Raw genomic sequence first — 115000 nt, forward strand, 5'->3', positions numbered from 1 at the left:
TAATACATTTGATTGATGTTTGGTTAGTTAAACAAATGTCACAAATCTGCACTTTCACAACAGTGTAACAACAATGTAAAAAGTATAATATCACACACTATAACACTTCACTTGAGTTATCATTGAAAACCACATTTCAGTTAGAGTTATTATAATATCAAACCTAATTTTTAACAGATGAATTGATAATTTACCACACTTTTTACCCATTTTTGGATTAATTTGGCAAATATGTATACTTGTTTTGGGGTCTGGGATGCCATTCGCTGCCACATATCGAGGACAAACCGGCTTTAATCATATCTGAGGAAATCTGGCAACGCAAACCAGTTTCCGTGTTTGGATGATCAGCTTGAGTGTGTAAAAATGTAAACACGGACCTCTTTTGCATTAAGCTTAGAAGCAGTAGAAGCTTAGTTTGCATTTGTGTCCCTAAAACACAGAGAGGATAGTGTCTATTGTGAATGCTCCGCAGTACGGCGTTAAACGTGAAAAAACGTCCAATGCCATACTGTGTGACATTTCAGGAGAGATGCAAGTAAAATATATAAACTGAATATTTTAGAACATTCCTACTTATTCCTACTTGCCACAATTTTCCTTTAAATCCTTTGGAGCTAAAATAGATTTTTACTCCTCAGTTTTCCATTCTTTAAATTAAGTTGAGTAACATGTAACAGTACTCGAGTTGAGTAAAAGATAAGCGCATATTTTGTCCCTCCAATTAGGACCTCTTATATATTATTACAGTTCTCTTTGAGTCGTAGTTTCTCCAAATACTTTGACTTGAATAATATCTTGGAGTACTGTTGCTTGAGTGCTGTTTTCTGGCTTCTCTCTGAAATTAGATTAGTGCAACTTTCCGTACTCTAAGTAGTAGAAGTTAATTGTAGTAATTGTGGAAATGAAAGTCAAACCCAGTGTTTCCTGAAGGAGCTAATGCGACGCGCTAACGGACGCCTGCGTGTACCGTGCTATTACCCGCTCGTCGCCAACGTGTAATTTGGAGAACGAGGCCCGGGCGTGCTTCTGTTGTTCCTGCATGTGCACATTCTCAGGCGTGGCTTTGACTGACAGCTAGGAATACCTGAGATGGCTGTTGGCAACGGCAACAAACAGGCTGAGACAGAGCGAGGCACACGAACGAATGGATTTGCGGTTTTCAACATTTACATCCAAGTCTCTTAACATCGATTCAAACGTCATTTTGAGAGGAAAAGTGTTCCAAAACACACATTTGTCTTGACTTGGACTTGACTTGGTCTTGACTTGGACTTGATTTGGTCTTGACTTGGACTTGAATTGGACTTGAATTGGTCTTGACTTGGACTTTACTTGGACTTGACTCGGTCGTGACTTGGACTTGACTTGGACTTGATTTGGTCTTGACTTGGACTTGAATTGGACTTGAATTGGTCTTGACTTGGACTTGATTTGGTCTTGACTTGGACTTGAATTGGACTTGAATTGGTCTTGACTTGGACTTTACTTGGACTTGACTCGGTCGTGACTTGGACTTGACTTGGACTTGACTTGGTCTTGACTCGGTCTTGACTTGGACGTGACTTGGTCTTGACTCGGTCTTGACTTGGACGTGACTTGGACGTGACTTGGTCTTGACTCGGTCTTGACTTGGACTTGACTTGGACTTGACTCGGTCTTGACTTGGACATGACTTGGTCTTGACTCGGTCTTGACTTGGACGTGACTTGGTCTTGACTCGGTCTTGACTTGGACTTGATTTGGTCTTGACTTGGACTTGATTTGGTCTTGACTTGGACTTGAATTGGTCTTGACTTGGTCTTGACTTGGACATGACTTGGTCTTGACTCGGTCTTGACTTGGACGTGACTTGGACGTGACTTGGACATGACTTGGACGTGACTCGGTCTTGACTCGGTCTTGACTCGGTCTTGACTCGGTCTTGACTCGGTCGTGACTTGGACTTGACTTGGTCTTGACTCGGTCTTGACTTGGTCTTGACTTGGTCTTGACTTGGACTTGAATTGGTCTTGACTTGGTCTTGACTTGGACGTGACTTGGATGTGATTTGGTCTTGACTCAGTCTTTACTTGGACTTGACTTGGTCTTGACTTGGACTTGATTTGGTCTTGTATTGGTCTTGACTTGGTCTTGACTCGGTCTTGACTTGGACGTGACTTGGTCTTGACTCGGTCTTGACTTGGACGTGACTTGGACGTGACTTGGTCTTGACTCGGTCTTGACTTGGACTTGATTTGGTCTTGACTCGGTCTTGACTTGGACGTGACTTGGTCTTGACTCGGTCTTGACTTGGACGTGACTTGGACGTGACTCGGTCTTGACTCGGTCTTGACTTGGACGTGACTTGGACGAGACTTGGACATGACTTGGTCTTGACTCGGTCTTGACTTGGACGTGACTTGGTCTTGACTCGGTCTTGACTTGGACGTGACTTGGACGTGACTCGGTCTTGACTCGGTCTTGACTTGGACGTGACTTGGTCTTGACTCGGTCTTGACTCGGACGTGACTTGGACGTGACTTGGACGTGACTCGGTCTTGACTCGGTCTTGACTCGGTCTTGACTCGGTCTTGACTTGGGCGTGACTTGGTCTTGACTCGGTCTTGACTCGGTCGTGACTCGGTCTTGACTTGGACTTGACTTGGTCTTGACTCGGTCTTGACATGGACGTGACTTGGACGTGACTCGGTCTTGACTCGGTCTTGACTTGGACGTGACTTGGACGTGACTTGGGCGTGACTCGGTCTTGACTCGGTCTTGACTCGGTCTTGACTTGGACGTGACTTGGACGAGACTTGGACGTGACTTGGTCTTGACTCGGTCTTGACTTGGACGTGACTTGGACGTGACTCGGTCTTGACTTGGACGTGACTTGGTCTTGACTCGGTCTTGACTCGGTCTTGACTCGGACGTGACTTGGACGTGACTCGGTCTTGACTCGGTCTTGACTCGGTCTTGACTCGGTCTTGACTCGGTCTTGACTCGGTCGTGACTCGGTCTTGACTTGGACTTGACTTGGTCTTGACTCGGTCTTGACATGGACGTGACTTGGACGTGACTCGGTCTTGACTCGGTCTTGACTTGGACGTGACTTGGACGTGACTTTGGTCTTGACTCGGTCTTGACTTGGACGTGACTTGGACGTGACTTGGACGTGACTCGGTCTTGACTCGGTCTTGACTCGGTCTTGACTCGGTCTTGACTCGGTCTTGACTCGGTCGTGACTCGGTCTTGACTTGGACTTGACTTGGTCTTGACTCGGTCTTGACTCGGTCTTGACTCGGTCTTGACTCGGTCGTGACTCGGTCTTGACTTGGACTTGACTTGGTCTTAACTCGGTCTTGACTTGGACGTGACTTGGACGTGACTTGGACGTGACTCGGTCTTGACTCGGTCTTGACTCGGTCTTGACTCGGTCGTGACTCGGTCTTGACTTGGACGTGACTCGGTCTTGACTCGGTCTTGACTCGGTCTTGACTCGGTCTTGACTCGGTCGTGACTCGGTCTTGACTTGGACTTGACTTGGTCTTGACTCGGTCTTGACTCGGTCTTGACTCGGTCTTGACTCGGTCGTGACTCGGTCTTGACTTGGACTTGACTTGGTCTTGACTCGGTCTTGACTTGGTCTTGGCTTAATCTTGACTTGGACTTGACTAGAATTTGATTCGGACTTGAAACAAAAGTATCAAGTAAGACTTGAGACTTACTTGATACTTGCAAAACCAAAAAACTAAGGAATAAACAAGGAATAGAACAGTTAAAATAAGGCTTAAACAATAGCTTCTTACATCGAACTTGCTTCTAGCAATGCAGGGAAAACAATTTCAGCATAGAAATAATAGAAATCAAGACGGTGCTCCGCACGTCAGGTTCTGTGCCAGGTGCGTAGGAGAAAAGCGTACGTGACGCTAACTGCAATAGGAAAAGAGATCCCGCACACTGTCTTACTTGCAAAATAAAAGTTTAATAGTGAAGAGGCAACGTTTCAGCAACTGGGCCTTCGTCAGGCAAATCGAACATAGAAATAATCACAATGAGTCTGACAAAGAGATGTGAACTTTAAAAATACAAAGAAGCATTTCCTGTATTACCACTCGATGACATCACACAGTAGAACAAAGCGTTTTTACGTCTGGAGATGGTGTGAAAGTGGAGGATTGCTCAGGGCACATTAATTAAACAAAACACAACTCTGGGTGTGTTTTTGATGTGGAAGAAACAACATTATGACATGATTAAAGCTCAAAACTGAATCTGTTCAACACAACGTAGAAACTCAAAGCTCGTGAAGAAAGCCTTCCTTTGGTCTGTTGGCAAAGTTATGGGGGTAGGATTGTAAAATTAAAGGGAAAATGGTACAACGTATTCAGACTGTGCCCGTGCGCTTTGGTCTGTAACCGAAGAATAAACAAATACATGGGACTCCACTGTCATCACGGTTACTGGGTGGAGCTGCGGTATTAAATCTCCCGGGAGACGAGCATAAAAAGAAAGAAAGTGAAAGAGTGGAGGAGAGAGAGAAAGAGAAAGAGAGCGAGAGGAGGATATTTATAACTAGGTTCAAAGTGTGGAGGAAGAAAGGAGCAGACAAAGAGACAGCTACGGTAAGAGTTACTGTACGTGTTGTTTTCTACGTCTAAACAAGGCAAAAATGTACAGATGTAAAGCTAATTTAAATCATTTGAATTGTGAATATGTGTTTTTTTTTGTCTTTTCAGGAGCAGATGTGAGCGGAAATGAGTGAGGCTACGCTGCAGCCGCTGATCCATGCAGGCGATGGGAGGACACTCTCCAGGTGGGTCATTGAAAGTGAAAATTTCACAAATGGAGATTTATCAGCTTAAAATGAGATAAGTCAAATTTGGGGTCTAGATTCAGGACATTCCTGCTAAATAAACGCTAAATAAGTACTAGGATTAAGCATAATTTCAAGAATTCTACAGCACTGGCAGATCATTTCACAGTGTTTTATCTTAAGCAAGTGTATTTTTCTAATTTTTAAAAAGGTGTAATATTGAAGTGAAGCAATTAGGTTTAAATTACATGTAATTTTTTTGTAATAATTTACAAGCACTGCAGCTTTTGATTTTATTCCATGGGATATAGTGACGGGTTTTGTAGAAATGTTAACGAATGAGAAACATACCAGTTATTTATTCGGTCTTGTTGGTCTTTTGTGGTGTTTTTACATTTGATTGGAGAAAAAAAATATGAATAATTTACTATAGTTTTAAAAAAGCAGCGCTACAATGACAAAAAATATTAAATACAGTGAATCAACAACTGTGAGGGCAACATTGTAAATCAAACTCAAGGTACGATACAATCATATCATACAATACTGACAATAGAATTATATTTTCAACACAGAATAAATCTTTCTAAAAAAAAAACTGTTCAGGAAGGTCACATTTTGTCCTGTTAATGAATTGTTTTTGTTTTTTTTTCTAATCAACACTGGCCCAAATGAGTATCTTTTAGTCTCAATTTTTATTTGATTTTTTGCACTTCTGATGTATTGGCAGCAAAAATATTACATAAAATGAATGAACAATTGTGAGGCCGACATGTAACATTCTTAAAATATATATGGTAAAGATGGAAATGTGCTAAAACATAATTCATCACAATTAACTAAAGTCTAGATCATGATTTAAATAGTAGAAGTAGTTTTTACTGTCTTAAATAGGTTAGTACACGTATCTTCTTCTTCTTCTTGTTCTCAGAGTGGATTTAACTAATCGTTTCGCTCTGATTGGTTAAACTCACTTGTTACTCTCACACTGATGCAGGAGTGGAGAAAAAGTTTAGATTTTTGTCCGAAAAGGTTTTTTAAACGATTTCAAAAACAAGTGTCCAGCCTTTCAACCCGTGTCAACCATGGACTAGTTGTGACTTTCATTGTCACATTGCCCAGCCCTTTTTGAAAAATTATTATTACCAAATTGTTACTTTCAATTTTACTTTTAAAGATGTGCAACTGGTAAAGGAAACTGGAAAGGCAAACGGCATGTAACTTTTGGATTAAAACATTTATAGAAACATCAGAAGTACATGAACAAAGAGTCTCAGCAGCAGCAGCAGCTAGACTCAAATGTATGTAATAACTACATTAAATAAAGAATAACTGAGCTAATGAAGAGTAAAAAAAACTGCAAAACTCATTTAATCCGTCTATTCTTTCATGAGGCCCAGACAAAACAACAAACAAACAAAAAGCCACGCCTGCTCTTAATAAACGCGCCATTTTAAAACGCTGTAAAATGCGGTTATCACCTCAAACCTACTTTATTGCAAGAAACTGAATTAAGAGCAGTGGTTAAACTATTATTTCGGGTTCAGGAAAGTTCTTTTTGGCGCTGTGACTTTGAACTTACATCATTGTGTGCTGGTTTTGTTTCAGAGCAGAATTTCTCTCGCTCGTAAACACCTACAACTGGTTCCTAAAAGAACAGACGCAGTTGCATTTAACGTACTCTCAGGTAAGGCTCTTTTATTGTGTGAGTTTGTCTTAGCGAGCGGGTGTCGTTTTTTAGCTTTGTGGCATTGTGGAGGTTTTGTACGCACAGTAATTAGTAATAAGACTTACTAAGGCAAACTCAATAGGGACCAATTTTGATACCACAATGAGAATTAAAAACTGCTCTTTTTTTAAATGATAGAACAATCTGATCCGGCCCAAAAACCATCTCCTAAATATTTAAAAAACCCAATTGTTTTCTGGTTTAATTTCTAGGTTAGTACTAGTCCTTATTAATATCTTGTTTTGGACCTGATTTGCAACTGGTTTATACCTGGTTCAGACCTTGTTAGTCGCCTATTTAGTCTTTAGTCCTAGTTTAGTTCTGCTTCAGTATTGGAATATTAATATAATTTGCAAATAAAGCAGCAGTAGATATTTTACCATTATTGAAACAACTCTAGTGCTGAGGATATTTTGCACGACCCCAAATTGTGTTAACAGTTGTGAAATAAATCCGGCCTTCAGGAACATTAAGTTGAATAGCCCTGCAATAGAATGTAATTTTCAGTATAAAAAATAGATTATTCAACTTTATTTTCTCATAGGCTACATTATGTCAACGCTTTTGTCCAAACTGCTTCATGAGCCCTAAAAAACTGGCATTAAAATGGAAATTTCCAACTCAATTATGATGCTAAGGTGCAATACCACAATGATCATGGAAAACTGCTGCTTTTTAGACAATAGAATGCTCTTTTCAACAAAAAAAACTTGTTATGATTAAGATAATACTAGACATTTTCAAGAAGGTCACATTGTGTCTTGGTAAAGTGTGGTTTTTTTTCAAATCTATACCTACCCAAATAAGTATCTAGTTTCGATACCGGTCTCCACTCGTATCTGAGTTTGGATACTTTTGAAAACCCTGAAAGAAATTTGGATTTGGTCAGTTACAATTGCACAGAAATCTGATTTGTCCTAAAACTCAAGTCATATTTTCTGAGTAACTTGTACTTGGGCCTGGTTTGAGCCCCGTGTAACGTTTGTGCACCAGGACAGTGACGGGCAGGTGACCGTGGAGGGCTTCTTGAACATCTCGTGGGGAGTGACCAGACCCATCCGGCTGCAGATCCAGGACGACAAACAGACCCTGCCTCTGGCTCCACTGAACCAGCCGGACTTCAGCGGTCCCATCAGCCCCCTGGACCTGGAGAACAAGAGGTGTTACTGCACGTTACACTATTACACATGCGCAGAAGAGATAAAGAAACAATTCAAAATACAGCTTCGGGTCGGTAAATGAGAAGAGAAAACAATAATTAAAAACTGAAAAGTCCATTTTACATAATGTGTCTATTTATTTTGGTTGACAACAAATTAATCATTATTAATTGACTCGGACTTGACACCAAAGACTTGAGACTTTCTTGACACTTGCAGAAACTAAGAACTAAGGAACAACTAAGGAATGGAACAGTTCAAATGAGGCTAAAACAACAGCTGCTTACGTCAAAGTCAAGGCAATTTAAGCAAAAAAAAGATCAGAATGAGTTGCCAACAAATTAAAAATTATAAATTAATCCGTTATTTATTCAAATAACTAGGTGTTAGAGCGTAAATGCAATGCAAACTGTTTAAGGTAAAATACTGCACATTTCAACAAGATTTCAACAAATATAAATCTTGTTTATGCTGTTTATCAATGTTTTATCCCTTCAACATGCCTGGAACTATCTTGAGATATTGCGTGGATTGTATTGATTGTAATTAGGAGGCTTTTTTGGCAAAGCCCATGCAGCCCAAGAAATAGTCTTTATCTTGATTCATGTGGTTTCAGGGGGATGATGCGGTGGGGAGAATATTCTGACCTGCACCAGATCGACGAGACACAAGAAACTGTCATCAGTAACGTCCCACCACCAGGTAAGATCTGTGTAAGGTCACCAGGAAAGTGTCGCTGATCTCTCTACATTTCACTATATCTTCTTTTACCTCACCAGTCCAAGGTCGTGCATGGGGCTTTTCTTGAATATGACTCAACCTTTACTCAATCAATCAATCAATTAATCAATCAATCAATCAATCAATCAATCAATCAATCAACCTTTATTTATAGAGCCCTTTACAACACCCAATGTGTCCAAAGTGCTTCACAATAAAAATCAAGGCAATACGAAACATAAAACTAAGTAAAAACAAACATAAAGTGGCCTTCGAGCCCAGCTTGGGTTTCGGGCAGAACGGAGCTCGGCCAGATAAGGAGGTGCCAGGCCATTTAGAGCTTTAAATACAAATTGTACAATTTTAAAATCAATTCTAAAAGAAACGGGAAGCCAATAGAGAGCAAAAAGAACTGGGGTGATGTGCTGACGTGTGTGTTACTGTCCTCAAACATCAGATATGGATTTTACTAAACAAATACAAATACAAAATGTAAAACATCCCATTGGAAAACAGGCTATAATGCTCACTTTGAGTTGCCAGATTTGATAACTAAAACTAATTTGCTGTAAACTCTTTTTTACCTTCATATCAGGATATCAGTTTCTATTAATCTCTTTTTCAAAAGGTCTCAGCTCAAGTATTCTGCACACGTTAAACTCTTCTTAAATAGAGTTTAAATGATGGTCAAGTCTAAGTCTTTAGCATCAAGTTTCAAGTGCTTTCAAGTCAAAATGACAGAATACAACTCACATCATAGAAAACATAAAGTCGCCTCAAGTCGCAGGGCTCCAAGTTGAGTCCCACGTCTTCGTCCAGGTCTCGAGCCCAGGTCATGTCTGACAAATCCACGCCTCTGGTTCCCGTAGCTGCAGAAAGTGTTGTGGAACTGTGAAGAAAAACGCTCCTCTGCTCAGTTTGGGGTTCGTTTCTGGGAATGTCAAACAGAAGCCGCCGCGAGGAGTGAGACTTGTACCCGGTGGTGAGCCGGGAGCCGACACAGATATATATCGAGATAAGAGAATGTTTTTATCCCTGAGGCTCCCTGACGGCGGAGATGGTAATGAAGCGTAGAGCGCTGAGGAGGCTGTGGTCAGGTAATGTCCCCAAAACTCCAGAACAGAGAGGAAAGTGTTCTTCTCACACCAACTTTTTTGAGTGAAGGACAGTTTATCATCAACGCCCTTTTCACTTTTTCATGAGTCTCCCCTTGAGATGTTTGAAAACCGCCACGGAAAACATTTGAGAATACCATAAATGTGTCATAAAACTTCAGCTGATGGAGATGAAACTGAGCTTGTCTCTTTTGTGCATATCAATCGTACTAGTAATGACATTTTACTTTAAGCTATTACCTTTAAATTAGTCTACAGTTTCCTCTTTTTCATGCACACTTTTGAATTGGACGCTCATTTTTTGCTCCTCTCTGTTGCTCATTTAAAAGCTCCGGTTCCCTACGAAACGACCACGCTCCGTCCAATCAGGCGCAAGCACGTGGAGCTGGAGGCGGAGTCTAACCTGTTCCGCTGCAGGAGTGACGCCTCGTTGGTCAAGATGAGGAGGAAGGGAAAGTCCGCTGCCCAGAGAGAGAAAGAACGGCAGCACCGCTTTTCTATCAACGGGCACTTCTACAACTACAAGGTAGAGCTGAGGTGGCCACCAGGGGGCGCCACGCTGTGTTCACATTGTCTGTTGTCTCAGTAAAATCAGCAAGGCGATTGTTTTTGCAGTGTATGTCTGTGAGGTAGTTTGTGGTTTGAATTTTTACTTAGAAATTTCTTGGAAAAACACTGTAGATTTACTAAATTTATACATAAATCATCACAAACCAAAGAGAAAACTATATGACTAAATCTTGATGAAAAGTGAAAGGCGAGACGCTACAGGCAAAACTCGAATGTTTTTGTTTAGTTTTTGCTCTCTCAACTTATAAACCAGGGCTATTCAACATAAGGCCTGCGGGCAAAATCAGGCCCTCTAAGTGATGAATCCGGCCCATGACCCATCTTCCAAATATTTAAAAAAATCTAAAATAAATCTTGTTTACTAGTTTAATCCTGGATTTGCGCTAGTTTAGACCTGGTTTTGTCTTGATTTCATCCTTGTTTGATTCTGCTTTAAACCTGTTTTGATTCTGGGTTAGTAGTTCAGACTTGGTTGGTCCTAATCTAGTCCTAGTTTAATACATTACATATTACATAAACAACATTGTCCAATCTTCACCAAAAAACGCGTTATTGTTTCATTTAATCAACTTCAAGTGCCTTTAACTTAATAAAGTAGAACCTACATACTCAAACCTTTCAGTCTTGTACTTAGCAGATCTTAAGTCTGAGGCTGATTCATTAAAGGTTTGACTTTTTTTGGGAAAAAGAGGACATTTGTATGACAATTTTCAGTAAGATTTTGTTATTTTGTTGAAAAATGAACGATTACACTGTTGTTTAGTCACAATCTCAATAATCATGAATAATCGTTAAATCGGGATGTTTTTTCTCACTGAAATCCATCCATCCATCCATCCATTTTCTACCGCTTGTTCCCTTTCGGGGTCGCGGGTGACTGGAGCCTATCCCAGTGACTTCGGGCCTTAGGCGGGGTACATCCTGGACAGTGGCCAACTCGTCGCAGGGCCAACACAGAGACATGGACATTACAGACAGTTCACTCTCACATTCATTCACTAGGGCCAATTTAGAGTCACCAATCTTACCTAACACATGCATGGACGGTGGGAGGAAGCCGGAGAACCCGGAGAGAACCCACGGTAACACGGGGAGAACATGCAGACTCCACCCAGAGAGATCATGTGATGTTGGTCTGGTCCGGGAATCGAACCCATGATCTCCTTCTTGGGAGGCAAGAGCGCTAACCGCCTTTGCCACCGTGCACTCACTGAAATCATAATACTAAAATTTGATATTGTGACATCCCCATTGATATTACAGTACGTCAACAAAATGAAGCAAAACATTTAAACATATTTGGTGTCTCAATGTCCCAAATATGTGGGGTTTTGTATGACATTTTTACACATACAATGGCACAAGATAAATACGTGAAAACATGAAAAATGCGATACATTACTCGCCTGAAAGTGAATCGTCACAGACTCAAATATTCAAATATAACAGAGTAAGAAGCAGAACAAATAGACTACGCACACATTCCCATTTGCTCATAATGTTGTGTTGTTCTCCAGACATCTATTTTCACTCCAACCCACGGCACGTCGACCAAAGTGCGAATAACCAGCAGAATGTCGACGCATCAGGTCGTGGAACAGCTACTGCACAAGTTCAAGGTAAGCGCTGACAAATACTACTGATAATACTGTGTGTTTTGTCCACAATTCAATCTAATTCTGTCCATCCTCCTCCACAGATAGAGAACGACCCTGAAGAATTTGCCCTGTACTGTGTTCATCAGAGCGGAGGTAACGTGATGATATCCATGTTACACAGAGACACGGTTTGGCAGAGTTTAAGGACGTCTTTCATCACACTAGATCTGAGCTTTTCTGCATTTTAATTGGACGCTACAAAGTTATTAATCAATCAACATACCAGTTGCTAAAATTTGATTTGTTTTGCCATATAGTGAATTGCCGAATAAAAAGTAGTCACCTCAAATTAACATATTATTTCATACATATTATTTAAGATATAAAACTGCTTTTTTAAGTTTGGTGTCAGATATTTTGGTTTTTGGTACATTACTCTCTGCATACAAGCTTTTGCCATGTCTAATGTTGCCAGTTTTTATTTACCGGTAATTGAATTGACGTGGATTCATAGATTTTATTCTTGTTTTTATATGAGACATTATAGCTTCAAAGGCAGTTTTTCAAAATGCATTTTTCACCCATCGGCCCAAGCACAGACACCAAACTTTACACTCTTGTAAAGTTGACAAGATTTTGATGGATTGTACAGTAGGAATTGTTCATATGTAACTATTTTTTGCCTATTTGGAATCTTATAAATGTTGATTTCTGATACAACAGAATTGTTTCTACAATTCTAACCCTGAAGTTTTAAATAAAAGAATAAATTAAAAAAAATAACCTGCAAATTTTCAGTAAGCTCTACCATGGTTTAGTCAAATTCTTAATAAGATATAAAGCAAGAAAAAACAGGCTATTTTCCTTTATGTGATTTATTTTCTCTTTACCCTGATGGAAGTAAACTACACAAAATCACACTCATGAAATAAATAAACGCTGTGTTGTTTCAGAGAAGAGGAAGCTGTGTAACCGAGACCAGCCTCTGTGGGAGCGCATTCTCCAGGGCCCTTCAGACGACATCATGAAGGTGTTTCTGATGGACCGAGAGGAGGAGGAAGTCAGCAATGATGTAAGACGGCCACGGAATGAGAAAACAGAAGAATGGTTTTAGTGTTTTTTCATGTTTCCAGAGCAGTGTTGTTGTGTTCTTCTGCACGACTTTTACGCCCACCTTGTCTATGTACGAATGCCGTGCAGTGATTGGCGGTGATCGGCGAGGTAGATGGCACGGATTGGCAGCCACGGTTAGCTTACCCGGGGGCAGCTGCGGAGCTCCAATGTAGTTTCAATGGGAGAGTTAGCATTAGCCTCCAAACGTACATACTCCTGGCAGCTGGGACGAAGAATGGATGACTCAAACCTCTATGACGAATAAGGACTAGACTAATATCATAACAGGCAGATGCACAATAGAAAAAAGTACTTGAAAATAGACACATTAAAAAAAAAAGAAAATTGACAAAATGGGACAATTATTCTGAACTTAATATGATCAATTTCTTATATTTTTTCTACTTTTATTCCTTCCTTTTATTATGTTTTTCTGCTGTTGTTGTGTTGTTGCTCTGTTTTTTCTTGTTCTATGTTCTGATGAAAAATAAAATAGCCACACACACACACACACACACAGAGAGAAACACAAACACACAAAAAGAAGCATTAGCCTCCAAACATCACAATTTATGGAAAAACAGGGCTTTCTGGCCACTGAAAACCAAACATCCACATGTTGCGTAGATTATTAGCGATTGGTTCTGAACAATGATGCGCCAAATATGTATAAGAGCGGGCCAGAACAGTTTGACAATGACGTTTATTTTTGTTTTACTTCATTTAGCGCCACAAAACCTTCAAAAAATAGAGCTGGAAGTTAAATATTGACTTGTACCACTCATTTCCAAATGTGACAAATATTATAAACAACCATTTGCCTGCGATGCCTGCAAACTTCAGAATGCCGTCACTCCTGGGAGGGTTGATTCATATTTTTAATGTTTCAGGTGGCCCAGTATCTGAACCTGGAGCTGCCCATTCTGGAGCACGTTCTGCTGAAGCTGAGAGAAGAGGAGAGCAAACAGATCCAGACGGTCATCAGCAGGTCTGTGCTTTTACATGAAGTTCAAACATTACAGATCAGCATTAAAGAATAAAGAAGACGTATTATGCACGTTTCCGGTACTGAGAAAATTATCACTTCACATTTCAAAACCGCAGCACCTGATTCAGCCAAAAATGCTTTCTACATTACTTTCTAATTTCCACCAAACTGTAGAATCTTTATTTTTTATTTTATCGTTTATAAATCTATTTATTTTGTACAGAACACAACATTCAACCATTTAAATTTAAAGTCCTTTTCCAGTTCCAGTCATCGTTGGTGAGGTTTGTGTCATTCATTTCTCTGTGACGGCCTCAGAAGGTTTTACACAGAATAAGATCTTTGCCATTTGAAGACACTTCGTAGAGCCCTTTTGTGTGCGCTGAGAACTGGTTTTAGTGCTTGAGAATTGTCTGTTTTGTGTCCAAAGGTACCACCACCAGCACAGGCTCCTGTCCCATGTCCTCAACACCAAACTGTCGCCTCACACCGAGACCACCGTCTGAACAACCTGAAACGACACTTTTAGAACAGACAAAACACGGACACAACAATTGGGAGGGAAAGAGCAAGAAGATTTTTGCATTTTACCTGGAGAGAATGTTAAAAAGTTATTTGGACAATCAATGATTTTTTGTAAGTATTTGTACATTTGAATGGGGTGTAATTAAAGGCTTTCTTTAAATACTGTGTGAATCACTTTCTCTTAGTGGCGTAGGTATTAAAACTATGGAAAAACAGTGTCGGAGAGTCCGTGGCTTTAATAATGAGCTGGTGCAGACATGGCAGATGTGTTTTCTTATGGAAAAGCCATGTCAGACTCAGCCATGTTCCACTGACTGTGCACAACACTTTCCTCAAAACACAAGAGTTTTAAGACGGAATGTTTCAGTTTGACATGTCAGACTTCACATACATTTTACTGTCTTATTTTGCAGTTGCAGTTTATAAAATATATATTTTAAATGTAATACAACTGGTGGGGTGTGTATTATAAACTCACCTATGTGAGACGACACAACAACACGAAGTCCCTGTTTATTTTAAACCAGGGAACACTTTAAGACAAAAACTGGTTCATCCTAAGGACAAGTTGCCGACTCAAAAACAGAGCAATGTAGTTTATTCGATCCAATGCAGTGAAGAAAGCTGTAAAGAACGGTACATAGGTGAGACGAAACAGCTTCTACACAAGAGGCTCTATCAGCACAGAAGAAATACAAGTTCAGGACCTCAGAGCGCCGTGCATCTCCACCTTGAAGCCTCTAAGCACTCGTTTGAAGACGGTGAGGTGAAGGTTTTAAGCAGGGAGAAAAGATGGTTTGAAAGAGGAGTCAAGGAAGCTATTTTTGTTAAAAAAGAAAGACCTTCTTTAAACAGAAATGGAGGGCTAAGATTCAATCATCCTGGTATCTATAATGGAATACTGAACCCCTGGAAAGGTAGAGGACCAGGACCAGGGCATTTAGATGCTAATCAGGTACTCAGGGTGGTTGAGCCAGGGTCTCACAAAGACAAAGAGGATTCTAACAGGCCATTAAGATTCTGAATAGGCTAGCTCGGTAGATACAAGGGGGGAGTTTCTGTTGAAACAAACAACTCTTTCTACTTCAGGAAGGCTCCGCCCAATGGGCGGGACTTACCACAGAAGAGTATAAATATCGGAGTTCTCGATCTAAATTCTTTTATTGACAATGACTCTTGGATGAGAGTCGAAACGTCTATTTTTTCAAACTGAGTCCAGATGACTACAACTGAAGCTTTTTCTACTATATATATATATATATATATATATATATATATATATATACAGTCTTTTATGACCATTTGCATATTATGCATTTTTAGCCACTTGCAGATGAAACTAGAGACATGTGTAGAAAATACAGTAATATGTACCGAACAACTATATTTCAGTGCAGTTTCTTTTAATGGTATTCAGAACAGCACTATTTTTCGGATTTTTAAGATCAGAAGTACCCTGTACTGTATACATTGTGATACATTGATCACAAAATGTCAGCTTGAGTGCATGTGGAAATTTTCCTTATCTAATTTTATGATGAATGTTCTCTTATCTTAGAAATAAATGCACAACAAACAAAAACATAAAGCTCTTTTAATCCAGTGTTGTGTTTTCACACTCATATAATGCAACGAAATGTGAAAGCATTTTATGTTGGAATACAGAAGTCTTGAAGTCCTAATAATTTTAAAAAGTAATAGTAAGTCCCTCCTCCTTGAACCAACACCTTAACGTGGTGGAGGGGTTTGAGGGCCCGAATGATTCCAGGAGCTGTGTTGTCGAGGTCTTTAAGCTCCTGGTAGGGTCTCCCAAGGCAAACAGGTCCTAGGTGACGGGTCAGACATAGAGCGGTTCAGAAGCCTCTTATGAATAGAGAGACACCAAGGCCAGTTACCTCGCCCGGATTGGCGTTACCGGGGTCCCATCTTGGAGCCAGGCCTGGGGTGGGTGCTCAATGGCGAGCGCCTTTCTCCACGGGGCCCGGACGGGCACATGTCCATAACAAACACCATGTTCAAGCACAAGGGTGTTCATCAGTGCACGTGGCACATGCTGGGATGAGAATCAGAACCTCCAAATCCGAGGCCATGGTTCTCAACCGGAAAAAGGTGCCCTCTCCAAGTGGGTGGGGAGTCCTCGCCCGAGTGAACAAGGGTCTTGTTCACGAGTGAAGGAAGGATGGAATGTAAGATTGACAGTCGGATCGGTTCAGCGGCTGCAGTGATGCAGTCGCTGTCGAACTGTTGTGGTGAAGAAGGAGCTGAGTCGAAAGGCAAAGCTCTCAATTTACCGGTCAGTCTATGTTCCTACCCTCACCTATGGTCATGAGCTTTGGGTAGTGACCGAAAGAACAAGATTGCGGATACAAGCGGTCAAAATGAGTTTCCTTCGCCGGGTGGCTGGGCGCTCCCTTAGTGATAAGGTGAGGAGCTCAGTCTCGCGGGAGGAGCTCGGAGTAGAGCCGCTGCTCCTCCACGTGGAGAGGAGCCAGCTGAGGTGGCTCGGGCATCTGTTCCGGATGCCTCCTGGGCGCCTCCGTGGGGAGGTGTTTCGGGCATGTCCCACCGGGAATCAAATCAAATCAAATCAAATCTATTTATTTTTGTAAGGCCCAAAATCACAACAACAGTTGCCTCTGAGGGCCACAGGGAGAAATGAATCAACAATGTCTGTGGTGGCGATGGAGTCAGACAATGTCTGTGGTGGCGAGGGACGATGTCCCAGGGTCCTCTGTCCTTAGACTCTCCTTCTCGGCCAGGAAAAACTACAAAAAAAACCTCTTTGGGAAAAAAGCGTAGAAACCTGGAGGAGTTCCAGTGAAGGAGAGATCCGACTCTCACAGACGGACAGACGGACACAAGGAGACTGGAGCTGGACCCACTCTTCAGGCAGATGAGGGACCGTCGGAGGCGAGCTGGACCCACTCTTCCGGCAGATGAGGGACCGTCTGAGGCGAACTGGACCCACTCTTCAGGCAGATGAGGGACCGTCGGAGTCGAGCTGGACCCACTCTTCAGGCAGATGAGGGACCGTCGGGGGCGAGCTGGACCCACTCCTCAGGCAGATGAGGGACCGTCCACACAGGGCAGGGACCACTTCACCAGGGGAGGGGCATCTGGGTCCACAGGTCCTCAGGAGTGAGAGAAAGAAAAGAAGGCGGTGAACAGTTTGCAAGTGGAATCAAAAAATAAATATTGTTTGATAGCATAAGTAGTCAGAAGAAGAAGAGGATAGTGCTCAAGCTGCCATACGTCCCCCAGCATAGTTACTCCTAGGGCAGCGTAGCTAAAGCTGTGGGTTTATGTTTCTGTTCCTAACTACTCTGACCATAGTAGAAAAAGCTTCAGTTGTAGTCATCTGGACTCAGTTTGAAAAAATAGACGTTTCGACTCTCATCCAAGAGTCATTGTCAATAAAAGAATTTAGATCGAGAACTCCGATATTAATACTGTTCTGTGGTAAGACCCGCCCATAGGGAGGAGCCTTCCTGAAGTAGAAAGAGTTGTTTGTTTCAACAGAAACTCCCCCCTTGTATCTACCGAGCTAGCCTATTCAGAATCTTAATGGGCTATTAGAAACCTCTTTGTCTTTGTGAGACCCTGGCTCAACCACCCTGAGTACCTGATTAGCATCTGAATGTCCTTTACCTTTCCAGGGGTTCAGTAACCCATTATAAATAACAGGAAGATTAAACATTAGCCCTCCATTTCTGTTTAAAGAAGGTCTTTCTTTTTAACAAAAATAGCTTCCTTGACTCCTCTTTCAAACCATCTTTTCTCCCTGCTTAAAACCTTCACCTCACCGTCTTCAAACGAGTGATTAGAGGCTTCAAGATGGAGATGCACGGCGCTCTGTGGTCCTGAACTTGTATTTCTTCTGTGCTGATAAAGCCTCTTGTGTAGAGGCTGTTTAGTCTCACCTATGTAACGTTCTTTACAACTTTCTTCACTGCATTGGATCGAATAAACTACATTGCTCTGTTTTTGAGTCGGCAACTTGTCCTTTGGGTGAACCAGTTTTTGTCTTAAAGTGTTTCCTGGTTTAAAATAAACAGGGACTTCGTGTTGTCTAAAAATTCTCTGCAGTTTTTCCGAGAGGCCAGACACATAAGGGATAGAGACACCCTTCCTTCTCTGTTCAGTTTCCCTTTTGTCCGGCTTCTTGGTTCTCTTCACTCTGTTGAGAGCCCAAGCGGGGTAACCACACCTGTTTATTTTAAACCAGGAAACACTTTAAGACAAAAACTGGTTCACCCAAAGGACAAGTTGCCGACTCAAAAACAGAGCAATGTAGTTTATTCGATCCAATGCAGTGAAGAAAGCTGTAAAGAACGTTACATAGGTGAGACTAAACAGCCTCTACACAAGAGGCTCTATCAGCACAGAAGAAATTCTAGTTCAGGACCACAGAGCGCCGTGCATCTGCATCTTGAAGCCTCTAATCACTCGTTTGAAGACGGTGAGGTGAACGTTTTAAGCAGGGAGAAAAGATGGTTTGAAAGAGGAGTCAAGGAAGCGATTTTTGTTAAAAAAGAAAGACCTTCTTTAAACAGAAATGGAGGGCTAAGGTTTAATCTTCCTGTTATTTATAATGGGTTACTGAACCCCTGGAAAGGTAGAGGACATTCAGATGCTAATCAGGTACTCAGGGTGGTTGAGCCAGGGTCTCACAAAGACAAAGAGGTTTCTAATAGCCCATTAAGATTCTGAATAGGCTAGCTCGGTAGATACAAGGGGGAGTTTCTGTTTAAACAAACAACTCTTTCTACTTCAGGAAGGCTCCTCCCAATGGGCGGGTCTTACCACAGAACAGTATTAATATCGGAGTTCTCGATCTAAATTCTGTTATTGACAATGACTCTTGGATGAGAGTCGAAACGTCTATTTTTTTCAAACTGAGTCCAGATGACTACAACTGAAGCTTTTTCTACTATGGAACACGCCTGGACGAATGAGGGATTACACCGACATACTCTGACCATAAGCGATTTCGAAGAGGAACGTTTTAAGCCTGGACTTAAATGAAGAGACTGTGTCAGCATATTTAACATGGGTCGGGAGCTGATTCCATAACACAGGAGCTTGGTAGCTAAACGCTCGACCTCCTACAGTACTTTTAGAGACTCTTGGGACCACCAGAAGGCCGGCATTCTGAGAGCGAAGAGCTCTGTTTGGATGATATGGTTCTATAGCATCTTTGAGGTAGGATGGGGCCATGTCATTTATGGCTTTGTAGGTCAGGAGGAGGAGTTTAAATTTGATTCTAGACTCGACGGGGAGCCAGTGAAGAGACTTCAGCACCGGCGTAATGTGCTCTCTTCTTTTTGTTCCTGTTAGTAATCTTGCTGCTGCATTTTGAACCAGTTGAAAGCTTTTTATGGAGCTTTTAGGACACGCTGCAAGCAGGGAGTTACAGTAGTCTAATCTAGTCGTTACAAATGCATGGATAAGTTTTTCGGCATCGATTTTAGGCAGGATTCTTCTGATTTTGGCGATGTTGCGCAAATGGAAATAGGCTGTTTTACAAGCTTGATTTATATGAGCTTTAAATGAGAGCTCCTGGTCAAATAAGACTCCAAGGTTTCTTACAGTAGAACTGGAGGCTACACTGACATTGTCCAGTGTGACTACCTGCTCAGATAGAGAGGCTCGTAGATGCTTAGGGCCAAGCACAATGACCTCGGTTTTTTCAGGGTTAAGAAGCAGGTAGTTTAGTGTCATCCAGGTTTTTATCTCCTTCAAACAAGTACTAAGTCAGGTTTCATTGGTAAATACAGCTGAGTGTCGTCTGCATAGCAGTGGAAGTTAATGTCATGCTTTCTGATAATGTTGCCTAATGGCAGCATATAAAGAGTAAACAGAATTGGACCGAGTACCGAACCCTGTGGCACACCGTAAATTACTTTAGAGCTTGGTGAGGAGCTCTGGTTTACATTAACAAATTGGAACCTATCAGATAGATAGGATTTAAACCAGCTGAGGGCTGTTCCTCCAACACCTACATCACATTCTAACCTCTGCAGTAGAATGTTGTGGTCGATGGTGTCAAACGCTGCGCTCAGGTCCAACAGAACCAGGATTGAGACCAGTCCATCGTCAGCGGCTAATAACAAATCATTTGTGACTTTAACTAGTGCAGTTTCAGTGCTGTGGTGGGCTCTGAACCCTGACTGGAAAACTTCAAATAAGTTATTGTCCTGCAGGTGGCGACAAAGCTGTTTTACTACAACTTTTTCAAGGGTTTTAGAGACGAAGGGAAGATTTGAAATAGGTCTGTAGTTTACCAATAGGTCGGGATCTAGATTAGGCTTTTTCAGAAGAGGTTTAATGACTGCATGTTTGAAGGACTGTGGAACATAGCCACTTTGGAGTGAAGTATTTATTATATTAAGAATAGGGTCTATAATTAGGGGGAGAATGTCTTTGAGGAGTCTGCTTGGAATGGGGTCTAGGACACAAGTTGAGCTTTTAGAGGACATAATGGCTGAAGTTATCTCTGCTTGATCAACAGCTGTGAACCTTTCTAAGTTTACTGGTGGATTTATATGAGACGTTAGATTTACAGCTTGGGCTAGTTCAGGGCTAATAGCGGGGGTAATTTCATCTAATTTATCTCTGATTGTTTTTATTTTATTGTTAAAAAATAGGAGGAAATCATCAGAGCTAAGTGTAGCTGGGATTGAGGGCTCTACTGCACTGTGACAGTTTGTTAGCCTAGCTACAGTGCTGAAAAGGGAAGAGGCCCCGGGGAAGACCCAGGACACACTGGAGGGACTATGTCTCTCGGCTGGCCTGGGAACGCCTCGGGATCCCCCCGGAAGCGCTAAGTGTCTGGGGAGAAGGAAGTCTGGGAGTCCCTGCTCAGACTGCTGCCCCCACGACCCGGCCCAGGATAAGCAGAAGAAGATGGATGGATAGTAAGTCCATTTGAATGAAAAGGCACCCTTTTCTTTCTGTCACCAACATTCCTCACAAAAATTTAGAAATGTGCAGACATCAAAACAATCTAAATAGATTAACTTGGTTATTGTGAAAGAGTTTGATAAAATCATTGGGACCTTAAACAAGGTCGGTTACCAAAGCCAGGAATATTCTGGCTGATCCTGTTCAGTATCTGCACAGATCAAGGCCCCGCCCAGATGTTGACTAAAAAAAACAATTTTATCTCCAAAGTAATAACACAACTAATTAGTAATTGCACAACTGTACCCTGTTCTTTAGTCCTTACAATTAATTTAAAACTCAGACACAACAATTATTTGGAAAAAAAAGTTATTTATTGCGGAAAAAGAACACGGCATCAAACACTGTATCAAAAGTGGTAAGGCTCAAACACAACACGGATAAAAGAAGTGTAACTCAGGCTTTGGGCTTGACCAGCTTCTTACAGGTCCGGCTCTTCAGCTCGTGTTTGTTGTTGCGAGGGTCAAAGGTCACAACAAACTGACAGCCCATACGCTGAAGAGAAGACAGGGACAAAACGTATCAGAAACAGGGCCTCATCTTTGTGGGGGCCTACATGGTGCTTCTTGGTGGGGGCCCTAATTTGCCAAAAGTGTAAGATTCCTTTTCCACTGCAGTTATGGTACAAAATAGCTTACAATAAATCACATTATTACAATTTATTATTTGAAAAAGCGCATTAAACCAATCACGTCTTTGTTATAGTTGCATTGTGTACTTTACCCAGTTGCTCGTCTCCATGGATATGTTATTGCTTTGCTGGAATCTTCCGTAGTATTTAACTAATCCATTGCATTTATTAAAATCTGGAGTTTTATTGCTAAACGAATGGTGTAAGCGGAGTCGCCTCGTCGCAGATCTGACCTGTCATCTGGCCTGGAAGTGTCACCTGCTTTTCTCTGCGCAACTAGATACTGTGCAATGCCGTACTACGGAACATTCCAAGGTCAAAGCAGTGACCTCTTCGTGGAGACAAGCAGATGCGCCAGATAGGTTTGTAAATAAACGCTTAATTCCGCTTAATATGCTTAATTCCGCATATTGAAATTGATCTTTTGTCCGTCGTCAGTAACAAACCAGCTCAACTCATGGAATATTACCTTTTTCTCCAGCTCACAGTTCTCCAGGTCGTGGTTCTCTGCTTTGAGACACTTGGTTTTTCCCAAAATGGCGTCAATCCTGAAGTTGATCATGCTCGTCACCTGCCACAGAGTAAAGCAGATGACTGGGTGAGCATGACTCTCCTATAGTTCCCAGGAAATGCACAATATATTTCTATTTATTGCTGTTTGTTACTATTTTGGATACATTCAGTCAGATGTAACTTTGGCCTTTTTCTGCATTTGTATTGTCGCATGCAGATGTTCTAATCTAATGCATAATTCTTAGCTTTCTGACTCAAATCTGACGCTTTGATAATATGAAAAATACATTATTAGCGCATTTGGCCACCCATAGTTAGTGCCCCGGTTATTAGCAACATGACTTTACAAAGATGAAGAGATAGAGACATAAATAACATGTCCTGTTTCTTCTGACATGGATTCTATGTTTTGTTCAGTACCTGGCTATGAGCAGAGGTGATGGAGTCCAGTCTGAACAGCCTCTTGCCTTTTGAATTGGAGTTGAACATCTTTACGGCGTATTGCGTGGCCTGGTGCACCTCTGTCGAGTTGGGACTTCTCTCAAACCATCCTCCAACCAACTGGGCCTTCTCTGTCGAGACACAGGCAAGATGTTAGGTTTTAGGACAAGATTTTGCACCCCATTTAGTGACGATATACAGTAAAACAATCAGTGAAAATATAGAACATAGAGGGCTTATCATTTGGTGTCAAAGTATCCAGTGTTTAATGATAATAAGACACAAATTGGTATCTCCATTATGTCCACTAGAGGTCCAGAATCAAAACAAAACACAAAATATGTATTACAACACAATAATATACATTCTTTTTCTTTGGCCATATTCACTACTTACCTAACTGTAACCTAGTTTAAATCATGGGGACCTGGGTTTTGTCCTCATAAAGGAATCAGGGTAGGACTGAACAGTTTGGGAAAATATATATGGTAATTGTTGCTTGTTCTGACAAGCGTTGCAATTACAATTAGATTTGCGATTCATGTTTGAATGGTAGAACATAGAATGATGCTTAAAATGTTTCAAGACTGAAATCTGAACTGCTAAACCAATCCAACATGTTTGTAGAGGTCTAACGTTAAACTACAGGGTTTTATAAGACAGGATATTTGGCTGTTTACAGATGAAATAACATTACATAAATACCTGCAGTCTTTACGATTTTCAAATTGTGACTATTCAAATTGCGACCCTGCAGGTCCCATGATGTCAGTGTGTATAAACAGTCTATTTTAGTCCCCACAACGTGATAAATACCCGCCAGCACACACAAACACACCCCACTTTCTGAACATTTTTCTGAACATGGAAACTCTTACTAAATCCAATGACTGAGGCCAATGCCTGAGCTGGCAGCGTCCACTCCCTCGTCTGTGCCAAACCTGTCACCGCGACCGACACCAGGTCTTTCCACAGGACGTAAACACATCTGTCACAATGGCGATTTATATTGTGGACAAGGAGTGGAATTAGTGGCAATAAATGGCAATAAAAGTCTGTATCGTTTTTTGTTCATGGAATTATCAAAGTCATTTAACTTGAATTTGAAAAAGTAATAAAATAAAATTGAACACTGAGATTGATCCATATGAGGAAAAAACAATCATGCTTAAAGTGCATGTAGCAGGTTAGACGACACATTTCACTGAAACGTAGTGAAATGGATTATATTTCGATTTTTATTAAGATTTTACCCCCAAGTTTTAAAAAAATAAGTTTGACTGTCTTGGTGACGTTTATTCCTGGTGACGTGAGCAGCAGATTTGACATAGGTAGAGATGATTCCACAACTGTTACCTAGCAACCGTACTGTCAACAAAGCCAAAATCCATATCAATAACACACAGTTATGATTTGACAAATAATAAAGACTTATAACACCTTTTGTTGTTGTTGAATGATTGTTTAAACTGTCAGTAGCTTGTAAATCGTCCCTGCATTCTCAATGTAATGTCGCTTCCTGATGACATCACAGAGGGATTCGGTTCAACTCTACATCATGTCACGTTCGACTTTTATTTTTAAAATTTTCTTCACAAACTGCCACTTAAAAACCATGATAAATATTTACCACAGAGTATATCCCGCCAAACTACGTCATAATTAGACGAACATGAAAATCTGTCATAAGAACTTTAATTATTTAGTCACGCGTCGCCGGTCCCTAGTTCATACAACACGTCTCTTTTAAGAAATGTATCTGTCTTGTTGGTATTTTCCCAGTTAATCATCGTCATTATAAGCCCCTTTCCAAAACCTCAGCCTCGTTCTGTCATCTGACCACTGACAGCTGCCACACACAACTGGCTCCGAGATACAAAATGAGTCACTTCACCCAGCCACGGACTCACCCTGGGAACACAATGTAGGCCCTATATTACGTTCTTTAGTAAGTGTGACGCACCCGGGAACGTTTTGCTTTCTATACTTTACATTGGTGAAGAAATGAGAAAAATGCGTAGGTTGTTTGGTGGAGTTATGTTAAGCTTTTGACACGAATATGATATATTCTGTGTCCCGGTGTTGCTATGCAATATCGGAGAGCATGTGGTGGGAGGATTAAAAGGATTATTTTACAGTAAAAGTGGTCAGTATTGAAGTTGTTGTTTTTGCTCTGGTCTCATTTGAGCTGATTTTAAAAACACCATTTCTCGGCACTCTTAAATGTAGATAAACTGTTTTTGTTACATCCTTTGCCAATGTGTAAATTACAAAAAAAAACTACAGAAACAGTTTGTAGGGACATGTTGTTTTTGCTGTCCTTTCACTCCACTTTTTGTAATTACTCATGCCTAAATTGCCCGGGCAATTGCAGTATGCCTAAGCCTAGATTTAATAGGCCAAACTTTGCAACAGTGAAAGATCCATCAAAGCTTTTAAATCAAAATTTCCAGGATGATTCGAATTCTATGATGGTTGGTCTAATTATTTAATAAATTAGAATACTGCTTTTGCTACTTCACAATAACACAGACTATAATCTGTATTAGAAATAGCCTACAGTTAATGCATGTTCTTTGTTGACAGGATTACAGTAAAAAATTATGTAAAAAGGATTTAAATCTACAATATGTGCAAAGACAGCTCAAAATTCTTTCAACATTTCAAACAACCAAGCCCGATCTCTTAGCAAACAAAAGACGTATGAATAAATAACATGATGTAACTCTGTAGGGCTTTACTCACTTGGTTTGATGACCTCTTCTACCGGCTCTTCTCCAAAACAAAGCCCGACCACGGACAATGTGACCAACACAGAGAGCGGGGCGTACATCGTGAATCCTCCGAGATGATTCTGCACAAAAAATATATGTACGTTTCTTATGTAGACGATGCTCTGCCAAAAGTAGGGTCGGCGTTCAGTCAAAGAAGTCCAACAAGTATTTCCATTGTACATTGAGACTTTTAAAATACATTTTTACCAACAAAAGGTTGAAATACGGTGACTAAAGGCCACAAGTTTATCCTTTTTTAACATTTTGATTCAACAATGCCACTGTCTTTGTTATGAAAGGTATTTTTGTATGTGTTTTAGAATCCAGATTATCAAAATCCAATATCATTTTATCATAATAATGTCATTTTTGGGACACTTTACATTGTATTATTCACAATTAGTCATTACATTTCCTAAGACAAATTGTACCCAGGACAAATTTCCCTCATGTGGGACAATAAAGTATACCATAACCTTAGATTATTCCAGTTTTAGCCAAAATCATGTAACAAAATCATGTAAACAACCTCCTGAATCACTGGTCAGGAGGTTCTTCGTTATGACAACCACAAAACGCACAAAGAAGCCACCTTAAAAATTGAAACCTTGAATGAAAACGCACATGAAATGAACGCACACGTCTTAAATCAAATAGGTTTTTTACCTTGTGTGATGCTGCGTGGCTGGACGAGGAGCCGAAGTGTGTCGGCTCGAGGGGGATAATCTGTCTAAGTAGGAGAAAGGCGGGCGGGAGTAGTCTGAGAAGTGGAATGTTGAACCAGTCCGCCAAGGCCACACCCACCACCACAGTGCTGAATGCTGCTGCTGCTGCTGCTGCTGCTGCCTGGTAATGACGACACACACACACACACACTCACACTGACACACACAGGGATTTAAACTGGCATCAGCAGTGTGGCTCGGGAGGGGAGGGGGGAGGTTTTAAAGGGGCTGTGTGAAATGGAGCTGATGAGATGGGGGGGAATAAAGGAGTGTTTGGTTTATTTATGAGCGTCAGTTTCTTGTTATCGATGACATTTTGAGGTGTTTTGACCATTCAGATGATAGAATATTTGTATAGTATGTATTTATTATCATTTACTTATTCAATTTGTTCTTAAACTATGGCTGGATGCTCCTCTTTCTGTCTGGATGACCTCAATAGTCTCTAAAAGTCACAGTCCTGGACCATTTGAAGCCTGTCCAGCTGCGGGGGTGAGATTTCTCCTTCAATGTGGTTCTCCAGGTTTCAGTTTTTTCCTCATTTGTTTTTTTTTTTGTAGTTTTCCCTTGTTGAGAAGGAGGCTCTAAGGAAAGGGGATGTACTGGGACAATTCATGTGAACGTTGGTTAATCCACTTCACTATTATTGACCAATGACTGTCTGATTTTCTAACTTTCTGCTTGTATTATTGTCTATTTTGTTCAACCCTCTATATTTGATGCATACAGGCAAAGCAGAAGAGCTTGTTGTGTTGCTTCAGATGTGATGTCAGCGTTAAGATAATACATACCATTTTACAGTTGATGATAAAGTACAAAGTAACTGGTTACTGTCTCATATGATAAATATGCCACTTGATAAAACATGAGATATCATGTGTAAGATGAGATAGTTATATGAGAAAATCTTTGGGCATTACAAAAATAAATCAAAATTGAAATATACATATACAAACATGTTTTTATATGTAAAAAACACCAAAAAATGAATGAAAAGGAACAAAAATACTATTTTGTTCTATACATTTTATGGAAACTCACAATTTTTCGATCCCTTTGAAACCCATGGATAACCACCATATCAAATATAAAATACAAATAAAATAAAGAATGCCTGTCTTTATTCGTTCAGGTAGGTTCCATCGTCAAAGAAAATCTGTTTTTAATTTGGTACTTTTCACCACTCATCCAAGTAACTTCTTCAGTTCCTTTGACAAGGTTCTGTTAAGTCGCTGCCTTAAATATCTGTCTGATTAAATCCAGTTCAATCAAACTTATGTTTTCATCACTTTGACAGACGTCTTTCATTCATTCATTCATTCATTTTCTACCCCTTTTTCCCTTTCGGGGTCGCGGGTGACTGGAGCCTATCCTTGGGCCTTAGGCGGGGTACACCCTGGACAGTGGCCAACTCGTCGCAGGGCCAACACAGAGACATAGACATTACAGATAACAACTCACTCTCACATTCATTCACTAGGGCCAATTTAGAGTTGCCAATTTTACCTAACACATGCATGTCTTTGGACGGTGGGAGGAAGCCGGAGAACCCGGAGAGAACCCTGGGTAACACGGGGAGGACTCCACCCAGAGAGGCAAGTTAAAAGTTTGCTGATTTTACACGTGTCTCTGGGCAAGTCACTTCTCCCACAGACCTACTCCAGTTTCAGTGACGTTGAAAGCAATGGTGGAAAATGCAAATATATGTATATACGCAGTACTTACAGAACACATGCGCTTCCTTCAAGTAAAGTCATCAGTATTCATGAGTAACTAGTGCCTTGTTATTGGTTGTAAGAGCTGTAGTCTGACATAACACCTGTAACCTGTGCACATGAGAACATATTGCACGTACAACCTTTAATAGATAGTGAAATGCAAATTCTTAATAGTAACATCGAGTATACATTAGTGCTAAACCATTGTGCCCCCTTTCTTTTGTCTCCGTTCACATGTGCATCAAAAATCTGATCATTAGCTGATTTCTGGTGTTGTTCGATAATGGAAATGTCATGTTAAACAGTAACTAACTAACAGCTAATGTAAGACAAAGAATAACACATTTCTTCATTGTTATGCCATGTTACTCCTTCATTTTTGGCACTGGGGGACCAAAACTGGGCCACGGGCTATCTGCTTTCATAGTCTGTACAAAATGAAAATACAGAGCAGCAATCATAAGTAATAGCGGTATCTTAAAATATATTGAAGGATTTGTGCACATTTTACACTGTTGTTGCTGGCTCTGAGCCTGAAAAAAAATCTTGTGATTGTACTGCTCCTACTGCTACAAAAAGGTTGGGGATCGCCGTTTTGGATTATTAGATTTGTATCCAGATATAATCATGTGGTTATCAGATTTTTCTGGCCACAAATCAAAACTACCACAAATATATATATATATATATATATATATATATATATATATATATATATATATATATATATATATTTGTCTTGTCAGAATATGTTTATTGATTACTTAAAAAAAGTAATTCACACTTTAAAGTGCCTCTGACAGGTTTAATGACTCATTGAACTAAACTGCAGTTAAGATAAAAATAATATTTTAAAATGTTTTCAAAGAATAGCAAATTTTTTAAGTTTATCATTTCACTTCCTGTTTGTAATCGATGACATCACACTAGAAAATTACCCAACAAACACATTTTTTTTCCCTGAAAAATAAAAATATATGAGAGACTTTATTTTGTTGAATTAATGTTCAGAGAGTCAGAAAAGCTGTCTCTTTGTGTAAATTCTGCATACATTTTGACTGGAGTGAATGTCCCTAGTGTGATGTCACTTCCTGTCATTTTCTACTGATGTTTTCTCCACAAATACCTACTTGATTGGTGTAAAACTATCATTCTTATGTACAGCAGGTATAAATACACGAATTAAAGTCAAAATTAGAAAGCTGTAAAAACCTGCCATTCGCTCAGAGGGTTAGTAAAACGTGAGGGCCGTAAAAACTTGTAGGGGAGAACATTGTTGAAAATGATGCCAGTCTATATAAGATTTAAACCTGGCAACACTTAAGTTAAAGTGTCTAAAGTTGTTCCACCAGCAGCAGTAGGAGGGCAAAGGTTATCCAGCACATCCTTGTCCCACTTTGTCACTAAATGGCCTTCTCTAAATGCACTCTGACCTCGTTGACCTCCCAGACTCCCAGGCTCCACTTAAAGCAAGCTCCATTACCAGTCCTGGTCTGAAAGAAAGATTGCACTTCGGATGACAAAGCTTAGCACCTTCAAAGCTGATAAATAAATTCAAAACCCACTTCATTAAAAAGTGGTTAAAAGATGTATTGTGATATTTTGAATTCTCCAGAAGGTGGCACCAACATCACACCTACAACATCACGGAGAGTACAGTATGTGTGAGTCCTATTGAAATGGCAGTACAAATAATATAAAACCGTGATCATTTTACACACAGAAAAAAAAGTTACTGTGCAGTGTTTTATCTGGCAGGTGACAAGACAAAAAACTAACTTGCGCAAATGAAGATGAAATGGAATTTTCACAATAGCTTCAGAAAGTAAGGTAATTTTTCAACCTAAAAACAAAATATAAGCAACAATTTTAAATGTCCAGAGTATTTCAGTTAGTTTTGATTTTCCAGCTTGGTTAAAGACATGTTTTCTACCCAAAACGTTTGATTTTAGCTTTACAGAAGGCATATTTTGTGGATTTTTTAAATAATTATATAAATATTAAGGCAAAATCAAGGCTTAGTGAGTATGATCATTTTTTAAACAAATATGGTAAACTACAACTGTTAATGTTTTCTAACCATGCTCAAATGTCACTCACATGTGAAGTTATTATTTGCAAAAACAATTTCATTTTGTCATGATAATTTGTTGCAAATCCAAACTTCTCTATTGAAATCATGTGTCACTTCATTTTTGCCTCCATTTCTAGAATTTTGATGTGTTTGTTTAAAATATCAGTCTTATTTTATCACTCTGTTATTAAAAAACAAATGTGTGTAATAGTACTAGTGTAGCCTACAGCCCCAGAACGCCACAAGTGAACTGCTCACCGTGATTGGCTGCTGTAAATACATCATGATTCATTATTTATGGCCTTAGATAAGCAGCACGTGACCATAAATAATGAAGGCGACACTTCCACACCGATAACAGAGACTGAAGCTGTGGCAGAGGAGGACCAGAGACGAGCTGATGGACAAGTGACATCAGCGATGATTCAGGGCTGTGCAACACCGGAAAATATCAAGAGGCAGTCAACCTGGATTATTTATATTAGTGGCAAAGTCCAGTATATAATCTATGTAATAAAAAGCAGGGTAAACATTTATTCAATAAGTTCATCTGGAATAGAAGCGACTGAAGTAAAGAAGTAAAGCAAAATACATTTTCAATAATTAACTGAGATTGAATAGCAAATCATTCTAGGTATTTTTCAATATAAATGAGCTACAATTTCAGAATTTCAAGGGTAGAATTTAGTTTAATTTAGTAAAAACAAATGAAAAATGCAATTAGCGTCCAAATGGTATTTTACAAAAAAAAAAATATTAATACTGCAAGTGTTATAAAGTAAGTAATGAATCTGTAGATAGAATAAAAATGTATTGTGGGGTTAACATTTTCTAAAAGTAATTGTCCTGTTAAACCAAAATCAACATTTTGACTTAAGCTAAAACACTGATGTCACTCACGTGTAGCGATGGTCTTCCTTTGCTAAAAAACATGATGTTTCACATTTTAAGATTATGAAGCGATACATTTTTGCCTCAATTACCTTCAAAAGATCTAGTTTGTCTGTACAGAACATGTTTTATCCATCATTCTGAATTCTACTGTCAAATTATTCCAACCTAATGTGGCTCAAAATAGACAGAAAAACAGAGAGAGCAGCTGCTGAAGTAGTTTGTTTTGGACAAATCCATTAGTGTTTCATGAAGCTAGATGGGAAGCTCATAATGGTATTGCCATTTTGCTTTTATCCATTAACTGTGAAATTTTGAGAATTGAAAATTATGACTTTAGTTGCAATAATTGAACAACAGAGTAAAGGCCTGATAATCACTGAGAGTGGCTCAGACCAAACTGACTGAGGGTGTGTATGTGAACCTTTTCAGGCTCATTTGTGAAACGTATAGAGCTGCAAGTAATAATTAGTTGAGTTAGTCTTTTTCAACTGTAAACTTTACAACAGTAATTTAAATTGCGCAGAAGAATTCAGGCTCTGGCTGGGATATTCACATTCTGCATCACATCACCTGGACATATAAGAGGGAGCATCACTTGGCCCTGTGACCTCTCCGGAACAGTCCAAAAGCCCATGGGGTCAGCAGACTCTTTCTCTGCCGGCAGCATGGGAGCAGAGCTGTTTGCATGTTCTCCCTGTGTCTGAGTGAGTTTCCTCTGGGCTCTGGTTTCCCCCAACAACCAAAAACACGCAGACTATAGGTAAAATCCTTCAGGTACAGTATCCTGACAAAGACTATAGCTCAAGGTCTGGAGATGGTCCATGAACAGGTCCATGAACACTGTGTGCCCACTGCTCCTGACAGGCTGCCCCATGGCAGAGGGGTCACATGCAGAAAATGCATTTAGCTGTGTCTGTTGAGGGACTATCAAAGGATTCCTTACCCTACCTCACCAGCCCGTCTCAATTGCTGCACAAGTGCATGCAAATGTAATGTTTGGAGATGATTGGAAGGGCCGATGATGGAAAGTGGCAGCCCCGCTTTTATCAGTTGACGCAGATTTAGACCTGAGTCAATACTACTACAGTCTTGCACTTTAAAGGAGGTATGGACGATTTTTCGGCGATTTGAGAACGCAGGTGGAAGTGCGCATGCGCCCTCCCCCGTGCGGACTGATACAACACACACGTGCGTTTGTTTATTAGCGCAACGGAGCGCATCGCATCTCTCGTCTCCCGTAGATTTCAGTCCACTTCTGCGTCAGCTCGAACTGTCTTTTTCCGTCTTCATTTTGCCCCGTACACTGAGGGAACTATATTATGATAGATCCATGCGCTTAGGCACGCGGAAACGTGGGGACAAACCGCACGCGGCTGCAGGTGAGCGGTAGGTGCGTTTTATGATTGATGCGTGGCAGGACAGATGATTTATCCACGCCACGAGGAAATATGATAAAAGATTTGCTGAAAAAAATCGTCCATACCACCTTTAAGTATTTTTTTCTTCTTCTCTTAGATAAAGCCTACAGCATTCAGCCAAATGTTTCCAACTTTTTCCCTTTGAGAGCTCTACTTTTACATAAACAAAAATCACCTGGAGCTACTTTTTAAATTAGACATATTTCCGTCTTCTTCTTTGGTGTTTTTTATTTTGCACTACAGGCCAGTTGTTCTAAAACGTTTTACAATGAGACCTTTGATGGCGTGTTCTCAACTTAATACAGTGTAACACACTGCTCAGAGTTGTCAAACCTTACTCAACTGTCCTTGTATATCAACAATTGAACTTAACATTTCATTTGGCTATCCCAGACTACATATTATAAGAGCCCGAGTGCAATCCAAAACATCAAAAACAGAGACAATCTTTTTATGTAATGTGTGTCTGGGTCACATAGACATCATCATCTCATCAACATCACTATGATACTCTTCTTTGGCGGCCCAGCACAGCCACGCCCCCTCCTTCCTGACTGCCAGCCGGCTCCTCCAATCACAGCCTGCGCGCACTGGCTCTCCCTCCTCCTCCCCCTCGTGCCCCGCTAGTCCCGTCCCGAGCCTCCCGAGCGCCTCTAGTTTCTCCAGTTCCCCCGTGAGCCGCAGAGAACCGCTCCGAAAGCCCCCCCAAAAAACCATGGACGGCGACAACATAATAATGCCAGTTTGACCGCGGGCCACTCTCCCAAGGTGAGTTTCGCCGCTTTCCGAGGCGGGTTTAGCGGACGCAAATGAGATAACGAGACGTCGAGTGGCCGCGGGGCAAAAGTTTATCCGCGCCACACTCCGCGGGGACGGGAGGGATCTGGTTACTCACCGTGGGATGTGTCATGCGGCTAAGCTACACGCCGTTTCTTCGATAGCATCTGCTCGTTTGGCTCGTGGAAAGAGCTTTGTAGTGTTTTTGTTCACGTCGACGCGCTTGTTGTCGTTTCGTACTAATTCATTCGCGTCCGTGTGACGTTTTATCCCGTCATTACGGTAATTCGCGTCGCTGGATTGTACTCATTTATTTATAACCGTCTGTCTGGGTTATCAGCTTAAACTATAGGCTCGCTTTTTTAAATGTTCTGTATTTTTGTTTGACTCTTTAAAGGTGCAGTGTGTAACTTTTCCAAAGAAGGGTCCACCGCTTGCTTGTTTCCATGGAGATGTTACTACGGTACTTTGTCTGGAATGTACCGTAGACATGGCCAGATATTGATATTTTGTGTCATGATTTTGCGTTATTATTGATAATATTATGATCATTATTAAAATTGCAGCCTGATTGACAGTTTAAATAGGGTATTTTTGAGTTTTTAATTTAGTTCCATGTTACATTATTGACATCGTACTGTGTTATGTTATTGTGTGTAGTGAAAACAACAACAATCTAGAAGAGAACATCATGGAAAAGTGCACAATCTGCTGATAAAATGGCAATTATCACGATTGTACTAAACATAGCATGATTTATTATTAATGTTTACCCTTTTTATCATGGTAAACAACATTTTGTTTATGGTCCCCATTCCAGGGAATGGCAACAAACCAATTTATCTTGCATTTCTTCATTTACAGATGTTACTCTCGGACTCTCCACAATAAATGTAACGCCTTGTACAAATTATTTATATTCTGTTCTGAAAGTTCTTGCCTGTTGTAGCTGATTTGAATTATGCATTGGGAACGTTTTGACCTTGTAGGGCTGTGTAGTCAACAATAATGGTTTATTTTTCTACATATATTGCTGGGTGATGTTATGATTTTATATTTTGTGTGTGTGCAGAATTTACCTTTTTATTTGTTAAAGGTTTGTTACCAGTTTATCTAGTACAAACACGGTTATAATATCCACACATAGTTCAGGTAGACAGACAGGCCTGTCTTTTTGCATTCATAATACATTGACTAGATATTAGTGGAGATCTAGTAAATGCTTATGTGACTTCATTTGTGATTGGGCTGTTTTGTATTTTAATATTATTTTGTGTTTGAATGACTGCACTTACTGTGCACTTACAGAGCTGAAACATTTACTTGGATTAATTGCAACTGATTTAAACTTACTCAGTAACTGAGTAAATGTTATCTGGGCTATACATAGACTCCAAAACATGGCATGTGCTGAGAGGAACCATTGAATGACTGAGAATGTCTTATTCAAGGGCCATAGATGTTTTTTCATCAGCCCTGCATTTGAAGAATGACTTTGCTGTATGATCGCTCCCAGCTTTATGCTTGTAATATTTATTGAAAGCAGAAAGTAATTAGCTCCTCTCTGATAGCACTTACAAACAGGAATGTCAAAAATTGATACTTGTGTACTAGTGTAGTAGTCAAAACTGCACTAACCGAGACCAAGACCTACCCGAGACCACAGGGTCCAGAGACCAAGACAAGACAGAGACCGTTGCGTGTCGAGACTGAGACAAGACAGATCGAGACCAAGTTAAGACCAGTTTTAAAAGTACGTCAAAATACTATGACACTACCATATACTAATGGATAAATCAAAACTACCACTGACACTACTCATTAAATGAGTGTTGAATTCAAATTTTGAATTCAACACTGAAATCATCACATAAATGGGACTATAGGGCTGCAACTAACGGTTATGTTATTAGTCGACTAGTCAAACTATTTAACCAAATAAAGGTTGAACTATGGTGACTGAATGGTTCTAGATACAGAATATTTATGAATAAAGTGTATTATTGATACAAATCTGAAATAGTTTATTCATGTTTGACATTTTGCAAAAACACTTTTGATATAAAAAGTTTTTTTCTTCTGTATAGTTCAGATAAAGATTACGATTATCACAGAATGAATATGTTTTATAGTTGATTAGTCACAATGAGCTGATTAAGCGTTGCAGCCCTATATAATAGGACTGAATGCAACCTTTTCTCAATTGTTTTAGACTATATGTTGTAAAAAATAAAAAATGCTATTTTTATCATCATTGTACTGGTAGTATCAAAATTGTTATTGAATAGGGCTGCCACGATTTATCGACTAATTTTGACTAGTCAACTGTAAATAATAATAAGAATATAATATATAAAATAATATAATCATATTGTCGATTTTTAAAAATATTTGTTATTTGGACTACAAATTACAGACGGACAGAATCAAAATGTCAAAAAAGGATGAATAAGTTTTGATTTTCATTAATAATACTCTTTATTGGTAAATATTCTAACTAGAAGCCACCAGTCACCATATTTTAACCTTTATTTGGTCGAAAATGTTTTTAAATCATCTCAATGTGCAACTTATCTTACTTAAATAATTGCTTGCTAGTCAACTACTATCCTCAAAATTGAGTTTATTTATTATTACGACAGCTCCGCAACCTATTTCCATTTATTTTGCTTTACATTTCATTTGAGTTAATACTTGTGAAAAGACTTTGAGCTGTCTTTAGTTCCTGTTTTACAATTTCCAAGACTTTATCGTGCTTACTTTCGCACAGTTCCAGTTTGCACCTGTTAAATCCCTTGCGTATCCCTAACTGAATGGCATAGAAATTCCACCACAGTTGAAATTGCCCACTGACCTGAAAAAAGTTGCCGCCTTTGAATATCCTTTGCCAGACACAGAAACCCGCTTGGCACATCCACAAGGCGCAGAGATCCTTAGTCACCAAAGACACTTGTTTGCTTCGATAAACACTGTTAACCCTCGTTTCTTGTATATTTATGTGCACAGCAGCTCCACATCCGGCTCAGTGGTGCGAGGCTAGAGACGCTGCGTTTACAGGGCGCAAAGATGGAGGACCGCGAGCGAGACGATGTTCAGGCTTACATTCCTAAAGTTTGCAGGCTGATTGGGGCCTTTAAATAGAGCGCAGGAGGAATGCAAACAGCAGAAAGTCGAAGCCTACGGGCGTCTGTCGCGAGAGAAGGTAAGGCAGGTATTAGAGAAGAGAGGAAAGCAATCGTAATGTTCTGTTCTCTGGAGTTGTAGGGCTTGTAGTCGTTTCGTAGATTCATCGGTTGATGGGCTCGACCAACATTTTTTCCCCCATTTAATTTGGATTTTAAAGGATTTCTTAAGCGGAAAGTAAAAGGCACGTTTTGGCTTAAAGGCGCAATGGACGATTTTCGGCAATTTGAGAACGCAGGCGGAAGTGCGCATGCGCACTCCCCCGTGCAGACTGATACAACACACACGTGCGTTTGTTTATTAGCGCGACGGATCGCAATCGCATCTCTCGTCTCCCGTAGATTTCCGTCTCTTATAAGCCATCTCGAACTGTCTTTCTCCGTCTTCATTTTGTCCCGTACACTGAGGGAACTATATTATGATAGATCAATGCGCTTAGACACGTGGAAACGTGGGGACGAACCGCACGCGGCTGCAGGTGAGCGGTAGGTGCGTTTTATGATTGATACGTGGCAGGACTAATCAGCAGTCCACGCCACGAGGAAATAAGACTCAGATTTGGGCCAAAAAAATCGTCCATTCAACCTTTTAAGTTTTGGGAATAATTCGATTTTACCTTTTAGTCTTTTTACACAAATAAAGTCATATTTGTGTGTGCAGTTTGTGTTAGATCACAGAAATACTGTGTAGTTTAGCTTCTAACAGTATTACGACTAATTGATGTTGACCAAGATATTTGTCGACCACAGCCCTACTTTTCTGATTAGGGAAACATTTTTCTGTAACTGATAGTTTGAGGCCTTTGCGGTCAATAGTCTGTTACACGGTGACGTCAATGCAGGGCTTTATCTTTCTTTTTTTTACTGTAGGAGTCATAATTAGACCACGTTGCGTTACGAGAGTAAACGCAGAGCAGCGACAGTGACAGGTCTTTGAACTGTTGGACAACGTGAATTAATGAAATAAAAAAGAGTGTTGTTTAGACTCATTGTTGTAGTGATTTAAATAAAGAATTCTGTTTTCAAGAGTCACGTAACTCACGTTGTAAAGTCGCTAACGTTAGTGGCTTACCTTAGCTTGTGCAGGTAAAAGATCAATCATTTTCCATCTGATGCAAAAATCGAAATAATCCTGTCTGTTTTCTTCACTACCGTGTTAAATAGTGTGATTTACGATTAGTCCATAAATACTGCAGTGTGAGAGGTAACAGTTATATGAGGGCACATGTGCGCCATCTGGTTGCCCAATTGTGTAACTACAAGTGGAACCAGGCAAAATGTCTTCACTCGATTAAAGTGGTTAGTGACAATTAATCTATCAACTGAGATTGAAAAGAGATTGAAACCTCTGTAACATAATTTTATATACTAAATGCAGCCGCGTGCGGTTTGTCCCCACGTTTCCGCGTGCCTAAGCGCATGGATCTATCATAATATAGTTCCCTCAGTGTACGGGGCAAAATGAAGACGGAGAAAGACAGTTCGAGCTGACGCAGAAGTGGACAGAAATCTACGGGAGACGAGAGATGCGATGCGCTCCGTTGTGCCAATAAACAAACGCATGTGTGTGTTGTATCAGTCCGCACGGGGGAGTGCGCATGCGCACTTCCACCTGCGTTCTCAAATCGCCGAAAAATCGTCCATACCGCCTTTAAGTGAAATTGAACTGCATAACAACAGTAGTGATATCTCTAGTTACATTGTTCTACTGCCTTAGGGTGCGCTCACACTTGCACGTTCAACACATCAAAATTAGGACTAAACCTGGACTAGATCAGGACAAATCCATATCATGATTAAAAATGGATACAATTGATAGATATTTCCCCGTAGTTCAAACATTCGACTGTACTGTTCTGTTGTTGAGAACTGGTCCTACAGTATTGAAATAAAATTGCGCAATGAGAAATTACATAAAGGTGCAGCAGTGGTAGAAATTGAGTCACGCTATTACATTCTGTGATTTGATGTCAATTCAGTGGTTATCAGCCTGGCAAACACGCAGCATTTTATAGGTTTATAGTGTGCACACATATTTTAATGGGCACTTCTAAATGATAAGCGGTTTATGATGAAACAGTTGAATATTCAAGTAAAAAATCTGTGATCTGAAATGATTTGTCAATTTATTTTTCTCACAAAATATCGGTTTAATCTCTATCCATTTTGTACTTTACTTACCCTACAAAGCATGTGCCGCTGTGTGTGTTCCCTCAGGCCTTGTTACTGTTCAGGTGAGCACTTTTTATACAGACGGCGGTGCTAATTGTTGTTTTATCTTTCTCCTCGTGGGATTTGTCCACAGAGACATGAGCAACACTCTCCCTTTACTCGTTTACACCAGCAGCATGGTTGACCTGTCTGACTGTCTCCTCGTCGACAAGCACTTTAGTACCTCGTCGACAATATATTGCACTTAAGTATCTCTCGTGACTCATAAATGCACTTAGAAACGGTCCACTTGTTGCAGACTTTAGAAGCGTAAAGATGCACCACCATGCAACTTCTCTGCTCGTCTAATTTGAGATGTTATTGCTTCCTTTGTTCCACAGTATGGCATGAAAACCAAGCCAAGTTACAGGTCAAATCTATGGACAAGCGACTAGGCCTGGCTGATTTACTGTATTGACGTACGCTTGGTAAATAATAGCCGGAACAATATTTTTTGGGAATAAATATATTAGAGTAAAAGAAAAAGTTTGTTCTTTTGTTTGTCCATGTTGCTTTTTCTAATAATGTATTTGTGTCTCTTTAAAAGTGCTATTTAAAACCAATGTTGCAGTAAAACAAGATTTGAGATTTAGAGAATTGAATAAGTAACTTCTATGACTAACTATAGCTACTCAGTGTTCTCGCTGGGCTAAGGTTTGTCCCACCGCCGTAGGTGGCACTCGCAAAAAGTAAAAATGTGTGCTCGCGAGTACTACGGTGCTCACACGGTTATCTTAACCGCTGTAGGTGGCGCGAGCGAAAAGTACAATGGCGCTCGCAAAATATTGATTGTGTTGTAAAAAACCTGATCTTTGTTTTTCAACCTGGCAGATGTTTTTTTCCGTCTGGCGGTATCTTTAGAGTACCGTGCGAGCGCGAGGCGGCACCTGTGGCGCCGAAGTGTTTAATTATGCCGTTCATTCATTGCAGCTCATTTCTTTTTTACAATATATAACTTTTAGAAAATGGTTTAGTGGGATTTCCTGTAGCAATATATCGCACTTTGTTTGGAAATGTGTTATTGTGACTGGCCAAGAAGCAACCCCAGTCAAAAGTAGATAGACAGATAGCATGTTTTCCGAGGTCTTCTTTCAGCTTTAAATTTAGCAAATGCTAAATTGATAAGTTTAATGCAATACTGAGGAACATTCCAGGCAAAGCAATAACAGAAAAGTTACAAAATATACCTTTGACTTTGTGATTGTATTGATATTAAAACGCTGGCTTGTATTGGTTTATTTACAAATGAAGTCATGTGTGTAAAATATAAAAAAAGCTGAGTCTGGAGAGTGACGAGAGCTCTGGTTTTGGAAGCACAGGGCTGTCATTAAAGCAGGGCTTATACAGATACTCTGGGTGGGAATGAAACTTATCCAACACATCAAAGTGGGTCTTCTGGAAAGTACATGGACGATGGAACAAAGATTATACTTTGAAATTCAAACTCCATCTTTCGGCTTTGTCCTTATCCATGGTTTGAGGTTTGGAACGCTACCATCTGTGAGCTGTTGAGGTAAAGCTAGCTACTGAAAAATATGTATTGCAATTTGTTTGGCTTCTTTGTCGTCGGGTCATCACGCAAATGTTGTGCGGTGATTTGATTGTGATTTTGGACCATGGTGCCGTTCTCGTTGTCTGGAGTTGGCAATGGGGCCAAATCGTCATATGCGGCCATAATATGACGTGCTTTTCTGATTCTTTGGGGGATAGAAACCGGTAATCTTACGGTTCCCAGATGGACACTTGACCCTCTGCACTGCCTAGTCAACTATATAAAAGAATTATAGTCATCTTTTGATAATCGTAATTGTTATTTGGACTAAACAAACTCTTAACACATACGAAAATATATTTTTATAATAATGGACATGGCATTGTTAATTCAGAATGTCAAAAAATGATTAACAATTTCAGATTTGTATCAATAATACCCTTTATTTGTAAATATTCTCTATCTAAAAGCCATTACACTTTATTTCAACCTTTATACGACCGATAATGTATTTAAAAAGTCTAAGAAATAATCGCTGACTTCTCAAATCTTTTTCATTTAAAAATAAATAACTTTTGTTCGCCATACTGCAACATACCAACTCCTTTGCTGCTTTGCGTGTTGAGCATATATAAACAACTCGCAATGAACTCCTCATAAGTCAAACTTTTATCACATTGCCATCTACTAAAATTGTTTGTTGACATTAATTCCATCAGATTTCTGTAAGTAAAGCTCCCTTCTGTGCTTTTCACCTCCTCACACCTTGCTCGACTTGGAGAAAGGTACTTCTATTCAGTTTGCTTTCTGCTTTGCCCGATTCCCGGTTGACATCTCTCGCTGGCAGGCCAAATTTCAGCGCTAACTTGGGCCAAAAACCACATGCACACAAGGACGCCCAGGCTCCGCAGGGACCTCTGCATGCACATACGTCTCGGACGGCCCGATATTTGGATGATCTATTACTTCGGAGAGCACATGCACATAAAATCACAAGTGCACAGCCAAATTCAGGTCCAAGCCTTCTTACTCCTCGCTCGACCGCACTCATATTTCACTAGTCACTCACAGAGGGCCCACGGCAATCAACTTTAAATTAAAGACAAGGCCGCTCCAAGAAGCCGAGCCGCCTGCCAGGTCTGAGGCCATACTTAAACTTTCAGTGTGTGAGAGACAGAGATGCAGAAAGAGCCAGCTATTGATATTAAACCAGCCTTGAGCCATGGGGCCCTAATTGGGGTACTTCTCCCGTCTTCATGCTCCTGTTTATTTTAAACTCTGAAAGACTTCTCCAGACCAGAGATAAATGGAGTTGGTTTGGAAATGCTAGAAAACAGTACTTTAAATACACTTAGATTTGGTCAGCATGTGGTCCACATATGGAATTCTCTGTGGCAGGATCATTTTAAGACGTCGTGGCAACAAGTTGGAAATTAAACACTGGCAATTTGAAGAATAATCAACTCAAAAAAGTTTATCGAAATGATCTGCTTTGTAATTTGTGTAACTTGTTTTACTATTATTAGGCTCTCTCTTTTTTAGATAATCCATCAATGTTATTCTATATTGAACACATTAAAGCAGCTGTGCCTGATTTACAAACCGCAAAAGAAGTATATTTATGTATCTAACTTTGGCTCATTTGTAAAGTTTATGCATGAAGTTTCAGACAGCAAAGTCGATCCTAGCTGTAGATAAAATGCGTTGTTATTATTAGACATGCTACTTTTACAGTACATTATATTAATTTACTAGTATAGTGTATGGTACCCCAGTTTTAACAAATAAACTGATAATAAAGCAATAGAAACACAGAAAACAAAAGATTACAATTTCATGTACAAAACAATTTCCGGTACGTCGCATAAATCATTATAAAGGTAAGTATTATTCAAGCTCTAAGCCCCTTAGAAGAGCTGTAGCACGTGCCAAAACTATGAAGTTGACTCCGAGACCACATTTGATTTCTTACAGGCTGTAAAGATATTTATTTCACCTGTAAAATCACCATTGGATGTTGTGGCTGATTTACACTTCTGATGCGTTCTCCAAAAAGGACAAACACTGAGGTAAACGCTTCCCAGCAGAGCCAAGAAGGTTGAGTTTTGGTTTTGACCCGTGGTAAGAAATGCTGGGGTTACTTTCAGGTTTGAGGTTGCTTAAAAGTGATGGTAAGTGAGTGAGCTCCCTGCCATTTCTCTATTCCGACGAACTCTGCTTTTTGATTTCGGAGACCCCCTTGCCAAAAATCCAAAGTGCGCCGCAACATCTGTTTTACATAAAAGTTGAAGACTTGCCAGCCACTTGCAGTTATGAATCTGGAAAAAATCTCAGCCCCCTATATTAGTACAGGGCTCTTAAAACCAAGACTTGATGGAGAGTTTGATTGTGGAAAGAATGAGGTATACCCCAATGAAGTTGTCTGTAACAAATTAGTTAAGAGTCCATTGTCTTTCGTCTAATCATCAACAGGCACATCCTATAAAAACTTAACATTACCTGACACTTCATAAATATGTTTTCACTCTTCAAATTCATATACGGGCCTTTCACACTACCTCCCATTATTTTACAAGAAGTGAACAATGATATGGCTTTCGGCGAACACCTGCTTCCCTTGACGTTGTTGTTCTTTAGTCTGACATGTCTTGGGAACATGTAGAGCCAGTTTGCATGATGTACTGCTACTACTCCTGTGACGGCTCAAGTTTGTTTTGGTTGGCGTCTGGAAAACTGAGTCTTTGAGAAAGAAAACTTATCTCGCTTAATGGCAACTGATTTGCACTTTGGCCAAATAGTCTCTTCACCATGAGAGGAAGTACATGCTAATGATTTATTGTTATCCTCAACTTCTTGACTCACTGTTTTCTTTGTTGAATTGTTTTAATCTACTAAGAAAATAAAATTGAGATTCTTTCAGTAGGGCTGTAGCTGACCAAAGACATTCTTTGTTGACTAAAGACATTAATCAACTTAAAGGGGACATGGCGTGGTGCTAGCAAAAGCTCTCAACATCATGAAAAGAACCACACAACGAGTATTTTCATAAGTGAAATAGCAGATTAAACTCTCCAGTCACTATCAAAACTCTCTCCATGCATTCTTCTCTCTGCTGTGATCCACTTAAATACTTATAATCATATTACAATAATAAGTCAACTAATAAGTAATCTGGTCAACCAAGACACCATCAATCCATTCATCGACCGAACTGGATTACAGCCCTATCTTCCCATCCACTCTTGGCACTGTTTAGAATGGCAAAAAATAGCTCCTAATGGAACAACCTACAATTTTAGTGTAATCTCTGCTTTGAGAGTTGTCAGAAAATTGCCAGAGAGACATGTATAGTAAATTGGGTTTTGTTGTTTGTCTTTTAAGATTGTTTTTCTGATCATCCATCAAAAATGTAGGTGTAAAAAGCAGATTGGTTAAAGACGAAGGTGCGCTATGACCATTTTGACATATTACCAGTAAAAAGGCCGTCAACTGGTTTTAGAAACACAGAGTATCTATTGTGCTTGACATTGACTTTGAAACCTGCCGCTAAATGAACCGAATATTTAAGCTTTGGCACACAACTTTGGTGATTTATTTCATCTAAACTGGCCGTCCCACATCAGAAGCGGACATTTTGCCAAACCAGCTTTGAAAAGACTGTGGAGTGATTTAGCAGCTGCTGTGGCCAGCGCCGCCGCGGGCTCCTGGTCGTGTTGATGCCCACTGACTCCGCAGGTGTTCTTATTTACCATCGGCGCTCCACTGACTACGCTCTGTTTGTCAACCGAGAAGTCCGACATGGAATTAAAGCACGTCTTCATCTCGGCATAGTCACACCTTTGATACCATCTGCTTCATTAATTCAAAGAAGCTGTAGGGGTTTTATTTAGAGCGAGATGCTTGATTTTATGTCAGAAGCAGCACATATCATTCACTTGTCGCCAGAACTGTGTACAGTATATCTGGTTGTGATGAAAAAACTAAACGATTACATCTGTCATGAATTAAATCATCATTATCTCATAACTAATATTTATGTGCTGTCAAAAGTAGTAAAGTATAGGCAGTGAAATTCAAGATTTAACGCCTATAACATTCTTTGTAATTGATTGGAGTAATCATTATTCAAATGCAATAATGTCCAATCCTTTATGTCTGGGTCTGGATTGTAATTATCCAGATGTGAAGATGCATATAACACATATTTATAGCGATGTAATGCAGTTCTGACATTTTTGTTTATCTGTACACATAGTTATTGAGAATGCAGTCATTGGCTACCACATTGAGTTATTTTGCGTTCTTCAAGACTTTGCTTAGGTAGTTCATCCTTATATAGGGTTGATGCATTTTCTGTAAGTAAATGTGTCAGCATTAGAAGATTGTAATATTTTAAGATCATAAATGCAGGACCAGCTTGTACCAGCTTGCAGGACCTGTGAAATGCCTTAAAAGAACTGGAGTTTTGTGTCCCTGGTGCGGTGACTATTTTTACCGGACTTGCCATGCAAAATTAAAAGCCTTGTCTGTTTAAATTATGAGACTGTTACTTACAGTCTAGCAATTGTCCCTCAAGCGCCAAGTTTGTTTTAGCCTCACTCTATGCTTGTAGTATCTAATTTCTAACGACAAGACATTTTTTGTCTTTCTTCTCTTTTTTTGCTTTATCCGCCTGCATTCCTTTTGACTTTTTATGACCTTATTTTTTGCCCCTTTTTTGACTGTCTCGTCCTCTCTTCTTTTCTCTCTGTTTGTACTTGTTTGTTTGTTGTATTCATGCAGTGTTGGCACGCTCAAAGCAGGTTAAATAGAAGCTATCGAGCATGGACGGTCGTCATATCTGATTTGGCAGGAGACTCAAATCAGCTGAAGCCTAAAGGATAGTGTTTCTCTATGACAAGTGTACGCACACCACTAGAGACCTCATTTACAATGGGTTTCTACAAGTACTCCCATTGAATGGAAACACTTGGAAGTAATGAGTTATTTAGAAAATGGTTTCCAGAAGTAATTTCTCAGCTCATAGTTGAGGGTCTGTCTTTATGATGGGGCTCTTGTCGACTAAAAGAAGTCTCGGTTGACTAAAGACATGCTCTGTGAATCGATTAATCAACTGAAAAGGGGTGAAAAGGACAATAGCTCTCAAAATGATTAGGATCTTGTTCAAAAACTATGTCAAGAGAGAACTAGTATACAACACCTTCATATATGAAAAGGTAGACTCAACTATCCAGTCTCCCAAAATTCCAGCTCTTGTTGTACATACCGCATCGTTATAATCGTAAGAAAATATATATAATAGATTAAGTCTGCTAGAAATGTGGTCGATTAAGAGACCATCGACTGATTTTTCAACTAAACGACTGAAGGACTGCGGTTCTACTTTATGAGTGTGCCTTTTGGAACAATGTACAGTAAATTCAAATATATTTCAATAAATAAAATGATTCCCAAAGGATTTGTAGCATTTACAGTGTTTTCTCCATAGACTACTTGGTTGGAACACACTACAAACTTGATTTTGATATTAAGAAACAGGCTTGATACTTGATACTGTCATTTTCAACACAAAATAATAGTACGTTACCTGTGATTTTTCTTTTCTGTCTATACTTAAAACTAGTCTTAACTCTAGTCTCTAACCCTAATGTCATTACCTTGGCTTTAGTGCTCTCTACAATGGCAATAAGATCATTCATGCCTGCACTCAAGACTTGTCCACACATTGCTCTCGTTCTCTCTTCTAACCACTGTTAAACCATTTTGGCTGTATGAATAAAACATATTTAACATTGTTTAACATGCTCTATGATGTGTTGTAAACTTTGGCTGGTAGGTGATTTATTCCCGGATTCTTAATAAAAAATATAGAAATGCAAGTAGTTTTGAGTTTAGTCCTTGTTTAGTCCTAATTTTAATGTGGTAAACGCAGCCTCAGTGACAGTGATTAAAAGTGTTCCGTCATAGTAATACAAGTAAAGTCATGGAAAATGAAATCCCTTTACTTTACCGTACTGACCAAGTATAGTACTGTAAATGGAATCTCGACATTGAACCGGCCAAACATCCTGACTTTGATGTTAATCTGCAGCTTTGATCAGAATGAAGAATCTCGTGGGACGCGCACGGGCCTCGTACACACAAACACGAGTGTCCAAAAGTCAACACACTCTGAAACCAAATGATGCTGGAGCACTGTAAATCAGCCCCTATCGGCCCCGACATCTCGAGTAAACTGCTGGATGTGGGGGCAGCGTTTGACTCATGGGGGCTCAGGCATTTATTATGGTTTCTGAAAGGGTTAAGGTTATATGGAAGTTGAACACAGCACAATAATAAACTTTATGTAAACAGTTACTAGATGTAGTGGCGAAATAGATGCGTGTATGTTTTTACAGTACAGTATATAACGGCCGCTTAATTCACGGTCTGATCCTTTACAAAACGCCACCACACTGCCTGCTATTTTATGGTTTGTTTTCAAGCACGGCCCTCTAGGAACCTGTTGACAGTGCTGGTTTTGATAATAAAAGCCTTGCCTGGGTTTCTGCTGCGTTCGTTTATCCGTTGCGGTCTGCCGTGTCTGAATCCTGGGCCGCCACGGGAAAGTGCCCTCTTTTATATTTGATCTGACCCTGCTTCTGTGGAGATACGTGCATTTCACATCTTCTATATATAGAAAATAAACTTGTGTGTAGTGTTTTATGGCTTTTTGTGTGCCGCATCATGGTCTAGTAGTACATTTTCCAGTACTATTGCCATGTCATCCTGACTGTATTGAATTGCGATTTACCCTGATTTGTAGCACTGAAGGCCGATACTGTATACAGTGAACCCTCGCTGTAACGCGGTTCACTTTTCGCGGTCTCGCTGCTTCACGGATTTGCATCATGCATTGTGTTCTGCATTCTGATTGGCTAAACAGTCTCTCCGCGTCTTCTTTACCTGTGTGTCAATAACGTTATGGATTAATATGTACACGTACGTAAAACCGCTTGCCAAATTGAAGTTTGCGAGGCCGGTGAGAGCGCGCGTGTGAGCTTCAATGTTTTATGGAGTATTTCATTGTATAATAACTGTAAAAAAATAAAGGTTTCTACTTTACGGATTTCGCCTATCGCGGGTTCTTTTTGGAACGTAACCCCCGCGATAAACGAGGGTTCACTGTAAAGCAAATTAAAAATTGCGACAAACGATTGTATAAAAAGTACTTTATGCGACGTACACAGTAACACTAAAGCAGGAGAATCATGTTAACCTGTTACCATCCACCTATTTTCGCCCTGTGCACAATGGTTGGACATACCCAAATGGCATTGCTTATTAAAAGAGGATCTTATGTTCCACATGCAAGTGTGATGCATCATTAGAAAGCTTAGGCCTTCTAGTTTCTGCAGATGTGCACATGAATACTGTCAGGGCTTCAGAACTTACACTACAGAGGCCCAAACATAAACAAAACATCCTTTTTTAGTCTCGACTGAATATTGTCAATTTGTAATGGTTCTGAGCATGACATACTTCATTGTGTGCATATGCTGTTCACTGTACATTATGTTTATCTTGTTGACAACAACTGTGTAAAGTTTCAGATCTCTAGGAACAGGCATTTTGGTGCTGTTGACCTTTTTGTATCAAAAAGTATATTCGGAACAAGTGATCCAAATATGTGCCAACTGTGCCAAACTGTTTTATTACAATTTTAGCTCCTCTATGATCATAAAACATACATTTTGATGTTATGTAGGCCACTAATAGCAATTATAACTGCTAAAAACAATATATGTGAAAATGTGTAAATATGAGTTTACCCATGAATTTCCCATATAGAGGTTAAAAAAATATATATATAATATTTTTATTTTATTTTTGTACATATATCTAACAAAATGCACGTCCAAAAGGCTAATAAAATCAGAAAACGTTATGCGCAAAATCCTGCCGAGAAATCTGGCTCTTTACAGCCTTCCCGGAGCCTTACGCACGATAATACAGAAGATTCTGTGTCAATAAGCCCTTTGTCCCGCCCCTCTTTCTAAAGCTAATCTTATTGGCTAGAATAATATGTCAATCAAATTCTTCTACGTCACTCACATGCGGCGCTATTTAGATGTAAACAGACTAATCCATGTGCGTCGCAAGCGGCGCATTTTTTTTTTGCGGAGGCTGTAGCAAACAAACCCGTGGACCGAAAAATTTGTGGATGGTCTCATTCTGTAGGTAACAGTCTGAAGAAAAGAAGGATATCCAACATTATTTTATAGGTCAAACAGGTCATTTGTTATGGACGGAGAAATGCGCCGGACAAGCGCATTCTCGTCCGGCGAGAAACGAAAAAATGTTTGTTTACTTGACAATATCTCGAAATCAGAAAACTTCAGGAAAAATATAAGTGGATATTGTTTTTCAATGATTCCTTACGGACAGACTGAGTACAAGGATGTACAGAATTAAAGCCGTTTCGTCCGTCATAAACAGCAAACAGGTAGGACATGCGTTTGTAAAAGTTGAGACTTTCTCACAAACTATTGGCAATTGCTTCTTGGGGCATATTATTCAATGTAAATCAATGACATATTCGTTTTGTTGAGAAAATAAGCTTTAAAATGATGTATGGCTTGCTGGTATTGACCACGGAAATAAAAGTGATGATGTAAGAGAATATTTGAGATAAAGAAAATGCTCGCCGGCGGACAGGTGGGTGGTAACAGGTTTAACCTTGAGCTGCAGAACGAAACACTAACATCATTATTGAGTCATAGATATGTTAATTATTCAACCCTCTACAGCTCAAATTCATGTAAAATAGAAAAGCAACGAAAAAGTTCCCCACTAGTGTAAAGAAACGGTACACGTGATAAAGAATACTGTTCTATCTATCATTTATTGAACGAGGTCGATATTGTAAGTGGCACCAGTTTTTAGAGCTTGGCACGTGTAACTTCACCTGTGCAAACACATTTAACAGCCTCTTTAAATCAGAGCAGCACAGTGACTGAACACAGCCGTTTTCTTCTGAATATTGCGTCGAGATCTGAGCTAAATCAGAACGTTACCCTCTTTGGGCCTCTGCTCATCAAGCCTGCGCAGAGTCCCACAGTAGTAATCAAGAAAGCATGTCTTTGTATATTTGATCATTTTCCCATTTTTCAAACTGCTTTGTTAAAGTCTTTGTGTCTGGGGTTACTTTTGCCCGGGGTTTAATTGCGCAAACCCTGAGTCTTCCCGTTGTTTATTATCGCTGCCTCTCACAGTGCTGGTGGGATTGGGAGGACATCTTGCATCAGGCGAATTTAAACAATCTTCTCGAAGTGATGTAGGAAGTGTCATAGGTGTCGAAGGTTAGAAAAGATTTAAGTAGCTCCAGTTGTACGTTCAATAGGTTAGCATTTATTCTTAACACTGTTATCTTTGCTGATTGAAATTTAAATACTTAGAATATCAAGGGGAAACATGGTAACCATATTTGTTATAGACAAATGGCATAGTACAGCAAAAGGAATTTAAGAAATCCTTTAAATGTGTACTTTTTGATTTAATAGAGCTCAGAAATAGCGTTATGTACACAACTGTAAATTTGTGTACATTTTAAGCCCATTTTAATTTTTTTTTGTTCTTATTTTACAAACAAAAAGACAAGACCTTTCTGTGTGAAGTTTGCATGTTCTCCATGTGAGTGCATATCTTTCTTCCAGGTGCACAATACAATAGGGTTCCTTTCGGGTTAAATAAAGATCTTTTTTTTTTGTCAAAATAGCGACACTATGTAACCTCCAACTCCTGTTTGAGACTTTAATCTACTTTTGGACTTCCTCTTTGTAGTGTTTTGGTCTCAGCTCAGATCCATCTAGTCTGTGATCTTTTACCTACTTACCCATGCACCTCTCTCACTCGCTCTCTCTCTTCTGACGGTAGTAATGTAGAAGGCATGGAGTTTCCAGCAGAGTGACTCACCGCTTGGGGGAAGCAAGGGTCGTGTCGGGAGTTGTGTGTGGGCGGAGCGTGGATGCCTGTAGGCGGGGCTTCTTCAGGGTCTGCATGAGCGTAGTCAGTGTACTCCGGGGTATGTGCGATTCGCGACTTTCTCATGTTGTGCCTCTGAGCAGAACATATGACTGGGCCTGTTTACTCACTGTGTTAAAGGTCGTCTAAGGTTCAGCTACAAAGTGGTGAAAATGCACAACATAAGCTGAGTAAAAACTGTCTAAAAACAATTTGGGGGTTATGAGCGATTGGATACAAAAACTTTCTATCTACCATACCAAGCTGCACTCTCAAGTCAGTGTCAAATGTTGAAAAATCTTATACTTTTTCATCATCCTGGTTTGGTGGCCAGGCTTGATGTTGACTTGATTAGGTCCTGGTTTAGTCATTTTCTTTTCCAAGTTTACTTCTGGCTTTGCGAATGCATTCCAATTAAAATATCTAATAATCACCAATAATTTTTCACCTGGGCAATCCTAAAGAGTACGGTACCTCCAACAGATGGTAGGCCAATCGTGACTAGGGGACTATACTACTATATGTCATTCTACAGAATGTACAAAAATACCTTTTTATAAACCGAAAATCTTTAGCCACCATAAATGTTCTTTATTGTTACTATTTGTGAAACCATAGCTACTGTGTGGACAACCGCAATACATTTCATTGTAATTTAAGGGCATTTCAGGTCTTGCTAAGCTTTCGTTTGTCTTTTGTTTCTGTGTAATTGCCATATCCTTTTTTTTTTGGTTTAGTCTCATGGAATCTCAAGGACATGCCTTGGCTGGCACATTTCAAGCTAAAGATTGGAATGTTGGACTAATATTACAGTGACCCAGTCCACTTTGTTATAGTCCAAAATCCAGAAAATTACAATAGATTGGATGGCTACTTTAGAAATGACATCAGGTTTGAATACAAAGTGGTCCAGACTGTACATTAGAGATAAGCACTGGATAATTGCTATTGCGACGCCTGAAGAGACTTGTAGGACATATGTAAGTGTAAGTACCCCTTCACATGCTACCAATCTATGTACACATTTTCTTTATGTATACTCTATAGCTTCTCGTGTGTGTCAGTGTTGCATGAAACTATAATCTCCAGCTATCTGCACCATGTCTTTGTAATCACTCCCAGCAGCGGTATGGCGCCAGGCGAGCCATAATACAGCTACATGTGCACTCCAACTCATAACTTCTAACAGATCATCAGGCCCGAGTGGCAGAGCAGAACTGGGCAGTGCACATTGGCCGGCGAAACCTTTTGGCCCCCAGACTAGCACTGTGGTTTAGCTGTAAATATCATCAGCAGAAAGAACATGCAAGCCTGTTCATGCATTTAATATGGAAGTAATGATTCCAATTTACCACATTTGATGCACTGTTCATTTATGCAGACTTTCTAATACTTGTCGGAACCTCAAAGCTCGTTTTTTTTTTTTTTTTACATTTGAAAATAATGAGTTTTTTTTTGCATAGAAAACACAAGAGTCAAGGAGTGAACGCACTGAGAATCGAAACCGTTGAACTGGCGTTTCCTGCAATAGCTTTAATGTTGAGAAGGCAAAATGCAGGCAGAAATGATCAGAAATGGACTTTAAAAACATGGAGGAGTACTGCGACGAAGGACCCGCCCCGTTTCTGCCAGGTGCCTGATTGACAGGTTGAGTAGCCAATCACGTGTTAGCATAGGCAAGTTAGGTTGAGGATGCTACGTGTTTGCAGAGTTTTAGTTGTTTTCCCCCACATCGTGTAGAGCTTGTGGTTGTTGTTTGGTGTGCGTGATAGAAAGTGAGTATTTGTTAGAAACGAAAGTAGACATAGACACACCATTTGTTCCTTGAGTGTATAAAGTGTTGCATGCCATTCGAATTGTTTAATAGTGTAGTTAAAGTTATATATTTACCTTTTGTATTTGTGAACGCTAAGTGCCTCGAGCTAAGCGCTAACATCAGTAGCTACGACGGAGCTCATGTATATTTGTGCATTATATATTATTGTTTTACAGATTTTATTATAATTTATGTTCTCCTTGTTTATATTACAGAACCACACACGTATTTGCATGATCTCTCCCAGTGCATTCTTGCCAATGCCCCCTGGCGGTCACAACCCGTATGAAACCAGAAAATTAGCTCTCCCCAAAACAAGTACTTGCTTGATTGCTACCTGACTCAATTTTTTTTTTTTTTTTTTTATGTTTTTCCTCATATTGATCCGATTTTTCATAAAAATAGACTTTTTTTCTTTTCAAAAATTCCAATAAAAATGGCTTTCAGTGTTGATTGCAAGTCCAAAACCAAGACAGAATTGTAATTAGTGCACTTTAAACCAAGAAAAAATGTACTCCAAAGTTTTTACTGGCAGAAGACTCGATTCAAAAGACCTAAGCATATCATAGCCTATTAAACTGAATCTCAATCTTGATTATAATTTGATTAATTGCCCTAATGTCAGAAGATGGAACAGGGCATTTTAAGATCTAGACATTGGGAGAGCTTATAAATACAGGTTTAATCAGAAATGACCCAACTCATGTAGTATAGTACGGCATTCAACTCATCTGTCTTTTAAGTTATTCAGCTTAATTTCTACCTTGTCTCCAAAGCCCCACATTCAAAGTTCATTGCGCTCATTTCCATGTCTTTTATTTATGACAAATGCCTAATATGTATTTATTACATACACACTCTTTATAAAAGAGACTCCTGACCTGTAACTTGACCTGGTTGTGTCTCCAAAGAGTTGGTTAAGTTTAAGGCCGTACTGTGGAACATTTCAGGGAAAACGACATCTCCAGTTTGTGCCATTGTTGGATCCAGAACATATGCGACCGTCTTGATATAATAACGTTTTGCCGATAGGTTGGTCCATAATTGATTACCCAGGAGAGTGTCTATTCATGCGGGCCTTGGCACTGTCTGAGTAAGGCCTTGTTGTATAACGCACTGCAGATGTGAGTGAGTGAGTGGGTGGGGGAGTGGGTGTATGTTTAAAAAGCCTGTCGTTGGATCATACAGTGCAAATGTGCGTCCTTTCCTGGCTACTATATCAGGGGTGCTAACTCAAAAGGTCTGTTGCCTCTTAGATAAAGAGTCTGAAATGCCTCATTGCGCTACGTCAAGTGAAATTTGAGTCTTTTTTTAAACTTTTTTATTTTTTTGGTCAGTTGGTTAGTCTTGTACGACGGTTGTATATTTCTAGCTTAACACGACATACCGTATTTTCCCCAGTATAAGGCGCACTGTCAATGAACGGTCTAATTTCGATCATTTTTCATACAAGGCACACCGGAATATAAGGCGCATTAAGCGAAACGAAACGTGTACCACACAAAATCACTTCGAGGTCAGTAAGCACAATCAGAATGAATCCATATATAAAACGGACTGGATTTTAAGGCGCACTTTAGTTTTTTGGGAAAATTAAAGGCTTTTAAGTGCGCCTTAGAGTGCAGAAAATACGACAAATGGAAGATAATATTGTCTATTAATCGGTTGTTTTAGTCAGCCAAAATGTGTAGTAGTTGACCAATAGTTTTATTGGGATTAAATTAAAGCTAGGCAATGAATCAGATTTGAACTGAGATGGAGATTCAGTCATATCTAATCATAAATAATATGCTTGGGTTTTGTTTTGTCTTATCAAGGCTACAGCCAATCTTCTGTCAGTTAAAGCAAGTGCTTTGGAAATGGTTTTGTTTGTTCCACCAGTAATAGGCCTACTGTACATCTGGCTGATTTTTGTTGACTTATTGAGGCAGAGTTTAATCCAGCCCTAAAATAATATGTGCTATTTAAACTTTTTGAGAGAATGTGTTTTGCCACACAGAATTCAGTGATCAAAGACTACATCAAGACTATGTAAGTTAGTATGTTAGTCTGGCATCGTCTCCTTGCTGGGTGGGATGGATAGGTGTCTAAACCAATCAAGAAACACACTGTCCATCCTGCACCAATAGATTAAACACTTCCTGAATAATACATGGCCATTTTAAGGTATATTATTTCAAAGTTTGAATCACATGCTGTAGATTATCAGTTGTGATTGGCCATCCACAAACTTGAGGGAGTTTTCTGATTTAGAAACATCTATTTTATCTGCATCTTGTGATATCCTTGGCAGAATTTTCCTTGCATTGACAAAGTAAATCTTACCTAAAGTCCTCCTCTCTTGCATTAGACATTAGAACATGAGCAGTAATGATGCAGACAGATGTCCATCTAGAAGATTGGAGTCTTAACTTTATGGAATTTTCCAAACCAGTTATATTGTGCTATTGCCAGATGACTGCAGTTGAACCTCATCCAAACAGCTCTGGTGCAGATGTTAAGCACAACTAACCTTAGAAAAGAATGTTTACAATGTGTTTGCTTGTAGCCAAATGAGGACCAACTTCTTTAAATAGATGCTTTGTGGTAATATACACTTACATGTGCAAAAAGTGTTGAAACTATTTTTAAAGAAAGAAAGATTAATTTATGTAAGATATTTGTCTTTTTATGGCTGCTTTCACCTATCCTTTAAGTACTAAAGTAAAAAAAACAAGTCAACAAAGTAAAAGTCTATTATTAAACCAACTATAGCCCAGAATGGTTCCACCCAGATGAAGTTTCCCAGGAGAACATCTGTTGGGGCACTTTGTTCTTAGTTCTTTGGCTCTTGGGCTGTCGAGAGGCCTGGAAGCCGCTAAAACCACTAATCCTGAACAAGTTTTGGTGATTGACTTCAAATACAAACTCTTCGTCAATAAAAGAACGTGGCTACCTACAGCTTAAGACGGACTGTTCACCGATCCTCACTATCACTCAATATGTTTAGACTTTGGATCGTAGCGTAAAGCTGGCTATTTCTAACATTTGTTTACTTTTCTGACCTGCTGTGGCTTGTAATTTCGGCACTCCATTAATGTGGACGGTGTAACTTCAAAACTGTTTCTTGACATTTCTCCTTTGCCAACAGTTTGAGGACACACTGCTCCGGACCTTATGTGGTCAGTGGTCTGACTGGACCTTCTTGTTCTGTTTTTAAAACTTACCACATTTTGTTCAAACTATTTTCTGGACCTGTGCAGCACATGAGGCATCACAGCACATTTGGATTCAAGCTGTGGTCAGACCTGGCACACGCACAGCCGCAGCGTGTTTAAATGTCTCACTTGAATCATTGTTTCTACTTGTTTAATTCTCTTACCGTGCCTAACCATTTGCTTTTGAGCGCATAATAAGGATTAAGCTGTTTATGTAATCCTGAGTTTGAAATTTTATGTCAGACCGCAGCTCGTTTATTTTCCACATCATTAGTGCATTGAAAAATACAAAATATGCTAACTCTTTCTTGAGGTTGACTTTGGTGTCTGGTTCTTGCTAAGTTTGTAGTTATGTCAGTTATAATTCCTGAGCAAGTTTTCAGTTTTTTATTTGGTATCATGCTTTTTTTAGGGCGCGACATCAGTAAAAAAAAGTTTGTTATTGGGCTAGAACTTGCAACCCTAGGCAAGCTGAAGTTGCATCACTTGTTTCATTTGTTCAACCAATTATGTTTTTCTGCAAATGCATATCACGATCAGGAACCAGATTATTTTTTTAAAATTCTTTTTGTCTTCATGTCCAATCATGGTTAAATGTATTTGGAAGTCCTTTCTCATATGCAGTAGTGGTCATGGTAACAGTGATGAAGCCTGCTGTTGAAATGTTGAATATACTGTATTGACATATATTCATTTACATAATTGTTAGAGCTGATTTTGTTTGTGCAAATAACGTAAACTTACTCTTTCATCCCAAAAATATGAACGCTCAGTACAAATAGGAAATTAAAACAGATGAAGTCACGTATTTATTTTGGTCGTCGTCGAGCGGATTTCACTCCGGTCAGGTTTACTCAAAGCTGAATGCATCTGGACATTGGGTGCGCTTTCTCCATTGCCTGTTTGCGTCATGCTCATTGTGGCTTATCCACCGGTTTTGTCTTCAGCTCATCACTCACATGTGCTTCACTTTTGGGCATGTGCCTTTTATACATTTTACGATGTTTGTTTATGCGCGAGGTTGGCTTCGGTAAACTTGTACTCTGGCCGGACCGCGCTCCTCATTCAGCTTGTCTGCTTGTGTGTGTGTGTGTGTGTGTGTGAATAGCTGGCATATGGTAGCCATCTTGAACTGGCGGCCGAGCTGGAGGAAATTCCTGAGTTGTAGAAGCGAAGCCAAAATCCTGCCACACACACATCTCGCCGCACAGTGCAGGTTTATGATACCAGCGCCAAACGTCAATATTTAACTTTTCATTGAGGTAATAAGTTGATGGAAAATGGAGCTAGCATCCAAATAGTGCTCCGATTTTGCCTTTAGGTGCTTATAACATATCTTGCGATCAGATGCAAAGAAAACGTGGATCTTGGTTAATGCATTGGCTCCGTGTGCTATCTCTAGACACACATGGCACCCATTTCTGGTGCGTTTAGGTTTGGGCAAAGCCTGCACGTAAGCCAAACAGCTCGACCACTTGATACTGCTGGCATAAGTTGGCTGTTCTCTGGGTTGTTGCTTTCTAAGGAACACCGTGCACCTCTGAGAAGTCCTGTTTTGCCTGGCATAACGTCACACTTTATCTACTACTGTACATGCCTGTCTCTACTTGTGTTCCTGGGTTGAAATGTTGAACTTTCTACAAATTAAAATTTTAGTTATCCAAACCATGATCTGGTGCAGTTATTGTGTTTTTTTGTGGGGCAGTTTAACTTTTTACCATTGGTTTCTGTGCGTTTGGCGGCGTTGTTATTTCATTCATTCATCAGCTGTTTGGGGTGAATTGTTAATGGCCAAAGATGACTAATATTGTGATCACTCAAGAAAGGAAGTCATCCTGCCTTTGCAATGACTTGGAAAGAACTAGACTTTTGCTTTGTTTGTCTTTATTATTTTTTTCTCTTGTTCTGATGCATTTTGCTAATTTGGTCTGTATGTAGTTCAAGCAGTTATGCTCTGACCTTACAGTATTTAGTTGTTAAAATCATTATATGTCATAGTTGACTCCTGACATGTTTTTTGCCCGCCCGGCATCAGTAGCAGGCTGCATTTCCAGTACTGCTCCAGCTTCCATGGTTAAACATGTCACTCAACTCTGTTTTTCCGCTCCAATCACTTCTTATCTAGAGGCACTCAAGTCCTCTCCACGGCTTGAGGTCCAAACTAAATTTGGCCCAACATCTTTTGACATTCATGTTGTATCATGTCTCTCCAATAGCGATCAAATAAAGAAGTGAACATATTAAGGAAATCATGGTGTTTAATTCAACTTTGGGGGAGGTGTCAATAAATGTATGATTAATTGATGAATACAATAAACAATGATACTATTCTAAATTATGTGTAGACTAATCCTTTACATCTGCTACAGGGACTAGTGTTGTCTTGATACTAACATTTCAAACTCAATTTCAAAACTAAAGAAAACCTTAATGTTCAGTACTGATTTCGATACCATAATGATAACAAAACAATTTGTTTTCATACAATTCATGGGTTCCAACTTCCTGATTATAGGTGATATGTTTAGACTTTTGGCCTAATGTGCATGGATATGTAATTTTCCTTTCTTTTTTCTAATATTAGCATGTGGTTCTGATACAGATAATTTGTACAGTTTTTAGTGAAAATGAGACGTTCCAATACTAGTTTTAATATCTGTGTTTTGATACTTTGGGCCACCACATAAATTACAAATACAAAATTGTCCAACTGACAATAAAATGCAGATAAATAATTCATGCTCTGAAGCTCTATGGAAACACAAACACTCACTATCTGAAAGGGATTGCTGTAGTTTCTATACTCTTGATCCTAATGGTCTGGAAACTCAATAAAAAGCAGCCCATGTGTATTTTGATGTAAAGTAGTTAGTCACAACTCCAGTTCCTAAGGATACATGGTAACTTTCCCAATCAGTCATGTTACCGGCCAAAAAGGTTAAACAGGCAGGGTGCCCAGTGGTTGCTATAGCGATCAGTGTCAACACAAGAGTCATTGTGATTGTCCCGCTGACTAGACATACATCTTTGCTCGACCCGCTGATCTCTGTGGTAAAGTACACCTCTGTGCTCATGCAAACACAGCAGCGCTCTCACACCGTGGATAACACCCACTCTGTCATGCTAAACCCGGATATTTATGACCCCACGCCTCATTTCCTTAATGTGCTGGACAAACTTACTGTGGAAGGAAGAAGACGACGTAACATCAGTCCAAGTTAATTTTTAATTGGTGACATCGTCTGTAATGAGTTTATGAGCAGGATATCCTGGAAGACTTTATGACGGCACTTGGAAGAAAAATGATATGTCCATGTTATCAAGGGTTATACACTAGTTTCAGGATACTAAACTTTCAAACTTGATTTTAATACTAAAGAATATACTTGATTCTCTATACCGAATTCAATACCAAAATGATAATTACATAAAATGCTCTTTCTTTTAAGTTAGACTTGAATTTTCAACACAAAAATATTCTTTATTTAAAATTGTAATTACTAATTACTAATTCTGATAAAATTCTAGATAAATTAGTTCAAGAGAAGTCTCATTTTGTCCTGATAATGTTTTTGTTTTTGGTCTCAATACTTGCTCAAATGAGTATCTAATATCAATACCAGTTTTAATATTGATTAGTATCTCGTTTTTGAAACTTTTGACAACTATTATACTTATTGAATGTACTTAATTTAACATATTTTATCCTTATAGAATAAAGAAAAATAGTATATTATTGTATTTTTGGTAAATTCATCGTTGTTTCACCACCAGATTAAAAACATCACAAGGGCAACATAAATAGCATAGAAGTAGTTGTAGTTTTTATAGTCTTTATTCTGCCATAAAAAAACATCTAAATCTAAAAGTAATGCAGTCTATAATCCACCCTAGTTTCCAACTCATTCTAACTTAAAACTGGTCTGCAAAATGTCTGAAAATCTGTTGACATCACTCATACCAGAGTAAAGATGAGTCAAAAAAAGACTTATTTATTCTATTTTGACAATATTCTCCAAATACTTTCAAAATAGTGTTCCTAATTATCTGAAAGCAATCTCATGCACTAAAGTACTCGTCAGTTCTTATTTAGTGCTACATTCTCGCCGTTGTCGTCTCCTCCTTTTGTCTTGAGGCTCGTCTTTCTCTTCCATCTCTCGTAAAGTCGTCTGAATGTGCAGCGGCATGCCAAAGTGGGAGTGACTCAGTCTGTGGGATTGTGCAGCCGCAAAGTGCCAAAAGAAGGTCCTTCAGGATCAGATTACTCATCTCCAGAGCGCGCAAACCCCATCTTACTACCCCGTCCTTTTTTAAAAAATCATGGACTATAGATTTTTACTTGTGAAAATAATCCACGATTCCCTCAGTTCACTCTTGGTATTTTGGTTTGAGAGTTTCTTAAGTTCTTCAAGGCAGATATGTAATTTAAGTACTCCCTTTAACCTCATTATTCAAAGCCTTGGAGTGGTTCTCTGCAGGGGTGTGCGGTTTATCTTGCTATATTTGTTCTCTGAGCTGTAGCTCCAAGTAATATAAATAAGAGTGGCGTCCATTTTTTAAAGCTACAGTGTTGATTCCCGGTGACAGTATCCATATGCACATTCTCCTGTCTATTCTGGTGCTTGCTGGCAGAGTTATAGCTGCAAGGTGAGTCAGAGAATAGACTTACAATTAGCTCACACATTTGTGCACTCTCAAAGCTCATGGTAAGTCGGGGTGAAATGTGAGAAGCCTGACGTGGTCCTTGACATTGTTAGCCTGATGCTAACATGGACAGATACTATTGTACGGTCCCTAATGACAGGTTTATGCCTTGTGGAGTAAAGACAAGGCAACACTAGTTTATTTGTAGAGCAACATTCGTATACAAGGCAACAGAAAGATGGTTCATATGGTGCTAACATGTCCGAGATGTACTTTGGTGCTAGGCCCTGGAGAGACTTGTACACAAGCAGAGCTGCTTTATGTTCTCTGCACTGGCTCCCTGTGGCTCAGAGACCTGAGCACAGGACTAATGAGTAAATCAAATACTAATCGAATACTTATGATGCAAAAATAAATGCATATCACAAACAGAACATAATGTGGTTTCCTGAACAGTTTTAGAATGATCTTGATCAGAACTAGTATAAGACTGTGTTTAATGAAGAAATAACTATTATTTATTGAAAATGTCAGTCTATTGTCTGAAACCTTGACCTAAAATATATAACTATATATATATATATATATATATATATATATATATATATATATATATATATATATATATATTAAAAAAATAAAAATAATACATACATACATACATACATACATACATACATACATACATACATACATAGTTTTTTTTTTTTTTTAAATAATATAATATATATCATTTGAAGTTTGGTTGGAAATGTTACTATTGTGACACTAGAATAGAATGCTTGATTTTTTGTATAGTTGTGAGCTTACTTTATATGCAGCTGGATTTACTTTATTTTTATTACTAAGTCAAATCAGAACACAACATGTAGCCTACTTTTCAATGGTCATGCAGTACTCTAAAATGGATGGTTCTTGAGGTGTATTAAAGGAAGATTATATACGCACACACATGCACGCACGCACACACATGCACGCACGTACGCACATGCACGTACGCACATGCACGCACACACATGCACGCACGCACGCACATGCACGCACGTAAGCACATGCACGCACGCACACACATGCACGCACGTACGCACATGCACGCACGTACGCACATGCACGCACGTAAGCACATGCACGCACGCACACACATGCACGCACGCACGCACATGCACGCACGTACGCACATGCACGCACGTTCGCACATGCACGTACGCACATGCACGCACGCACACACATGCACGCACGCACGTACGCACATGCACGCACGTACGCACATGCACGCACGCACACACATGCACGCACGTACGCACACACAATAAACAAACTTTATTGTCCCCAGAGGTAAATGTGTTGGGCTTAGTTCAACATGCCAAAAAGCAAGTTTATGCATTTCTCATTGTTCACTGTGTGAAAAGCACATCAATCATAGCATTTCAGGAAACCAAAATAATCGCCTTAATCCTTTAAGAATAACCCTTGTTTTGTCTCTGCCTTTTTCCATCGGAAACTAGTTAAGATCAAATATGTCGGCTGGATAAAGTCCTCGAATGTGGGGAGGTAGGAGCAGGAGTAGTTCATGATCATTTCAATTTTGGGCTGAACCTGGAGGCTCATACTGCTGCAGAAGCTCAGAAAGTTGAAAAAGCCAAAGCGTTGAACCACAGCAGAGCTAACATCCCTGCGACAGGTTCACTGACACTGAGGTGTGATGGAAGACATGCTGCTCAAGGGCTAGTGGCAGATTAGCACTCAGCTTCCAGTGAACAACACCGCTCTGAAATGTCAAGGAAGGACAACCCAATCCTCTGTATGTTTAGACTTTGCCTCCACTGGAATTAGCCAAGAATTATAATATCTACATGCACAATTTAGCAACAACCAACTGTTTGAGCCTTTTAGTAGATCATGTTTACTTGCACGAGGAATAAACACATGCAGCCTTGCTAAAAAATAATATGATTAAAAAATTACAAGTACAAAAAAACAGATATGCGATTGGCAAAACTTTTAATTTATTGATTGAGATACTTTTAAAAAAGAAATATCTTGTTTGAAAGGTTGGATAGTCCAGTTTTCAGTAGTAATATAGTTGCTATAATCCACTCTTGTCATTTCAGTGTGGCCTCAGTGTGTCTCTTTTTAGTAAGATAATGATTATTATTAATTAGTGCTCATGCAATTCCCCCTGGTGTCGCACTAAGTGGCTCTTATGTTTTATCAAGACCGTATCTTTTTTGGTATTAGATTGCAACAAATGTCCCAGGTCTGGAAACAGTTCCTGGCATTTGGAAAGACCAAATTGATGGTAATGAGGAAGTGCATTGACGATGCACAGGAGTATGGGTTCACGATCAACAAGATACATCGATGCACTTTCAGGGTTTTCGTGTCTCTAGTTACTCTGGGGAACAGTCAAATCCGTTTACTGAACCTTGGAAAGCTCGGTGAAGCGTAGAGCCAAGGACTGGTGCAGGCTTCAAATGCACATGACATAACTTTAAAAACAAATAACCTTTGCAGTGTATTCGCTGTTTTTGTTTCCTTGTTGAAAGGGTGGTTTTCTGCCTACATACAGCAGGGGGCACAGGACGCTTCAAATGGCCAAAAAACATGTATTTAACCATCTGAAGGACTTACAAAATATGTTTGATGAGGTAAAAGTGACTGAAAAAGGATATCTTGGGTCAACCATGTTCAAATTTATGCCCTAAAATAAATCTAAATGTAAAGAATGTATTTATCGGGCTGATTTTGTCACATATAACTTTATTTTGTCTTTCAGTATGTACAATTTTATAAAGCCGGTTTCATTGTTGTTTAGTCACAGTCTCAATAGTCGTGAATAATCGTTCAATCGTGATGTTTTTTTCTCACAATAATTGTAACACTAAAATGTTATTTCTTGACAGCCCTACTTGCGAATTGACATTTACAACCAGTGGAGTTTTTTTCTTTGTTTTTGTAAGTAAAACATTCAAAAAACCTTGAAGGGATGAGTGTTCTGGGGGGAAAGGAATGTAAACATGGACGGCAGTGAGAATTAGAATTTAGTGGGAGACGTCGTAGTATTGTGGTGGTGAATGTGGCATCTGCGCGCTAGATCAGAAGGCGCTGATGGGAAAAGAGTCTTGCAGAAAGTCTGTTGGGGTTTTTGAACGATGGAGTCTGCCACCTGCCATTGGATAAACATGACCGTCATAATGAGGTGCGCCTACCCTTCTGGGAGAATTACACTCTGCAAAGGTCACGATTCATAGATGTGATGAATAGGCCATTAAAGCTGGATTTAATAGAGGTCATGTTTATAATTCCTGTTTAGATGGGTCAAACTGATTAACCGTCTGCACAAATGTACTGCAAATATTTAGCTAACTTTCTTTCTTCGCTCGTTGAAAGGTCACTTTTTCAATTGAATTGTTGTTCTGGAATTTGTTTTAACATTTTTGTTATGTAATTTAGTTATGATAGTATGATATTTAAAAAAAAAAAAAAATCCACACTATCAAAACAAAAATGTACATGCCTTGATTGACTAAAAACTCAAGAAATTCTCATTTCAAATTATGAATAAAAACAGCTTTTTTCTTAGATTTTATTAAAAAAAGACCCTTGGAATTATTGCATTATATTTAGTTTGGTGCAATATTTTATAATTAAAGTATTATAATATTGTTATCCAATATTGCAATATTGATGCTTTTGCAACATATTGGTCTGCCCGGCATACAATTATTTAGCCTCTTATTGTAAAAAGCAGAAGTACAGTATGTTTTTGACTGGTACTCTGGAGGAAGTACTGATGTCCTCCAGCTTGACAGTTTTTTAAATGAAGTTCACATGCTTCTGTTTCAGTCCATGATTATTATGTTATAAAAGCCTTTGTTTATTATGTCCATGCTATAGATAATCAGAAAGCAACTTCTATGACTAGGTATAGATACTTGTAAGTACTAAATTATTTATTTCTGCTATTTATGAATTTAGTTGCGTATTTATTTCATGTTAAAAAAAACTAGGATTATTCTGCTTTAGGTATTGTTCTTTGTAATATTTGTCGAAATTGGTTATTGTGACAGGCACTAACAATTAATTTAGTCGTTGTCTAGTCACGCAATTATTATACTGTACATTCAGACTTTTCATATACATTTTAAACCAAATAAAGGTTGAAATATGGCATATTGGCACTGAAAGGTTCTAGATACTTAATATTTACAAATAAAGTGCATTATTGATGGAAATCCTAAATGTTTTTCTGTTTTTCTTTAACGTTTTTTAATACTGCCACTGTCTTTGTTGTAAAAAGGATCTCTTTTGTGTTTGTGGAGAGAGAGTAGTGTTTTTTCACAATTAGTCGATTGAATTTTGCAACCTTATTTTAAGTACACAGTAACAAGCCATTATGTTTTCGTAAAACTTTATTCTGCTTCATAGCTTAAAGACAAGACAATTGTGACAATCAAATAGAATATTACAGACAAGGTTTCATCTAGACTCGACCATCTAGAGCCGCAGTAGTTGTGTCAAGTACTCTGCATTGCCTTGTGTACAAATGTGCTCTAAAAAAATAAACTTTCCCTGCCTTGCCTAATACAGCACAATTTTGTTAAAAGAGAAAAACTAGACATGCTGTCAATGCTAATAAATGGTCAGAATATTGAACTAAAACTTATTTCATATACTGAAGGTTTTTGAACAACACCTTCCGTCATATACTGCCTGTGTTTGAAAGCACAGTCATCCCCCTTCAACCCCCCTCTGTGTACTGAATTAATGTGTTTTACCATTCATATGCATGATTCACTCTGGTTGTTGAAATAAACTAAGTCTCAATGTCTTTAGAGAAAAGCAGCCTCTTCTTTTCAACAGGATTGTGTAGTTTTAGGAGGACAAGGTCTGGAACATGGCATTGAGAACTTATAAACAACCTCGATTCAACCTTTCACTTTCAATGTGTGGTCAAGTCGTAATTTATTACTTTCTCTTCACCAAAGTGAGTCACATTTCAAGTAAACTTTATCACAATCGCGTTGAATAACTACAGTTTACAAAGTAGGGATGAGCAGCATGACAACAATTCATGTAAACTTACCGTAGTGTCTTTATAGTGCCTTGAAGAGGTGTGAAAGCCTTAATTTGAGTACAAAGCTGCATTCAAGAGAAACTTTCTGAATCACAGTGTCTCAATAGCTAATTGTCACCGGAATGAGATCGCAATTTGATTTTGATCACAATATTTCCCATTTCTAAGTCACCAATTTGAGGACTGAAGGAGCAGGACCAGCGTGGTCCAAACATTCACCAGCAAATACCGTTTTTGATCTCTGCTATATGGCCAACCATTAACTATTATTTGGCCAATCAGTTAAATAGCTGATTTTGGTTCTATATTTTTAAATAGATACTACTTTTTAACCACATTGAGCTAAAAGTTTGGCGACCAAGGACAACTTCATTATCAAAGTTTTTCATAAAATCATATTGTCAATCATCTATCTTATTGTACTGCTCACTGCTCATTACAATTCGTTGTTGCATCACTGTAGCTATTGTTTTAGTGTCTTTTGTTTGAAGAATATCTGACTTTAGAGTGAATAAACAAGGTTTTTACGCAAAGATCTAAATTGATGGCAAATTTGATTATGGGATTTGTGGTTAATTCATTTATTTTAGGGCTGAAACAAGATCATTTAGCAATGGAATAATCCTTATGCACAGACTTCAGAAGATGCCACATGCAATGAAAAGAGGTTTTATGGCAGATTACATCAAAATGACACTGAAAACCTGTATAAAGGAGTTTTTGATGAAAAAAAAATTAATTTGGTTTCCTCAAGATTTCCTCCAACGTCCTCCAGAGCAATATTTTGCTGCAGCCCATTTCGTTTATAATTTGACTGTGTAGAAAAGTCACCAGTTTCATCACTACTCTTTTGAGCATTGTTTCAATTGTTTCCAGCATTATTTCCTTTTTGTGTATAATCAGTTGAATTCTCTAGAGGCAGTGCTAAAGCGAGGTGACTTTGGCTGAGGTATGTGCGACTCTCTACACTGAACCTGCTCCGGCCGTAGTGTTTTATCAGTGTGTGTCAGGCACGTTTGTTGACGCGGCTTAAGTTCATCCCCTCTGGATAAAAATATCAACGGCAGTAGCGTGCCAGTGTTCTTACAGGTCTGCAGCAGGCCCTGGAGCGTGCACTTCTAATTGTCGTAAAGGTGTCAGAATGACATGTTTGTTTTTTTGTACAAACCAAGCGGAAGTTTAAGATTTTGTGTCTCAAAGACTATTTTCGATGCTTTTAATGTGTATTTTTTCACAGTTTGTGTAAAAAGTGTAAAAAGTAGGGCATGAATTTAAAACAGACAATTAAGGCCATGATTTGGATTGACTGAACCCTTATCTTTTTTTTTTTTTTTTTTAATCTTTGTCATAGTAATCAAGAGTTTGAGTTAACTTGTTAGTAAATTATCAATTGAATCCTTTTCTGTAAATAAAAAAATGAATTCACATTTTCCAACTCTTTTCTGTTAATCTTTCACTCGTTTATGCAACAAGGAAACATTCAACAATACTATCAACCTTTCCATGACCTATTTTTGGGTTTAAACCAACCATTTGTGCTTCATTAATGTTGCGCAGTTCATAGAAAGCAGTCATTATCCCCAGTATATTTACTGAGTTATAACAATATGTCTTCTATTCAGCCAAAGCTCTACAGACCAATCAGATCTGACAGCCGCCTTAAATGTTGTCTCTTTGGGATCTCCTTTTGAAGTGACAGACTTTGCTATACGCTGCACCAGGACTTATTTGAGCTTTAAATAGTAAATGCACTGCACTTGTTGATGATGATGTTAATGGTGTGATTAACATGTTGTATTGAATGTAACCAGATGCCCTCTCTGTCCTTGTCATTGCAGATGCCAGGCCTATGGTCCAGCCCTGTGTGTCTGACAGTCATCTGCTTTTTATCCTGGTCTCTGGCTCCCAGTCGTGCTCAGAATGGAAAGGATGAAGGTAACACATGCTGCACAGCTACAGATCAACTACAGACAAGGACATCTATTTAAAAGACACGCATTAGGCCAAATTTACTTTGTTGAGCTTTTCATCATGGTCTAACATTCCCTCAGCAAAAACATACCTGGAGTCTTATTAAACAGAATACATCAAATAAGTTTGAATGAAACTAAGTCCTCAAAAAACATTACATTCAGAATTCTCCAGATTTGTGACATCATAGGCAGAGCTTTGACATCCTCTGCGTTGATTTTAAGTCCATAAACCATGGCCAGACTCGTTCTGAGCATTTCTGCCATCAAATTGCGCGACTATTGTGCGCTTTCATTAGTATGTCGGGGGCAAGCTAGGTTTGTTTATTTCCCTATGGTAGGTGGAACTGATGTGAAGTCTTTAAAGTTCTTAAGCAATAGATGCTAAAGTAAATGTACTCATGAGCATGTTTAAAGTCCAATAACAACATACAAATACATCATATTTGTCCTTTTATATGGTGTTTTTGTTGCAGTTTGATGTAGATATTATTATTGTATGTTTGTTTAAAAGGCAAGGGACCCAACTCAGTATCATGAACTCTTGAACTTGTGCAGAATAACTGGCAATTAGGCCTGTGACGAAACACTTTTTACATAGAATAAAACAATTGACTCGTACTTTTTACTTTAAATAGTTGTCTTTTGTTAGCAAGTTACTCTTGTGTGTGCAGTTTGGTTTGGCTTTTGTCAGCGCCACACAAATTCCCCTTTTAGTCGACAAAAATCGATGCTCAGGTCACGCCTTGAGGCTTTAGTCAACTACAGCTCTGTCAAATCCAGAAATTTAAAAAAGCATTAATCACACTTTTGAAATATAAATTGAAAACATAGGTCCCAACACCAAAGCACTGGACGCAGTGCAGAATCTTTCCATTATTCATTCTTCGACGCACCATAAAACGCTGACTTACTCTTTCCAATGCTCTTGTTCAAACTTGCCATTGTTCATTTTAAGATTTTTTTTTATTCACCCTTCACTTTTTTAGCTCTGCATTCATTCACAAGACGATGCTTAAAGTGCTTTGGGACCTCTTATGTAAAAAAACCAACCCAAAAAGCAAACGGCTTCTACTCTATTTGACGCCTTTATTCTCACACTTGATAAATTACTCCGTTATTCGCAGAAACTATGGCTCCCCTGCAGGTAAGTCTATCAAGAGTTTTCCCATCTATCCCAGCTTACAGTCGCTCCGTGGTCTTTTTTATATTGTTTTGAAAGTACTGGGTTTCGTCCAGCTTGCACTTTTTTACCTTCAACATTCAGTGTCAGGAGAAACGTACAGCTACACATGTGAGTTAGCGTTAGCATGTGCATATTATTTACTATGGGCGTGCGAGGCTGAGTGTGCATGTGTCGAGGCCCCAAGGCACAGCCAGATATGTGCGGAACGCTGCGGGTTTTGTGGGGAATTATTTTCTTCATTGCCAATAAATCATGAATACGCACATTGTGGCCAGCTTTTAACAGTGGAGAGACAAAAAAAATTGGGTTGAAATATTGGGGCCTTGAAAGATTATTGCGTTATAATGTTGAGTTATGCATTGTATGTTGTTAAAATGTAATGTTTTTTGCAGATGTTATGTGTATAACAATGCAACTGAATTCTTTAAAAAAAGACAAAAATAATAACATCCAGGAAACAAAATTATTTTTATGTACTTCAGTCACACATTGAAAAGTGATATTGATGTAATAAAATTAACTTGAATTTTTTTTTTTTTTTCCCCCAAGTTTCAGCATTTAGTGTTTGATCATTTATCTTGATTACTTCAGAATTTGGACCGGCAGAATTTCTGAAACGCTGAACAATGTTCTGTTTCCTGTGAACAATAGAGATTTCCATGGAACATTTCGCAATATGAAGTCGTTCTAAGGAAATGGGCCTTCCTATTAAGATAAATGCTTCAAAACAACCAATAATTTAGCCCAGAAATTACTTTTTATGACATACAGTGCTCCTGAATAAAATAAATTGTACACATGGGCCGCACCTGTCAATAAGCTGCAAGTGCCCATGCTGTAACATGAGATATTTACACATATAGTACATCGTAGTGATGAGCCAGTTGTCTTTTGAACCAGGGGTCTTGTGGTGCATCTGCGGACTGTGGGTCTAATTAGACTAATTCCTCTGTGACTGAGTGATTGTAATAAAACATGTGTCCCCTGGACAGTGACCACTGTCCACTGACGTCTTCTACAGTGTGTCAAAAGTTTGTGCTTCTTGGTAAAAGTAAGAGTAAAAATCTATAAATCAGATGCACCTTTATGGCTGCAGGGTTCAAAGCGTGGGAAAAAGGTTGCGGCTTTAAGTCAGAAAAATACAGTATATATTATTTGTTATGTTTGACATACAAACTGTAAGTCAATGAATAAACCATTTCAATTTAAAATTAGTCATTTAATGAGAAAACATTTTGCACATGAATAATTATTCTTTGGCTTTTGCAGTAATGCGTCTGCCACAGAGTTCTAATTACAAGTTGTGTTACCATCCATTGGGCTCATTCCCATACAAAAATTACATCATGCATGATTTAAGATTTATTCAAATTAATGACCACTGAAACTCTCAGTCACAAACAGTTGCATTTAAAGCTGCTTCCCAAGAGCATAATATGTTGGTTTATTCATTTAAAACCACAGTATAATCTCTGAAACAGGGTTCTAGCTGTTTCTGCAGGCCAGAAAGCAAAGCTTAAGTGTTGGTCAAAGCCAAGTATTGAAAAACACTTTCCAAACGTCCTTCTGTGTACAATTTGATTAAGGATTACCTTAGTTGGTCTGCGGGGGCATATGAGGGTATTGCAACAGAAAATGATCGTCTAAATAAAGAATTAAGGCAAATCAAATTCTAACATTCTCATTTCCTCATCCGCCTACACTAAACCTGACGTGTTAATAGTCATTTATTCTTATTAGAGAGTAGCAAGACTTGAACTGGTTCCATGTTGTCACCAGTGAATCCAAGACAAAGGGATTTTTTGGTAATGAAAATAAGTCCGGACCTGGAGTCAGCAGCAGCAGCAGCAGCAGCAGCAGCAGCAGCAGCAGCAGCGACGTGCATAGAGCAGCGTGTGCAGTGTGTGTGCAGTGTGTGTGCAGTGTGTGTGCAGTGTGTGTGCATGCCTGTATGATTGCAAATTAATGGAGGTGTGTGCGTGGCAGGCTGGCAGCTCGGATCATATTTTTCCACTGAAAAGTCTACGGCCATTGCCAGCCTGAAGAACAGCGGAGCCAAGCTAAACAAACCTGCACAGGACGGCACACTCGGACCAGCCAGATAAAGTATCAACTCGGCAAATTAACCCTAACCGCAAATATTTACTTTGGTACGCAGAGCTCTGCTTCAAATCCACAGGACGCTTTTTCATTTTGGATGACAGTGGGGAATACGTTTGTGTCATTGGTCACATTGCAGGGGGATAATCTGGTCTAGTAGAGGGGGGAAAGTTACCTGACTTAACCTGTTGTGTGCATATATAGTGCTCTGCAGGGCTTTTTAAGGAGGCCTTGGCTGCTGTTGTAAAACATTGTGCATTGTTCTCCGTGGAGCCACAAAGTCTGCTCGCCTTAAACCTGACTTTTGCACACTTCACTCTTTCGTACAGCGATTAGACCTCTTGCTATAGCTCTGAACTTGTACACTAGGAGAAGACATAGCATGAGCTTTTGGGCCGCTCCTTTCCACATCATTTTCCATCTACAGAATTTGATTAAAAACAACATCGATCACATCAAATTGTAAATCATCATTTTCAGAAATTGCTCTGTAGGCGTTACACAATTGTGGTGGTAAAATAAGGCAAGGCAAGTTTATTTGTAGAGCACAATTCATACACAAGGCAATTAAAAGTGCTTCAGACAACAGGAAACAAATGCATTAAAACACAAAGACATGGCAGAAATCACCAAACAGTTTAAGGCATAAAAGAGAAGAGTGCAAATTAAATAGTTTAAGTCATATGCACGGCTAAACAAAACTGTGTCAGAGTAGAAGCCTGTCTCACATCTTCAGGAAGACTGTTTCAGATTTTAGATGCATAAAACTGAAACGCAGATTCCCCATGTTTAGTCCTGACTCTGGCACCAGCAGGAGGCCGGTCCATGTTTAGTCCTGACTCTGGTACCAGCAGGAGGCCGGTCCATGTTTAGTCCTGACTCTGGTACCAGCAGGAGGCCGGTCCCTGAGGTCCTCAGAGTCCGAGATTGTTCATGGTACTAACATGCCCGAGATGTACTTTGGTGCTAGGCCATGGAGAGACTTGTACACAAGCAGAGCTGCTTTAAAGTCTCTTCTCTGAGCCACAGGAGCCAGTGCAGAGACCTGAGAACAGGACTAATGTGATCATACTTCCTGATTCTAGTCAGAACCCGAGCAGCAGCGTTCTGGATGTACTGCTGCTGTTTTACAGCTCGTTTGGAGAGGCCTTTGAGCAGGCCGTTACAGTAGTCTAATCTACTGGAGACAAATGCATAATATAGTTTCAGAGCGGAGAAAAACATGGCTGCCAATCTTCAATGTAAAGACTCGTATACCACATTCATAAGCAGACCAAGTTGGTAAAGTTGCACTTGTACAGCACATTCACACTAAAAGCTGCTTTTACAATACTGGGCCATACACTTTTCACTCAACTACATTGAGAAAAGTCTGGTACAGTCTCTTGAAACTGCATAAAGTTTGTTATGATCTTAAAAGGACACTTTCGTTTGCACACTTTTATGAGTTTGTCTTCTCTGCACACTCTAAAATCAATTAAATCCCTTCAGTCAAATTGCGTTCACAGTACTCACGTTGCATAGATACCGTTTTGGAAACTGAAGTGTAGTTTTTAAAGTGGGTTTTATAAATGTATACCTTTTTTAAATCTGAACTAAGTACCTTTTGTGAAAGAGCCCCCTGCAGCTCCTTTGAGACAACACATGGTCAGAAATTATCGTAAAAGCTTTTTAATTTTTTTATTTCTTTATTAAAAGCATTTTTTAAAGCCAATACAATACAGTGAAGTTCTATATAAGTTCATGGTGGGCAGAAATGTTGCCTTCAGAACTTCTGCCCATTGTTTACCTTCTCAGCTTCTTGTGCTATTATTAAGATGACTTTTAATGGGTCATAATGACATATTTTAATAGTAGCTGTAATAAAACTTTCGGAAAAATAAACCATTCTACATTCAATTGGCTTTCTTCTAGGAGCAAAGCCTTCTCCGCCCTGAGCCCACTGTTCCCAAGCCTTGTATGGTCATGTTATTGTCACACTGTTGATACTATTGTAAACGGCGGCGCTTAAATCACGTTAATGTTGACGCAGAAACATGCAGTGTGTCTGATTGAGCCGGAGTTTTGCAATCCCGACATTGTTTAAATGTTTTATTTGAATTTGTTTGCAGTGTCTGGCCTGCAGTACGGCCGCTTAGAGTCCAACGTAACTCTGGCATGTGGGAAGTCACCAATCAGGTATGCTACTACAAATACTGGGACTCAGAAAGGCCTGTGTACTAGTTCCTGTAACACATTCCACCTTGGTACAGATTGCGGTTCCGGTTGAAGCTGTAGTTTGTGCACTTTACCAATAACTGAAATTGATTGTAATTCGTATTAGCCATAATAACCAGCGTAATTGCACACATTAAAACTAAAATAGATAAAATGCCTTTTAAGAATATTGCCTTACATGGGTTATATTTCTACAGCTGCCAGAGGGCTGATTGATGAAATGTTGTCTGTCAATCAGTGCCAATGGCTTTTCTGACCAGTACTAATCATGGACTCATTTGCTACATTCATACATAGGCAAATCTGGTGAAGTGTCTTGCCCAAGGAGATAATGGCACTAGTCAGAGCAACAGTCAAAAATGACTTGTGAGACACGATGTCCCATTGCAACAGTGATAAACTAATAAGAATTGTTAAGGGTAATACTTTTAATATCATGTTTTATTATTTGAGTATTATGGCTGTAAAATCTAAACTTAAAGTCAAATACTATGAATGGCAACGCAAATTCATTTTAGCCATTTAAATTGTCTGGAAATGCACAACAATCTGAGCATTTGTTTTTGTAAACATGATGAAAGTCCTAATAAGCATTAGGCAGATGTGGGATAGCGAGTACAGCCTAATTGTTGACATCCCTGTTCCTCGGCAGGACACCTGTGGTGTGGCATCTTAACCACAGCTCAGAGTTACCATGGCACCAAGTGACCTCCAACGGAAGCCTCATCCTCCTCCAGACGGACCACTCGGCCCAGGGCGACTACAGCTGCTATGACAACCAGGGCCTTCTGGTGCACTCGCTCAGGCTCAGACTCGGATGTAAGTTTGGACTCCCATTATCTTATGTTGTATCAGTTGGTTTCAGTGGGAAAAAATTGCACCATTGTTGCCATAGCAATCAACAAATCAGAACAAAAATCTATACAATCAATTGTCAAACATCCTCAAAATGAACAGGAAGCTGAAATCCAGCAGTCATTGGAGTGCTGGCATCTTCCTCTTTAACCTGAACCTGTGTTACAGCATCACAGGGATATTCATTCAGGAAGACCAGCTCGGATACAGTACATGTTCTTGAGTTATTTTTGAAAAAAATATGCTGGCAGGGATCGATTGGTACAAAGTTTCCACGTTATGATAATTTGACGGAAAATAACAATATGTCCTGGAAATGCATACTTTGTAACTAAAAACATTAGATAATGAGATTTGGGAAACACAGAATGATTACCAGGGCAAAACTAGTAACAATTGATGACCAAAAATAAGTATGTGCTGCTTTATTTTGAAAGGTAATAAATGAGCCCGTCCATCTTAGTAGTAGTTGTAGTAGTAGTAGTCTCACACCTTCAAATTGGTGTAGAAGTACTATAGTTCTATTAACTTCATTAAAGTGGATCATGGAATGAAAACAGAAACATTACCAACATAAGGAATTCTCATTATTTCTACTTTGAAAATTTGATATTATGAAACCAAGTGTGGTGAATGGACTTGGTTGTTACATAGACAAAAGCTGTCCACTTCCTCTGACTGTTCCTTCAGGAAATGGGCTTCCTTTTGGGGACAGCGGTCTGTCGAATAGTGATAGAGAGGGATTTTCCATCGTGCATGACATTCCACAGAAAATCGTGTTAAAGGGGAACTGTCAAGCAAAATGGACATCTAAACAAATACATTATTTCACCAAAACCATAGCTGGAGTTGTGTTTTGCTTCATTTAGGCGTGTTTTATTTATCTTTCAATGCCTCTCTGCTTGGTTTAAAAGTAATCATTTTAGCTCCGCCTTCAGAATACAAAACAATGTAACCAATACAATATGTAACCAATACAATAACCAAAACAATGAAAATACCCACTTTTTGTTACAGTTAATGGAACACAGGTAAAATTCGGCGTAAACCAAGGACACCAGAATGTTCACTCTCCTTCTTTCATTGACCTTTGATCCTGTGGTTACCTTGTACTGGCTTCCGTTTCCTAGATCCTCCGGGCGAGCTGAGCATTTCCTGTCGGGTGCCCAGTCACAAGCACGTGCGCTGCTCTTGGGCCGACTCCACGGACACTCACCTGCCGTCCGAGTACACTGCCTCCTACGGGTAATGCTTCAGAATAACATGCCTATATAGTGTACTCTCGCTCTGTATTTTGGAGGACTAATTATTAAATTAAAAAAATGTCAGCAGAGATACTTGAGGTATGGTATGCTGTATTACTCTACAAGCTTGAGGTTGGTAGGTTGGCAATGAGATTTTAAAAGGCCAAATACTAAACTAAGTGTTCATTCAAAAGTGTGATAAATGTATTGACCAGTGGCGACCCAGCAGCACCCAGTAATATAACAATCAGTTCAATCTCATGCGTTGTTAGAGCTGGAGAGGATGTCAATCCGTGATCTGTCTCGCATAGTAAAACAAATATATATTTAAAAAACTGTGTTCTTATTGAAAAAAAGAAGTTGCACAAACAAATATACAATGTTCCTCTAAATATTAAAGACCCTGTACCCAATGCTTTATTGTAAAAGAACAAGATCTTAGGGTCAAAATTAAACCGTTCTGCTTCTGATTATAGAGCGCTTTATTCTCCGAAAACCAGGAAATGCGTTTGTTAGCATGTTTGTTAGCAAAACTCCGCCCTGACCTCTGAAAGTTGAGAAAAGGGATTATAAACTCCAGCTTGGGACACTTGAGAAAGTGAGGATTCTAGTTTAGACTCGTTCTGTTTTTTAGGTCAGTAAAAACAGATCCAGTGCCTTTAAGCATAATATTTGTATCTCTGTTAACTTCTATGTTAAGGATGTGTTTCCTACAGGTGCTCCGGTTTCCCCGTCAGTCAGGGTCATTTTTATCCCCCTTTATCACCCAAACCCCTGGTCAAACGCTGGACACTTATGGCGTGACCTTACTTTCTTTGTTCTAGGGGTAATAACCAGGAGGAGGACGGGTGGAGGCCGTGTGTGGTGGATGCCTCTGGGAAAGTCTGTGACATCTATCATCCCGGGTTCTGGCAGGTCACCCACATCCTCCAAGTCACCGAGACCAACGCCCTGGGCTCCAGCACCACGCAGGCCTTCTTCAAGCTCCACGAACTTTGTACGATTTTTACGTCAGCCTTTGGATTCTGGCATTTGACCGTAATGCTCACATGTGACAGACAAAAAGCATGTGCCTTGCCTTGGCGTTGTTCTCTATTTCGACTGACATTTAGTGCTATTTTGGCATAATTTCAGTTTTACATGTTTTATGTATTCATTCTAGTAATCGGTAATAATTTCAAATGGAGGGTATATGAAAACAATTAAGTTACTACTGCACAATTGTTTTTAGATTACTTTGGATTGTGGCGTTATTTAAATATTCATCATGCTTCAAAATTAGCATTATCAGCAAGACAAAAATGCCTAATTTCTCAGTCTTAAACATGTCAGTCACATCCACCCGCAATTGTCCTTCACAGTGTGATCTGTCAGGAATTATAGATTTTAGCACGGCTCAGCAATAACCTCCATAGAGATAAAAAAAAAAAAAGGAAATTAAGCAGTAACAGTGAGCTAACAGTGAGCTAGCTGGGCGCCGTTGTGCGTTCATCTGAATTTTTAACTATAACGAATCTAGACTGTTATTTTGCTAAATGAATGAAAAACTATGAGTTGCATTGATACCAACAGACACTAGTCTTAAAACATAAACAAATTATCAAAACTAGGCTAGATTCACTCTCAAGTCTTTTAAACGCACTCCAAAATGTTTATAAATGTTTGGCTCAAACGCTTTACAAGTGTCAGTTCTTACACTGTTTTTTAAATTCAAAGTAGTTCATTTTGACAGTCACACCATTCAGTACAAGGACCCAGTTTTTACGAGGTCTTCCTGTACTTGCCCGGTGGCTAAATGCCTCGTCTTTCCTCGTATCTCCTGACAGTAAAACCAGACCCTCCAGAGTCCGTGGTGGTGGACTCAGTAGAAGGATATCGCACCAGGCTGATGGTTTCCTGGAGCTTCCCCTCCTCGTGGCCTCAGGAGGACGCGTTCCCCCTCATGTTCCACGTCAGATACAGGCCTCAGGGATCGTCCTACTGGTCTGAGGTATTCAACTCACTCTGTATAAACTAATATTGAGATCTTCATTTCTGTAGTTTTTGTAATTTTAATTGGTTTGAAAATATTTCTGACGTCAAAACATTACTTCTTATTCTTTCTTCTTAGTGAGAAAAAATGTTAACACTGTGGCACTTTGACTGTATTTGCTAGATTATTTCTGAACCAGTTGAAAATGTAAATCAACCAGTTAAATATTCTACATAAATTTGTCAAAGCTTACAAAAATTACAAATAATTGTAATCATACTTTTAAAATCGTTATCAGGACTATAAGGACTCTAAAACGCATGCGGGTAGACATTTAAAAACAAATACAGTGGCATTATTAAATCAAACTATTTCTGATTTTCATCGATAATACACTTTATCCGTGATTATTCTCGATGCAGAAACCTCCAGTCACTTTTATCTGGTTAAAAATGAATGGAAATAGAAACTATTATGACTATTTGACTAATCAAGAATAATCTGACTAGCCGACACCTAAAATAAACATTAGTTCCTGCCCTTTATCAATAAACTCAACTTTTGCAGCGCACTGTTCCTGGTAATAATATCTACCATGAATAATAAAGTGGAATAAGTCAGTGTTTCTTCCTCCTGACTTTTGGCTTCTGCTCTACAACAGTTCATAAAACTCTTTCAGCGCCTTCTAAGTTTCACTTTTAGTCAGACAAATGTGACCTCAGACTTTGGCCAAAAACAATCCCCTCCTGTCGATGAGGCGTTTCTCCGCGCTGCCGTTGGCGTTCACTGTCGTTTCTGTCCCCCCTCAGTTGTTCTCGGAGGAAGGCCAGCTCACGATATTCGACGCACTGGCGGGACACGTCCACCAGGTGGAGGTGCGAGCGCGGGACGAGTTCAATCAGTGGACCCAGTGGAGCGAGTGGAGCGACCCTGGCTTTGAACGGCCCTGGGAAGGTTAGTAGCAAAATTGTACATCACTTCCTTTTTCTAAATAAAATATATCAAACTAGACGTAGCTGGACTTGAAGGACAAACATTATGCATTATTTGTATTGTTATTAGCCCCTAAACATGCTCAAAAACAAATTACTTCATGTCACTTTGGCTTTTCTCACACCAGGAACTGACCTTTAGGCTCCATCTACTGGATGCAGAGAGAATTACATAGGAGAGGGGAGCGAATGCTAGCTCGCTCCGACATGCTAAACTCGCCACGCAGTCGTAATGATGCAGAAATGCTCCAATTCTGGAGTTGATTTATTAAATTAAAACAGTGCGGAAGATCTCGGAGCCACGTCACAGGTAGAATAAAACAGAACAGAAGAGACAATTCAGAACTTCATTTTTAACCGACAAACACTACATTCTAATTTTGACAATCACAGTATTTTAATTTTTTTTTATGTATTTCCCACCTCTACACGTATTGTGATCCAATTGAAATTGTGCTCTGAATCCAAGAAAATTGTGGTCATCAAGCCCTACGCTACACTGAATTGCAAACACTTACTTGCTTATCTTTGGGGTGTAATGGCCAATGGCCAAAGGTTTTAAAGGGTTTCATACTGATGCCATGCTTTTTCTTTTCATTTTTTCTAATAAAAATCAACAAGTGAAGAACAAATAAAATGGCTTTCAATATTTTTTTCTGAACATGAATAATACAGTCCATTTGACACAAAAACTCTACTCCATCTGCAGGAACTTTTCAGCTCTCTTTCAAATCTTCAAACTCTATTCACATTTGATCAATTGCCCAGAGAACAGAGGCTAAATTTGTTCTCACAGGTTGATCACATTAAGGAGAGTCTTGACTCCGCGGTTTAGCGGCACCTGGAGGTAAACGGGCCACGCCTTCAACAACAGGGACACATTCCTGTCAGATCAAAAGCTTTGGTAGTTTAAACGTCGGGTGAAAGAGCGATGAGCATGAGCGATCTTTGGTGCTGGCCTTGAAGCGACACGGAGGGATCGCGTTCTCTCAAACCAGGAACAGAGCCGTACGAAAGATTCCCTGGGTTTTATTTCGTCTCCCGCCACAACCGCATCTTGTGAAAAGGCAGTCACAAACCTAAGCCTGGGTTGACAGCAAATCGTCAGCTTTGAGTACATCCAGATGTGTCTGGTTTGATTGCTTTTGTGTTGTGTTTCGTTTTCATTAAGGATGTCACAGTTTAAATTTTTTTAGTGCAACGGTTATTGTGAGAATAAACGACCAAAATAACAATAAAATCTGACATTTTCTTTCCTCGTTTTCTCAACATATTTCCGCTCCACAATGTGTGACTTGCTTTATGAAATTAATATTTCAGAATAAATTATTTGACATAAACAGCAAAAAAAAAGCACTTTACATTTAGGTTTACATTTTTGAGGGAAAGACTGAGCAGAACATATTTAATTTTGCTTCTATTATTGTCACACTTCGTTCAATTGAACTAAAAAATACCTAATTTAGTTAGAAAATGTTCACTTTTCTCTAAATAGAATTTATTTATTTTTATTTAAAAAAAAAAAAAGAATGTCCCGATTATCATTTTTTAGTCCTTACGATTATATTTTGACCTAAATAATCACAATACTGATTAACCTTCTTGACATCACTAGTTTTTACAGCACTTTTACTGTTCAACTCTCAACACGATGATAATCCTCAAACCTCCTCCATGTTTTTAAAGTATATACTTCAACTTTTGCTTCACCACGCAGCTAAATAGTTTGCTCTGTTCCAGTTTTTTTTCCATATTTTGTGTATGGATTCAAGTTAATCTACGTGTAATACCACCAAATACCAACAGACTTGCACCTCCTAAAATGTTTCTATTAATTAAATCCACATACTTTTGTTGGTACTCATTGTCTCTGGTTTGTGTTGCAGATGACTCCACGCTTCGACCCACAGAAGAGGTCTTTCCAGAGGAGTTCTTTCCGAGTGAAATGATTCCAGTCGCGACAAAGCCTGCAACGTCAACGGCGAAATCCCAACGTAAGTCGAGCCCTGTCCGAGGCCCATGTTCGACGAGCTCAGTCACATTCTGCGTTTTTATAAATCGCTTGGGAAAGTAAGAGTTAAGAGTTATGTAAATGTCCAAATTAATAATTGCACCATTTTTGATTGTTTTTGTTTTTTTCTCGATACAAAAAAAGTGCTTGTTTTTGTTGATACAGCCAAAAAGTGCTGCAGGGATAATACATATAACTGGTTTTAAGGCAAGACAATGCAAGTGAATATGAAACCAAGGTTAAATGTAAAGAGATCAGTTTGAAACGTCTTTAACATAGAAATAGTTGGCCACTGTCCAGGATGTACCCCGCCTAAGGCCCGAAGTCACTGGGATAGGCTCCAGTCACCCGCGACCCCGAAAGGGAACAAGCGGTAGAAAATGGATGGATGGATGGTCTCATTTGGCCTCATTTTTAGAATTAAAACTTTATTAAATCAGGCTTAGAATTAGATATCAACAAATCCTTCAGTATGCTCTATCAAAATCTTGTTAAGTCCAAGATTGTACATTTTGGTGTGTGTAGGTGCTACTTTAAGGGCTGATCTTTATGTCTCTTTGGGAGAAAAATCAATTTTAAGAAAATAGCATTCAACGTTACAATGTCCTAGAGAAATCTAAGGATGAAGTGGATTCATTGAAAGAATAAACACAAATTAGGATCAGATTCCACATGAAAGCCTATGTATGTTGAGAGAACAAACTGACCCAAAACAAAAAACAAGTTTTGCCTGCAGTGTCTCGCCTTTAAAGTAAGACATCTGCATTTCTTCTTCTATAAATGTTACTCTATGTATTTTCCCCAGCAGTACTTGTCTGCTTTTCTTCATAGTACTGCATTTTATTTTGTTGCATAAGTAGTCAAAATTATCTGTGGGTGATTTTGTTGACTAAAATTAATATCTAAATATAAAAAATACATACATATGATCTCGGTGTAATACCTCATTTGTCCAGGAGTGTTTCATTGTAGAAAACTATTCAGTTGTAGTCATCTGGACTCTAGATGATACAACTAAATATGTTTCTACAATAAATATGATCTCTTAGTTGAGATACAAGTAGCGCACAAAACATGATTGGACCGTAAAATGAACCTCAAAAGTGCAGAAATATCCCTTTATTTCCTTGTTTGGAGATTTCACTTAACATTTTTGTCTCTTTTTGAGTTTTAATTCAACAATTTAACAATATTGTATATATATTCAAATTTAAAAAAAAAATCTCTAATAGCAATAGTATTAGTCCAATAACAAGTACTTCCTTTTTTGAGGTTTTAACTGTGATCAATTTGTTTCTTTATCCATTCGTGCTCAAAATGTGCTGTTCCACCTTTTGCCGGTAAAGTTGCAGTGCTCCTCTGTGTTTTTAAAGTGCATTCACCCTCACCAGACTCGTTGTGATCACCTTCACTGCACTGCACTGCACTGCACTGCACTGCACTGCACTGCACTGCACTGCACTGCACTGCACTGCACTGCACTGCACTGCACTGCACTGCACTGCACTACACTACACTACACTGCACTACACTACACTACACTACACTACACTACACTACACTACACTACACTACACTACACTACACTACACTACACTACACTACACTACACTACACTACACTACACTACACTACACTACACTACACTACACTACACTACACTACACTACACTACACTACACTACACTACACATCCAATCTCAACATTACTCTTCAGTCCGATAATACGGCTTCATTCTTCTGCCTAAAACACTGTTTACTGTTCTAACATTGATGGAATGGCGCAGTAGCTTGCAGCATCATCACACATAAGTACACATAATTGTGGTAAATTGTAGCCGCCGGGTATTTTGTTTTGATACTCAGCTCAATGCTAGAAAAAAAACCTGGTACATTATTTCAATATCAAAATGGAATAACTTACAAAAGGTCTGCAAACTAAAATAACTGATTCCAATTGGTCAGGTTAAATTCATGCATTTTGGAAATGTGATCTATTGTTTGATTTTAGTGAACACATCCTGGTTAAACAAAATAAATACACTAGTTTAACAATGTCAACTGTTATGGCCTCGAAGGGAGGTTTAAACATATTTATAAAAGGACACCGGAGACGAGACAAGGTTAACCCAGTTTATTAAGGTTACACTAAAATAAGTACCAACCCAAAACCCCCGTGCCCTAAAAATCACCCCAAAGTTATCAAAAGAAAGATGGACCTGGTTGGCCAGCCAAACAGAAATAAAATAGGAGCGACACCGGGCCAGCCCCGTGTAGGGCCGTCGAAGCCGGTGCCGACACCTCTAACTATAACAAAAAATAAGATACAAACAACCCCCTATCTAGCCCCAAACAAAAGCGAAAATTGGACTACCGGTCCCACCAGGCCAAACAAACAGACTAGTGCTACTGCTAGTGAGAGCCAGCTGGGAGCAGGCGAGCCGAGTGTGTCAGCGAAGCGGGGCGCGTAGCGGGATGGGCGGAGCCGAGCTGAGAGAGAGCGCTTAGCCCATCCGGTCTCCATTTAAAGGCTCCAGGGCGCGCACCCGCGGCCGGGAGCCAATCTAATAAAAAAAAACTAAACAGATTATTAGACAAAAACTAAACAGACAAAATATTATAAACAATAGGGAGGAAGAGTACCCAAACCTAACACAACCTACAAAAACGGTTTAATACATAGAAAATGATAAACTTTTTAGGTTTCTACGTGTCAAGAAAATACAGTGCATCCGGAATTTGTTCACGGAGCTTCACATTTTCCACATTCCGTTATGTTACAACCTTATTCCCCAAAGGATTAAATTCATTGTTTGCCTCAAAATTCTTCGAACAATACCCCATAACGTCAAAATTAAAGACTGTTGTTTGAATTCTTTGCAAATTTATTAAAGATAAAACAGCGGATGCTGATACGCTCTGCCTCTTAACTGCAACATCTCACCATAAAGAGCAGCGGATTGTCATTTTTATGTTTGAAAAGTGGACAATTTATAATGTAACACGTGTCACTCGAGTCAAGTTAATAATGAATAAAAAGCTCATGATTTTGCCTAATATCTGCCCTTTAACTGAAGGTCGCACATTAACGGCAGCTGAGAACCACGACTTGTAGTCAAAACACAAGCCGCTTCTAAATCCAGCACGCATTTAGAGAGAGATTTACGCCTCGTTTTGGTAAAGACGATGTGAGCCGGATTTGGCCTTCGCAGCGTTATTCAAATCTGAAAATGATGCGTTTCAGTCACTCCGCTCGACTCGAAACCTTCCGTCTCGTCGCCGTGTGAACCGGTCTTGTTTACGCCTCCGAGAATGATGAATGCGTGTTTGTGTAAAACCTGTAATGATAGATTTCGAATTAACTTGTCGCCAGGGAGTAATTAGACAGAGAGAACACACACACGCACGCACACATCAACTTTTTGTTTTTTTCTCCTTCAAAGCATTTTTTCGTCCAGATGCGCAAGATGAGTCAAACGTGTGGAAGATGAAGTATGGAAAGTGATTAATAACATGCCTCCACCTGTTGAACTGTTGCATTTGTCTTCTACTCAAGCTCAAGAGTTTGTTTGCCAAATGAAATAAATACTGACATAATTTAAAGGAAAAAATCAGGAATAAACACTTAGAAACACTTAAGGATAAACTTTTTTTGTTTTTTTGTACCCAAAATAATCTGTTGTTTATTGTTTATTAAGCATGATTCAGGCTTAATTAATATGCTATATATAATATAAGTCTTAAATTAAGTAGTTACTAAGCCTGAATGCTTAATACACTATTTGTTCAATAAGAATGAAGCCTGGTTATTATAAAGTCTTACCATATTTTGTAGCCCAAATGTAATGGAACCACAGACAATAGCATGTGCTTTAAACAACAAACACATTTTTCTGTCCTAAAACATTTTATTTAGTTATTTTGATGTTTTTGCTGTATTTGTTGTATTGTAGAGAAGCATAATCTGTATTCATGTTCCCAATGTCCCAATGTTTTTGCAGTCTGCAGGGATCCAAAGTTATTGCTCTCTTTCCTACTGCATTCTGAGCATCTGAGTTTATACGCGATTTTCACGGCTTTCAGAGGACGAAGAGCGAGAATCCTACAAAAAATAGCTTGTGCTTTTTAAAATGTAGCTCTGTTTGAATGTTTTCTTAAAGGTTTTTATAATTTTTCACTTTGGCCCAGGCCACCCTTAACAAAGAGGTTTCGATCTCAAAGGTTTTTACCTGGTTAACCAAAAGTCCATAAGCATTAGCATAGTGTAGAATAAAACACATATAGATCGACATCCCCTGTGCTTTTTTGTTATAAAACTGAAAAATTAAGTAGATCCCCTTTAAAATACATTAATGCTGTGGTAAAAATGGCCAAATCACTCAATCGTTGTCCTTGACGACTCCTGAAAGCTGGATTGTCCAACTAAAAATGTACCACTGAAACTGCAACATCACGACACCGATTTCCTACATCAACAATGAATGAAGTATCTATGAAAATACTTTGCGTTTGTCAACTGGAAAACGACTGAACGAAAATACAACATTTCAATTTCGCTCCAGTGAAATAAAACCACGTCTAGCTCTTTTGGCAAGTGGAGCGCACATTTCTGAACGCGTTTGCCAAACCTTTCCAGCGACTCGATCTTCTAACTTTGCGTCCCCTCTCTTTTCCTCCGCAGACCCAGAGTACGAGAACGAAGGTAGTTTGGGTTTGGTGATCCTGCTGGTGCTGTTCTCTGTGGTCATCCTCTCCACCGTCCTCTCCCTGGCCTTTGTCATGTGGTAAGTCTGCCGCGCCCTTCGAGCCCCGGTGCGACTTCTGTTTTCCCCCCGCGCCGCTCCACGTGCACTCGGCGCCCGCAAACCGCAGCTTCCACGGTTCACTCAGACTGTATTTACTGTACGGCCGCGTCGCTGAATTATTGATGTTGGGTTTATCTTGGGTAAATGTGACAACGTTCTGAATTTGTCAGAGATTTTGGTCTTAATTAAAATGTAAAAAAAATCAGGTTTATTCATGTTTTTCTGTTTTGCGTTGGTGTTGATCACAACGTACTTTGACATGTTTACTGAAATATACAGTATACATATATAATTTAACAGAACTTTGTATATACAGTAGAATATATTTTCATTTGTTTATGTTCATATCATAATTCTATTTCCTGCACAGTAGTGATATATCGCAATAGTTAGAGCAGTGGTCCCCAAAGTCCGCCTTCACTGGGGGTCACGAGATTATGTCAGAATATCATTTTAAAATTATAACACTGTAATGCATCTATTTTTTTTAAATTGATACAGTATTTTTTTGCAAAAGAGAGAAAAAAAGGTCAGATAACATAACAAACTACTAACACAAATCCAAATAAACCTAATTTTAAAAGACTTACAACTTAGAAATGATTAGACATTTTACTGTGGGTCCCTAGTTGTCCATATACTTATTTTGGGGGTCCCGGTCTGAAACGTTTGGGAACCGGAGTATCCACACTGTAACGCTAGTATTGATACTACGGTAATAACATTTGTAAAGTAAAGGCTTGACATCGATTATAGAATCATACATTATGTTAGAGCAACTTTATTGCTTTGCTAATTCTTACATTTGATTTCATGTAATTACCTATAATCAATTATAACAACACTTTACAATAACAGCACTTTGATTAGCCTTAATAACAAAATACTTTATGATGAATGATTCAGGCATAGTAAGTTCTTTATTTTGAATATCCTAACTCTATAATAAAGTAGTCACTAAGCCTGAATCATTCTTCTGAAACTTTCAATTTGTTCATCACTAATTAAGTTTTTGTTGATGTTTTATTTTATTTAGGCTAATTAAGGGTTGGATATAATAAAGTAACCAAATCTCTTGAGTAAAATTTGACTAAAAATTCCTGATTGTTGTCGCATTGGCTCTAAAACGTATTTCCCATCGCCTCACACGGTCCGACATGTCATACCGTATTTTCTAGACTATAAGTCGCACCTTTTTTCATAGTTTTGGCTGGGGTGCGACTTACACTTATACTTATATACTTATTCTTATACTCCGGAGCGACTTATGTATGATATTATTTGTTATTTTCACACTTGCAACCGCATTTCATACTCCAGTACAACTTATATATGTTTTTTGTCTTCTCTATTATGCATTTTTTGGCCGGTGAAACTTATAGTACGGAAAATACGGTAGTTACAGTGTCATGAAACTGATTTGTCGTGGCTGTTGTGTTCAGGGTGAAGCAGAGGCGGCGGAACCAGGCCAACAAGCAGGAGCTCTCCTCCATGGTCAAGATGAAGTCCATGTCAATATAATGTAAGACGCTCGAGACACTGAGGATTCTACTGGTGCTTTTATGGTACAGCTAAGTGAACATCCAAAAATGTTCCATCAGACATTCAATCTAAAAACGGTTGTAATAGAAATGCTTAATCAAATACAAAATTTGGTTGTTAACAAGTAAATCAGGTTATTGAACGTAATGATGTGCTCAATGTGTTTTGCATGTGATTTAAACCTAAGTAACACATACTGTAGTTTTTTTCCTTCTAAAATAAGCAGTGTTTTTTTTTTTGCCAATTTGTTTAGCTCAACATGTTTATTTTTGTCACTGGGAGAAGTTCAAGGGCTAATTATGTGTCACATCCAGAGAGCAGCGAGACGTCTTCAAATTAGCACCGACAAAAGTACCTCCAAGAGGAACAGCTACACACTGGTTCAGAAAACCAAACAAATCTAAAATGTAGGTTTGACTACGTCTCACGCACTGCTTTGGTACTTTAACTGTTAAAAAGTAGAAATACAGTCATTGTTTTATAAATAAATTAGACTTTCTCAAGTCCATTTTTTATACCAAGGACTAGGCTTGATACCCAATACTAATTTTGATGATAATGAAAAAACACTTTTATTTTAGATAATAGACTCATTTTCAACACAAACTAATTTACTAGTTTTTTATGTTACATGTGGTCTTATACTAGTTCGGATAAAGCTGAAAAATGTTCCCAAATTGTTTAGGAAATGTCAAATTCTGTCCTGTTAATGTGATTTTTTAATGTATTTTTCGTATCCATTTAATATTGATGTTTCCTATTAGTTGATGAGAAAGTCAAGTCATTATTTCTAATGAACATTGGGACTTTTTCAAATAGATTATCTAAATAAATGTTGAAATGTGGCAACTGAAATGTTATTTATGTGGGATATTTGCAAATAAATTGTATTGTTGATGAAAACCAGAATTTGTTAGAGAATTAGAGTCTGTTAAGTCCAGTTAACAATGATCAAAATATGAATATTATGTTTTAGAGTTGACTAGTCATGATTAGTCGATTAATCATTGCAGCTCTAGTTATCAGAGAGTAAAAGAACAAAACACAAATGCAGCTAAAACTTCATGTTAATTGGTTAATTGATCCATTGTGATTATTAAGGTCACAATATAATGATAATCAAGAACTACAAAATAATAATTGTGACTATTTTAGAGGGAAAATTAAGTATGTTAAGTTCTAATTCAATCTATAGTTTTACAAAATACACCTAATTGTCACAGTTTCAGTAATAATCGTGAATAGTTCTACAATTGTGAGGTGTTTTTGCTGCTAAAGACATGTTTGCACCTTTAGTTTCATTTTAAGCATTTCGTATCTAATTTAGTTTTGTTTGTTCGTCTCCTTCTAGGTTGAATTGAAGCATCTTCTCGTCGTCGGCCCGTTCTAGGGCTCCCCCCGCAGGTCAACGCCCGAATCACAAGTGACTCGTACAACTGAGCAAACGCAGCTACAACGCGGCATTTCAATGACTGCTTGGATTACTTTACAATCTGACTAAGGCCCAGTCGGCTGCTGTAAGTCCAGCTGCTGGAATTTTGACAATCCACACTACAAGTCCCGGAAAAGTTCATAGTTACATGAATATTTGGAGTTTACTCACAACTGATGCTGCTTCAGGAGGACTGACCCTTGACTTTCAGAAGGGAAACTTTTCACTACAAGTAAGGATTTTTTTTAGAGTGCAGCTGCCAAAATGGGTAACACAAGCCAAAGATTTCAAAAACGTTTCTTTCACATCTTGGCTTTGGGCTGTGTTCTCCCATTCCGTATTCCTCCCTTTGTTTCATTTTATTTCTGTCGTGAGAAGATTTTTGTCCATTTCGACTGAGCGGCCGACCCAATGCTGTGAAGGAAGTGTCTCTCTTTCACTGATGCCAAAGCAGTATCGCGGGGCAGTATTGCGGGGCTGCATCGCCAGTGGGCAAGGAAATGGACTATAAAATATATGGGCGGGGTCTATAGACTTTTATTTTCTTGCATTTTACTTTGCTGTTCGTCCTCCCTGTGTGCATGTCGAATCCTCTTTCTGTCATCCATATATATTTTGGAAGGAGCGCGTTGTTAACCCGATTCGATGCTCAAAGAGGTGATGTATGTACGGGCCCGTCACAAAGCACCAGCAACATGTATTTTAACTCCGTAGTGTAGAGAACTATTATAGAGAGCAGCGCCAGCCAAAGATTTCTGTATTGTAAAGTGCACTTAATCATAGTAAAAGTAGGAATTCACGTCAGCCAATAGGAGATTACCTGAAGCAGACATGTGACGTGTGCAAAGAATATCAAGAGGAACTTTCCGTTTTATCAACTAAAACAAAAACACTCATCTGTATTGGCTAAAACTATTTTCCAAAAATATTTTCAATGTTTGAACCTCATTAAAGGCCTTGTATCAGAAGTTTGGGTAAAACGCTATAATAACTACACTTATTCCTGCTTTTACAAAATATGAGCAAAGACTTAATCCACAGTGAACAAATTGTTTATTAAGAATGATTCAGGCTTAGGTTTTACTAATGATTCCTAACTTAAAGCTCAAGTAGTAAATGAATCTGAATCATGTTTAATTAACAATATGCTCATTATGGGTTAAGTCTAAGGCAACTTAGGTGTAGTTATTATAAAGTTGTACCAAATATTGAGCGATTGAGGAACATATTTCAGTTCAGATGAAATGAGAAATGACCGTCCACGAGAGTCACAGGCAGTTGCTTCCACTCGGTTCTCACCAGGAAACATGCCTGACTGAACGAAGCGTCGCACTTGATTTCTTCTCATGAAAAACAACATGCACATGGAAATGCACCGGCCGATGGTTCTCAAACTTATCACACACAAATTGAGCAAATATTAAGATGTCGAGAACCTTTTGTACCGCCATTGTACACCTACCACAGTTTGAGAAACACTGGCATATGCGGCTGTCAAGATTATTAGATAAATAGATAATCTTGATTTTCCAGGTCATAGTATAATTGTAAGAACAAAAAAATAATAATAATTGTGACAATTTTAGATGAAAAATTAAGTATTTTTTGTTCAATATAAAGCCCCAAAATAGACCTTTAAAAAAAAAAAAAAATCCAGCTGTTTTTGTCACATTTAACTTTATTTTGTCTTTCAGAAAGTTCAGTTCCGTAAATCCGGTCACAAACCTGAGGAACAGTAACATGTGAGACAACGGGAATGAGAGAAAATGAAAGATGTCACTGTTCTTTGGTCACAGTCAATAATTGCGAAAAATCTTTAAATCGTGATGTTTTTTCTCACAATAACCTTAACACTCAAATTCGAACTTGTGACATCCCTACTGCCTTATGTGATGTCAAAAAGTAGAGGTAAAGAGAGCAAAGAGTGTATTTATTCACAAACTAGAAGAACAATTCAGGTGTTGGACTTTAAAAGCAGATCGATTATGCGGTTTTAGGACCTTTTAACTCAGTAAGATTGTTTCCCCTTCTCATTTTTCTCATTTAAGTTATATTTTGAGTGATTCGTGCATTTGACGCCATTGCTCCATCTGACTCCCTGGTCACGCCCACTGCTCTTTTATCACGATTTAAAATGCCCAAAAAACCCAACATAATGACCCATAACGATTAGAACTACACAGCAGACAAAAGCGCAAACAGGTCTTTAAACGTTAAAGACAAAATGAAAGCGCAAAGACGAAAAAACTGAACCAACAATTTCCTTCATTTAAAAAAAAAAAACGTGTCTTTGTATCCACAAGATAAACGCGCTAAACACACAGTAGGTGTGGTTTTCTCCGGCTGTAATCGCTGTTTACTGCTGCTTGGAGTTAAGTCTTTCACTATTTCTCACAAGAATGCACTCGTTCGGAAACAGGAATCTAAAATGTGAACTAGCACGATGATGTGGTATATATATATATATATATGTATAATCCTTTAAATTGTATATTAGGGGACATATTTATACATTCTTTAACTCCACTGCCATGTCGTTGACCCCTGAGTTGTGACAGATTTGCTTGGTTAGCGATGATTAGCAATAATTAGCGATGATTAGCGATGATTAGCGCTTCACGCACTTAAAGGACAGAGCAAAGACGGTTTATATCTATTTTTATGTGCAATTCTTACTCCGCTAGACTTCGACTACAGCTGCATTTTGTGTGATTATTTTTGTAGTTGAAGAAACGCCAGAAAGCATCACACCAGATTTGACAATTTACACCCGAGTCCAAACAAATCTGAGATATTATGACTAATATTAGCATTTGCCTTTATTGATGAGGAATATATAAGTGTTCAAAGTAAGTGAGGCCAAGTGTTTAAGGCGGGTGCTGAAGTAGTGACTGTAGAAGTGTTGGAAAAGAGGCTTGAAGTGAACAGCGTCAAAATAAAAATAAAAAAATGAAATTGAAAAAGAAAAATCTATTTTTTATAAAATTATCAACAATTAGTACTTTTTCATTTACAAAATTACATACATTTAAAAACAAATGATAAGCTCCATTATATTGAGGGCCTGTTTTAGAGACGCAAGTGACATTTTGGAAAATTGGTTAAGTAATTTTATCTATCTTTTCTTTTCTTCACAAAATAATTAGTAATGTTATTTTGAGGGCTCAACATCTTAGGGACTTTGGCAATATTTGGGAAAATTTGGTTGTACTATCAAATTCAATTCAATAATTAAGTTATATTTTTTTATTTTTATTAATTATTAGATTTTTTTACAAAATAATTAAATGAATTCCATTATTTTGAGGGCTCAGTATCTTATGGACACAAGTGAGATTTAGAAAAACTAGATTGTGCTCTCAAGTAAAAATCCAGGTTTTTAACAAATAATGAGTACTTTTTAGTTCCTAATAAATGACACCGATTACATTAGTTCTGTTACTTTCAGGGCTCAGTATCTTATATTATTCTTATTGATCAAAACCATTTTCACTGCTATAGAATCTTTTCACAAATTACATGAATAGTAAAGGAAAAATGTGCAAATTTACAATGAAATTCCGTAACAAAAATCGTAAACAAAGCCGTTTTTTCCCTTTTCGATTCAGAGCCCTCGATTTACAAACACTACATTCATGACAATCTTACATTTCATTTCTTTCTTGGCGCTTTTGTTTTGATCCGTGTCGTTTTCCTGATTTGTCCTGAACAAAGGTGCATCCACCGTAAGTTCTCTCAAGCTATAGCGCTCCTTTTATTGCATGTGTCCAATTCAAGATTATTTGTATATTATTGTATATCACATTTTATGAAATACATGTATTGTTTGTTAAATAGTGTTTATAATGTCTGTTAAAAAAATAAAAAAAAAGTTATTCATCGGGGTTTCTTCACGGAGATGGGTTTTCTCACTTTTACTTTTTGTTTGTTTGTTTTTTTTGTTCAAAGTTGTCTCTGGTTTTTGGAGCACATTGCGATTTGCACAGACTTAAACACTACAATCAGACGACTTGTTGGCGCAGTATTCATCGACCTCCACGGAGAGTTTCTACAGTTCAAACGCGATATTGTCTAAAAGTGTCCGTTGTATTTTTTTCCGAGAGTAACCCGTGTCTAGAAGCATCTCTGCTTGTGTTGTACGTCCTCTGTCCCAGTTATATGAAGCTGTTACTGTACATTTACTGTATGGACGTCGTGTTTACCCTTTCTTATGTCGTCTTGTTTCTAAAAGGTGGCAACATTTAGTGAGATGAGCAGACTTGACTTTGCCGTTTGTCCGTTAATAACACATAAAGAGTGATTTATGATTTAAAGGTCTCGTAAGGTGCTAAATTGAATATTTTTGCTTTAGTTTTACAATTCCTGCTCCACAGATAAATCTCAAGTTGTCCATAGTTTCATTCACACATCTCTGAGCAATCCTGCTTTCTGAAGCCACTTCCTGTGCGAGTGCTGGCGATGAGCTGTGACACCTCTCTATGTCATGTGTTTGGCCCCGCCTTCTCCAGGAAGTGCTCCTCTGTTCATGAGACTCCCCAAAAGTCAGACATTCAGATTCACTGGTCGTAAGACTAACCTCGCACACAAGTTATGAAATAATGTCAAAAATAAAATGGGGGGAAATTAAATGGCTAAGCTCCGCCCCCGAAAGAAAAGGCCACACTTTAAAGGAGTTCATACACTGTTTGAGTCAATGTTATCAACTTAGTAAACTGTAATAATAATTAATCAGTCACTTTTCTACACATGCAAATATATCATTCATTCACTCAATACTCGATAGTAAGACACTTGTGCTACAGTTGCCCTGGGGCAGACTGACAGAAGTGAGGCTGCCAATCGGCCGCTCTGACCACGTCCCTTACACAATGTGGGTGTTTTGCACTAGAGCCACAGCGGCCTCACTGGCCTCACCAAGACGACCCAGGCCCCGCCCTGATCAGGCGAGAGCAGCGGGTTCCACCACCATCTCCTGGAAGCAACTTTTAGAAATGTTAAAAACCGTTCTGCTCATCCAAACATGGAACGTTTTCTGTATTTTTTTGTTGTTAAGCTAATAATGGTGTGGTTTATTTCTGACTAAATGTTGCCTCCTCCTCGTGTTACATCTTCACTGTGAGTCCTTCTTCGGTGTGTTGGGTTTCTTCAGGTGTACATTTTGCTTTGTGTTTGACAGATATCACCATAAGCTCTTTCATGTTTTTCCTCTGTCTGTTTGCGTCTGTGAAATAAAAAACAAAACTATTTTATCACAAAACGTTTCATTTTATTTGGGTGATTCTGAAATCGGTACTTTTCTTGACAAACCTTTAGTTTTACACATTTTAGATCCTAAATTGCCAAATATTCAGAGCAAAGTAACTATTCTGGTTCTTCTGAGTGGCTCCAGATCTCGTGTCTGAGGGAGTCAGATCTCTCCTTCACTCTGGAACTCAAAGGAGGTTTTGTAGTTTTTCCTGGAGGAGAAGGAGGCTCTAAGAACACGGGACCCTGGGACATCGCCAAGTCCCTATGAACATTGTTTAATCCACTTTTCACTGTCGCCCTCTGAAACAAACTGTTGTGATTTTGGGTGTTACAAAAATAAATTGATTTGAATTGAACATTTTGGCAGCCGTACACAAACAGTAGATTGAATATGTTTATATAATCCGAGCGTGTTCACTGAACGTAAACGCACTCGGCTCATTCAGTTCCGTAACTTCAGTTTGACGTTGAGCTTTAGTTTGACTTTTCCCTCCGTCTTGCTTTGCTTGACAGAAACACAGTAATGAATGAAAATAGTTTGATGCTTTTGCTTCACGCTGACGTCATTTAAACGAGTTCCACTGACAATCCAGTGATTCAACGTGACTCAGCGTCTTCCTTCCTCAGGATGTTCCCAATCATCACACAATGAGTCCTCGGGGAACTGAAGGCAAGAAAGTGAAAGACACTAGGTTTTGTAGTACTTTATTTTTATGACCATTGTTTGTCTAAAATGTCCAGGCTTGTTTAAACCTGTTACCACCCACCTGTCCGCCGGCGAACATTTTCTATATCTCAAATATTCTCTTACATCATCACTTTTATTTCCGTGGTCAATACCAGCAAGCCATACATCATTTTAAAGCTTATTTTCTCAACAAAACGAATATGTCATTGATTTACATTGAATAATATGCCCCAAGAAGCAATTGCCAATAGTTTGTGAGAAAGTCTCAACTTTTACAAACGCATGTCCTACCTGTTTGCTGTTTATGACGGACGAAACGGCTTTAATTCTGTACATCCTTGTACTCAGTCTGTCCGTAAAGAACCATTGAACAACAATATCCACTTGTATTTTTCCTGAAGTTATCTGATTTCGAGATATTGTCAAGTAAACAAACTTTTTTTCGTTTCTCGCCGGACGAGAATGCGCTTGTCCGGCGCATTTCTCCGTCCATAACAAATGACCTGTTTGACCTATAAAATAATGTTGGATATCCTTCTTTTCTTCAGACTGTTACCTACAGAATGAGACCATCCACAAATTTTTCGGTCCACGGGTTTGTTTGCTACAGCCTCCGCAAAAAAAAATGCGCCGCTTGCGACGCACATGGATTAGTCTGTTTACATCTAAATAGCGCCGCGTGTGAATGACGTAGCTGAGTTTGATTGACATATTATTCTAGCCAATAAGATTAGCTTTAGAAAGAGAGGCGGGACAAAGGGCTTATTGACACAGAATCTTCTGTATTATCGTGCGTAAGGCTCCGGGAAGGCTGTAAAGAGCCAGATTTCTCTGCAGGATTTTGCGCATAACGTTTTCTGATTTTATTAGCCTTTTGGACGTGCATTTTGTTAGATATATGTATTATTATACCAATACAAAAATAAAATAAAAATGTTATAATTTATTTTTTATTTTTTAACCTCTAAATGGGAAATTCATGGGTAAACTCATATTTACACATTTTCACATATATTGTTTTTAGCAGTTATAATTGCTATTAGTGGCCTACAAAACATCAAAATGTATGTTTTATGATCATAGAGGAGCTAAAATTGTAATAAAACAGTTTGGCACAGTTGGCACATATTTGAATCACTTGTTCCGAATATACTTTTTGATACAAAAAGGTCAACAGCACCAAAATGCCTGTTCCTAGAGATCTGAAACTTTACACAGTTGTTGTCAACAAGATAAACATCGTGTACAGTGAACAGCATATGCACACAATGAAGTATGTCATGCTCAGAACCATTACAAATTGACAATATTCAGGCGAGACTAAAAAAGGATGTTTTGTTTATGTTTGGGCCTCTGTAGTGTAAGTTCTGAAGCCCTGACAGTATTCATGTGCACATCTGCAGAAACTAGAAGGCCTAAGCTTTCTAATGATGCATCACACTTGCATGTGGAACATAAGATCCTCTTTTAATAAGCAATGCCATTTGGGTATGTCCAACCATTGTGCACAGGGCGAAAATAGGTGGATGGTAACAGGTTAAAAGGCATTGTCAAAACACAAAATACAGTGTGCTGGCCGAGTAATTGTAGCAGTAACAGAATAACATGTATTTACAAGAGAAAATGTTGAGAAAGTGAAACTATTGTACAGTTTATTAGATAAAAATGATGTTGCTGGAGTTTGGCCAATGGATTCAAGCTCTGAAATACAATCCAATGGTCACAACGGACTCATAATACTGTAAACGTCTCGTGAATAATGTCAGCACTTTAGTTTATACAAAGGAACGGCGGAAATGCTGCTGAAAACAGACAAATATAACAAAGACAAAGTCCCAGCATGTTTGGATCAATGTGACAAGATGTTTACTTTTGTTTTAGGCAAAGTTTTCGATCTGGTTTCAACAATTACCTGAGAAAATCGATTGCATTTCTTGCATTTTTATCTGCAAACACTTAATTTATCTTAACTTTAACTATTTAAAGAGTGTATGTACAAACTAAAATGTATTGAAACAACTGAAAAATTAGATGTGTTATGTTAATGTCAGTCAAAATGTTTTTTTCCTGTACATTAGTTAATCGAGTTATTCAGTGTTAATAATCGTCACAATATCATCGTAATAACTAAAAAACTAATCATTTGGACAGTTTTAGAAGCAAATTATGTAATGTCTATTCAATCTGGAACCTAAAAAGTGCAGTTATGTTTAAGTGGCTGTTTATGTCACAATAACGTTACTTTTGCATTCATAAAGGACGATCACACAGTATATAGACGCTAGAATGAAAGAAAATTAAGCATTAAGTTTCTCCACACAATAACACTAAGACATCCCTAACGTACATTTTAAGGTTTGTATTTGTTCTGATAAAGATAAATACAATTAAAAATCATACCAAAAAAAATGATTCCAAGTCAGCGTTCGTTACAAGGCGTTTTATTTGAGTAAAAAGTTCACTAGTGACTCCATACGTGTGCAACTACTGCCATGTACATACTGTAAATATTATGCAAAAACACATGAAGGCAAAACAAGATATAAAAGAAATGTGCAAATGGCAAAAAGTGACTCTGAACATAACATCATTTAAAAAAACAACAATCTATCGACAAAAGAACGACGCTTACATTCTATACGCACAGTGAAAGAGTTCATGACATTTGGATAAATAAAAGTACAAAACGTTTCTGTGAATTAGCAGTAAACTCTTGTACTGGACATACAAAACACACTTAACCCATTGAGTGACAGACTGTGGGCTTTTCATGGCTGTAAATGGAGCAGTCTCACTTTACCACGGCTCACTGAGGACACCTAGTGGACAACAGATAACAAACCGTACCGATAATATTAGACAAATCATTGCACAAAATCTATCAATCAATCAATCAATCAATCAATCAATCAAATAATAGCATTTCATTACATTCAAATGTGTAATAAAAATAAAAGTGATAATTTGCTGGGTAAATAAACATAAATAATGTCAAATTGAGTGTTTGGTGGCAGTTTTGGTCGCTCCTGAAAGTGTTTGAAATGTGCACTTTAAAGCAAGTGTCATTTTCTGGAGGTGGGAAATAACTTGCAATATTTCCATGGAAACAAGCAGTACGAGTCAGGTCTGTGGCGATGCAAGGGGTTGTATACATTTTTAAAGCAATAAAACATTAAAAAACAAAACAAAACATGACTTTAGTATTTCTTTTAGCTAAAAGGTTTGTTTTTACAGAATCCTGCCGTCGTATAAATAAATAAATAAATACAAAAATCAAATTGTAATAAAAAAAAAATAAAGAAAAGGGATTGTTTGTCCTCAAACTCTACAGCCCTTTAACTTAAACTGGGGCTTTTTGACAATTGTGCGCAAATAAAATGTAAAGTCAATGAGGAAATGCCAGCCAAACATAATATTTTCATAATTCATTCATAAATAAAAATTAAATCATAAATACGACCCACTGCAACATAAAAACAGCATTGAATATTTCAAACAATCAGCATGAGATACAGTCCATAATGTGCACTACACGTTCTATATTAAATCTAGAATACAAAACACAACTTCCCCGTGGTTTCTATCGATCCTTTCGACCGTCTCTGTTTTTAGTGTTGATAAAATAGGCCACTTCTGACTAAAATACAAAATCATCTCACGTATTTTACATTATTTACAGCACTTTATGTACGAGAGAATTCGCCAAACATTCAGGAAAACATGAAGCGCAGCATTTTGAACGGTTCCCTTCTCTCGCGCGCAGGGAGTGAGCGGTGTATTGCAGCTCGTGTGAAAGACAAAGATGTCGAGATGATTCTGGAACGTGAAACAAGCGCAGTGCGGCCACATACTCCAGCATTTTAGGACATGGAGACGTTTTAAAGACGTTATCGGCCAAGTACAGGTCCAAACGTGGCGACCGAAGGAGGATATTTACGCATAAAGTGTAGTATTGTGAACAGTTTATGCTTTTTTGACATTTTCTTTCAATAATGTCATCGTGTTTGTTATAAAACATCTTTTCGTCTGCGTTTAGCGTCCGCCGATAACGATAACCATCATCGAATACGATTGTTTCTAATGGTCGAGCGATGGTGATAAGTCGATGAATTGTTGCGGCCCAAAGTTATGCACTGTGTTTTGAAAATTAAAATAGAAAGAGGAAGAAAAATAAGAATAGAAAGATAAGAAAATAATAAGAATAAAATAATCATAAGATTAGAAGGATAAGAAAAATAATTACAAATAAAATAATAATAGAATAGAATAAGAAAAATAATAATAGAAGGATAAGAAAAATAATTACAAATAAAATAATATAATAATAATAGAATAGAATAACAAAAATAAGAATAGAAGGATAAGAAAAATAATAATACAAATAAAATAATAGAGTAGAATAAGAAAAATAAGAATAGAAGGATAAGAAAAATAATTACAAATAAAATAATAATAGAATAGAATAAGAAAAATAAGAATAGAAGGATAAGGAATAGAATGAGAAGAATGAGACGAAGAAGTAGAAGAAGAAAATCATAAACATAATAAAAAAGTGGCTATTGACTTAATATTACATTATCATTATTATTGCATTTAAAAACAACAAAAACAACAGCTATAATTGTAGGTTTAAAGCCATACTGTGGAAAACCTCCGTAATGCACCTTTAACATATGGTTTTGTGGCCTTTAAACAATGGTGAAGGAGGATTTGCTCTAATACGCAGAGACAGTTTGTGTGCGGGGAGCCGACACCGGGCCGACGGCGACGAGGCCCACTCATCTGCTCAGACCAGGTTACCAAGGCAACCGGCCTCAATGAGACGTGCCTTCTCGAATGAGTGAGAGTTGATGAAACGGCGTGGAGAGCACAGTGACGGCAGCAGGGTTTCAAACCTTTGGTCGCGGAGTCCTTGAGAAACGCTGCAGGATTATTCTGCAGACTGTTACGAAGAGTCATAAAGAAACAGCTCTTTAGAAAGCAGCCCATCAATACTGCTATTCTCAGTCTACCTTACCAGAAGAAAAGCATTCTACGCTATCAATATTAGTCTAGTCACAATACTAAAATTACAGTCAAAGACCAAATCAAGTTTCATTAATGTTATCGAGTGGTCACTGCACCTGCTTTTTACTGTTTTGAAACGTGAAAATACCAACTTAACGAGTCCCGGGTAAAGCTAACAAACATTAGCATGCTAACAAACATTAGCATGCTAACGGCACGCTTCCTACAGACTTTATATTCAGATGCAGGGAAAGCTTTGGTCTCATTTTCACCCGAACAGATGCTTTTACAATATATCTGTGCTGGGGCAAAACAGATTTGACCTTATTACATCTTGTTGTGTTTTTCACATTTCCAAACAGTAAAAGTCAAGTACTTCCCCTTTAAGATCCGGATCGTTCTAAAACTGTTCAGGAACAATCAAACGATGTTTTTTTTTTCAGTATCAATACTTGGTCAAATTAGTATCTCGTTTTCACAATGTTCTATATCCTTAATCAATAGGTGCATTAAAACGATACCACTAAAGTGCAGAAATATCGCTTTATATGCGTGTTTAGCCCGAATCAGATTTGTTGCAGTCATTTTGGTTCATCTTTATCCAAACACCTGATATTTTATTGCAATATCATCTGTTTTTGATAGATATATAGAGTATCAGTGGTATCGGTATCGTCGGTATCAGCCTCGGTATCGGATCCGAAGTGAAATATCTGAAATTGCAAATGGCGTTCGGAGTGTGGTCACAGTCACTACATGATGTGTGTGAACACACTCTCCCCCGTGTTCTCCCTCCCCCACACTGTCCTCCCCTTGAACGTAGAGCGGCGCCGGGGTCCGGGGTCAGGGGTCAGGGGTCAAACGTCGATGGCCACCCCGTGCTTGGTGGAGATCACGTCCCTGGTCCCGGTCAGGTACATGAGCACGGAGCAGAGGTGAGGCAGCGTCGCCGTGGTGCTCACGTACAGCCAGTAGGGGACGGGGGCGGTGTTTCCGAACGGACACACCCACAGGCCGTGGCGCACGGCGTCCCGGACGTGGTGCGTCGCCATGGAGACGAAGAGCATCCAGGGCAGAGAGCACCAGGCGTCTTTGAGCCGCCCGAGCCACATGAGGAAGCGCAGCAACAGGCAGAGCACGGGGATGAGGGAGGAGCAGTGGAGAGGCGGGCGCTGGGGGAGGGACACGGCAGCCTGGGGGGACACAACGAGGACATGTCACTGTCCCGGGACATTTACACAAGTATAATGAAGAAATGACAAATAAATCAATTCTACAATAAGAACAAAGACGGCTTTCATTAAGATCATTTTAGGTGTAACATGTTTAAACCTGGAACATTCACCTCAACATTTTCCAAATAAATCCAAAATGATTCAATGTCTCGACACCAAGGTTATTCTTATAAACTGTCCTTTCTTAGCAGGACATCAAACTGGAACAGGTTTGATGTTATTCACAAAAGTTCAATTTTACAAAAACAACAATTCTTTCTTTTCCTGGTGCATAAATGTGGGATCGTGTTGATCCATTGAATGATCTGTTCAAGTACGTGATTATCCAGCTTTACTCCTCTTTATGTTCAATAAAAGTTGGGATTTAAAACCTGATGTTCCTCTGTCCAGAGCTGTTGCCAGTTTGAGTTTCTCTTCGCTCATGAGGCAGAGTCAAACAAAGAGCACAGACATCTGTTTGTACTGCAAAGAAACTACATTTGAGTCGTGTGTTTGGGGGAAACTCAGCCGGAATGAAAGGCTCAATGTGCAGTTCATTTTTGTCTCCTGGAAACACTGGACAAAGTTATTCTAAGGCTGCACTGACACTTTGTTCAGTCCTGTTCTTGTCCTGTTCTTGTCCTGCTTCAGCCCTGCTCTAGATCTCGCTTTAGTTCCAGTTTTAATAGTTCCATTTTGATTGTGGCGTGTTTTAAAAAAGAAGATTATGAGTATATGATGGCAATTCTTTATAAATGTGCTAAAACATGTCAGTAAACGTCTTGGTCTAGTATCACGATTAAAAAATAATTTGAAAAATGTAGAAAAAATATTATATAATACTCGAGTATTATATAATATTTTTTCTACATTTTTCAAATTATTTTTTTTGAAGGTTTACTCTTTTTAAATTGTTTTCTTTTTCATCTTAGAAAAAATTGTCAATTTTCTGATTTTGCACGTGTCCAAAACAATCATTATCCATTGTTTACCTCCCTTAAACCTGTGATAATTAACTTTTAATCATCCCTTCATCTCTATATTTGTATTTGAGTAAAGGACAAATATCATGCATTTGGATTGTTATTGGCCTTTATCCATGCTCTTGAGTACTTTGACATTGTGTGTTTTATGTTATACTGTATTTTCTGGATTATAAGACAGTTTTGGGGCGACTTCTACTCCAGAGAGACTTATTCCTGATATTGTTCGTTATTTTCACATGACAACTGCAAGAGGGCTCTAAAGCGACACAGAAGAAGAACCAGCACTTCCTCTACCTCCGGAGTTTGTTGTTTTGCTCCAGTATCGATGGTTCATGCTTTGTGTAACTCTATCTTGTCGATGGTACTGACTGAGCGTGGAGCTGCCGGTGCGGTGTGGCTAATGCGTCACTGTTAACGTCTGTGCGTCATGTAGCTGAAGGTGTTACGTTAGCATAGAACACTTATTCACCATGTGGTTCCTTCTCTAATCTTTTGTTGTTTTAAATTGCATTTCAAGATGTTCCTGGTCTTGGATTGTTCAAATCAATGTCCCCCAAATGTGACTTATACTCCAGTGCAACGTTTATATATGTTTTTTTTCTTCTCTATTATGCATTTTTTGTCTGGTGCGACTTATACTCCGGAAAATACGGTAGACATAAATCTGGGCTTTTCACTTCCTGGTGGAGCCATGAGTCGTCAAGATCGTGATTAGACGGCAGAAATGTACGACATCTGGTGAGGATTTATGGATTTGAAACAGCAGCAAAGAAGCTTCTCAGAGCCACGTCGCAGATCGAAAAAACCACCGCCATCGAGGAGATTCAGAACGGAGTGTTTTTGACGCTCGGAGGGAGAGGACTTTCTGACCAGGATTCATCTAACTAGTGTGATGAAGCTAAATGCTACTCCAGGTATGTTTTAGATGATGGAACAATGCTAGAACATGGTTAAAATCTTTTTTGCACGTTATATACCGTACGACTTCTGCTGTGAGACAAAAGCTGCACTGAAACTACCTTGAGTGAGAGCGAGCCGGCCATGTAGAAGTGGTCCAGGTCTATGAGCGAGGCCAGCAGCCCGGCCAGCAGCACCTCGTACACGTCGCTCCTCTTCCTCAGCCCGATGACCACGGCCCAGGCCCACAGCCCCACCAGGCCGTGCGTGGCGTTGTCCAGGGCCGCGCGGAGCCACAGGTGCTGCTGGATCACCCACAGCTGGAGCGCGTGGTCGGCCGCCACGCAGAACACGCCGAGTCCGGCCGAGGCCAGCAGCGACGCCGAGCTGAAGGTCTGCAGCAGAGCCTGGGCCTTCTCGGTCTCCAGGGCCAGACTCAGAGGTATCGGGACGCCCTCCGCTCGCACGCCCAGCAGAGGAGACGCCGACGGGGACGAGTCCAGCTTTGAGTAGAAGCCCTGCATCTTCAACTGTGTCTGAGCCGGAGGAACTGGATGTCAGCAGGACTCAGGAGCACTGAGGGAACAGAAGGCTTGAATAATGAGAAGAATCCTTTAGGCAGGGTTTTTATAGTAAGGCAAGGCAAGGCAAGTTTATTTGTAGAGCACATTTCATACACAAGGCAACTCAAAGTGCTTCACAGCAGGAAACAAATGCATTCAAATCACAAAGAAATTACAGAAACAGAAATGCAATAAAATTTAACTAAATTAAAAATTATCAATCCAACTGATTGTCTAAACCAGGCATGTCCAAACTAGGGCCCGGGGGCCAAATGCGGCCCTCAGACCAATTTTTGTTGGCCCTCCAGCTTCCTGCTATGTTGGCCCAAACAACAAAAACTAGTACTTTTTACTGTGACAGTGAGAAAATTCAGGCTTATTGATTGTTATACCAACCTAATATTGATGTTCCAAGTCTAATTAAAAGTGTGGAGACTCATTGCAATTACGTAAAATGCAGAATTTCGAATGATTCACTTTGTCATTCAACAAATTCGACATTGTCAAGTTGTTTGTGGCCCTCTGCCCCCTTTAAGTTTCAAAATGCGGCCCTTGGTGAAAAAAGTTTGGACACCCCTGCTCTAAACTAATAAAATCACAAACAAAAGAGAAGAGTGCAAAGAAAAAATCCTTTCAGTCATATGCGCAGCTAAACAAAACTGTTTTTAGCTTAGATTTGAACATTGTCAGAGTAGAACCTGTCTCACATCTTCAGGAAGACTGTTCCAGATTTTAGCTGCATAAAACTGAAACGCAGATTCCCCATGTTTAGTCCTGACTCTGGCACCAGCAGGAGGCCGGTCCATGTTTAGTCCTGTCTCTGGCACCAGCAGGAGGCCGGTCCATGTTTAGTCCTGTCTCTGGCACCAGCAGGAGGCCGGTCCATGTTTAGTCCTGACTCTGGCACCAGCAGGAGGCCGGTCCATGTTTAGTCCTGTCTCTGGCACCAGCAGGAGGCCGGTCCATGTTTAGTCCTGACTCTGGCACCAGCAGGAGGCCGGTCCATGTTTAGTCCTGTCTCTGGCACCAGCAGGAGGCCGGTCCATGTTTAGTCCTGTCTCTGGCACCAGCAGGAGGCCGGTCCATGTTTAGTCCTGACTCTGGCACCAGCAGGAGGCCGGTCCATGTTTAGTCCTGTCTCTGGCACCAGCAGGAGGCCGGTCCATGTTTAGTCCTGACTCTGGCACCAGCAGGAGGCCGGTCCATGTTTAGTCCTGACTCTGGCACCAGCAGGAGGCCGGTCCATGTTTAGTCCTGACTCTGGGCACCAGCAGGAGGCCGGCCCATGTTTAGTCCTGACTCTGGGCACCAGCAGGAGGCCGGTCCATGTTTAGTCCTGACTCTGGCACCAGCAGGAGGCCGGTCCATGTTTAGTCCTGTCTCTGGCACCAGCAGGAGGCCGGTCCATGTTTAGTCCTGTCTCTGGCACCAGCAGGAGGCCGGTCCATGTTTAGTCCTGACTCTGGCACCAGCAGGAGGCCGGTCCATGTTTAGTCCTGACTCTGGCACCAGCAGGAGGCCGGTCCATGTTTAGTCCTGACTCTGGCACCAGCAGGAGGCCGGTCCCTGTTTAGTCCTGACTCTGGCACCAGCAGGAGGCCGGTCCATGTTTAGTCCTGACTCTGGCACCAGCAGGAGGCCGGTCCATGTTTAGTCCTGACTCTGGCACCAGCAGGAGGCCGGTCCATGTTTAGTCCTGACTCTGGCACCAGCAGGAGGCCGGTCCATGTTTAGTCCTGACTCTGGCACCAGCAGGAGGCCGGTCCCTGAGGTAGTATTTGGACAGTAATTTTGTTATATAACCAGCTTGGGCTTAAGTGATTGTTATTTTGAAGATATGCAAACTTTGAATATTGAGGATATCGTTTATAGGAAAACAAAAATGCTAGAAAAATATAACTGAAAAATGATATGTTGTAAACTGTCAGATAAGAGTATATTTTTGCACTTTTGTGATACATTTTTTACAGATATTTCACATTTTGTCTGATAATGAAACCTCAACTAATAAATGTAAAGGCATGTTTTAACACATTTACATAATATCGTTTAAATATTTTGGACGGTACACCCAAAAATAATAAATATATACATTTTTGTCAATTACAGCGTGAACGCCAGGCTTTTGATCAGTGGCAAACGCACTTCTTAATGTACTTTATCTAAGGATGAAGTACACATTAGAACAATGATCATAAATAAAAAAGTAGGGCTGAAACTAAAGATAATTTGGCTAATTGGTAAGTCTAAAGATTATTCTTTCAATTATCGATTTGTTGTTTAGAATTCAAAAGCTGCGTGACGAAAATATTTAGACTAATATTGACCCAGATGAAGCTGAAGTGAAGTCGTTTGAGGATTTCTGTGGAGCACATTCATGTTTTCATCAAATACACTGCATTTACACATTTTGCACATTAATTTCTTGCAATTGTGGTTCAATTTGACTCATATTATTCATATATATTTGGACAATGCATGAGGAATGTGCTCAAACTAAAATATCTTAGTTGAGGTTCAAGTATTATTGGACAAAACATCACTCTATACCAGCGTTTCAAGATTACGTTAGATGCTGTGGAGGTCATTTTTTAAACTTTTAAATACAAACAATGTCGTCAAAATAGTCCCCAAAACATTTCCCACCTCTAAAGTGCAATCCCACAATCATTTCATAAGCTCACAAAATGATGATTATATTAGGACTAGATGATTGTTGTGCAAGAGCGCGAAGCTATAACTCACATCTACTTATTTCTATTTATGGCCGAACTGAAGCTTTCACATCAAAGACACAAGCGTGGCATAGCAACAGTAACTAAGGAGGTGGGAGGAAGACAGGAAAGACGTTTTCACCAAAATCGAGACATTTCTGACCAACTTCAGACCATTTATTCACCATCTATTTACAATTTATTCACCATTTATAACATGTGACAGTAGAAAAACACGCTCATGAGCTTTATTATTATTATTATTATCTGGGACAATTCAACCTAGATCCATGAATTCAACCCTGAGGAGTCAACGCAATAGAGTGAAATATGGGGCAAAATCCATCAACACAACAGATTCTACACTGTTTTGTGTTGGTTTTTTAAAGTTAATCTTCATTTTCACTAAAAATGTAACGCAGGCCAACAAACAGCGCCTCATATTAGCTGGATCACGCTACATGCTAACAGGCTACAGTGACAGCCAATGTGGTGTAAAAACGCTAGAGGAACCGTCGCTATGGTAACCGACATGTAACAGTAACTGCGGCCATGTTCTGACTGTGAGGTGCTCCTTGAGTCACGTAAATAGGGGACAGTTATTTTAGTAGTAGATACAGTGATTATTGAGACTTTTCAAATACATTTCAAACCAAATACATGTTGAAATATGTTGATTAAAAGCTTCTAGATTTAAGAATAAAAGAATATTGAGGCTGCCCCAAATAAATTGTCTGTTTGCTGTAACCTGATCCACCATTTTTCAAGTGGGTAGGTAGGTAGGTAACTTCTTTTTTTTTTTAAACTTTGAAGGCAAAAAAAAGATCCAAAATTAATTGTATGTTTGGTGTAACCCAACCAAAATGTTTTAAGTGGGTAGGTAGGAAGGTAAATTTTTTTATTTTTTATTTTTACTTTAAAGCATAAAACAAATCTAATTTTTATATAGAATTTAATGATAATTTGCCTATGAAATTAAGTTAATATTACCATTTAATAAAAGAGATCCTACCGTAAATGTACAAAACAAAAAAAATGAATAAGTCCAGCCAATAAACTATTTTTGTACAGGACAAATAATTTTATTTTTTGGCCATTTTCATGTCGTAGAATAGTCAACGTCCTCTTTTCGCTCGCTTCGTGCAGTCTGACACTGACACACTGAACACACATGTTGCCGTCGCCATTTTTAAAATTCTGCCAGTGACACGCAGTGACCGCCAGGGGTCAGGCTTCAACAGACAATGAGTTGAACGTTCTCTGCTCGTGTTAAGTTTCATTTTCATTTCTTTTTCGGCTTCGTAATATTTTTAGCGAGTTCCAGTGATACAAAATTATTCAACACGGCGCTTTTTTGAAAAAACGGTCGGTGAGTCGGCGAAATATAAGAAAAATAAAAGAATTTGGCATAATTTTGACAAAATGCTGATTTTTTTTTTTTCCAGTCGGCTATAATTTTGACGGCTCGGTCGGGTTACGGCAAACAGACATATTATTTTCCTCTGCCTGATGGATTTTTCTTTTTTTTTCTTAAATTACAGCTGTTTTAGTTATAAAAGGTCCTTTTTGTGTGTTAAAGGCGGTATGGGCGATTTGAGAACGCAGGCGGAAGTGCGCATGTGCACTCCCCCGTGCGGACCGATACAACACGCACGTGCGTTTGTTTATTAGCGCGACGGAGCGCATCGCTCGTCTCCCGTAGATTTCTGTCCACTTCTGCGTCAGCTCGAACTGTCTTTCTCCGTCTTCATTTTGCCCCGTACACTGAGGGAACTATATTATGATAGATCCATGCGCTTAGGCACGCGGAAACGTGGGGACAAGCCTGACGCGGCTGCAGGTGAGCGGTAGGTGCGTTTTATGATTGATACGTGGCAGGACAAATGATTAATCCACGCCACGAGGAAATATAATAAAAAAATTGCTGAAAAAAATCGTCCATACCACCTTTAAGAGTCTGTATAGTCATTAACATTTAGAATTACCATGACTAAATGTTTTTATTAGTTGGCTAGTTATGATCGTTTTATTTTTATTGTCTTTAAATTAACCTTGTTGATTTGATATATTTATAATCTAATTCCATGTTCTAAAAGTAATGCAACAAAACAACATCTTGCGAAGACTAATTTTCACTTTAGGTAGGCTGATAAATTATTCTTTTACAGTAATAGCCGTGAAGTAATCCATATATTTGTGATCATCATAATCATAATCATAACAATATTGCAGGAACTCTAACCGTCTCTGTCTGGACATTTATTGGTCCATCTATACTGCATGTGGACAATATGTCAATACACCACGTGGACACAATCACTGATAACTGATCAATTATATGTCAACCAATTCAAACCTTCATCCTACAATCACAAGATGGCCGCCACACTTGCCACAACAACAGACTCCGTTATCTCTCTAGCTTTCATCATTGACCCGGTGCCAGCGGCGGCAGGAGCGACAGCAGCGCAGCCGGAGGAGGCAGCTTCTGTGGCGGACTGCACCTGCCGCAAACTGCCCTGGTGACCGCACGGTGATGGCGCGGTCGCAGCCTCGGCTCTGCTCGGTAACGCGGTCGTTCAGAGAGTGCGGTTGAAGGGAAGCGCGGGGATTTAGTCGGTAGAAAACCTAAACAGAGAGACTTACCCCATCGCTCGGTGCAGGATCTGAGCGCCAACAACACAGACGGAGCCGTAAGAAAAAAACAGAAGAAGACTGAGCGCTTCCTGTGTTTGTGGAGAGTCACGTGCTGCGGAAGACTGCCTCCGCGTGGTCAAACCGCGCAACTACAACCACTGTAATATGGAGGCCAGTGAATAGAATACTAAATACTTTATATGTTGTATATGTTTTAATGTCATGTTAATACAAAATTACATATAAAAGACAGCAGTTAAATAAAACGAGTATAATTTAAACTAAAAGCCTCTTCCAGTAAAACCCTTAATGTTTCTATGGAAACCAGTGGCTCCAGTTTGAGTCCTGGAACCTGTTTTCCGCTCGTCCATAATGTGCCATGAAGTCTTAAAACTCACTTAATTTATATGAACTCTTAAAACTCACTTAATTTATATGAACTCTTAAAACTCGCTTAATTTATATGAACTCTTAAAACTCGCTTAATTTATATGAACTCTTAAAACTCGCTTAATTTATATGAAGTCTTAAAACTCACTTAATTTATATGAACTCTTAAAACTCGCTTAATTTATATGAACTCTTAAAACTCGCTTAATTTATATGAACTCTTAAAACTCACTTAATTTATATGAACTCTTAAAACTCGCTTAATTTATATGAACTCTTAAAACTCACTTAATTTATATGAACTCTTAAAACTCGCTTAATTTATATGAACTCTTAAAACTCACTTAATTTATATGAACTCTTAAAACTCGCTTAATTTATATGAACTCTTAAAACTCACTTAATTTATATGAACTCTTAAAACTCACTTAATTTATATGAACTCTTAAAACTCGCTTAATTTATATGAACTCTTAAAACTCACTTAATTTATTCTCTGCATTTGCCCCATCCTGCATGTGTTGCCAGGGCGACGTGTCAGCTCGAGGACACGTCTACAGATCTTGAGCTCAGCTTGGTCAGCAGCCTGTATCTGGAGGAGTTTTGGTGGATGTTTTAGAGTTGATAGAGGAAACTCACACAGACACGAGGAGAAACACAAAAAGGAGTCGAACCTGTGACCTTCTTGCTGAGAGGCGTGAGTGCTAGTCACTCAGTCAGCTGTGTGTGAGTGTTGAATGTATTATTTTATTTTTGTGGCACTGTGCCGGCGAAACAGATAAACCAGTAATACTTTTTCGTGCTGCTTTTAAACAACACAAAGTCGTTGTAAATTGCAGAGTTCTACACTTCTGCATCAAGGCTGAATCTGATGAGCTGAAAATGTGACTTAGTTATGGGACAGTTGAACTTGAAAGTGACAATTGTAAATCAATATCCAATCATCCTAAAAGCCTTAAGGGACTGAGGATAAGGATTCTGTTTACATGCTTTATGTGTTCATAATTTAGCATCTATTGTCATAAAATGTGGATATTTCCTTTTCTTCCCCCACATTTACTTCCGCCCTCAGTGCAGTTTGATAGTAAAGTTCACTTTGATTGACAGCAGGACATTGGGTTTCTCGTCACATCTTGTGTGATAAAATGTGAATATATGATTATATTTCTGTGATGTATTTTATCTGCATAATAGTGATATTTTATCTGCATCATTAGTCTAAGAGAAGAACGGGTGTTTGACAAACTGCATTTGTGAAGGGGTCGTAAAGATGGCCAAAGGATGTTTACCCGAGGGGGGGTTGATAACCCAGAGGAGTCTGGGTAATGTTTACCCAAGGCTTGATCTCTACGGAAAAATACCAAGTGCCTTGATGTGAGGCTGACCAATGAGAAATGTGACCCGCCTATTCCAGAATATCTAATAAAACCAACCAGCATGGGAAAAAACGGGGTGAGACGCGGGGGTGAGACGCAGGAGGGTCAGCCAGGCTCCTTACAACGGCTTGGCTGACACAGTCCCCGCGTTTTCTCCCATGCATGCCACACAAATGTCTGACGTTTCTGTGTCGTTTCATATTCTAAGTTGAATTGTGTTCTCGATGTGTTACGGAATAGCATCGGGTGTATGTCTAATTCCATGACATTTTCTGGTCCTTCGAGCCGGATGACAAGCAGCCCCTTCGCGGAGATTGACGGGTGAATCGGTGAAGTCTGTGCACAGCTGAAAGAAGTCCACTTTTCCCGTGGCCGCCCATCGCACCTCAGTCTCCGCGAGGAGAGCGCGTCGTTTCGAAGCAGCAGGAGAACACAGGCGACAAAGAAGGTCAGACAAAAATTTTGTGTGTGAAAAAGAGTTAGCCATAAAACGTTTTTATGCATTAGTTTGATATTTACTGGAAAAATATTGTAGACTTATGGACGAGATAAGTTTCTCACATAAGCAAGGCAGTTAGGTATTACTGAGGAAATACCCAGTTTCATATTACTGAGGAAATACGCAGTTTAGGTATTACTGAGGAAATACCCAGTTTAATATTACTGAGGAAATATGTGTGAATGTAAGCGCTGTGCACGAGCGAAGTAAGTAAGAGAGAAGTGTGAATGTGTGAATGAGGATTAATAGTGATTAACTAACAAGTGTGAATCACAATTAATCATACAAGGGTCACAAGGCGTTATTCTGAGAGATCTAAAATTTGCAGTCACGGGTGAATCTTTAAACACCTAGCATTATCTCCGGTGGAAAATCAATAAGAAATTCTACTAGAAGCTTGAGATATGACGTGACTGTAAAGCAAGTAGCATTTCTCTCAGACGACCGAGACCAAATAATGCCAAAATTATCACCCCAAACTGTAAAAAGACAAAGGAAAAGTCATAAGAGGATTTTGGAGGGAGACTTCCAGCGTGCTCAGATGACGTGGCAGAGAGGGGGAGATAAGGAGGGTCAACAAGGCAGGAGAGGAGAAAGCAGTTCAGAGGACGCTCTGAACTGATGAAATAAGTAAAGCTAAACTCAGCTGGTTTTAAATTTTAGTTAATGAGAGCTCTGTAGAACAAATTTAAGGGTTTTGTTTGATTGACAACAATCAATTATAAAGATTTCATTAAATTTGATAAGAGATGAAGATGAATTCAGATTTTTATAGATGGCCAATATTTTGGGGGAATGTGATGATCACAGACAGGACACTTCCTGTCCCCGACATAGAAGACAAAAGTTGTGTTTTTATGGTATCGTGTTTTTTGAGTGCACAGAACAAAGCTACGTTTTGTTTTGTTTTGTTTTGTTTTGTTTTATTATTGGACTTGACGGAAAATTATCTTTTTGGACTTAATGCATGACTAGATGAAAGTACAGGACAAAAAGACAGAAGTGTTTTTAAATTTAGAATAAAATGCAGGCACGGGCCTGGGAGTGATAATGTGGGTAAATGAGTGACTACTGATGTTTTTGGACATAGGAGTAGAATGGGTAGTAAGTAAAGTGATAGTAAAAGTTATATCAGTAACTTATTTATTTGTGTTATCATGAGGAAACCTCATATTGCATGTAGACGTAAGTGAGGGAATACGTTAAATAGTGACGTCAAATGCCCTCCCAGTAAAGACATGAATGTGTCATTAACTAAGGCAATTGATGCAGAAGTGGGGGGACATGGGAGGATATGGGTCATAAAGATAGTCAGAGATAAGGGGCTATTGACTGGCAAAGACTCTGGAGGAGTGTAGAGCAGTGTAATGCAGAAGAATAAATTTTATGAGACCCGCAGATTACCTGAAGATAGTGAAAACTAAACAGGGGGATGGGTAATCAATACATGAGTTTAGAAGCAGAATGACAGGGACATTATGAAGGATAACAGGGGAATCCCAGGGGATGCAGCGTCTGATAGTTATATCAGAAGCAATTAGAAAGTAAAAGCAGGTTACAAGTGAGGGTAAAGAGTAAGTGAAAAGAGAGAAAGAAAAAGCAGGTTTAGAAATTTGGAAATGGGTGTTTCCTCCGTTGCGAGAGGAAAGACAAAGAAAGTAGGAAGCAAGGGGAAAACAGGTTGATAAAAGAGATGTGCCTTATGGACAAGGGGAAGGTTTAGGATAATTTTGATGGTTATACACATATAGACTTGCTAGAACAAACTAATACACAATGTTTGTAAAGCACCACATGAGCAGGTGTGAGAGATCGAGTTTGAATCTCACCTGAAGCACATATAGAAGATTAGAACATATTACATTAGATGTGTGACTTTATGCAGGCCACACAAACAGAGGAGATGTGAAATTATTAATTATGTGAAGAATTCTAAGTTGTGAACTGACCCTTATGGCCAGCTCAACGGGGGAATTATTGAGATAATTATTATTGTTTGATGTATTTGTATTGCACACACACACACACACACACACATACATACACACACACACACACACACACATACGCGCGCACACGTGGAGACCAAACATTTAGAGTTTGAGACATTTAGAGTTTGAAACTTTTAGAGTTTGAAACATTTAGAGTTTGAAACATTGGGAGTTTGAAACAAATGGTGGTAAAACAGATAGGTTAGGGCAGTGTCGGATAACAGACACATAGACGGATTACAGACACACAGGGGGGGCCCAGCGCCGTGGAAGGGGGGCTCAGCCAGGGATGTGACCGCTGAACTGTGAAAGGTCAAGAGGTGACATTGCGGAGTGGAGTGACAGACGCAATTCCATCTCTTCCTTGATTACATCGTTGTAAACTATCTGGATTATTTAATTTTGTTTAAATGTAGTAGTTTGAGAAATGGGAATTCAATATCTCAAAAAGGAGGGATATGTACGTGTAAACAAATATTCCGAATCAATAATTACTAAAAAAAAAATTGTAAACAGGAAAACTGTTTGAAATACACTGAACTGTCGAAAAGACTTTGTTTATCACCACAGCAGAACGTGTTGGAGATGTGGTGTTTACAGAGACGAGCCAGGTGGACGGAGCAAAGTGGACGGAGCCACACCGTGTCGTCCTCACACCGACCAGGGGAGGGACGAGAACATGGGTGCTCTCATGGGAAATGTTGAGAAATGTCTGGACAACACAGCGGCAGATCCATAACATCGCAGACGCAGGACTTCGTTTGTATGAGTTTTGTCCAGAGTCTACGGTAGAGTACGATACTCTGCTACAATGGACGGGAGACAGATTCTACAGTACGCAAAGTACTATACTCTGCTACGATGAACGAGAGACAGAGGCTACGGTGCGCAGAGTACCATACTCTGTGAAAAAGAATCAACGAGTTATCATCATCAAGTGATGACGGTAATATGGGTGCTGAACACCTGTATTATACAATTGGGACAATCGGGACAAGAGGGACAATCGATCAACATACACAGAAATGGAATATAGAGGGAAGAAAATAAGTGATCAACATGAAAGGTTATGAAATGTGTAATGTGAAATGTTTAATGTACAATGTATAATTGACATGACAGTAGCTGAAGAAACACAATGGCATATTATACAGCCACTGTTGTTTGCACTAACTGAGAGTTTTTTATCTGCTACAACATCACTACATGTAATGTTCATGAGATTATGAATTGAGATGGGAAATGTACCAGTTCATATGTGTCATAGGTGTGATCGAAGCGAGCAGCGGGAGGAGGTCTCTTAAGAAACCAAGCGAGGACGTATGGTGGTGTGGAGACACAGTGCTGAGGGCTTGGAAACAAAGGGACTAGGACGTTGTGCCTATGTCTCTTTTGTGACCAGCATCACCCAGAACCATACCGCAGGGTCAAGGTCGAGAGGTTAGTGGACAGTCTGGTTCCAGTAGCACCTGATACAACGTATTTGATGTTATTGGGGTGTCCAGAGGTCCCTGACGAGTCAAACTGACTGACCACAGAGCAGCGGGTTTAAGGGCTTTCCGCTTGTACTTCTATATTTCCCATCACACCGCACAAATTATAGACAAGATAAATTGTCTGTTTGTCAAGAGCAGCGGGTTTAAGGGCTTTCCGCTTGTACTTCTATATTTCCCATCACACCGCACAAATTATAGACAAGATAAATTGTCTGTTTGTCAAATTACAGAGATTGACCAATCTGACTCAAAATTTAGGACAGTAATGCAGTAGAAATGTTGTGGGCCGAGAGAAAAGAAGTGTGTTCAATGTTTGAGAAATGTGCATTATTTTTTAAGTGTAAAAGTGTCATTTTAACACCAATATGAAAGACATGTTGAAAACTGAAAAGAATAATGTGTTTGGCATATGATACAGTGACTAATGCTTTGATAAACAGGAGGGAAATGTGATAAAATGTGAATATATGATTATATTTCTGTGATGTATTTTATCTGCATAATAGTGATATATTATCTGCATCATTAGTCTAAGAGAAGAACGGGTGTGTGACAGCATTTATTTGTGAAGGGGTCGTAAAGATGGCCAAAGGATGTTTACCCGAGGGGGGGTTGATAACCCAGAGGAGTCTGGGTAATGTTTACCCAAGGCTTGATCTCTACGGAAAAATACCAAGTGCCTTGATGTGAGGCTGACCAATGAGAAATGTGACCCGCCTATTCCAGAATATCTAATAAAACCAACCAGCATGGGAAAAAACGGGGTGAGACGCGGGGGTGAGACGCAGGAGGGTCAGCCAGGCTCCTTACAACGGCTTGGCTGACACAGTCCCCGCGTTTTCTCCCATGCATGCCACACAAATGTCTGACGTTTCTGTGTCGTTTCATATTCTAGGTTGAATTGTGTTCTCGATGTGTTACGGAATAGCATCGGGTGTATGTCTAATTCCATGACATCTTGACTGGTTGATTTTGTGACTCCAACTACGAAATCAAGTCAAGCCCTGTTATTTTGGAAAACAAGAGAAGGTCAATAAAGCCATCTGAAACTATTCGCTCGTCTGTTAAACTGGGTCGAGTTTCACTTGATTTGTCTTTTTTCTTTGTGAAACAGGAAACAAACAAATGCACAGAGAAGGAGTCTGATGACATGCACGGAACAGAAATATAACACACTTTTTTTGTTTTTGCTCCCATTTTTCATGAGCTCAACTCAAAGAGATGAAACTTTTTCTTTTTTCTAAACACAAAAGACCTATATCTCTCAAATATTGTTCACAAATGTGTCAATCTGTCTTACTGAGCAATTCATATTACAATTAATATTAATATGCATCCACCTTCCAGATGTGGCATAGCAGATGCTGATGAGATCAATATATCAGAGCTGTGCCTTTGACGTTGTCCATCACCTCATGTTGCAGCATGATAATGCACGGCCCCGTGTCGCAAGGATCTGTGCACAATTCCTGAAAACATCCCGGTTGCCTGGCCGACAGACTCACCAGCATGTCACCCATCGAGCATGTTTGGGCTCTGGATCGACGAATGTGACAGTGTGTTCAGTTCCTGCCAATATCCAGCAGCTTCAGTGGCCATGTTGGTCACACCAGACACTGACATGTTTTCTGACGCCTCCAGACCCTCCAAAAAAAGCAAAACCAAACATTTCAGAGTGGTCTTTTATTGTGGCCAGCCTAAGGCACACCTGTGCAATATTCTGTTCAATGTATTTAAAAGGCTCTTGACGAGGTCCAAAGAATTGGTCGTCTGATATGAAACTCCATGTTCACACCCAAAAATCTGACCATTATCTGATTTCTAGAGAAGATTATTAAAATGTCACAGAAAAATTCCCATCTGATGTGAATAATCTGATTTCTTTCTGATTGTTGAGATCTGTGCGGGTTTTGACAAAGGATATGGAAACGGAAAAGAGCAGACCGATGTGGCAAATGCAAAAAGGAATGAGAAAATGAGAAGGAGCCATTTTAAAATGAATTGTACCCCGTCCTCCAAATACAAGTGACTCTAAAATCCACAGATTAACTGACAAATATCTCCATGTGTTTTTGTCTTGTTCTGTAAACACACCAAGAACAAG

The 115000-nt window shown here is 39.2% G+C and overlaps 4 protein-coding genes across 5 annotated transcripts in view; 2 read left to right on the top strand and 2 right to left on the bottom strand.

The window, feature by feature from the left end:
• rassf6 (Ras association domain family member 6) overlaps positions 1-14473 on the top strand; it is a 15195-nt gene extending 722 nt beyond the window's left edge. The window contains exons 2-11 of one of the 2 annotated variants that reach the window (XM_072453579.1): positions 4722-4798; positions 6407-6485; positions 7521-7687; positions 8304-8389; positions 9852-10048; positions 11610-11711; positions 11792-11843; positions 12644-12762; positions 13694-13791; positions 14222-14473. In XM_072453579.1, the coding sequence (XP_072309680.1) occupies positions 4740-4798; positions 6407-6485; positions 7521-7687; positions 8304-8389; positions 9852-10048; positions 11610-11711; positions 11792-11843; positions 12644-12762; positions 13694-13791; positions 14222-14297 (1035 nt within the window). In that variant the 5' untranslated portion in view covers positions 4722-4739 and the 3' untranslated portion in view covers positions 14298-14473. Of the gene's footprint in view, positions 1-4721; positions 4799-6406; positions 6486-7520; positions 7688-8303; positions 8390-9851; positions 10049-11609; positions 11712-11791; positions 11844-12643; positions 12763-13693; positions 13792-14221 lie in introns of those variants that run through there. The other variant, XM_072453580.1, reaches the window with a different exon arrangement.
• Positions 14474-21575: 7102 nt separating this feature from the next.
• On the bottom strand, positions 21576-26461 carry LOC140367225 (cystatin). Its single transcript, XM_072453581.1, has 5 exons — positions 26305-26461; positions 25610-25718; positions 22844-22995; positions 22380-22481; positions 21576-21774 (listed from the first exon to the last, which is right to left on the bottom strand). Exons 2-5 carry the CDS (start codon positions 25695-25697, stop codon positions 21676-21678), a joined length of 441 nt encoding a protein of 146 aa, XP_072309682.1. The 5' UTR covers positions 25698-25718; positions 26305-26461; the 3' UTR covers positions 21576-21675.
• Positions 26462-33093: 6632 nt separating this feature from the next.
• il11ra (interleukin 11 receptor subunit alpha) lies at positions 33094-92448 on the top strand. The gene is made up of 12 exons (XM_072453582.1): positions 33094-33235; positions 66704-66800; positions 72233-72299; positions 72991-73157; positions 74324-74438; positions 75262-75434; positions 76264-76427; positions 77219-77363; positions 79288-79395; positions 84094-84196; positions 85660-85739; positions 87111-92448. Exons 2-11 carry the CDS (start codon positions 66704-66706, stop codon positions 85736-85738), a joined length of 1218 nt encoding a protein of 405 aa, XP_072309683.1. The 5' UTR covers positions 33094-33235; the 3' UTR covers position 85739; positions 87111-92448.
• A 6036-nt stretch (positions 92449-98484) lies between these two features.
• tmem267 (transmembrane protein 267) lies at positions 98485-107195 on the bottom strand. The gene is made up of 3 exons (XM_072454851.1): positions 107154-107195; positions 101353-101806; positions 98485-99326 (listed from the first exon to the last, which is right to left on the bottom strand). The coding sequence occupies exons 2-3, from the start codon at positions 101752-101754 to the stop codon at positions 98991-98993; spliced, it is 738 nt and encodes a 245-aa protein (XP_072310952.1). The 5' UTR covers positions 101755-101806; positions 107154-107195; the 3' UTR covers positions 98485-98990.
• Between the last annotated feature and the right edge of the window lie 7805 nt (positions 107196-115000).

Source organism: Eucyclogobius newberryi, unplaced genomic scaffold (genome assembly GCF_026437365.1).
Source record: "Eucyclogobius newberryi isolate DKJ021-1_F unplaced genomic scaffold, fEucNew1.0.hap1 SCAF_2, whole genome shotgun sequence".
NCBI classification, from domain to species: Eukaryota; Metazoa; Chordata; class Actinopteri; order Gobiiformes; family Gobiidae; genus Eucyclogobius; species Eucyclogobius newberryi.

Coding starts and splice junctions, on each gene's coding strand:
- LOC140367225 (XM_072453581.1), bottom strand. CDS start 25,697: ATGTACGCCCCGCTCTCTGTGTTGGTCACATTGTCCGTGGTCGGGCTT. Junction 22,996..25,609: donor AGAAGAGGTCATCAAACCAA/GTGAGTAAAGCC, acceptor GTGTCTCGACAG/AGAAGGCCCAGTTGGTTGGA. Junction 22,482..22,843: donor TCACCTCTGCTCATAGCCAG/GTACTGAACAAA, acceptor ACTCTGTGGCAG/GTGACGAGCATGATCAACTT.
- il11ra (XM_072453582.1), top strand. CDS start 66,704: ATGCCAGGCCTATGGTCCAGCCCTGTGTGTCTGACAGTCATCTGCTTT. Junction 74,439..75,261: donor GAGTACACTGCCTCCTACGG/GTAATGCTTCAG, acceptor TCTTTGTTCTAG/GGGTAATAACCAGGAGGAGG. Junction 79,396..84,093: donor GTCAACGGCGAAATCCCAAC/GTAAGTCGAGCC, acceptor TTTCCTCCGCAG/ACCCAGAGTACGAGAACGAA.
- tmem267 (XM_072454851.1), bottom strand. CDS start 101,754: ATGCAGGGCTTCTACTCAAAGCTGGACTCGTCCCCGTCGGCGTCTCCT. Junction 99,327..101,352: donor CCGGCTCGCTCTCACTCAAG/GTAGTTTCAGTG, acceptor GTGTCCCCCCAG/GCTGCCGTGTCCCTCCCCCA.